We start from the raw sequence: 144,179 nt of genomic DNA on the forward strand, positions 1-144,179 counted from the left end.
CCCAGGAATCAGGAATCTAGCTGCAGAGCCCAAGAGCAGAACGCACCTGGATGCCGGGCTGCCACGGGTCTCCCAGGTTCTTCCTGGTCACTGCCAGATTTAGTTAACGGGTTCCTGGATCCTGCCTGGAAAAGCCTGCCAGCCCAGTCTGGACCCAAGTTCTGCTGCTCCCTTGGAAGCACCCCGAGGAGTCAGGCTTCAAGAAAAGAAAAACGAAAGTGATCTCAGCACACAGAGCAGGAAGCTGGGCGAAGCTGGGCGGGCGCGGTGGCCAATCCCTCCCTCCGCCCCTTTACCCCTCCACTCTTCCACCCCTACCCTCTGCCTTGTGAAGCTCCCCAGCATGATTAGCATTATGGGTTTCAGTGGCACTACTGGGAATCCAGATCTGTCTGGAGTGACAGGCAGGAAGGCTAAGGACCAGCACTAGAGAATGTGGGAAGGGGGTGCCCACTGTCCCCTTCCCAACCTGGGGCTCTATTCCCTTAGTGGCTTCATTGTAACCTTTTTGAAGGAATAAAATGTTTTCAAACTGGACTGGGGTGAAGGTTACCCTGAATAAATTTGCTAGAAATCATTAAATTAACAACAACAACAACAATCAGAGCTGGCATCTTTGAAATGTCTAGAGTTTGTCAGGATCACTACGTGAGAAAACTGAAATAAAACAAAAGGCAGCCAAGTGACTCTCTAATGAGCCTGGGCGAGGGTATCTGAGAAGTCTTCAATTGAGAAGAGTTCTGTGGAACCGTGTCTAATATTTCCCAAAGTGTATTTGACCCATGAGATACCCCACCCCCATCCCAGGACACGCATGAGGTCTCTGGGGCTTTAGATTTGAACCAAGGCTAGCCCGCAGAGGACAGAGCTTCTCTGTATTTCCTATGGAGACAATGGTAGAGTTTGCAGCCAAGTACAGTTAGAGCAGCAGACTGGGCTGGGAGCGTCCCAGAGATGGGGACTGAGGGAGGAAGGAAACAAGGCAAGTCTAGTTAATACAGTGTGTGCTTGTATGTGTGTGTGTGCATACCTGCACAAGAATCACAAGCATGCTTATGTGCCAGAAAATTACCCTACCCTTGAGAAACCTTTAAAGCATGTAAAAAAAAATTATTACATTAGGCAGGTATGAATAAGGGCAAAGATTTTTTTTTGGGGGGGGGAAATACACATACTAAGAATATGGTAATGATTGTAAAACTTCACCTGGTAATTCAGGCCAAGTGACAGCCTATAGAATTATACATTGTAGCTCAGTTTTATACATATGTAAGATGCATTCATTTAAAGTGGTGACTTTGGTGAACTTTACCAAATATAATTATGCCACAGTGGTCACACAGGCCTAGTCCTCTGTCCCCCTAAAGTCCCCTTGTTCTTGGCAGAAAACCCCCTCCCAGACTACAGCCCCAGGGAACCACAGACTTTGTGGTTACACAGCTAAGTTTGGCCGTTGTGGAAATGTCTGTCTATAAATGAAGACATAAAATGTACTTTTTATGGTGTATGGTTTCGTTTGCATCCCTGCACTCTTGGGACATGTCGTGGCAGGGCAGTAATGTGTTCCTCTTTAGTGGAGGTCGGAGCCTGGAGTCCTGCACAGACCCTGATCCCTAGCCACCTTGTTTCCGACTGGGTTTTGCCTGTATTTCCAGTCTTCGGGTTGTTGTTTTCGTTTGTTTGATTGTTATCTTTACTCCTGTTTCTTTCCCTTTCCACTTCAAGCTAGTTTCTACCTTACAGAATGAGAGTGAGGGACAGGGGTGAGTGCAAAATTTGTGCAGAATAAATGTAAGGCACCCAGTCTTCAAAACAGTACTGTTCCTGACTGGCTTTAGCCTCGGCTGTGACCCACTTCCGAATTCCACGAGGTTCCTCTGGTTCTCAAGACCATGGTGAAATTGCTGAAGCCCCCCTGTGTAGCTTTGATGTCACAGTCACACCTGTGTAGCTCTGCCTGGATTCTCTGCCCCTGCCTTCCGTTGGTGGAGGTGTGTGGGCGGGGTTGGGGGAGGTCTCTTTAGCTACCTTCAGAAGTTTCAAACAGGTAAGAAGCCACACCTTCTGACTTTTCCTACTCAGCAGCTCAAATATCAGGTCCCCTGCTCCTCTGGTTCTGTCTCACTAGGGTGCCAGGACAGGCCAGACACCTAATTCTTCCTCATCCTTCTAGTCACCGCCCCCACTTAGGGCAAAAGAGTCACTTCCTTTAATAACCAACCAGCTGGCCTTAGGCAGCTCTGAGCCCTTAGCTGAAACGGAGCCACCTTCTTTCCTCGGAGGACAGCAGGAATCCCAGATTTCTGGGAACTTGGGTTGTCTTTGCTCCTCCCCTATGGGGCAGAGACTGGGGGGGGGCAGTGCGTTAATACAGTGACGTCATAGCTGAGCAATTTTACTTTCCTTTTTCTCCTCTTTGGAGGGCTCCGAAGGAGTTCTCTCTGGGCTTCCCAGAGACTCAGAAGGGGGTTTAGTCTGCCCTGAGCCAAGTTCAGGGTCCCTTAGGTCTGTGTAGGGGATGGCAGGAAGAGACAATGGATTCAGTAGCAGGTAAGTCCAATTCTCTCTCTTGTCTCTGCTAAGATCGGCTGTTTAAATGTGTTACTAGGGCCGCCCAGGCTGGGCCCAAGGCCCACTGATATTTGAAACTGAGCTCATAAGGAAATGGAGAACTGGCAAAAACAACCTTCACTGCGGTAGAATAGCTGTCAAGAGAGTCCTATGGTTACCCCCAACTCACCCCACTTTATTTCCTTGCTCCTGTCCCATAGCTGGTCTGGTGCTGTCTGGACTTCCTGGGAGCTCCTGTGGGAGTGGCTGATTCATTGTGACTTCTGACCTCTCTTCTCTTTCTAACCGGCACTCTAAAGGACAGCTCTGCCCAAGAAAGATCATGTAGAATAAGTTCAAACCTGATCCTGTCTGCCGCCAGTCTTCCTAGTCTTGTGGTTGAGGACATCTCTGACCAGAGCCCACATGTCCTACTTAGGTCAGGTCGAGAGTTTCATCTCTCAGATGGAGGAAGTGAAAGCTGAGCAGGTGGGGGAGTGGGTGTTGCTCTTAACTCTTTCTATTCTAGCTGTTTACATAGCTGGTCAGAAAAAGATGCAAATTCTGTCTCCCTGTCTCTGTCTTTCTGTTTCTCTGTCTCTGTTTTACTGTCTCTCTGTCTCTGCTTCTCTATCTTTCTGTCTCTGTCTCTGTCCCTGTTTTTCTGTCTCTCTGTCTCTGTTTCTCTGTCTCTCTGTCTCTGTTTGACTGTCTCTCTGTCTCTGTTTCTCTGTCTTTCTGTCTCTATCTTTCTCACATATATGCACACATATGAGTGCATACACACACACACAAATACACACATGCACACACACATACGATAGGAGAGATGGCCCATGTTTAAGCACACACACCACTTTAGTAGTGGGCATGGGTTGGGTTCCCAACACCTATCCTAGGGCTTCTAACTGCCTCTAATGCCAACTCCAGATCAGACACCCTCTTCTGCCTTTCATGGACACAGCACTTACATGTACTGAGATAGACACTTAAATACATGATTCAAAATAAAAATAGAAAAGATGAGACAAAGGTGTGGGAAGCTAATTGTCCTCCAACAGGGACTCAGCCAGGGCTACTTCTGGTCCTGCAGACGTCCCAAGGAAGCATCATGTCTCCCATGACATTTGGTCAAGTCCACTAGTGATGCCAACAGCATGCTGTGTCTCTTGGGAGTGAGTGGGGACGTTAATCACTGGCCAAAGTCTTTCACGTAAGCCGGCTGAGGTGATCTGTCTCGGTGAGTTTTTACAGTTTCTGTCTTTGAAGACACTTTTGTTATGGTTATCCACCTGGCAGGTATGAAGAAGGCTGCACTAGTCTGCAGTTTGTAGAAACTATCCTCACTGTTTGTGGAATTCTTAGCGCGTGTCTGTCTTTCCTTCGTCACCCTGACTAGATATTTAATAACATGCTGATCTTTCCATAGGAGTAGTTTATGATGTGAGCATAACGCTCACTTCTTTTAGGTGTATGGATTTCTACTTTAATTTCATTGAGTCTTTGTTTTCACTGGGATCAAATTGCTCCTCATAAGACTATGCACTGACGCCTCTCTTACCTTCTGACATTTACAAAGCTAGATGTTTTCCCCTGGCCACTATCTTCACTGTGTCTCAGATTTAACTTTTTTTTTTTTTTTTTTTTTTTTTTAAGACGTCAGTGCTTTTTTAGTGTAGGTAAAAGGGTCACACTGTTGCCTGTCTTCCCCCATAGGTTTAAAAAAATTACATTCATTTATTATGTGTGTGTGTATGTATGTGTGCACATGTGTGTGTACAATGACACAGTGTGTCTGTTGAGGTCAGGGAACAACTTTTGGGAGTTGGTTCTCTCCTTCTACCGCTTAGTTCTTAGGGAGCAAACTCGTGTCCGCAGAGTTGGTGGCAGGGCCTGCATCAACTTTGAAGTTGAGCCCCCCATCCCTACTTACTTACATTAGTTGCAGTTTTCAAACGCGCTCTGTTTTATTATTTTGCTATTATTAAGTTATTCACATTTTGACTGATTAAGGACACAGAAACACCTACCATGTTTGTAAATATTTTCATTTTACTCTTTCTTTTGGCTTTTCTTTGTTCTTATGCCCTTTTGGTTTTAGTAAAGCATTTTATGATTCTTTTTTCTTGAATTCCCTTATTAATTATTATTATTACTATTATTGTATCATTTTGTTTTATTTTTTGCAGTACTGGGGTTGATTCTGGGGATCCTCTTGAGAATGATTTTTAGAGAAACTTTTATATCTTATGTCTCTGTTTTTTCTAAACAGTTTGCGTGTGTGTGTCTGTGTGTGAGTGTATGTGTGTGAGTATGTGTGTGTCTGTGTGTGTGTGAGTCTGTGTGTATGAGTTTGTGTGTGTGAGCATGTATGTGTCTCTCTCTGTGTGTGAGTGTGTGTGTGTGAGTGTGTGTGTGTGTGTGTGTGTGTGTGAGTGTGTGTGTATGCATGTGCACTTGCCCATGTGCATGTGAGCACATTCACTGCACATTATTTTGTGCATTTGTAGTTACGTTTTGACACCCTGGAACTTTTGTATTTCTGATTAGTTTGCTGCATGTTTCTAGTTGAGTCAGAGCATCAAATGTAAAACTGCAGTATTTGAATTTACAGTCTGTGAAATAATTTAGTTCCAGGTTTTACAGGGAGCTCTGTTCAGATCCCTAGAAGCCATATAAAGCCTGGATGTTGTGGTGTGTGTTTTTAACTTCAGAATTAGGGGAATGGAGACGCGTGGATCCCTGGAGATGGCTGGTTAGCTAATCTGGCTGAATTAGTGATATCTGGGTTCAATGAGAGACCCCGTCTCAAAAAATAAGGTGAAGGGCAACTGGACTCCTTGCCCAGACATATTCCAGGCACATAGACATGCGCACATTCGTATACATACACACCTCCTTAAGTTTAAGGTAAAATTATTGTATAGTTTTGTTATATTATTACATGTAAATTGTAGGTTATTTTAAGAAGAGCCTCTCCAGTTTTTTGCTGTCTGATAACTTTGATACTCTTTGTGCTTGTTTGTTGTGTAGTCCTGACATGGAACTCACTATATAGACCAGGTTGGCCTAGAACTCATGGAGATCCTCCTGCCTCTGCCTCTGCCTCCGAAGTGCTGTGATTAGAGATGTGCATAACCACCCCATTTTTCTTAAAAAATTATGGATGAAGCCCCAAGATATCTTTCAGTGTTAAATTTACCATTAAGTATAAATTAAAGCTTCAGACATTTAGAATATTTATCCATTAAAAGTAGTAGCAATGAATTCATTACTATCACAAGGGATACATCCTTCTGGAAATAACAATATTTTCTAAAATAAAACTAAAGGGGAAGATATCATCTTGCTCTACCTTCTCACAAATATCCTTACTCTCCTGCTTGGTCAAAGTCACAGACTGCCTGTTTATGTTCAGTCAGCCTCGATGTTACAGCCTACGGGTGCCTGCGAATCCCACTGGGCACTTTTCGGAGGAGGAAAGAGAGAAATGTCAAATGGAATTTCAGGATAGTTCTGGGAATAGTTTGTCCTCATTGGCATCTGAAATAGTCTTGAGAAGCATCAGGGTTCCTCAGACTATACCTCCAGAGTCATTTCCAGTTATTTAGCATGTAGGTATCGGCATTTTAAGTGCTTAAAAGAAGATGCAACTTCAGTGGAAGCACCAGGTGATATGCTGATGTGGATGGGAGAACTCTATCAAGGCTCTGGCCCTAGATGAAGAGCTATAGGCAATTAATGGCTGTTAAGAAAGAGAAAACCAACCAGTATTCTCCAGGAATGAATCCTCTGTTAGGTTATCCAGTGTCTAGTGGTCAGCCCTAAGCACATATGCATGGGAGCACAGGTCTTGTGTGTATGTGTGTATGTGTGTGTGTGTGTGTGTGTGTGTGTAAATCTATCTATCAGTCATCTATCTATCTATCTATCTATCAATCATCTATCATGTATCTAGCTATCTATCATCTATGTATGTATGTATCATCTATCTATCTATCTATCATCTATCTATCTATCATCTATGTATTTGTCTATCATCTATCTATCATCTATCTATCTATCATCTATCTATCAATCTATCTATCTATCTATCTATCTATCTATTTATCTATCTATCTATCTATTTATCTATCTACCTACAGTTAAAAATGGTCTTGAGATAAAGTGGGAAAGCATGAGCAGATTGGTAAGAAAAGGGAGCAGGAGAAATGATGCAAATGCACTTTTTGTGTATGAAAATTTAAAGACAATATAAAATTTAAAATAAATGAAAGGCAAACATGTGCCTTAATTTATTTAATTTAGTTTTTTTGTTAACTACTTAGGTTAGCATACAAAATGATGGGTCTCAACATGGTATCTTCATACTTACATACTGCATTTTTGCTCTTCCCCTTCCCCCTTTTGGGAGTTGGTTCTCTCCTGCACCATGGGTCCCAGGATTGAACTCAGACCATTAACCTATAGGGAAGGACATTTGTCCACTGAACCTTCTCACCAGCCCTCCTTCCCCACTTCCTTTGTATTAGAAGTTAATTTCTTTCTTCATTGTATGAGACAAGGTTTTGCTGTATAGCCCAGGCAAGTCTTGAAGTCACTAGGTAAGGGCCAACAAAGATGCCTCACGGGATATAGGTCATGATCTATATTAGGACCTGAGTTTGATGACCATTACCCATATAAGAATGAAGTGAGAAAACCAACTCCACAAAGTTGTCCTCAGACCTCTACATGTGCAGATACTATAACAGTACTAATACTAGGGAAAATTAAAAAGAGGAAATTGCTATGTTGGCCATGAGGGTAGGATGCTATGACTACAGGCGTTGGACCACGCCAAGATGCTTTCTCACTTCTGTCATTGAACTATGCATCATAATTTGCTTTTGTTTGCCACCCAGAATGAAGTGACTTACCTGAACAAACACTCCCATGTCTCACTGGGCTTCTGGGCCTTTCTTTCCCAGAAGATCCTCTCCCTAAACACTGTATCTGGGCAGAGAACTGGCCACCTGAGATGTCAGGCACAGTAGCAGAGAGCAGTGTGGTTAATAAGTGCTGGTTCTAAGCTGCTAGAATGATCTTGTCACTGCAAGCGATGGGGAACCAGGAGGACAGGAGAAAGCATGTGGAACCATGAATGAGCATACATGTCTTAGTCCTGGGTCAACTGCGTTCCTTTTACAAATGAACTGGAAGAAGAGGGTTTTTTTTTTTTTTTTTTTTTTTTTTTTTTTGGTTATTTCCATTCCAGAGGTCTATAGATTGTGTTCCAGTTTCATTCTGTTGCTGTGATAACATATCCTGACACAAAGCAACTTAGGGGAGAAAAAACTTATTAGCCCACAGGTCCAGGTCACAGGCCATCACTTCAGGAAAGTCTAGGCAGGAACTTGAAGCAGTTGGTCATGTCCACAGTCAAGAGCAGAGAGCCATGAATGCAAGTGTGACTGTCAGTTCTCAGCTGTCTCCCTGCACTTAATGCTGCCCATGATGCCCTTACCTAGGGATTGATGCTGCCCACAGTGGACTAGATCTTTCCATTCAACTAGTATAATGAGGACAACATTGGATAGACATACCCATAGACCACACTAATCTAGACCATCCTATGTTTTTTAGTTTTTTAGACAATCCTTTATTAAGACTGACACAACCCAAGATGATTATAGACTGTTTTATGTTGACAATTAAAACTAATCGTGTTGGACATGATGTAGCACAATTTGAATCTGAGCACTCAGGAGACAGAAGCAGGTGAAATCTCCGTGTGAGGATAGCCTTGTCTACATAGTAACTTCCAGGCAAGCTCCAATAACCAAACCCAAAGTGTCACAATCTGTATCATTATATTAGATGTTTAAAATTTTAATTTTATGTTATCGGACCATTCATCACATCATACATTATCCAGCCATTGGTGGCATCTTGTAAACCAGTATCTACTTCTGCACGAAATATATCCCTTAGGACGATCCCAGAGGACCAGAATGAAGAGGAGTCAGTTGACTATCAGCTCATGTTCAAGCACTTCAAAGAAAATAAGGTGGAGATTGCAAGCGCCATCACCAAGCCATTTCCTTTCCTTATGAGCCTTCGAGACAGAGACTTCATCTCAGAGCAGAAGTATCAGGTGAGTGTGGAGAATGAACTCAGTCCTGACAGCAAGCCTGCCCTGTGTTGTATTATGTTGAACCTGGGTTGGTTGTATCTAGGTGCAGCCAAGAGGCTGAAGTGCCTCTAGGGAGGGGGGGGCTTCACTTCTTGTAAGTCAGAAGATAACCAGAGAGGTGGACATCACAGGAACCATTTTACAGCCTCTGTAGTAACTGAGGCTGAGGCAAATGGTGACAGTGATGGATAGCAAGCAGGAATGCTCCAAAGGGCATCCCAGGGTCACTTGTGCAATATAATTACAGAAACTAGGATGCAAGTGCACACATTTAAGCAGTGCTGCCTTACAAAATGTCTTAGTGTTTTACTGCTGTAAACAGATACCATGACCAAGACAAGTCTTATAAGGACATTTAATTGGTTCAGAGGTTCAGTCTATTATCATCAAGGTGGGAACATGCCATCCAGGCAGGCATGGTACAAGAGAAGCTGAGAATTCTACATCTGCATCCGAAGGCTGCTAGCAGAATACTGCTAGGATAAGGGTCTTAAAGCCCATACCCATAGTGACACACCTACTCCAACAGGACTACCCTGGGCTGAGTCTATACAAACCATCACACAAAACCTACTTATTCCAAATTCTGGAGGTTTTGAAAGTTGGATCATGTGAGGACAGAACTTGGGGAGTCCTGTTTGCTACACTCTCTTCAAGTTGTCCCTGGTTCTCAGGTACCTCTGAAGCCCTAGAATGTAGTGAAGGTCAGTGATGAGATTCCCTGGTGATAACAAAAGTCTTCTCTTCTTTATGTGTTCTTTTTGCCCTATGGCTAGGATGCTTACTTGGTTGCCTCCAGTCCTTCAGAGCAGCTCAGTTTTCAGGGAGTTAATTGTCTGGTCCCCAAGACTGCCACTTAGGGTTGGTTAGGGCCTGGCTCTTACAGACATATCATTTGATTTTTCTTCAAACCTTCTCTTCCCTGTCTACTGTTTGTCAACATCAGAAAGCAGGGGTCCCTTAGTACAGAGGACATGTAAGATGTCATCTTGGTATTTGCAAACCTCAGACATTTTACAAGAAAAATAAATGGTGCTTGAATCAATCTAAGCCTGTAAATCCATCATGACATAATTCTGCATTCAATATTTTAAGGAATGTCAAAAAACATGTGAGAACCTGGTCCCGGTGGATAGAGTGGTGTATGACATCCTCAGTGACGTACAGAAGAAGTTTAGCCGGGATCTTCTGAAAGTGATATTCAGCAAAACACATCTGAAGGCCTACCCAGAGTTAAAGGATATTCTAAAAAACTTCTTCCTAAATGGTAACTATTGCTCTCGTCTGCTTCAGGGAATGAAAGATAATTTCACTCATTTATTCATTTATCCATTCATTCATTCATTTTTCATTGATAATTGATATATAATTAAATAAGAGACTATGTCATGCCAAGCACAGAGGGCATGTAGGAAATACATATGGCCCATGTAATCAGGAGCTTACACATAGGCCAAGTAACACAGAGATAACTGCTCAGCCAGGACCTGATTTTCATGGTATAAAAGACAGTATAAAAGATGAGTTTCCTTAGACAGGAGCCAGCGCTCTCTGATGCCTGCAGACATTTGCAATTGTAAAAATGCAAAATTTGTCATTCAGCAGAGCAGAGTCTTACCTCAGTTTCCTTCATTGAAGAGTAGAGAAATCACAAGGAGAGCCTAGGCTGGGCCCAGACACTCAGGAGGGTGGCATGTGTCTGCCCAGAGTGTGAGAACAGGGTGGGCTTTTAGAACCAAGGTGCTGGCACTTTGCATGAAAGTGAAGTCAGCAAGTCCTGGGTAGAGAACAGCCTTTGTTGTTCCCACTGGTTCCCTGTAGCTTCACTTTCCAGCTTCCCTTCCTCTAGAGGACGCTCCCCTGCAGAAGTTACAGCTTACCAGTTCTTGTCAAAACCCTTTCTTCAGGACTTGGGGGTGGTTCTGTTCCTATTGCTTGGTCATCTGGAAATACAGCTCTGAGGGCCTAGAGCTGGTGTTTCTCCTTACTTGCCACCTGAGGGCCACTGACAGCCAAGCCACTTCCTGTGTTGCTTGCAGAAAGCAGTTTTTCAGTTTCTTCTCACTCACCCTGCCTGGGGAAGCACTGCTTCCTCTTTAAGGCTGTGCTTCTTTGTAATCAGAATGACTTTCCTGACTCAGTTCCAGCAGAATCTCTCTATTTCTTTCTCTCTATCCCCTTATAACTTCTTTCTTGCATCCTTGAAAGACAACAGCTTTCCTCCTTCCCTTTCTCTCCCCTCCCTTCCCCCCTTCCCTTTCCTTCCCTTCCTCACCTTTCCTTGCCTTTCTCCCTCCCCTCACTTCCCTTCTCCTCTCTTCCCTCTTCCTCCCTCCTCTCCCCTCTCCCTCTCTCTCTCCCTCCCTCCCCTCCTCTCCTCCTTCTTCCTTTTTTTCTTCCTCCCTCTCCTCCCCTCTCCCTCTCCTTCCCTCTCCCTCTTCTCTCCCTTCCTCCCTTCTCTCTTCCTCCCCTCCCCTCCCCCTCCCTCCCTTCCCCTTTTCTCCCTTCCCCTCCCTCCCCTCTCCCTTCCTCTCTTCTCCCTCCCTCCCCTCCTCTCTCCCTCTCTCTTCTTCCTTCCTCCCCCTTCCTCTCCCTACCCTCTCCCTCCCCTTCCCTCTCCCTCTTCTCTCCCTTCCTCCCTTCTCTCTTTCTCCCCTCCCCTCCCCCTCCCTCCCTTCCACTTTTCTCCCTTCTCCTCCTTCCCCCTCTCCCTCCCTCTCTCCTATCTCCCTGCCCTCCCCTCTCCCTCCCTCTCTTCTCTCTCCCTCCCTCCCCTCTTCTTCCCTCTCTTTTTACTCCCTCCCCTCCGCTCTCTCTCTCCTCTCCCTCCCCTCCCCTCTCCCTCCCCTCCTCTCTCCTTTCTCTCTCCTCTCCCTCCCCTCTTCCTCTCCCTCTCCTCTCATTCCCCTCCCCTCTCCCTTCCTCCTCTCTCCTCTAACTCTCCTCTCCCTTCCCTCTCCTCTCCCTCCTTCCCTTTCCCCTTTCCTCCCTTCCCCCTCCCTCCCTTGTTCACTGCTATCTCTCTAAGCCTGCCTCTCCCCTGCAGGAGCCCCCTGCCTTTCTTGTCATAGCCGTGCCACTTGTCTTCTGTCTTTACTTTAAGTTGAATGTGGCCTTCACTGTCCTCTGACCATTTTGAAGAGATATAAACCATGACATAAGTGATCCTGTCTGTCTTTAACCTTCCCAGGTAGCAGAAGGGCTAGAAGGCTGCACAGAAACACCCAAGTCCAGTGTGCACCTGGATGTGTAACTTGAGATCAGCTCAGCTCACAGTTGAAATCCCTAATAACTTTCGTTCCCTTGTCTCTGTTCGTGTTTACTTCTGTTACCTGCTCCCTAGAGAAGCAGCAGACAATAGCAGGCCAGTGATACCAACACAAAATCTTGTTTTGCATCAAACGGTTAGTTTCTGCAAACCATGCCATTTGATCCCAAATTCTTGCACGTTTAGAAGGACAAACTCTGTGTCCTTCTAAAGCACAGTGCTTTATGCCACAAAAGAAGAGCATGGAGAAGAAAAGATGAGAAGAAAGTAGCAGGGGTGAGCAGAAAGAAAACAGCCAGGCTCTGGGTGGGTGGGGTGAACATCTCAGATAAGGTAAAGTAACTCAACTGTTTGATGAGTGCCAGAACCTAGAGAAAGTGCTTGGAGGTCTCTGCTCTGTCACTGTCTGATTTGTCATTTTCATGTCTTTCCTCAGTTTCTGACAATTCCAGGACTGTTCAGAGGATGAGTGGAAGAGATGTTGAAGAGAGTTCCAGAGTGCCAGCTATAGTTGGGGAAGGTGATTATGTTTTTAGAACACTAGTTAGCTCAGGGATATTATTTTCCTGTCTTAATCCTTCTCTAATGACCATTCCTAACACACACACACACACACACACACACACACACAGAGAGAGAGAGAGAGAGAGAGAGAGAGAGATAGAGAGAGAGAGAGAAGCATGAAGCTGTCCATATGTCTACCAATATATCCAACTATACACCCAGCCATTTACTCACCCACATACCAATACAAGAACTTAGCTATCCATAGACTTGCTAGTCTATGATATCTATCTATCTATCATCTATCCATCCATCCAACCAACCATTTATCCATCCATCCAACCAACCATTTATCCATCCATCCAACCAACCATATATCCATCCATTCATCCATCCATCCATCCATCTACCCACCCACCCATCCATCCATCCATCCATCCATCCATCTATCATCCATCCATCCATCCATCCATCCATCCATCCATCATCCATCCATCCATCCATTCATTCACCCATCCATCCATCCATACAACCACCTATTTATTTGACTCCTCCCGATCCTCCCCGTAGATGGCTAGATTCTGTCCAAATTAGAAAATTTTCAGGAGACACAAGCATCATAGAAGCTTCATGTCAAGCTGTTTTCAAACTGTCTTGAGTATAGACCATACACTAAGCGAGGGAAGTTGAGAACCGTAGATACAGTCAAGGATCTTGAGTAACGAGTGACTGTTTCACCTAATCCATTAGGACATGGACTCCTAATGTCACCATTTGGGGTACACTACTGAGGAGCACTGGTCTCCTTCTACTACCTTTTCCATGGTTGGTCCAGGAGGGTAGATACAAAGAAAATGGAAACTGAGAAAACTCCTGGGTAAGACTTTTCAGGAGGACTTGGGAAAGAACTGTCTTCTTTGTCCACAGTGAACAGGGACTTTTATGCTATGAAAGGACATGAGCAGAACATACAGAAAGGGAGGAGAGGACACACTTAGGTTCGTGGGAAAAACCAGAAACAGCAAGCTAACTAAAGAGAATATACTTACCTGGGGAAATGAAAAAAAAGGGGGAAAGGGCTAGACTCACTTATAAAATGAGGTGCAGAGTTTAATATGTGAAGAAAATTAATATAAATTAATATGATATTAATAAAAGAAATTAATACAAAGCAGAGATGCAAATAGATAGTATAGAGGAATTATCATCACTATACGAGAAAAAAAATAAAGAAGAATGAATTTAAAACCAGTAGGAAGCTCCATTAAATGACACTTGCTGCCAAGACTGATGCCCTGAGTTTGCTCTCTGGGACTCACACCTATGCAGGAGAGGGCTGATTACTATACGTTTTTTTTTTTTTTTTTTTTTTTTTTTTTTTTTTCTGAGCCCTACATATGTGTCATGAATGTGAGAGACCTTCCCACCCCAAAGTGAATGTAACAACAGCAACAGCCACAACAACAGTAAAATAACAATCAGTTGAGAACAAAACACATCTCCTGAGAAGGGAGGAAACAGTTTGAGACATTGGAGGGACTGAGTTAGGAGCTGAAACCAACTTCTGGCATAAGGTGAATCCATCAGCTGTGAGTTCTCAGATTGTAGTGTCCTCAACTCTCAAAGTGCCAGTCTCCCAGTCATTCTTTCCTGCTCCCATCTGTAAGTGAATGATCCCCAAATATGAGCCTTCACATGTGCCTGTCAGCTTCCTCATCTGCAGGCCTAACTGTCTTCATGCAGCTCTTCTACAGACATCTCCATCTGGATTCTCCAAGAACTTCAGTCTGAGGCACTTGCACAGATGCACATGACATTTGTATTGACAGAGGACCTGCCTCCTGTACTGGTGTCTCTGTTTGAAGATGGGACACAATTTCTCCATTCTGTAGCAGGGTTGTTACAGACTGCCCCTCTCTAATGTAGAACAGTCTTCCACTTACTAGGTTTGTTCATTTTTTTTCAACAGAAAAGGCAAATCAGATCTAATTATATATATAGTGATTTTTCTTGCATGTATAAATATACACTATATACTTGCCTGGCATCCAAAGAAGTTGCAATAGGGTGTCAAATTTTCAGGAAATGGAACTGCAGAGTGTTATGAGCTGCCATGTGGTGCTGGTAGTTGACTCTGTATCCCCTAGAAGAGCAACAGATGCTCTTCACCATTGAAACCTCTTTCCAGCCCCACAAATAAGATCTTTTATTTCATCTTAAGATTAAAAAACAGTCCTTGGTCTCAAATGCCTTTTCTCATTTCAAACTTATTGCCTTGAACTCAACCAGACACTCAGAGAAATGCAGTTGGCAAACCTTACTCTTTCCATGAGTTCAACAGCTTCCTGGTGTCAGCAGGATTGAGTTCTTTCCTCCCTGAAGATTACTACTTCCTGTCTGACTCTCTTGTTGTTCTAGAGAACCATGTGTGACACTCTCTTACATACTTTGATTTCCTTATTCTTCTTTGATCATTTACCTGTTTTGGGAAACAGGGAGAAATACCTGTGACTGCTGTTTAGAACAAACTAATGCTTATGGGTAGACTATGTGGGTCCTTTATTCATGGTGAGGTATTAGCTATTGAGGAAGGATCATGTCTTGGTCTTCTGTCTATTTGTGATACACAGTCAATGTCAGTTTGATTCTTTGTACTCCTGGTTTTCTTACATCCCTTGAACTTCCTGGTTCCACTTGAGCACTCTTAGGTATATTAGCAGGTCCTTCTGCATGATTTATTGAATTCTTGTTTCTCTTCAGCATCCCATAGTTCTGGAAACCCCCAAATGAATGCTAATCAAGCAGAGGAGGGGTCCAACCTTCCACAATGCAAGGGAGGAGGTGAGTGAACCTTCACTTGCTAGTCAGCTAGTGAGTCTGCCAGAGAGAAAGGCCACCCCCTCCACCTTCCCATCTGACCCTGTTCTTTACAGGTGCACAATAGAGGTAGCACCAAGGGTCAAAATAATGGGCAATTTGATGTGTAAGGAGGAAACAGATGGGTGGCCAATCCTTTGTCTGTGGTGACAGACAAGGAACCGTGTTAGTCTCCACTTCATAGTCTCAAAATATGACCATTCACTGCAGGAGACACTAAGCCCTCTTATATAACTTTCTGCTTCTCATAGGCAGCTCTCCTGTGGCCATTTTCCTTGGTCATTCTGAGTCATTGTTTTCTACAGAGAGAAGTAGTTCCTTTGAACAAATGTTTGATGGACAAGAGCCCCAGGATGTTCTGTTCTCATTACTAAGACGTGAAGCAGGTGAGTGTGGGGTACACTGTATGACCTGCAGGGTTGTGGAGGCTGAATTCTGAGCTGGGGTTTTCTGTTCTGTTTGTTCTGTTCACACATTGTAAAGGTGAATATTAAAAATTTTAAAAGAGACACCATTCCATGATATCGCCTGCTACTCTCTGGTCCCAGTGGTAATCTTGCTGCCATGCCAGCCCCATACAATGACTGCCCAGCTTGTGGTTAGCTATCACAAATCTTTGTAATCTGACAAAATAAAAACTCTAGAGGCTTGTAATTTATCAATCAGATTTATATCAGTAAATTCTCACCCCACAAAATGTCTACACAATAAACTCAGAGCCAGTTGATTTTGATATAAACTGTCCAACTAGATAAGACAAATTATCCTGTAATAATTCAGCCCTTATAAGATATTCATAGTTACATGTGGCTATTTAAAGTCGTATGGGTCTTGGTCATCCTTCTCTTCCTCCATCTTGGTTTCTTCTCCTTCTTCCTCCTATCTCTCCACCTCTCAAAAACACCGTGTCCACCCTCCTTTTCTATTGTCTAATCACAGGCATTGCCTTATCCTGTGCCTGTCCTCACCTACATCAATTTACAGCATATCACAAGAACAGATGCTCATGGCATTCTGGAAAAAAAACCCTAGCCTCAGATTCATTTTCTCATTCAGTTTTGCTTCATCAAAGTCATTCTCTCCAACTCAAAGAGACACTCAGTAAAATGTGCTTGGAAAACTTTACTGTCTCCTGGACTTCAACAACTTCTGTTGTCATAATGAGTGAATACTTTCCTCCTGGAAGTTTCCAAATTCCTGTCTGTCTCTCTTGTCCATCAGGAGAAGTATGTGTGAACTTTCTCAATTACTTTGCTTCCCTGGTATGTCTTTGGTCCTTTGCCTGTTGTGGGAAACAGGGAGCAATATTTGTGGCTGCTTCTGTTTGGAACAACCTTACTCTTATGGGTAGACTATGTGGGTTCTTTATTCATGCTGAAGTAGTAGTTACTGGGGAAAGACAATTCCTTGCTCTCTGGCTATTTGCAATACACAGCCAATGTTGTCATTATGATTCCTGTACCCCTGGTTTTCTTATATTCCTTTAACTTCTTGGTTCCACTTGAGCACACTGAGGTATTTCCTGGTCCCTCTGCAGGATTTATTGAATCTTGTTTCCCTTCAGCATCCAGTAGTCCTGGAGATACACAAAGGAATGATGAACAAGCAGAGGAGACACCCAGCCTTCCACAATGCAATGGAGGTGAGCAAGCCTTCAACCTGTCAGTCAGCTAGTGGATCTGCTAGAGAGTAAAACCCCCCCCTTTCCCCCTGTGTTTACATATTCAGAGCAAAGAAACCTTAGAGGAAGCACCCAGGGTCCAAATAATGGGGAATGAGATGTGTAGGGAGGAAGCCGAATACATCTCTGGTGACAGAGAAGAAGCCAATGTTAACCCCCAATTTAGAGTCCCAAAACATGGCCATTCCCTGAAGGAGACACTACGCCCTGTACTTTGCTGCTTTTCTCAGGCAGTTCTGCTCTGGTCTTCCTTGGTCATTCTGAGTTACTGTTTTTTACAGAGGGAAGTAGTTCTTGTGAGCAAATGTGTGATGGACAAGATCCCCAGGATGAACTGTCTTCATCACTGCTACGTGAAGCAGGTGAGGGAGGGGAGCACTGTGTGGTCTGACGGGTTGTGGAGACTGAATTTTGAGCTGGGGTTTTTTGTTGTGTTTGCTCTGTGTGTATATCACAATGAAGCAGAGGGTCATGAACTGGTTGCTCTTCCTTTATTTGCCTATGGCAGTAAATTCAGGGTGGTAAAATGTTTTGAGAAACATCATAAAGAATATCATTTATTATGTGCTCATGGGTCACTTTTGCAGGAATATGGTGGGTGGGACAACACTCTTTGCCTTTGTCTTTTCAGACACTAAGGCCTTAATATATTAAAACTACAGGACACCTTCTTGTTCTAATTTCTTGATCTCCATGGAAACCAAGTACCATAGCATTCCTATGCTGACTAATAATTTTTCTTATTTTTTCACAAACTTGTCAAAAATGCTTAAAGAGGAACTATTGTATCATTTGTCTGATACAATTCAATAAAACCCAAAACTATTTGACTCATATACTTTTTATACACTCTTTGATACACATGTCATTCCTTCATTCCTAAAACTCTAAGACTTTGTCAGAAGAAATTGTTACAAATTTAAGGCTCCAGATAAATAGAAATGAATAAGATTCTGTCATGTTTCAGAACTTGAAAAGGACAAGGAAACCAGAGGTCAAGTTTCCAGATGGTTAGACATGGGGTCTAGGATCTCTGAGGCTGGTGGTTAGAATCCTGAGGTCTGAACCCAATATGGAAATCCAAGGATCTTTTGATACTCAAGGGAGTCTATAAGGGCCCAGTGGAAAAAGGTTTTACTTACCAAATAGGAATGCTTAGGGAGAGAAGAAGAAAATTAGAAAGCATGTGAATGTAGTATAACGTGAGATAGGAGAGCTCCAGAAGAATAGAGCTAGAAAATATTAACACAGAGGCAATATAAAATGTAGTGTGTACTGCAGAGGTAAAGACAGATAATGAAGAAGACAGCAAATGCTGGGGAGAGAAAAATCTAATGTTAGCGAGAGACACAAAGGCCTTCCCAAGTACCATTTTCAGCTGCTATGAACCAAGTTGTTTTAAATTCAGGAAGAGCTATGTTTGTGAGTCCCATTCGCTTAGAAGGGACACTTGAACTATAGAGTATATATGCAAGCATCAAACTGAACTAGTCGGTGAAGCATCATAAATGGCAGTGGAGGGGCTGGTTTATTTCTAGTGAGCAAGTAGAGTGTGGCTATTTCTGATTGGTGGCAGTCCAGCAGCATGACTGTATGAATTATTGGTTGGCTTGTACAAGTCCATCTACTGGACTTTAAGCTCAATGATTAATTAGGATTATTCTAGTTGCTGCTTCTTTATATAATCAAAGAATAATGCATTTCCCTAGGAGTATAGAAACTTTTAAAGTCATCGTCTTTCTTCTCTTCGTCTTCTTCTTCTCCTTCTCCTTCTCCTTCTCATTCTCCTCCTTCTCCTTTTCGTCCTCCTCTTCCTCCTCCTCTTCCTCCTCCTCCTCCTCCTCCTCCTTCTTCTTCTTAAGTCCATGTATGCATGTGTGTCTAAGTGTGGTTTGTGCATGTGCATTTGAGGAACCCTTAGAGGCCAGAAGAGGCGATGGTAATCAGAGTAGAGTCACATGTGGTTGTGATCCACCTGATTCTGGTGCTGGGAACCTAACTAAGGTTCTCTGGAAGATCAGTACTAGCTCTAATCACTGCTGAGCCATCGCTCAGTACAGAAACTTTCCATTCTTGGTTTCTCCCATGTGAAGCCCATCCTTTGAAGCTTACAGGAGAGACAATTAAAGGCTGTCTATATTGAAAATATCCTTTCTGTAACAGGACACTGAATCCAAACTCCTAAGCCTACTTCATTAATTAAGGGTTACGCATCAATGGTTTGAGAGAATTGTGTCTGTGGATAGGGAGAGGAAAGGGGAGTTACAGTATTTAAAAAAATATTAGCTTAATATCATGCTATACAATGGCTTTTGATAGTATTCTTTCCCACTCATCCCAGATCCTCTCAGAATTCTCTCTCTCTCTCTCTCTCTCTCTCTCTCTCTCTCTCTCTCTCTCCTCCCTGTATTTGTGTGTCTCTTGCTTTCTCTTAAATAAATCAAAACAAACAAACCAAAAGGACAACCCCCCCCTCAAAAAAAACCCAAAACAAAACAAGAGACGATCCCACTCCCCCCAAACCCCACAAAGATTGTGTGGTCAACTTCTTCTGAGTGTGGGGCCCTGCCCTGGATGGGGTTGATATACCAAGTGGCACTTTAGATCGAAACACCCCATGAAAATAAATGCCTGATCTTCTTAAGCAAGTAACATTACATGGGTCATCAGGCAAAAGAAGAACATGAATTTACTATGACGATAATGAGTTTAGGAGACACAGAGAAGTTCTGGTGATTAGGCAAGGTACTTCAGGGAAGGAATAAGGGCTTGCATTACACTTAGTCAGGTCTTGATGACTGAGACTGATTGATTATAGAGACAAGCACAGGTGAACCTCTCATGACTCCTGAAACAATCCGAGTTCACATCATCTGGCAGTTCTGTTTGCAGAAATATCTCAACTTCTAGGTCAAGGGGCTTTGTCAAAGAAAGCAATTCTCCCCAGAGAATAGTTTAGAGTGACAAATACTGTGGAAACCCCGGAGAACCTCCTCTTTTGTTTTATAGAGCTACTTGACAAACATGTAAAGCTCCCCACCCCATTCCAATAATGAATCAGAATCTTTAGTTAAATCCTGCTGATGATTAGGTGCAAGACTCGGATTGATTGTGAGAACACAAGTGGGAACTGCAGGTTCTGTCATGGGAGACTGGCTTTGAGGAGGCAACCCCATGACAAATGGAGAAGAGGGATTATGTGAACAGTGGTTATGTGAACAGTGTGTTGCCGTGGGTGGACTACTAGGCTTTCAAGAGAAGCAGAGGCTAAAAGGGAGACATGTAGTCAATGACCTGACAGTAGTTGACTCAAGATTACACCCACAGTGAGAAAAATGACTTACTCTCACAGGCTGGCAAGCCACCACGTGCCTTTGTGAACAGTCTGTGAAAGAGTAGGTCCAAGTGTCTTTGCAGTTCAGCTCCCGACTAGTGGGTCCACATTCATTAGACTATGAGGCGGGCTTGGCTTGGGAACTTGTCAGACCTTCATGTCCATCTGCTTGTTTTGTGTCGTTACCTTCTAATATTCAGAAAGATGGGAGAATTGGGGCAGACACAAGCAAAAACACTTTAAAAAGTTCCTGAGACTAGATGTAGCAAGAATGAACGCAGAGACAGAATACTCGCCACACACTGTACCTATAAATTAAGATAGAAATTTCTTTATGTTGATTCCTACATGCTTCTTTAACTAACCTAACTCAGAAATAAAAGCACAGTGAAACAAGTTCCAGTTGAGACTGAGTCACTTGTCGTGGTTCAGGATCACTAACTGAATTGTACACAAGACGTCTAGATTTTACATCCGCAGGACACACTCCCAGCAAGTCTATTGATGATCTTGTTGAGAACAGCATACATAGAAGCTGGAGACCATCCTTCCCATATCTGGAGCTGTGAGCTTGCTAAGTGAAGTCCCTGGTGGGGAAGGGAGGAGACACTGTGCTCGAAGCCACAGTTTTTCTACAGAAAAAGCCGCAGTTGGGCCTGGAGCTTTGAGAAGCGGGTAGTTCAGGGTTTGTAGCTTTGCAAAGCAGAAGTGGTTGTGCACGGGCCACTCTGAAACAAACATCCAAGCATTTGGAGGGTGACTGCTGCTGTTTGGCAGTTTTTCTTCTTCCTCGAGGAAGATGAGAACGTTAAATCTTTCTTTACAGTAAATTAAGGGTGGGAATGGGAAATAATGTAGATGTGGAGAGAGAATAGCCCCAGTTGATCTCGGGTGTGAGTGCTGGGGCAGGCGTTCTGCTTGTTTCTTAGTTTTCCTTGTTGTTGGTTTTATTTTTCCAGAAAGCATCTTCTCTTTAGTTCAGACTATCCGCGCAGTCAGACAGCAGTGGGGGCTTTTCTCTGTCTCTGTCTTAGGATCCATGTATAGCAAGTTTCTTAGTTATGATCAGTATCCAGGGTACTAGATCACAGCGGAACAAAGAAAGGGGCTGAAAGAGCTTGCTTCTGACCTGTTGTTCTGTGAGTGACTGTGCCCTAGAATGATCAAACAAATACAGTTCTGACAAAGCGGGCAAGACAGAAGAGGAAAACATTTAAAAAAAAAAAAAAAAAAACAGGAACTGAAAGACATTGGGAGAATATAAATTTTGGAGGAACAAGAGAAGGGGTGGGATCAATAAACTTACAAAAAGGTCATGTGTCACCCTTGGAGGGAGGAGCAATAGAAAATAAATATTCAAGGCTAGCTTGGCTAGAGTAACTTCTAGGCCAACCAGGAAAATTAGGTGATACCCTGTCTAAAAATGAAACATAAAAAACAAACAAACAAACCTGAGGGTGTAGCTCAGATTGCTTGCCCTACACAAATGAGGCCCTGAGCTTGGTCCCCAGTATTACAAAATTAGATAACAAACCTACATACACCCACAATTTTGGCCCAGGAGCACAGCAACCCGCAAGTGAAAAGAAGTGTCCCTGTGTCATGTGTTCCCCAACATTTGTGCCAGAAGACCTGGAAGCAAGAATGGGAAGCAGCCAAGGAGGTAAGGAATAGATATGTCTGCCCAGGGATCATGGGTTAGAGATGGCTTGGTGAGTACCCAGCTTCAGAAAGAGTAGTAGCTTCTGGTTCAGTCCACCCAAGAATCCAGTCCTCCTCATCTGTCTGTTGGGAGCTGGAGAGAAGCAGGAAAACTTTACAGAGCCACACGGAGGAGATGGAGTCAGTTGGTCACATGTAGATGATGAAGAAATGCAGTTTTTAATTAATTAATTAATACCTCAAATGCTGGACCCCCTGTCCCAGTCACTCCTTCTGAATCTTTTCTTTCATTTCCTCTGAGAGAGTAGAGCCCCTTCCCAGTTTTTCTCCACTGTAGTGTATCAAGTCTTTGCAGGATTAGGCACATCTTCTCCTCCATGAGGCCAGACAAGGTGGCCCTCTGCAGCATATGTCCCAGGAGCCTTGGTCCAGCCCCTATATGCTCTTTGATTGGTGTCCCAGTCTCTGAAAGCTCCCAGAGCTCTGGGTTAGTTCATACTGTTAGTCTTCCTGTGGAGTTTCTATCTCCTCCAGAGCCTTCAATCCTTCCCCAAATGCTTCCATAAGGGTCCCTAACCTCCGTCCAATGTTTGGCTGTGGGTATCTGCATCTGTCTCAGTCAGCTGCTGGGTACAGACTCTCAGAGAACAATTATTCTAGGGTCTTCAAGCTTAACAGAGTATCATTAAAAGTATCAGGGAGTAGTTCTTACTCATGGGATGGGTCTCAAGTTGGGGCAGTTATTGCTTGGCCATTCCTGCAATCTCTGTCCCATCTTTATCCCTACATTTCCTTTAGGCAGAACAAATTTTGTGTAGAAAGGTTTGTGGGTGGGTTGGGGTACCTGCCTGGCTACAGGAGATGTCATCTTCTGGTTATATATCCCCAGTGTTAGGCATCGAAGGATAAGGTCACCTGAAAAGTTAAACTCTTTTTTATTTAAAAAAAATCTTTTTATTAGATACTCTCTGTATTTACATTTGAAATGTTATCCCCTTTCCCCACCCCATTCCCATCCCTCCTCCCCCTCCACTTGTACACTCGCTCCTGATCACCCTCTCCACCTCAGTGCCCTGGCATCTCCCTACATTGGGAAAACATGCCCTCTCTGGACCAAAGGCCTCTTCTCTCATTGATGCCAAACACTGTTATTCTCTGCTCCATATGCACTTGGAGCCATAGGTCTCTTCATGAGTGCTCAGTGGTTGGTGTTTTAGTCCATGGGAGTTGTGCTAAAGAAAGGACTAAAGGAGCTGAAAGGAGTTGCACCCTCATAGGAAGAAAAGTTAAACTCTTAAAGCTACCACTTATCTTGTCTGCTGCTGTGTTGTACTGAGTCACACCCATTCTTCCCTGCCACCCACAGTGGCTGAGTAAACTTTTGCAGCTAGATAATAAAGTTGCTGTGTCATGGTAAGACCATGACAAAGGTCCCTACTGAGTATGAGCCACTGCTTCTGAGGAGGAAAGTTCATTCAGGTCAGCTATTCCCAATCCAGTGTACATTCCCAACCAACGTTCTTGATTGTGTCAAAGAACCGATTAGGGTTTGCCTAGAACACTTCCTACCACATTCTCGTTTTATTTGTTCAAAAGTGTGTTAACATCTAAAATGTCACATAGGGAGGTCAGAGGCCAAAAATGGCCAAGGCTCTCCCTGGATTCTCAATTGTCAGTTCACTGGGCTTAGATTCTACTAGAAGGAAGGAAGAAACAGTAATTCAAGCAATGCTGTACGCTAGGCCTCTCAGTGTGAATGGTCCTAAGGGTTCTAACCTCTGTTCATCATTTCTTCCCTCATTGCTGTTTACTGTCTTCTAGAAGCTGTGCACACTAGGAGGAACATTCCTGCAGGAAAATCCAAGAAGAGGAGAAGTAAGGGAACAATGACTGTTTACATGCTTTTGATGTTTCTGAGAAGTTATTTATCCCAGAATTACTATTGTTATTGTTTATGATAATGGGGTAGACTTCGGTGACTTCCCCTGAGGTCCTCTACGACTTTGAACCTGTTATCTTAAAGACAAGGCCACTCTGCACATGTGATTAAACTAGAAACCTTGGTGGGTTGGGAGGATGTTTTTGACCGTTGGTGTAGGGGTGACTAATCTGATTTTATGGGCCTTAAGAAATAGAGAACCTTTGTTAGATGCAGGAAGAGAAATGGCTATGGAGAAATGGTCAGAAGGATGCAGGCCTGGTGAATCTAAAGGTACAGGAAGGGACCAAGGACCATGGTGACCTTGAGAACCTGGGGCAGGCAAGGAAATAGGTTGCCCCCCAAAGCCTCCAGGAACAGAAGGGCTTTGGACAGTTGCACACAGTTAGAGAGATCTCTCTGTGGCTCTGTGCTTTCAAATTCTTGCAGAAACATCTAAGGGTCACATGCTGGAATAGAGGACACATTTTTTTTTTCTTTTTCCTCTGCCAGGATCTACAAAGACTGTGATTTGGAACAAGTCAGGGAAATGTTGCATACATAGAACAATGTGAGGACTAAAGAGGAATGCACAGGAATGTCCTTGTCTTATAAGGCCATGCTGGCAAATGGACATTTCCCTGGGCCATTTAACCAAATTTATAAAGTACAATTCTTGACTGTCTCTGATGGCCCTCCCTAAAATGCAGCTCAGTGGTTTTGCATGAGGGAGATATGTAAACATCTGTTTTCACACGGGTCCTAAGAAAACACATCTCTAGAAAAGAAGTGTGGATAATAGTTGAGCTCACCTGGATGGATCATCATCTGATGGTAGACAGTGTCCCATGGCCTGCATATGCCGTGAATCTGAGTTCCAGCTCCATGGATCATGCATAGTTTGTGGTTGAGGAAGGGTTATTAACTGGGGGTCCTATCCATTCTCTGACCATGTCCTTAACGGAGTGGCATCGCCTCAGTGTTCTCTTGTCCATCAAAGCTCCTCTTGTCCCCAGCCCTCCTAAATGTGAGATATCCCCTCAGGTGCTTGGGGTTCTGCTCTTATATCCTGCCATGTCATTCCAGAGGCTGCACCCTCACCGGTAGGCTTATATTTTTCATAAGGGTTCTTAAATGCTCCAACCTCCCTTACAGCCCACTGATCAAAGGCAGGGAAGGAAAGAAAGGTTAATAGGATGAGGGGGACATGGACCTGTTTATAAGTAGTTTGGGGAGACTCCAGCCTTCGCTGTCATCAGTCCAATCCACTAGCAAAACAACAAACATGAATCAGCAGCAGAGGATGGATCCAGAACAAACCATGAGTCTCTGATGATCAATCTGCATGAGACCACAGAAGGGGCCAGAAGCCACCAGAATATCACCAGAAGTTCTTTGGTGCATTTCTCTCTATAAAGCCACTTCACAACAGGCAAAGATGAACAAAGAAAGCAAGGCGAACCAATGCAAGAGTGTAGCCACTTTCTGTAGGACACACTATCACATGTCCTCTCAAGCACCTGCTCCAGCAAAACATCACATGTTGTTTCACAGGACAGCTTCCAGAAAAACACCATGTGTCTATTTTTAGGAAAGCATCCTCTCGTATATCTGCTTCAGCAAAACACCCTCTCATAAGAGAGCTTCCAGAAAAACATTACATGACACAACTGAGTCTCCAAAGAAACCAAAAATTTCTGCTTCACTGTCTTTCATTCAGACCTTCTCCTTTGCTCATCTGGACCCAGGCCACCAAGGGCCTGAAAGTAAGGCAAAGAATTTCCATAGAAGGAGCTAGAATTAGAACAGAAGCCTGGGTTTCAGAGTGGGTCCATGCGTCACTTGTAGCTTCCTCCCTCCTTCAGTCATGACCATTATCCAAGAAGGTGAGAGTTCCTGTCTAGGAATTGTTCTCAGTGAGCAAACTGCACCCCTAGGTGTGTGTGCGGGGCATGAAGGTCAAAGAATTAGCACGTGTTTATGTTTCCCATTAAAAAAATAGGGGTGTTCTTATCATACTACAAATGGTTCCAACAGCCGAGTGTGACAGTGATGTTCCTAGGGTCACAATGGTGCTGCCAGTCCCAGCTGGTCCAAATGTGGCTCAGCAGACTTAAGGGACCACCTATACCCTGAAGATGGTTTCAAAGTTCTGCTCAGTGTGTCAGGGAAAACTGTTCTGTGGTAGGTCTTGGACCCTGAGAGAAGGTGGGTCATGGCCCAGCAGGAGGTTATCAGTAGTGCCTGCAGAGAAATCCAGTGCCACTGTAAATTACCAGGGACCAGGGCTACTCAGTTGTAGCATATTTTCACAGCCCCTGGGAAGAATAGCATAATCTGCCAGCCTTGGCTTCTCACAGGACTGAGGAAATATCCAACCCAGTTGGTTGAGTTCCACCAGCTTGAGCAATGGCCAAATCTGCTTTCAGTTCGTTGTAACTGGCTTGAACAGAACACATTTGGCATCAGTCAACATGGGTATCAGCAAGTCTTGATGGAATTTTTCAGAAACTGGTTTCTAGCTTGAAGTAGCGTGGACCTCACAAGTCCCATAGGGTGGGATGTCCTCTTTGGAAGACCACAACTGTTTTGGTGCCTCCTCCACTGTCAGTTTTGGGGTCCATTGTTGTCTCCTCCCAAGATGAATGTCTCAGGTGGGAAAATCACAAAGCCTCCCTCTGTGGGTCAGGCCTTCATTTCCACCAGTAAAGTGACAGTCACTGGTTGTTCCCAGCCAGTAACAATCAGAGTGACCCTGTCCCAAACAAAGTACTAGGCAAGGATAGACATGTGGCACTGTCTTCTGACCTTGGTATATGTGCCTGGAATGGTCATGCCTGCACTTATACACACTCATGAACATGTACATACATACATCCTATATTTCAGCACATACAGATTAACAAATAATAACAATCCATAACTGCACCACCAGACAGACTATCCATACTTCTCCAGAGCTCTGGTCCCAGGAGTTTGGATAATTCAAGAGAAAACCCAACAAAAGCTCTTACTAGGCTTCCTTAAAGTTCCCCCCATTCCCACTCTGGCCCTTCCAGTGATAGATGAAACATGTGAGGAGGTTCATGTTACAACTGTAAGAGAATAGAGACTACTTAAGAAAAGGTCTCCACATGGAAGTTGAGAGCATTCCTCCACTTCTAGTGTAACATGGTCTCTGGGTTGAAGTTGCACCGTAGATACATGCCCCAACATTTATCACTCCATCAATCTAAGACATGGCCAGGAATCAGCCATCACAGGTCTTCAAAGGGAGGTAGATACTCGCCTATAGCCTCCCAAGCCTACAGCCCAAGACACAGGAAGAAATAAATTTAACTCTGCTGTCAAACTGCACATGACTAAACAGTTAAGAATTTTGTCTCATTTCTGGGATCTGAAGTTCGAAAACGGTATCTGAATGCTGCTTTCCTATCAGGTCCAAAGAATTACATTACATCTCTGAGTGATTGGTTCTGTTCTTTTTGTTTTGTTTTGCTTTGAAGGAAAAAAGAATGGTCACAACTGGTCAAAACAGAAACGGAGAAAGCCAGTGAGTGTACAGAGAAAACGTAAGCAAACAGAGGGACCATTATAGCTGTTGAGTTTATTAAGGTGTTTCCTATTGTACACTTGGAGGGGGATCTGTGAGTCTTTGAGTCATAATTGTGTGTGTGTGTGTGTGTGTGTGTGTGTGTGTGTTGTATTCACACAGGTGTGTATGGGTGCACATACTTGCTCCAACATGTGTATGCCATGATAGGAGGATGTAGAATATCCTGCTCCCTCACTCTTTACCATCTTCCCTTGCCAGTCAGCCCCCATGAGCTTCTTGTCTCCAGTCCCTTAACACTTGCCCTATAGTTATATAACTATGCACTTTTTATGTGGATGCTGGTATCTGAACTCATACCCTCATGCTTACACATTTATGGCTCTTAAGCACTGTGCAATCTCTATCTTCCCACAAACATTTTATAGATACATGAAGATAAGGGTTAAGATGCTGTAACCAAGTGTTCCAGTACTACAATGTACTTCTTACAAATGGTTTATTTCTGGTACCTGGGATGGTCCAGATTTGAAAGGGAGGTGCTGTCATCCTCAGGATAAATTTTTTTTATTTAGAAAAATGTGTATGAGAAGGATGAATAAAGCAACCAGGCTGCATGTGCATATGTACAAATGTATGTGTATGATAAGAAAATTTATATTTGTGTATCTATGAAAGCATTCATATTTGCCTATAAATTCAGGCCTCTTAATGTAAGTATCTGTCTAGAGAGAGAAAGATGTACTTAGACACAAACCTAGAACTGACAGTACATGTTAATAAATGTGTTCACTGAAGGGCTGATGGGATGGTTCAGTGGGTACAAGCATGAGGACTGATTTTGGATCCCTGGCGCACACATTAAAAAGTTGGGCATGATGTACACATCTGTAATCCCTCACTGGGGAGGCATATACAGGTGGACCCCCAACTCCAGTGGGTGACCAATAAGCCCAGTCAGATCAGTGAGACCCGTGTCAAAAGCTAAGGTGGAGAACTATTGAGGGAGACGCCACACATTGATTTCTGGCCTCCATACACATCATACACATTCAGGAACACCCATATATACATACATAGGAATGCATACATGTACACACATACAATACATGCAAAAATGCATATATTGGTTATATTTGGTTATAGGAATAGATGTGATATCTATATTTTTATTTGTTTTTTTGATATTGAATATGATCAGCCTTTGTCATAAAAGGTATTCTTTAGGGATACACATACACACAGATAGATAGATAAATAGATAGATAGATAGATAGATAGATAGATAGATAGATAGATAGATATACCAATTAATTCTAGAATGTTTTTGAGCAATTTTATCACAAATATACATGGCGGTGTTTCCTATATTGTATATATATTTACAAACAGCCCCACCATCTGATTTTAGTAATTATCCAAGGCTTTGCTTCTTCCTAAACAAAAGCTAAATGCTGTTTTCCAAGTGATTACCAGTTTTGCATCAGGTCCATGAAGTAGGCATTGGAATCCAACTTGATATTAATTCCACCAGCTAAGAGACTTATTATGCTCTTGATAATGACCTGTTGACTGATGGGTATATCTGTGTTTGGAAAGGAGAAAAAAAAATAGTTGCATCTGTCTTTTGAATGCATGTTATGAAAACCACATTGTTTTTGGCTGAGTTTTTTTTTTAAACACTTCACCAATTATCTTCATGTGTAGACAAATAGGTTTCTTTCCAACATTTTAATACAACTGAATCATTCACATGCTTTAACCCCGACTTCTGCCCGGAAGAACACAGCTCCTCCTTGTGAGCCCTTGTGTGTGGGGAAAGCACCCTGATGTGGTGGATGCCTCCCTTGCTCCTCCCACTTTCCACTGTAGTTTGGCTTAACTCTGCATTTGCCTGTGTCCCTTCTAGGTGGCAGAACAGCTGTTGGTCAGGCAGTTTTCAGGAGAAGGAAAATGAAAAGGAACCCAGGATTCTCTGCTAAGATCAGGGGTAAGACAGCTTCTGTGGATCTTTCCCTTCACCCTCTGTCTGGTAAGGTTTGGGGGAATCTGAAGGTCACAAACCCAAGAAAGCAAAACACAAAAGCTACTTGAGCTTTACTTGTCAGTCAGTTTCAGAAGGAAGCTGTTGGGAACAAGAGCATAAATTGTATTTATATCACCAACTTATCTGTCCTAATTTCCTCCTTTCCAGTTGAAGTGGATTTTTATAGAAATGCTTTTCTCTTACATATCAGTTATTAAAATCTGGGGACTTGGAAGCAGAAAGCAGATCTACTCTCAGTCCTTTCCTTCCCCCTTTCAGTGAGTTCTTTCTCGTCTTGGACAAACCCTGTAGCTTTCCAGATCCTTTTCTGCAGTGGCTGTATTCCACAGGAGAAGCTGAGGGCCCTTTCTGACCTTATATTAATTTTTTTTGACAGTCAGACCATGCTTGAGAGAACAAACAGCAAAAGAACGAACCTTCATGCTTTCTCAGTTTAAAGCCCCAGACTAGGACATGCAAGCAGGGCTTTGACAGAGAGGAGGGATAGTTGCTGGAATGAATCAGGTGGAAATCTTCCCAGTGGGCTATGAGCATGGGACCTCAGAGGAAACAGGAGGAATGGGTTATTCCCAAGCATGAGTTAGCTTTTAGAGTCTCAGTGGTATATTGAACCAGAAGGAAGAGAGTCCCTTGGAAAGCCACTTTGAGGGGAAGACCTTATGTTGCCTGGTGTCCCCACCATCCACAGAAAGGAAAGCAAGAGCATTAGTTTCTATAACAGCTTATGTAGCTGAATTAACAAGGGAGACACTTCCTGATAACTCACTGTGTCTGAGACAGTAGCAAGACTTTTCATGATGCAGCTGAAACAAGGTCCAGAGCCCTAGGCCACTACAGTGCTGCCTGCATCGATCTGCAGACCCTCAAGAGTGGATACAATCTCTGCCACACACAGGGTGCCAACCAGCAGTCATTGTGTATGAAGGTGGCACAGAGTGTTGGGCTCAAGTTTTCTCTTCCTTTCCCTGCACTGGACTCGGACAAGTCCCTTGTCTCTCACCTCAGATTCTTTATCTCTAATGTAAGAGGGTCGTCTTTGTCAACTAAAGTTCATTGCAGTCTTGATCACAAACTTAGTCTCAGCACCACGGATAGTCCATTGCAACCCTTCCTACACACACACACACACACACACACACACACACACACACACACACACACCATCAGATTCTCTGCACAGATGAGAGGAAGAACAAACTTATCTTCTCAACTTTTAGAAATTTCCTTGAGAAATTTCCATCTCTACTTCTGTGGAGTTACATCTTCTCTCCACCTCCTGTATTGCTTTCAGATTGTTCTAGAATTCTCAGAGTTTCTCTATTGGCTATAAACACAAAACACTGTTGTGAGGGAGAAATGAAGCAATGCAGACATAAAGACAAATTTGAAATGATCCCATCCAGCTCTGCTATGTTGCCCACTGTCTCCTCAACCTGCTCCAAGTCAGTGCTGAAATGGGGAGATGGGCTCATCTCTGGTTACCATCTTTAGTAAATAGCACATCTGGATAGCTCCTGCCGTAACCCGACAGCAGCTGTGTGTTTCATGTAGCAATCAGTGGTGCTAACCAGAGTGGGAGTCAGGACAGTTTTACTGAATCCAAATTTCTCTGCTAAAGCGTTCTGTTTTTTGTAAGTTAGGGGTAAAGTTTTTTGTCACTATATATCCAATATGCCACTTGCAAGAAAGATGTAGAAGCTAGAGCTGTGAGGATCAAACATGTTCCAAGTGTTAAAAGAATGGCCCCATGAGAGAGAAGGAGGAATTGAACAACTGCAAAGTGAGACTGAAAAAAAAAATTCTTCTTTTCAGGTCTAAGAAGGCGCATAAAGGAAAATGCCAAATTCAGCGCTAAGTTGCTTCCTGTGACGTGTGTTAACTTGAAGGGAGTGTTACACAAAGATAAATTCAAACAAGGTGGGCTTCATGGTTTTAAACTTGCAACTGCTAAATTTAAAAACCACATGCAATAATGCAAATACTTAAGGAACTGTGAGATAAGCATGGGTGACATCTTCAAGTGTGCCATTTTCACACTTGAAGAAACCATATGGGATAGATGCTCACGATGTGGCCATGAGATGCCCAGAGAACCAAAAAAAAAAAAAAAAAAAAAAAATGCCATGAACTTCCATCCATAGATGGAAACTATTGTGTAGTTTTATTCTGGTCAGATACAAATGGGAAGAGGCTATGAGCCCAATCTTCACATCCCTGGGCCATTAGCACCAGGGCATGACATTTGTCATGGTGAGACCATCACAGGACTGAGGAATCAGAGAACCCAAGTTCCAGCCTCAGATTTGCCAAACAAGGCGTTCTTATTCTATAGAGGGAGGGGGCTTCCTGAGCCTGAAATTTCTCATTTTGAAATAGAGGACAGCAATTTAAAGCCTGACCCATGAGGATTAATGTATATTGTTGGTATAACATATTCTTCAATAATATGCTGTAAAGGTTTGCAAGAAACAAAACTTCAGTAAGATGAGCTTCATCTCAGATCTCTCTTAATAGGAGGCTGTGGATGAACGTTAACAGAAAGGATTACATTGTCTCTATTTTTAATGGTTTTAGTGAGTTGTAATTCATACACTATATAATTCAGCAATTAGAGTCCACAAATAAAGGGATTTTCTAATTTCTGTTCTATAAATCTGCCCACTGTACACATTTCATACAAACAACATCCTATAATATAGGCCACTTGTGACTGCCTGCTTTCACTTACCATGATGATTTCAAACCACACCTGTGTAGTTTATGCAAGATATAGCTTTAATTGCTGAATAACATGATACTCTGTCATATGTCCATAGTACATTTTCACCATCCATTCATCAGTTTGAATTATTTCTACTTTGGGATGTAATAAATAATGTTGTTTCAAGAATTCAAGGACAATGTGTGTAGGAATATACATACTCAGTTTGAGGTTCACAGAAGCAGAGCTACTGGGTCATATGGTGATTATATGTTGAATTCAGTAAGGACTCACCAAAATGTTTTTGGTGGTGGCCACACTCTTCTGTATTTCCACCAGCAATGCAGGGCTCTCCAACTTCCCTACATCAAAAGCTGCTGTTTCTTTTTGTTGTCTGTTATGGTTATCCTAGTGGGTGTGAAATGGTGTGGTAGTAATTTTGATTTCATCTTCATAATAATGAAGATGCCAAACATATAATTAGCTTTTAAAAAATCATAATCTCTATTTCCACTGGATGAGATTTATGTTTGATGGTATCTACCTATGACTGTAGGAATGGACAAACTTCTGTTCAATAATCCCTTTAAATTGGATAGAAAGCAATGCCACCTAATCCTGAGTTGCAGAAATTAGTGGCAGTCATAGTCGTAGCGGAGAATTCCACCTCTAGCTAGCCTAGGACACCTGAGACTGGTTGTTCTCCAGCCTGAGAGAGAGAGCCAAGCATCAGGTTGGATCCAGTCACACTGTGGAATTGGTTACTTATTTGTTTCTTGGTGACTGAAGTAGTTTTAGAAGGTGGTGATTATCATCTTTTTCATGCATGAAACGAAAGAAATATGCAAGGTTTCATGAAAGCTCTTGAGGGAACCCCAGGACTCCTGAAGTCAGGCAGGAGGCCCAACTCTTCTGCTATTGACTTTCAACACAGATCTGGTGGCTCCAGATCTAGTGTGGTGAGAGATCATGTCTCTGAGCCCTAGGGAAAAAGCAGACTCAGAACTAACCTACTATGATCTTACAGGGGTATCTGTGGCGTCCATACAGTGTCAGGATGGAAGCTGGTTCACGCCCTCTGAATTTGAGAAGATGGCTGGCCGTGAAAAATCAAAGAACTGGAAATTGAGTCTGCGGTGCTATAGTTGTCCCCTGAAATTCCTGATCCAGGTATTGCAGTTGAGGGGAGGGAGGCCAGTGCTTCTTCCTGCATTGTTTACAGATCAAATAGGGATTTAGTTATGGGAAAGCCCTGATACCAAGGAAAGACGCATCCCTCATTCATAGCTGTGTGGAAGGTACACCCTTGGTGGTATTGACAAATGAGAGAGAGATACAGAACCTCTGAGGGGCCATTCCGAATAGGGCTTTTGCTGGGAAATTTCTGCCTGAAGCTAAAGAAAGAGTTGACTCTCAAACAAGTGGAAGACAGCCTAGAGCAAGAAGGGCATGTGAACAAAGGTTTCATTCAACAAGGCACCTGTGTGGGTATAGGGGGTGCACTGTGTGTTTGGCATAACCTATCCTTTGAGGTTTGCAAATTAGCTTTTATTCACTTTAAGTCATTGTAATTTCTGAGGTTTACTGCCTCTGATGCTAACCTAGGCCTAGGCCTAGAAACTTCCAACCACTCTATAATCCTATCTAGGCCCAGAGCGTTTACAGCCCCTGAGACTTACTGCTGAGTAAGCTCACCCTTTCTAGTGCTTTGTGAACTCTGGCTGGCTGGTTCAACTCAGCTACTCTGGCTCAAACTCCTTTCCAAGCTGACTGATTCAATCTGATTTCTCTCAGTTTCTTCTGAATTGCTCTGCTTGGCCTCATACTAACTTTGGCAATCTGTTCTGATCTTCGGGCTCCTTCTCATTATCTGGCTCATTCTGTACACCTGCATCTATCTTGTTCTCTGTTCAACTGGTAAAACTCTCTGGGTAAAAACTGCTTCCTTCTCTTTGTTCTCTTCCTGCACTGCCCCTTAAGTAGCTTACCTTTCCTCTCTCTTCTCCTGAGAGTTGGGCATATTCTATTCTGTCAAATCTTTTTCTAATTTGTCACTTTGTCACTCAATTAGACATCAGTTTCAAACTCAGGAGCTTCCTTCTACAAACAAACTTCACCTTCATTGTTTGGGATTAAAGGTGTGTACTAAGGGCCTGTCTATATTCCAGCCAGAGAGATTAAAGGTGTGTACTAAAATCTGAGCCACACTATAGTTAGAAACAGTTTTTTTTTTTTATTCAGTAAAACACACAACCTCAGGGTTTATAGTGTTATCAAATATCCTGCAACCCTAATTACCCCAAATCCAAAATTTAGACAAGAAATCAGTGGTGGCTTTGAAGTTAGAAATGGCGGTTGAAGACAAGACATGTGTCAGAGATAGAAAGATTTCTGTGTTTTCAAGGCTAGACTAGGTTAAATAACAAGTTCCAAAACAACAAGGGCTATGCAGAGAGATTCTGTTTTGACTTACAGTGTATAGTCCATTATGGTGGGAAGCCAAGGTAGAAACTCAAAGCAGAAATATGGAGAACTGAAGCAGAAATCACTGCTTAAGGCTTGATCTTGGCTCATGTTCAACTGCCTTTTAAAAAATATTATTTATTTAATGTGTATGAGTACACTGCAGGCGTCTTCAGACACACCAGAAGAGGGCATCAGATCCCAATACAGACGGTTGTGAGCCATCATGTGGTTGCTGAAAATTGAATCAGGACCTTTGGAAGGGCAGTCAGTGCTCTTAGCCGCTGAGCCATCTCTCCAGCCCTCAACTGCTTTTCTTATTCAACTGTGGTGCACCTTTCTAGGGATGTTACCACCCACAGTGGCCTTAGACTTCCTATATGAATCCTCAGTAAAGAAACGCCCCCATAGACTTGCCTATAGTTTATCTGAGACAGAAAATTCTTCAATGGATATTTGTTCTTCTTGGGCATGTCAGATGAACAACCAAACTAGCCAGGATACACATACAATGCTACTAGAAACAGGTGGTCTCAGACATGATTTCATCATCTCTCTATCCAGCAAGTCTGTGTATTTATCCTAGAATTTGTAGCTCGAAATATCTCTCCCTGCCCTGACTGTCCTAGCCCCTCAGCTCCCAGAGACCCGTCTTAAACTGTGTAAGATTAGTTGTCTATCCTGACAGTTCTAGCACGTTCCTTTAATCCAAACACTCCTGTGGCAGGGACAGGTGAATCTCTGAGTCTGAGGCCTCTACAGTGCAAGTAAGATGGCCAAGACATAGAAAATCCCTGTCTCAAGAAGAAGGAGGAGGGGGGAACAGAAAAATGAGAAAAAGGAGAAGGAGAAGATGAAGGAGGAAGAAGAGGAGGAGGAAGAGTCTGTCACACCCTATATGCAAGTGACAACTGGGTGTTGACTGGCTAGTCCTGGACTAGAAAGTCAAGTTGAAGTGGGTCAGGTGGGAACAGAAGATTTAAAGTTTGAATCAGTGATTGTGGGGGCGGGGGAAAGTTCTCAGGATTTAAAGAAGATGTACCAGAGAAAGATGGATGTAAGATGGGTCTTTCTAGCTGTCACAGGTTAGAGTGTAGGTAACAAGAGGGAAATGAAGTCAGACAATCTGGATCTGAACTGGGCAGAACTTTTGGAAAGAGGTTGGAAATGCAAGACTCATGCCATCAAAACGTGATACCTACATATTCAGGTCCTTTTGTCTTGCAGAGGAATTTTCTACCTAATCCTCCACGGATATATCGCAAGAGGAAAAAGGTGGGTGCTCACCATGTGACTTTACACACAGCATCTCACTGATGGCGCCTCAGTTGGGCTGTTATACTTAAAGTCACCTCTCATTTCCTCCTCTACTGCTTTCTTTTCTGGTTTTCAGTCTGTGCCTTCCCCCATGTTTCTGTATTGTGTGTACAGCTAGATCTTCCTTGAATGTTGACTTCTTTAAGATGGAGATGTTAGAGAGTCATGAGCATAGACTTCAACAGGCTACATATCACTGGACACTGTCATAGCTCACTAAGACTCTGAACTCCAGGGTAGCGTATAATTTGTCATTGGCATTATTTTCTAGTTTGCTTAAACTCTGAATCCCCAGGATGTTTCATCCACTCCATTTTCTAGAAGGAATCTATGATTTAACCTACTCAACAAATGGCTTTAAAGGCCAGTGCCTCTACTCTTCTTATGCTAAGAGTGTCTCAGTCTGGATCACTCAGTCTAGAAATGTCCAGCCCATGAAACTATCCTTGGGTGCAGTATTTCATAGCAAAAAGGGGCAGTTGCCTTTTTGTGCCTCTGTTTGTAAGAACAGAATTCCCAGTGAAACAGAATCCAAGCTCCATTTCCATTTTCATAAGTCTCCCAGGGGCTCTTCATCTGCTCAGAGGTGTGGACTCTAGGAAATTTTCATGTCACAGTCATCATCACACGTCAGCTTCTCAGTTCATGGAAGGACTGTTTAAACATGCTGGCGATGACTGGTTCGTGTCAGGAAGTCTTGGATTTCCATCATAACCATCATTTCTGTATGATGACATCTGCACTGATACCCAGAGTCTCTTCCCAAGCAATGCCTTATTTACTTGTCTGTGTGATGCTTAGTTACAAAACACACACAGAACGCTCAAGAACTGAAAGAGAAGATTGTAACAAGAGCCCTGACTGATCCCAGTATTTGTCAAAGTCACCTGTCTACATTAAACAAAGACAAATAGGGTGAAGGATAGGATTCTAGAACAGTGGGTAGTGATGGGACCACTTCTCCGGTGAGTATATCCTAGACCATGCTTGTCTTTAGCTCTCAGCCCAGGACTGGAACCAAGAGCTGTGACTCCCTGTGTTACAGAAGGGAAGGATAAAAAGTCATCGCAGCTGATGCGCCAAAGCAATGTGAATTCTACTGTTGCTTCTCAACATTGAGACCAGCATGGCATCCCTTTAAATTTTGAATAGAGAGGAGGGAGGCCAGCAAGGGGAAGAGCTGTGGCCCTGGGAGCCTTGGTTCCATTTGATTTTCAGGGGGAGCTAGAGAAGGTGATGGATTTTCTGTCTGGGGTCACTTGGATTCTAGAACTCTGAGTCTTATGGGTTCTTGAATATGATTAGTACATCGTTAGCCTCATTTCCATGGCAGCTGAAGTGCTGGTGGTCATGGCTGACACATTCTGGTTGGCAAATTGAAAGAAAATAGCTCTGAGCCTTAAATATTCAAGAATAAGAAGAATTATTCATTTAGAAACCATACCCTGCCTCCTTGCGTGACTTCACAAAGGTTCCTTGGGAAGAGGAGCCAGCAAGGGAACTTGCTTTGAGCCAAACAATAGTTCAATGATCCTCTTTTTCTCCCATGAGATGCACAGGTATAGGGGGGGAAAGTAGATATTTTAAGAGAAACACATTAGACGGAATGAATTAAACCAGATTTTCAACCAAAGAATTTAAAAGCAAATACACCCTGTCAACGGTTTCTGGGAACCCCCTGCAGGTTCATGAGGCCATGACTTCTACAGGCTTAGGTCAAAGTAAGATTGAGAAACACATGTGACTGGTCAGGATGTTAAGTCTTTAGTGAGAGGTAGGGGAAGACTTTATATGACTACAGTGTTTCCTTTGATCTTGCTGTTTGCTTTATTTTCTAATTTGTTCAGGTGGAAATTAAACAAATTCAACACTTGAGATATTCCTACCTATAAGCCTCTAAATAATTAAACAAATTTTCTAGGCAAGATGGCACATGGCTGGACTCCCAGCACATAGAATGCAGAAGCAGAAGGATCAGGAATTCAAGTCCAGCCTTAGTTATAGTGAATCTAAGGCCAGCCTGGGCTAAAGTGAAACATGTCTCAGAAGTGAGATTAATGCTGGTGATGATAAGACAAATTTAAGCAACTATCATTTGACTACTTGCGTGGATAATCAGATCTAATACTTAACATTATCACTCAAATTTTCTCTTTCGGCAGAGAACACAGAACTCATATTGTTCCCTAGATGACCCTAGTGTAAGTACTGACTCCTAGCTACAATCCCTGAAAATCCCCAACCTTCTCCTTGGTGCATTGCCTGTGACTTGGTTGCCATCATTACCAAACCTATCCCACAACCAAGGTAGGAGGAGCCACTGTGGGTGTTTGGGTCAGAAGCATCCTGCTACGTGGCCCACTATGGGTTCTCATATCCTTATTTACCCTCAAGGTGGAAGACAGAGTTCTAGATCTCTGGGGTCCCTGGTGCAGAACCTGGCACAGCAGTAGGCCTGGCTGGATTTTGATGAAGGGTGAAGAGCAGATACAGGAGGAACCACCATTTGCAAAGGACAGTGTATAGAAAGAAAACATCCCAGCATGTATCCTGTGTGCAGGTAGAACCCAGGAGGCCAGGCCTCCTGTGTAAGTTCTAGGTCTAGACCTCTCCTTTTCCCACAGAAAGTTGCCTACAAAGTGAGTGGGCTTTCATAAAAACCCAGAGGCCAGTGTGAAGAGAGCAATGGGGGTTCAGGGGGGACAGCTGGTTGGAAGCAAAACCATCACACTGAGCAAATTACTGTTTTTAAGGCTTGTACATTCATTCTCTACTCTCCTGTATCCTTGTACCTTGTGGATCTTTCTAGACCAAAGAAACATTTTAAATAAGCTTAAAAGTTAATGTTCAGAAGACAGAGTTGGGTAAATTTGGGGAATGAGAGGATGGAAGCAGGATAGGTTTATGGCATATGGAGCATGCTATATAAAATGGCAGAGACAAAGACAAGACCAGGGTACAGTAGGAACATGGCCCAGAGTTTAACAGAATGAGTTTGAGCCACACTTAGAGGGGACATGGCTGAGCATTAGAACAGGAGGAGCTGAGGAGAGATGAGACACCACGAAGCTGAGGACACAGGTGGAGAATGGACCTGCAGCTGGGGAATGACGCTGATCATCTGGACAGACCATAGCCATGGATGGAAACCAGAGGGATTCCATCCTTTGCCTCTGGAGGAGGAGAAGAGCCTGGGAAGGAAAGTGGTCCAGCAGTTAGGTGATAGAGCAAACCACAGAGAATGATGCAATGCAGAAGGACAGGCTTCTTGCTCCTGGAGGCAGAGACGGCCCCGGCACAGAATGATTGGCCCTATCACCCTGACTACTTTCCTTTTCCCACCCACTCACCCAGTGGTGGCCCAGTCCTCAAGCCACACTCACATCTGTCCCTCAGATGGTCACAACAAATTAGAAAATTTCCCAACAGTCTATGAACTACATAAAAGGGGTTTCTTTCCCCCTCTTTTACACCATTTCTTCTTTCTCTTCCTCTCTTTCTTCTTTGAGATTTTTGAGTTAGGGTCTCATGTGAGCCAAAATAAGCTTAAATGCACTATGTATCCAAGGATGGACTTGAAGCCCTGACCCCCTGTCTTGACTTTCCAGTGCTGAGATTCCTAGTATGTGCCACTACACCTAAATTGAAATACCCCCCCATGTTCCCATAGAACCATCTCTCATTTCTCAAATTGTCACTGTTCTCCTTGATGTTGGGACCAGGAATGCATGTGTTCTTGTACACATATCATTCTGATACTTCCTGGGTCCCTGTGTTAGCAGTGATCATAGGAAAACCCCAGCAACATACCAAGGAAAGTTGTGAGGAACTTATTTGAATAACTTTCTACATGACAAAAAAATAGAAAACCACCAATCAAAGAGCATAGGTATCATTAGTTAGGGGCTTTCCATGGAGACAGAGCGGGGCAGGGAACTAATAGACCATGCTGGGCCCTCTCAGCTATTTACAGGTTTTGTGTATGTGTGTTGTTGTTGTTGTTACAAGGCTTCAAGCTGTCTTAAAACCCATGATTCTACTGCCTTAATCTCCTTAGTGGGTTACCTTAATTTATGTAACCACCACTTCTAGGCCTTCTGACTTTTCCAGCTATTTAGGCAGCACATAACATTGAGCTTTAATTTTGGTGTTATGCCAGGCTTCCCACACACAGCAGCGGTTCGGTCACAGTCCACGTCTGCCCCTTGAACATACATGTATTTTCATACCATATGTATTGGTCTCTTTATAATTTTTCTACAAAGTCTATTGGTTTTAACAAATAGATCATACCCTATAGTAACAAAGAACAAATGATGTCAAAGTTTAGCTTTTCTAGATGAGAACTAACTTTGACTCTAGGCAGTCTGTACTAGTCTTGGCAAGAAGTTGGACCTCTGTTGACTTGGGGGATTTTTCCCTTTTGCAGAACATAGTTCTCTTTTATGCATGTAGTAAGCAATGGCAGTGCTCTGGTTTTTGTCTTAGTGGCCTTTCCTGTTGCTATCTTGGAAATCTTGGAAAAGGCACCTTGAAAGAGAAAGAGCTTGACTCACAATTCTAGGTTACAATCCATCAGGGAAGGGAAGTTTGGGGGGTAGAAACCTAAAACTGGTCATATTACTGCCATCATCCAGAGCAGAGAACAAATTAATGAGTGCATGTTCACGCTCACCTCACTCTCTCTGCTCACCAACTCCAGGGAGCCACAGTGGGCAGATAATTAACATAATCGAGAACACACCCCTGAAGGGGTTCTTTTCTCATCGGGTTCTTGTCTTAGTGTTTTATTGCTGTGAAGAGAAACCATGACTAAAGCCTCTCTTAGAAAGGGAAATATTTAATTGTGGTTGACTACACTTCTGAAGTTTAGACTATTTTCATCACAGAAGGCAGGCACGGTGCTGGAGAAGAAGCTGAGAGTTCTATATCTTGATGTGCAGCAGCAGAAGCTTTTGTGCCATTCTGGGTGTAGCCTGAACATATATAACCTCAAAACCCACTTCCATAGTAAAACACTGTGTCCAACAAAGCTACACCCACTCCAACAAGGTCACACCTCCTAATAGTGGCACCCCCTATAGGCCAAGTATTCAAACACATTATTAGTCTATGGGGGGCATATCTATTCAAACCATCACAATTCTAGATTGTAATGTAAGACCCAAATTAAGTCTTATCTATTTGAGGCTCTCATGAATGAGATGAGAGATCGGGGATCAATGTAAAAGCAAGAGGTTTATTAGTCCAGAACACTGGGTGGCCTACATCCAAAGGAGAGGCAACCCCAAACTTCCCTTTAGTGCAGTTTTTATACATTTTGTAAATGGCAGGCTATAGAAATGTTGATTAGGCATGCAAATATTGGTGGGGTCATTTGACTTTTAAGGTGATTGGCTGCTTTGTTGGGGTTCTCAGCCCACACTCCAAGAACTAAGCTGTGTTGGGATTTCCTGACCCTCATTCCAGGGGCTAAGCTGTGCCAAAACTGGGGCTGATAGTGTCTAGGTAAGGTTGGGACATTTCTTCCTGGGAAATGTCTTAGGGGGCCCTCAAAGTCTGCCCCCAAGTGCTGGACTCAACAAGGCCATACCTCCTAATAGTGTCACTCCCTATAGTCCTATGGGGGCCATTTTTATTCAAACCACCACACTAGTATTCTCTGTCAGGATTTTTGGTTTTACAGGGAAGATGGCTTGGGGTCTGATTCATGCCTCCCTTCTCCCAGACTTCACTGAAGACCAGGAAGTCTTGTTTTGCAAATTGTGTTTCCACATTTTCTCTAAATATCCCAGGTAGAAGCATCAATGTCCTTGTAGATTCATGCAAAGGACACCTGTGGAAGATTGCCACGGTGGTGGCTTTGTGAATCTCACCATCCTCCAGTGATGTAGATGTTCTGTTTTCTATATCCAGAACTCAGATGAATGTGAGGTATGCCGGGATGGAGGAACGCTCTTCTGCTGTGATACATGTTCCAGAGCCTTCCATGAAGAGTGTCATATCCCAACAGTGGAAGCTGAAATGTGAGTGGGATATGATCCTTTCTCTCTCTCCTAGATAGCCTTACCTTGTTATATACACCATCCTTGTGGAGTGGTAGCCTGGGTCTTGAGGTTGGAAACACAAGGGCTCTTAACAGATACCAAAGAAGAAGCCCCAGAGAACTGTTTCAAGATGCTCCCAGCAAAAGGTTAATGTTCTCTGTGTTAGGGAGCCATCTCTCCTAATATAAAGGCTGAGCCCTTTGCTTACACATCACTACAGCCTTTTCTCAAAGCTGTGCACCAGAGTCTCTTGTCCAAAAAAATTGGGGGTAGAATACACTAGTTACTTTTGTTTTTTATGTACTTGTGAAAGAAAAAAAGCATGACTGACTACTTCCCACATTTCACCAGGTTGTAATGTAATGGACTCTTGGAAGTTCAAGGTTCCCAGAATTCTCTCTTTTTTTTTTAAAGATCATTTTATGTGGATTCGATGAACTAGTGCCTGTGATTTTAACTTATATTTGATATAGAGTAGTAGGGTTATAAATGTTGATTATTTTGTGCCAACAGCCCAGAATTGTCACTTGTATGTCAGCAGAAACTATGACCTCTGCTTCCAAAGTTATTTAATTTTCTTAGTGTTTGGATGTTATTTTTTGTAAGTGTGTTAATAAAAGTGTAAAGAATTGGAAATATATAGATATTCTTAACTTAAGCATTTGCTGAATCATTTTTCTACAAAACTTATTTGTACAAAACTCTCTGAAGAGTTGACTTTTCTCAGTTTTCATACCCTGGAAATCACATTTTGTAAAACTGGGGACCATTCATAATTATCAGATACTTTAAAAAATTATCTCAGAACATCACTTTTATATATAGATATAAAATTTTTTTGAAAGCAAAGAAAATTGCATATGTGGCCCTAGATGTTTGTATAACTCTAGGATGATCTAGAGTATGTATGTTCAAATTGACATAATTCACTGTACAGGTGTCCAGTTTTGACAATATGATGCATGGTCCTTTTAGATCACATGAAGTTTGATTTGCAAACATTTCTATAGCTGAACTTGTAATATGTGGTTGCCTCCTTAATAAACAGCCTGACCATAAAAAAAAAAGACCATTTTACTGTGCTCAGACTTGATAGCCTAGTCTTCTTTTACTCCCAGAAACCTCCGTCAGGAAACGGAGACCCAACATTTATCACAAAGCCCACTTTCTATGGACCGGCTTTTGCCATAACACTGAAAGGAGGCTGGCAACTTAAGATCTTCAGTGGATCCTTCAGAGTCTGGGAACCCTTGCCCAGATGAGACTGGCAGCCATTCCCGAAAGCATAACGGTGGGCATAGGAACAGTGGTTGTTTCCAACGGTCTTGTCCTCTGCTCACTTCATGTCCAACCTTTCAGAATACCATGGAGTTGCATCTTCTGTAGGATGCAGTCCTTAGGAAGTCAACAGAGTCTTCCAGAATCTGAGATACTGCAGAGGGAAATGGGGCCCCAGGAAAAGCTGGTGAGTCACTGTGAACCCCATATTTCCTCCTTTCCCCTGGATGAAGACAAGCAGGCTTGGAACCAGAAGAATAGCATCCAAAGAGAGCCTGCCCTTCCAAGCCTCACTCCATCAAGGCGCTGTTGCAGCATAGCCTCTTGGTATAAAAACGCAGTCATACAAGTTTATAACCAAGAGACTCTCACGTTGGGCAAATTTGCAGATAAGTTTAAGTGGTGCCTTCCCCCTGGGTATATGTTTAGACTCTGCCTTTCTAAGTCACTTTGACTGAGTCCCCTTTTCTTGCAGAAGTGTGAGTATGTTCTCTTGAGAGTCTATTGCTGTTCTGAGAGCTCCTTTTTCTCCAAGATGCCATATTATTATTATGTAAGTAACAGTGGTGAACCCCTGGTCACTGGCTTCCATGATGTCTCATGACTGAGAAGGCCATTTGTGGATTGTGATCTTAATCTCCAAAGAGCTCAGGCTGTGTTGTTTCTGTGGGGTTTCTGGGACCCCGGGAGGGTAAGTGCTGAGCCATGGCATTAACTCTCCATGGTATTTTCTTCACCAGTTTAGAGAGATGACTGTGGGTGTGCAGGAACCCATGTGGTTGGACATAATCAAGAAAAAGCTGAGTGATCAGGCTTACTCCCAAGTAGAAGACTTTGTGCAAGACATGAGGCTCATCTTCCAGAATCACAGAATCACGTTCAAGGTCAGCATCCCTCTCTGCCTGCATCTTATCTTCAGGGTTACTCTGCATCCATTTTCTGCTTACTGGGAAGTTTAGTTTCATACACCTTCCTGTAATAAGGATCAATAAACAAGAGATCTGAGAGTGCCAGACACCATAATACAAGCCTGTGATGGCAGCATTCAAAAGGCAGATGGAGGAGTGTCTGATGTTCAAAGCCTGCGAGGTATAAGACCTTACCCCCTGCCCAACAAAGAAAAGAAAAGAAAAAGAAAGAAACCAACAACAACAACAAAAAACAAAAACAAACAAACAAAAACACCTGTGAATGAATTTTCTTTTTGGTTTAAGGTCTAGAATATGTCTCACTATAGAGGAATACCTCATATTAAGAGGAAGATTTCCAGCACAAGAGAACTAATTCTTTCCTGGTCTATAAAGCTAATGGGCCACACAGAGAAAACTTAAGCCAATCCCCTCAACACACACACACACACACACACACACACACACACACACACACAGAGAGAGAGAGAGAGAGAGAGAGAGAGAGAGAGAGAGAGAGAGAATAATTTTTAAAAATATGTAAGTTAAATGTGAGTATGGTGGCACAGGATTTTAATCCCAGGATGAGAGAGGCAGATATAGGCAGATCTCTGAGTCAGAGGCTAGTCTGGTCTACTGAGTAAATTCAAGGACAGCCAGGGCCACACAGAGAAATCCTGTCTGGAAACCTCCCCCCCCCTCCCTCCCTCTCTCTCTCCCTCCCTTCCTCCCTCCTTCTGTGTGTGAGTGTAGATACCTGTGGCATCCAGAGACATCAGTACAGTGAATTGAATCGGGTCTTTTGCTCATAACCACCGCTCCATCTCTCTAGATCCTAGCTTAAAACTTTGTGTGCATGTGTATGGATATGCGTGATGTGTACGTACTCATGAGTGTATGCATGTTTATGTGTGAGTTCAGATGTGTGTGCATATCATAATATTCACAAGGATCAAGGCAGAGGGGCAACGTTGTGTGTCGTTTTATTACATTTTAGCTTTTTTGAGACAAAGCAACTGTCAACCACAGTGGCAAGCTGGGATTACAGATGCATGCTACCACATGCACCTTTCTGCAAGTTTTGGGGATCTGGTCCCCTCACTTGTGTGGCAAACACTGACCAACCGACTCATCTCCTCAGCCTGATAATTTTCTGCTTCTAAGTCGCCCTAGCCAGGATTATCAGAAATACCAAGCTGTAAGGTTCTCCACTTGTGAATGAACCATGCAGCTAACAGGGTCCCTCAGAGAATAGAAGTACCAAGAAGAAGGAAGAGGCGTTTCTGCCCCTGATAATGAGCACCAACATCCTTGTCTGCATATTTTTTTTCTAGGACCCTAAGTTTGGCCAAATGGGACTTAGACTGGAGTCCAAGTTTGAGAAGAATTTCAAGGAAGTGTTTGCAGTTCAGGAAACCAGTGAAAGGAGTGGACTGACATCAGAGATCCCGCCGATGTCCTGACACCATCTTCTCATTCAGCCACGTCTGGCCACCTGCAGCAGCAATGAGTGTTTTTTACAGACTCTCTCATTCCCAAACAACTTCTCTGGGTCATTTGGAGACAGGTGTACCAGGCAGTTACACTCCCAGGCCCAGTTCATCCCCCTGTTTCCCCATGAACTCAGGATATGATACATTGATGCTCTAAGGGTCTAAGCTGGAGCATGTCTCCAGTTGGCTTTGCTCTCCCCAACCATACATACATATGTTGCTTTCTTTGTGTCCTACTATCCTGCGAATAACCCACAATAAACCACCAGCTTCCAAGATTTTAAACCACGTGGTGGCTCATTCCTGGACCTCAGTCCTTGAGAGCCTGAGGCAGAAGGATAGTTGCAAGTGTGATGGCAGCCTGGGCTACGTAGTGACTTTCAGCTAACAAAACAACAACAACAACAACAAAAAAAAAAAAAAAAAAAAAACAAAAAAACACTCACCAAGTAAGATAAAAAAGGTTTCAACTCAGTAACTTTCTCTAGAAGACTCATGGTAACATAATGTCCCAGAGATAAAGCCTCAGGGTAGGGTTCTAGAGTTGGATCACTGTCCACCCAAAGGTGATTGATGGGGTATCCATAGGTCCGCAGGTGTTAAGCACTGGGACCAAATTTTAAACTGTAGAAAGTCATTACACACCATGTGAGCTATACACAAAGTGGCATCTTTAATAGTGGATGGAGAAAAGGTCACCGCAAGCATGATGGGGTCTTGTGACACTTGCTACATTGCAGTAATAAATGGATACAAGTTCCTTAGATCTAGTGATCCAAAGCAATCACGAGGAAAGGGTCACTCACACCTGTAGCCATAGGCCAGACAGCAGCAAAGGCATGTGTCTGACTCTTGTGTTCAGAAAGACAACTCCAGTGAAGTCTGTGCTCTAGGTTCAGGAAGTGTCTTTTACCAATGTCAGGGTCTGAGACTCAGAGTTGGGCCATGAAACAGACATGTGTGAGGACTGTGAACCTATTTCTCGGAACCTATTTGTCGTTGAGAGAATCCCTTTACTGCTTCTTGGAAGAAAGAGCCATCTGTGTCCCCTATCTTGCTTGAATGGAACCTCCCAGTTTGGCTCAGTAGACAAACCAAGTTTGGGGCTAGAAGGCTCGTGGGTGGGGCCACACAATAAAGGAGTGAGGAGACCAGCAGACGGGAGAGGAGAGGAAGGTGTGTTTGGGTTTAGATGCAAGATAAGCTGAAAATTAAATTGTCTGGCAAAGTTATCAGGAGTTAAGTTTTTTACTGATTCTTGGTGAATTTCACATCATGCACTACAATCCCCGCCTTCTTCCAGTCCCTGCCTATCCTCCTCTACCCTTGTAACCCTCCTCCCCAAGGAAAACAAAACAATGAAAAGAAGACCAACAAAAACCATCTTTCCAGGAAACCTGTGGGGTATCACAGTGTGTCACTAAGGATGCCCAGTATCCAAACAGGAAAGAGAAAGCCTTGGGCCTGTCTGATGTTTAGGTGAACACATTTCTTTCTGAACTGAGAACTGAGCCTTATCCCTTTTTTACACACAGATTGCTTACAACCTGAGGCATTATCATCATGAGCACCCTCTGCTGAACAAACATTTAAGTTCTGGCTTAAGCAGGAGTTGGTAGGCAGCTGCCAACCCAATCAGTCCTGACCGAGAATGGGTCCTCAGAACCCGAAGACGTGTTGTTCCCACCTGGTGCCTGTCAGACCATCTGTACCAAGCTTCTGTTCATGTCTTCTGGGATCGCTTTAGAATTGGGGTTTCCCCTCCTAAAACCTGCGTTCCACCCTCTCTCAAGCCCTGCTGAGTGTTCGACCCAAGAAGTATTTGCTGGTTTTCCTAAGCGTGACAGCCAAAGTTATGTTTTCAGTTTTAATTACTATGTCAAAGAGATCTCAGAAACAAGAGTGCCTCCAACCTTTGCCCAAGGACAAATACTTTCTGAAATGCAGGAGGAAACAAGACACAGGTTTCCACTCCCACAGCTTTGATTGACCCAACCGCACAAGACATGCTTAATCACGTGTAGGTGGGAGGGTATGTATATGTCAAGATGTATATTTGCCCCCAATTGAATCCAGGAAGGAAGTATATCAGGATGTATACTTGCTCCTGATTGGACTTGATGAGAAATACGGTAGCCTTATGGGGGGCCTTTTAAACCTATGTGAAATGTGATTCTCTGCCACTCACTTTCCATGAACCGAGAAATAGGCCCGGCCCGAGTTCGTTATTTTGGAGAGCATCAAAGGTTGCTTCCAATTTGGTTCAAAATTATGGTCGTCATTTTATTCTCACCCAGGCAGATTAATAGGCCAGAATGTTCTAGATTTCTGTATCAGTAATTCTGCCAATATTGTAGATGGAAGCTAGGGTGTGGGGTGATCAGGGAAGGTGGAGACCCTTTAATAGCATTCTGCTGGAGCTGCCTTTGGAGTCAGTAGGTTGGACCACATTTTGTTCCCTGTGCACCTCCACCTCCGAAGAGTTACACTTGACTGAGGTGCTTGTCCTCAACATCTCAGGAGTTACAGGCAATCACAGGGTAGTATCTTGAGAATTCTGGCTCTCCCTGGAGCTACTCCTCTAGGTCTCCAAGAAGAGGCTGAACCAGCAACATATAGCCATTGGATTCCCATTGACACAATAGCTTGGAGATGCTTTTGCAAAGTCTTGTTGCTTAGAGTCCTGTAAAAACCCTCCGAAAATATCTGACTCCTGATCAAGGTAGAATGGAGCCATGGCTATATGTGGGGCACTAAAGGAACCTCAGGCATGGCCTCAGGCTGCTCTTATCAGTGGCATTCACTCCTGCCCCATACCAGCCTATCCCTGTGCCTGTGGGCTAAGGGATGAGGAAGAGCCGATGTCTGTGTTGGCAAGAAGGCTACTGGGAGACCTGTCAGGGTAGACGCTCACCTCAGGTCACTAAGTCCCTCAGAGAAAGTCCTCCCCAGAGGAGGAACAGAGAGAGACTTGATATATTCTGATGATCCACAAGTAGCCTTCTAGAAAGGCTCACTGTTTAGCACATCTGCACCTCAGAAGGGTGGATCAGGTCTTTGTCCTCTTGTCCTGGTGGCCACTTTTGTAGCTTCCTCCTGCCCTTGGCCTTTTGGCTGGGATAATGACTCCTCAAAGACAGACAGTACTCTGACCCAATGTGTCTATAAAGTTGGGGGATCTCCCTTGCCCCAGGTCTGAGAGAAATCTTGTCCTGGTCAGGATTCAGCTCCTGGGACTCGTGCTGGTCTGAGAGATACCTTGCAAAGCCAGGGGCATGAGAAGAGAGATCACAACCCACCTTGGGAAATCCATGCTCCCCCCATAGACACAGGAGCAACAGAGAAGTTTCCGTTTCTGTGGAGTTGGTTTGTCTTGTTTGTTTCTTTTCCCATTTTTGCATAAATAAGGCACTCTGAGAAACCGACTCAGCTCGCCCCTGGTGTGCTCCTTTGCAATCCTCAAGGTCCCCCCTTCTCCTCCTCTGTGTCACCACATTCCAAAAAGTGGGAAAGTATCCTACAGCAGCACCCTTGAGATTTGAGAAACACTTTCGTTTCTCTTTTCCTCATCAGGGCGGAGCCCTCTCTGGTTTGTTAATACTCAGGGTCACTTCCTGCTCTGAGCTGTGGGCCACAGCAAACAGTCGGGAAGTCTGTGCAGACAAGGGATCAGAGATCACTGTCCCAGGCCCCAGGCAGGTGGTGGAAGGTGGAAGGGAACAGCCTCAGCCCCAGGTGGGTCTTCCTTCCTCTGTAACCTTCCCCTCTGACAGCGTGGTGGTTGATTTTATGTCTTGAGTTAGCGGCCAAAGCTTCAGTCAGTCCAAATCACCGGATATGAAGTAGCTTTGGCCTTAGTGTGAGGGAACAGATTTGGGGGGAGGGGGCAAAGAGACACAGAGAGGGAAACACAGAGAGAGAGCGGGGAGGGAGGGGGGAGAGAAGGGGGAGAGGATGGGAGAGAGTAAGAGGGAGGGAGTGAGGGAGAGGGAAGGGGTGGGGGAGGGGGAGAGGGAGGGAGGGAAGGAGAGAGAGAGACAGAGACAGAGACAGAGACACTTTGGCCACAGCTGACAGAGACTTCTGTAGTATGGTTCTGTTATTGTCTTGTGACCCGAGTACTCTCAATCCCTCTGCCTTTCTCTGCATTAGAGCAGGTCTGCTGCAGGAAGGTCACCTCAGGGAAGACGTCCAAATAGTAGAGGATGCTGGGTACATAGTTGGCACTTGGTTCTGGTCTCCTACCTGTCTGGCAGGACTTGTCACCAAGAAAGCTGTCCCAAGCTCACTCCTGGTCTATGCTCTCATTGTCAGGCCTCGATCCAAGGAAGACAAAAGACAAGAAAGGGCTCTGATCGAAAAGGTCAGGGCAAGCCGCATGTCTGTTCCAGCAACGGGAACTCAGATGCGCTAATGCTCATCAATAATATTAGATGTGTTTTTGTTAGTACAAAGGAAATAATACATTCTTTTCAGTACTGCAGCTGAACCTCAGGTCTTGAATATGCCTGATTTGTGTGTGTGTGTGTGTGTGTGTGTATGTATGTATGTATATGTATATATATATTTTTTTAATTTTAAGTCAAGTTTTGTTAAGTTGCTCACACCAGTGTGCAACTCATTCTATAGTTTACGTTGGCCTTGAACTTATGAGCCTCATACTTCTCTGACTAAGGTTACCAGCCTAGACCACCAGAATCATTTCATAATAAAATTTGGTTTATAAGCTTTCAAATTTGTGGAATTATAGAAAGGATAAGACCCTCAACTCTCCCCCATATACTTACCCTTATAGTCCTTGGGCCAAATCTTCCTGACATTCTTTATTCTTAATTTTAAGACATAGTCTCTTGGTCTATTTATTATGTGGTCCAGCCTGACCTGAAACTTGCTACGTGGACCAGCCTGATCTTGAACTCACAACAGAGATCCACCTGCCTCTGCCTCCCAAGTACAGGGATTAAAGGTGTATAAGACTATGCCTGGGTCCTTATTTTCTACAAAGTATTTATTGGGAGTGTGTGTGTGTGTGTGTGTGTGTGTGTGTGTGTGTGCGCGCGTGCGCGCATTTGGAGGCCAGAAGAGGGTTTCAGATCCCCTGTAGCTGGAGTTATAGATGATTATGAGCTGCCAGACATGGGTGCTGGGAACTGAACTCCAGTCCTTTTGAAGACCAGCTCTTAACTGCTGACCTAGCTCTCCACCCCTTTCATCTTTCCCAATGTATTTCCATGTATACTTTGTTTTCATTAGTGTGTGTTTTCATTTTGTGATAGTATCCTGTGTTTTCCGCCTTAGCTTATTTAAAGAGTAGGAACCTTAGCGAAGTCCTCAGTGTAACAAGAGTACATTTACTTTATTTTTTTCACAGCGCCCTGCTATTCAGAGCACTTGTATATGAACCAAGGTTTTTTTTTTTAATTCTATTTCTGTTTAATTTTTTTTTACAGTAAAAAGAATTCTTTTCATTAAAATGCTCTATACAATGTAATTAATGGAATCATTTCAATTTAATTTACATGCACAAGCTTTACATATCTAATTTAATACTGTTGTTTTTATCCATAGCTGTAGCCTCTGAAATCTTAGATGAATAATCATAATAGTTCTGGAGAATCATTTAGACCTCTAAAGCAATTGTTAGAGAGTAGTTTAAAGGAGAAGCAGCACAGATCATTTGGTATCAACCTGTTTCTGTATACACACATTTCTTTTTTCTTTCTTTCTTTCTTTCTTTCTTTATTTTTTAAACTTTATTTTAAAAAACAAAGATAAAAGAAAAAATTTTTAAACATTTTTGCATAAATGTATACAAATACATTTTTGTCAGTGCTTAGCTTTTTTTTTTTTTTTTTTTTGCTTTTTTTTTAAGGTTTGATACTCTGCATTAAGGTCTTACTAGTTACAATGAGCAAAAAGTACATGTAAAACAGGATGCAACCCGGAATTAGTCAACGTTTTCTTGGTGTGTAAGGATTGAGCATAATGGTTTTTTTTTTTGTTTTCTTTTTTTTTCTTGAACTTCACACAGTCTGTGAGTCGTTTCTGGGGCAGAACCAAGGTTTTTATGATTCAATGTTATGTTTATTTATGTGTGTACAAGGGTAGCAGCTTTGAGTGTGTGTGTCGTGGAGTCAGTGGGGGAGTTGGTTCTTTCCTCCCTCCGTGTGGTTTCTGAGGTCTGACCCACACCATCAGACTTGGTTGCTGGTTCCTTTACCACTGAGCTATCTTGCCAGTCCTTTCCATGAGTTTTAAACCAGTGTCCTTTTGATGAACTTTTCGCTCAGTACCATTGTTGACTGTCACCCACAGCGGTAGGAACGGTGGCCATCTAATGCATTATGCTTATAGATAGTATTTTGTCTTGTATCAAAGATATAAACAGGACTGCTGAGACAAAGGGCGTTAACGACCACTTACTTTCTTATAGATGCTGCCAAATGGCTTCTGAGGAGGGAGTCAATGCACTTCCCTGCCCATAGCTACCAAAACAAGGATTCTTCCCTCTCTCAGCCAAAGTATGCAAAGGCAATAGAGTTGTGTGCAGTTCACATTCTCCCTGTTAAGCAGGAAATGGGTTGTTTTTCTTGTGCTCTGGCCCATCTTTAGTCAGATGTTACACTTTCTATGCATTCGCTAAATGCCCTGAGAAATGGTGGATATATTCTCCCGTGTCTTTTGACACTGCGTATGGTGAGTTTCCTCTTACACAAAGTTAAAATTTAAACTTTAGTACTGATCCGTGTAAGAAAGAAGCCTCCATAAATAAAGTGATAACAAGCTACTGAGAAAATCGAGCACCCTTTGGGGTTTTGCGGTTTGACATTGCTGCTTGTAGTACCTGCCTCTGAACCTAGAGCTTTGTGCTTGCAAAGCGAGTCTCTAACTATACCCCGAGCCCTCCCTTCTCTTTCGGTTTGAGACACAGTCTCACTCAGTTACCCAGGCTAACCTTGAAACTGTAATTCTTCTGTCTCAGCTTCCTGAATCCCTGGACTTACAGGCCTGCCCTGAGGTTTTTTTGTTTTGTTTGGATCACAGTTCTGTGTTCTTCAGGTAACATGTGGGAGTCTATCTTTATTCAGGAAAAGTTTGTTTCTTTTCGTCCGTCTCTTCTTTTAGGCAAAAGAATTCTACCCTGGAGCCACATTAGCCTCCCTGGTTCTCACTGCCCCCCCCCCCCCCCCCCCCCCCGTGCAAGCCTCTTTATGGTTTTTATCTTTGCATTCATAAAGACTGTCTCCAGGTCTTCACCCATGACAATGACTTAATGTTTAGTAGCTTTGTCTCTTTCCTTTCTAACTTTAAAAATGTTTGTCTGTATTTGTGAATGCAGTCTGTCCATGTGTGAGGGTGTGTGAATGTAGTATGTGTATATGTGTATGAATGCTATGCTTATGTGAGCATGTATGTATGAATGCAGTGTGTGAGCATGTGTGTGTATGTGAATCCAGTGTGTGTGTGTGTGAATATTTATGTGTGTGTGTATGAATACAGTCTGTGTATATGTGTATGAGAACTGGGTATATGTGAGCACATGTGTGTGAATGCAGTGTGTGTGTGTGTTAATGCAGTGTGTGTGTTTATGTGTGAATGCATTGCCTGTATTTGAATATGTGTGTGTAAATGCAGTGTGTGAGTATGTGTGTGAATGCTCTGTGTGTGTGTGTGTGTGTGTGTGTGTTGGCACATGTGTGGTGACAGAGGGCAATGTTGGGGATTAGTGCTCACCTTGAACCTCGTTGGAGTTTGAGGCAGGGTCTCTTGTTTGCCTTTGTGTCCACTAGGATAGTTGGAAGGTGAGGCTTCCAGGGAGTCTCTCCCCTCCATCACCTATGGAGCTGCAGTGCTGGAATTGCAGACACGTTCTATAGCATCCAGCTTTTATGTGAGTTCTAGAGATCTGAGCTCAAGTCTTTACATTTATGGATCAAACCACTGAGCCACCTAGCTAGTCCTGATTTCTAATTGAATCTTAAATAATAATTTATGATTTTATGTGTATGAGAGTTTTGCATGCATGCATATCTGTACAACATATCATGCCTGGTGCCCCAGGAAGTCAGAAGAATGTGTTCTATTCCCAGGGGTTCCAGATACTTGTGACCTATCATGTGGGTGCTGGGAACTAAAATGGAGTCTTCTGGAAAAGCAGCCAGTATTTTTAACCACTGAGCCATCTCTTCATCTCCTAATTTCTAATTTTTAAGAAATACATTGTGATGAAGGATAAAATACATTTTCTAAGGGGTCCTAGTTTATCTGCATGGTTTTGCAAGCTCCTCTGTAACCTACATCTTGTTAACTCCCTGCCTGTCTTCACCCCCTGTTTATCCGTTCTCCTGCTCTGTTGATAGCTTTGAGAAGAGTTTCCTTATGGCTTTTGGGCCATTCTTCCAGATGGGGACTTCCATTCTACTGTTTTTTGTTTATTATCTGGTTGCCATGGTTTCACCCCATCTCTTATGGTTGGACATCCGGAAGCTCATACCACACCTAGCTTACTACAAGGTGTAACCTGGGTGGGTGTTTTGTTTTTTATCTGAGGTTATATTTGATTCCTGCCAGTTTCTAAGGACATCACTGATTAATCACAACGGAGTTCTATAATTTTTTTTGTGTGTTTCTGGGCTCTCTCTTCTCTGCCATTGGCTATGGTGGCCCCTCTGCCATAAAGCATGAGGGGCCTTCACAGTGGGTCCTGAACAGTGAATGCACCGTGTGAATAGGTTTGAATGAAAATGGCTTCCATAGGCACATAGGTTTGAATACTTAGTCAACAAGGAGTGGCCCTATTTAAAAGGGTTAGGAGGTAAGGCCATGTTAGAGAAAGTATGTCACTACTGGTGGGCTTTGAAGTTTCAAAAAACCCATTCCAAGCCTAGAGTCTCTTGCTTCCTGCTGCCTGCTTATCCAGATCTAGAACTCTCGGCTACTTCTTCAGCACCACATCTGTCTACATCTGGACATGCTCTCTGTCCTGATGACATTAGATTAAACCTCTGAAACTGTAAGCCAGCTGATTTCCTTTTTAAGACTGGCTGTTGTCATGGTGTCTCTTCAAATTTGCCAAAGAGAGGTCGGTCATAGTATAGTCTCCGAACCAGTTGGGATTGCTTACTGTTATGCCCTTTTGTTGGGTGGAGCTAAAACTACAATCTGCTATGAGGTAGAGACAACATACTGTCCTGGGGAGTAGACAGACAGGCTTGTGGCCAGATTGGTTGCTGGGAAGAGAGGACCAATAAGTGTGTTCTTTGGTCAGATGGAGATACAAGAGCAGAACAGCTGACTGGGCTCTCCCACTGATGGTGCCACTGAGAGTGGAGACGGGGGGCTGCACCATCCTCCCTGTTTGCTGTTTTTCAGTGGTCTCCTAAGTCATTCAATGTTCCTTATTGATCAAGGCAGATGGAGACCTCCCCCAGGGCACCTCAGAGTTCTGGGGGAGTTCTATGTTTGGTTCTGGTTCCCCAGTATAGACAGACCTTAGGTTCAGGGTCACCATCTTGGTAAGGCTAATCCTATACTGAGGAGGGACAATGCAGTCAGAGGAAATTGCTTCTCTTGCGCTTCACACGTGGCATTGGTGGCCCATGTGTAAGGTTAGTCTCATTCTCCAGTTGGTAGGTTTGAGTCGGGGGAGGTAGTGCCTGGTTGGTCATTCTGTGTTAGGGACTAAGTCATAAGACACCCTGACATCAACAAGATGCCTTTAACATAATACTGTCTGTCACATCCTGGCATTCCTATTCAAACTCTGAAAACATACATTTAGGTAGTCTCTTAGCTTGGTTCTATGTCAGTGATTAAACACCATGACCAAAAACAACTTGGGAAGAAAAGATTTTTTTTTTTTTTTTTTTTTTTTTTTTGGCTGACAGTTCCACATCACTGAAGTCAGGGCAGGAACTCAAGCAGAAACCTGGAAGCAGGAATTGAAGCCGAGATTGTGGCATAGCTTATTGGCTTGGTCAGTTTGTTTTCTTACATATCCCAGAACAACATGTCCTGAGGTAGTCTTGGCCACAACTAGCTGGGCCCTCACACATCAACCATCACTCAAGAAAATGCCACACAGACATGCCTAACAGGCAGTAGTTATAGAGGGGGGTATTTTTTTCTAATACAAGATCCTCTTTTTGAACTTTTGCTTGTGTTGAGGTGACAAAAACCAAACCAAACACATTTTAAAAACCCAAAATAATCAAGACACAGTATGTGTTCATTATTCAATTTTCTCCTTCTCTTGTACTCTAGAGAAAAAAGGGCACCCTGTCAACTTTCTCACTCTGTGCAGATTTTTAGGTGCCCACTATCTGTTTTGACACCTTTTGGAGTAAAATTTAATTGCAATAAAATTTATGCATTTAAATATAAATCCAGTGACTTTTTACAGATCTGTGCACCCAGGACCACAGTATGAGTTTAGGATGTAGTCATCCCTGAGCCCTAAAAGAATCCCTTGTAGCTATGTGGAGTTCGTTCTTGTCCCCCTTAGTTCATGCAAACACTAATATGTCTGTCTGCATAGATTTCACTTCTGGGCATTTTTAGAAATGGAATTATAGATTATGCAGCCTTCTCTATTTGGATTCTTTCATTAACAATTTTTGAGATTCATCTATGTTGTAGAATGTATTAGCATTTTGTCCCCTTTTAGTGCATAATAGCATTTCATTTCATAGATTGTCCAGTGTTATTTCTCTACTCACCAAGCAAAGGCCATTTTAATGGCTTCTATCTTTTGGCTATTAATAATGCCACCAGAAATATTCCCAAAAAAGTTGAAGAGAATATTCCTTTTCCTCAATCCTATATGAGGACAACTGTTATAGTGGAATTTTAAAATCATAATGATCATTATGTTTAACTTTATTTTTTTATATGTCTGTGGTCTGCAGTATATATGCATGTATGTATTCACATGTATGAGAGCTTATGTGTGTGCAGATGCACATGTATGTGTGTGCACATGTGTGTGGAAGTCAGAGGTCAATGCTGAGGTTCCTTTTTCATCGGTCTCCATCTTGTTTGTTGAGGCAGGGTCTCTCTCGTTTGAACCCAGAGCTTCCAGTTCAGCTGTGGATGTGTTGGTGTTAACTCAAGACCTTCTGTCTTATGTTCTTCAAAGTCTTTCTTTCATATATAAAACCTTATCATTTCCAACTATTGTACTGATAAACATTTTCCCATGGTATTTTCCCCTTTAGGATGTCCAGCATACATGAGAACACAGAGGCAGTTTCCTTGGCACCTATAACCCAGTACTTTAGGAGACAGAAAGTGGCGATTTCCCATGCGATAAAAAGTACATTTCCTTTTCTTGAGAGCCTCCGAGACCATGATCTCATCTCTGACCAAATGTTTCGTGTAAGTAAAATTTACATTATAACCTGGTAAACAAGCTCCAAATTAAGTTACATTTTGATATCCTGGATCCAAACTTCAAATTCGGTGAATGACAGGTTTTTAAGGTTGGACTTAATACTTTTTGGAAAGAATTCATTTCTTACATTTCTTACACGTAATGTGTATGTTTATGTGTTCCTGTGTGTGTGTGTGTGTGTGTGTGTGTGTGTGTGTGTGTGCGCGCGCGCGCGCGCGCGCGTGCGTGCATGTGTATGTTCACATAGATGCTGATGGTCATGAAGTCCAGAAAAGGGCTCCAGATTCCCTGGACCTGGAGTTACAGGCAGTTGTGAGGCACCTGATGTGGGTGCTGGGAATAGAACCCAGGTCCTTTGCAAGAGATGCTCTGAACCACTGAGACATTTCTCCAGTCCCAGGACAAAATTTTAACAAGGAAAGCTCATGGAGTTTCACAGCACAGCAGAGGTCTCAGAGGAGATGGGCCTGCCTCTATCTGAGGGAATGGTGTTCCATGTCACCTTTTGGTAGCAGTGGGTATTGATAAAGACAAGTGGATCAGAATGGGGGTTCTCCATGGATGAGCAATGTCTTGTGCATTTTATATCATGTAATATGTGTGATGTAAACGAAACCAAACAAAAGAAATAAACTAAAAATCAAAGGTGATTTTAACTAACTGCTCAATTATTTTATCAAATGGGTTTTATAAAATACCAGTTAGTACATTTTAGTATAATAAATATTTATTTTAAAACCCTAGATTTGAAAACATTCAAACCTACAGATTTTAGGACTAAAAAATTTAAAACTTTATTTTTATTTTACATGGATGAGTGTTTTGTCTGCCTGTATGTATATCTGTGCACCACCAGTACCCCTGGTGTCTTTGGTAGTCAAAAGAAAGTGCAGAAGACCCCCTGGATCTGTGGAGTTAAACAAGTGGTTATGCACCATCATGTGGGTACCTGGAATCGAACTCAGAACTTCTGAAAGAACAGCCACTGCTCTTAATCACTAAGCCATCTCTCCAGCCCCTCTAGTGTTTCTTTTGCCTTGTAAATATTTGCAATCAGAGGGAATAGACAACTTATTTTCTTCATGCTAAATCAGTGTTAAACAGGAGGCCAGGACTTCTCCTGTTAACAGAATATCATTGGCCACCTGCTAAATCTATTCCAAAGTTGCCTGGCTATGAGATATACATCATTTAGTTTCTTTAATAAAATAAAGTATGTATTTTTATTTTTTCATGTACAAGTATTTTGCCGACATCTATGTGTGTGTAGCACTTGTGTGCCTAGTGCGCATAGAGACCAGAACAATACACTGAATCTTTTGGAACTGAAGTTATACATGTTTGTGAGCTCTTGTGTTGGTGCTGGGAGCTGAACGTGGGTCCTCTGCCAGAGCAGCAAGCACACTCAACCACTGAGCCATCTCTTCAGTTCCTGTACACATTAAAAGAACTATCAAATTTATTGTTTATTTATTTATTTATTCATTTATTTATTTATTTGTGTGTGTGTGTGTGTGTGTGTATTGTATGGGCATATATGTACGAGTCAGCTGCTGTGCACATGGGGAAGGAAGAGATCAAGTGTGGTAAGTTGGTTTCTTCTTCCACCATGTGAATTCCAGGGATTGAACTCGGACTATCAGGATTGGTGGCAAGTGCCTCTACCCACTGAGTGACCTCACCAGCCCAATAGTTGACCTTTAACCCATGTTTCCCCTTCAAATATGGCCCTTCTTACATGCTATATAAATGAGGATGGCAGCCCAGAGTCACCAGTGATTACTTTCAAAGAGATAATATTGACTTGTTTCATAAAGTAGTTGTGCAAAAAAAAGCTTTCCCTTAGAAGATATGCTTGTAGGAGATTAAAGTGTACTAACTACAATCATTTTTCTAGGGCTCTTCTGTGACTTAGAAGCCTGCACTGAAATTTTCTGTTTGATATTTTTATTTAAGGATCTTAAGGATTCTTGTAACGCGCTGGTCCCTGTAGATAAAGTGATCTACAAAGCCCTGGATGAACTGGAGAACCGATTCAATATGGAAGTCCTTCTGCAAGTGTTCAGTAAAGTCAACATGGAGAAATACCCTGGTTTGGGACTCATTTATAAAAGCTTTGAAACTGGTAATTGGGTTTGACATCACTCTATGAGATCACAGTCCTTTTTCTTTTCAACAAACACATATTAAACTTTTACCATGGGCCACATAGTGAACAAAGTAATTGAGAACCTTAAAGTTACAAAACTCATCATTACTGTGTAATGGGTCATCTGCTCTGCTGACAATGAGAAGCATACCATCATCAAGCTGTGTAGACAAGGATAGGATTAGAAGTACTAGTTGTCAGTAGGGTAGCTCTGTTGTATCTCTTCAGTGGGAATCCTTAGAATGATATACCTGACAGTCCATCAAATTGGTCCCGCCCACTTTGAGTGACAGCTCAGTGGTAAGTACAGGATTTATCTTAGTATAGCACCTCATGCTCATAGAAACCGACAATGTGTGAGCCAGCTTTTCAACCCCAACTTCAAAGCTGCCTGGGACTTCTCTGTGGTCTGTGTCAGATCCTAGACCTTTGATCCATGAAAGCCTCCGTTTCTTCTTACCATTGTGGTATCCTGGAAGCCATGTTTTCGTTAATCCTGTTCTGAGGGATACCTTTACTGCCCTCTGAACACTGGAAGAGGAACACAGCTCACAGAGTTTCTTTTCCTTTTTTGTTCTTGACCTTGACTGTCCTATTTCCGTATGGGTAGCATAAAGTCGATTGTGGAAGGCTTCTAGCTCCCAGGGCATGATGGGTAAAGTTTGTCATAGACAACCCATTGAACTTGAAATGACTGCAAGGCTAGAAATTCCTAAAAGTGTAATTTTGAAATGCAGCCCGTAGTCCATGCTAGAAATCTCTAATAGCTTTCTCCTCTTCTTCCCTCTCCCTCTCCTCCCACTTCAGAGTTCCCAAACGAATTGTCTTTTCGTAGACGTGATGGAGGGGACCTGAACTCCCAGCTAAGTCTTGAACCAGGTAATTACAGCTGCAGAAAGTTTCTTATCTCCTCTGAGAAGAGGAAATAAAGGTGACCATTAGAAGTGTGTGAGTCAGAAGAAATAGAGGCAGCAAGGCAGGCAGTGGGTATGAGCCTGGTGCTAGCTTTCCTGTACTAGGACAAATTATCCAGGAGGAACTGGACATTCACAACCCTGAGGCAGGAGGATTGCCAGTTTGAGGCCAGCCAATTTACACAGTAAAACTCCCTCATAAACAAAACATAACCTGGGCAGTCAATTTCTTTGGGTTCATGGATTTAGAGACTTCAGTCTAGATGGTTTGGCCTCACTATTTAAGGCCTATGGTTGAACAGAACATCAAAGCGAGGTATTAGGTGAAGCAAAGCTATTCACTTCATGGGTCCTGGAAGCAAGGAAAGAGAGGAGGTGCCTGTGGCCCTTCAAAGGTACACCCCTGGTGATCCAACTTCCTTCCAGGCTCTGTTGATTAATGGTATCACCAGAATCCATTAGTGCCATTCTAAAGGCAGACATCTAATATATGAGCCTTACAGGGAGGGTACCCTTTAGATCCAAACTGTGACCAGCCTCTAATGGCAGTAGGATCCTGGCAGAGAAACCATGACAACATCAGATGGTCATCCTGATACCCACAGTGAAGGATTTTGAGCTCAGTGTCAGGAATACAGATTGAAAAAGACACTCAGAAGTCACTGCAATGTAGAAAAGCTCCTGAAGGAAATGATCCATTTTAAACTGTGAAGAATGAAGCATTATGGTCCATGGTAGCCTCTAAGAAGGAACACTTTGTAATGAGATGCTACTTTTGGGGTGTACCCCTCTATCTCTGACACCAGATGTGTGATGGGTGGGATTTACCCTCAGCAACCAAGCTTTTAGACACAAGCAGGGTGTCTTATGGTTTAATTAAATTCAGATAAGGGGTCAGAGTAGTAATAAACAGAAAGAATAAAAGACAATGACAGAAAGATCCATTTAGTTTCTTGTTTAGCATCTACTCTGGGTTCCTGTCTAACCCAGCTGCCATTAAGGATTGGTATCATTCAGCTGCCCAGTTTACAGATTAGGAAGGTACAATTGGGAGAGACCATGGGTACAGTATTCACGGGTCAAAGTAGCAGCAAGAATCCAGGCATTCTGGAGGCAAACTCTGTTTTTTGAGCATGCAATGCTGATCATGAACACATAAAACAGAAGTGGGGGGATACTGAGAGAAAGTACAAGAAGAAATAGCAAGAATGGGAGGAAAGGTAGGCAAGCCATCACTGAATCCTCAGGAGAAGCCCAGCAGGGATGAGCCATCTGATATATACTTGGAGGCTATTGTGTAAAGAGATATGGTCCACGGACTCCTAGGAGCTCACGTAAGGCCACAGGGCAGGGAAGCTCTTGAGACCAATGTGGACATCCTTTATTCAGGGATATGAAGACAAGTCACCACGATGTGCTAGAGTAGGCCAGGCAGGACTCTAGCCAGTCAGGGGTGACCCTTTTATTCTACTCCATGACCTGAGTCTGACCTCAAGAATCAGGGAGAACTTAATCAGCTTCAGATGAACTCTGAACCAGTACCTTGTTGGGATATTTAGCCTTTACATCAAGATAAAAGAACTCTCTTGTTTTAACTTCTGCAATAAACATCTCGGTTTTTGTTTTGTTTTGTTTGTTTTTCTTCTTAGGACCTAGTGGCAGCTGTTCTCAAGGAAGCCTGACCTGGTCACAGCTTGATCCCTCTTCATCTGAGGGTCTGTTCTTTCTGACTTTTTAAACATTTCTGTCTCCTCCCATGTGCCCCAATTTGTCTTTGTTTCTGTGATAAAGCACCATGATGAAAAGAAACTGCAGAAAGGGTTTGGTTCTTCTTATAGAGTGCTACTTACTGGCTTGCTCCCCTTGGCTTGCTCAGCCTGCTTTTTTTTCATATCTAAGGACCACCTATTCAGGGTGACACCACCCACAGTGGGCTAGGTCCTTCCATGTCAGTCATTAATCAAGAGGCCTCCAGGGACTTGCCTACAGGCAATTCAGAGAGCAGAATTTTCCTCAGTTGGGAGTCCCTCTTCCCAGATAATCATGTCTTGTTTTGTTAACCTTCAAAATAGAGACAAACAAACAGACAAACAAAGAAACAAATCTCACCCACACACTGTGAGCATGCGCATGCTATTTCCTTGTATTTCTGATGTCTGCAACAACATCTACATCCATAGTTTCTGCAAGTTTTAGGTTTAAATATTGGTGCCTCGGTCCTATTGGTTGTGTAGAAAGGTTCCATTTTCTATATTTGTTGCCTGTATATGTGGATTCACAGTGGTTTTCCTGTTTTTTGCTTGACTTTGACTAGGTACTGTCTACCTGCAGTGGTGGTTAGAAGGATGTGATGAGAATGCTCCTTCTGTGAGGCAACAAGTTTCCCCCTTGAGTTTAACTCATCAGATCATGACACAACTGGACCCCCTATATAACAACAACAACAACAATAATAACAATAATAACAACAACAACAACAATAATAATAATGTCTTTACTTGCTCTCACTGGGGGGAACAGATTGAGATTTCTTCTCTAGACAAGTGAATCACTAAAAAAACAAACAAAAAAAAAAAACAAAAACAAAAACAAAAAACCTTTCTTTTTTTATTGTTTTTTTTGTTGTTGTTGTTTGTATGTTTATTGAAACAGGGTTTCCCTGTGTAACCTTGGCTGTCCTGGACTTGTACAACAGGCTGGCCTTGAATTCACATAGATTGGCCAGCCTCTGCATCCAGAATGCTGGGACTAAAGGCATGCACCACTACTGCATGGGTCAGGTCCCTTTGATGTTCTAATTAAACTCTCTACTTCCTTAATTGAATAGTTATTTAAGCTATTACTAATTTGGAATATTCTAAATTTGAGGCATCAATTATAATGGTTTTCTTTTCTGATATATCAAATATTGATACAGGTATTACATTTATCTTCTCAATAGCTTAAAGATGATGATCTCTCACCCCATTTTTTCAGAGAATTAGTTCATTTCAGGGAATTTAACCTTTCACCCCAGTAAGCATTGGGATTCAGTTATGCCTTAAGATCCTTGCCGAGTAGAAATGTCTGAGTTGAAATTCTGCCTTTGTGAGCCTATACAGGTTACCTGACCTGTCTGGGCCCTGGTGTCATCTATGAAAGGGATATGACAATGGTACATGCTCTAGACAGATGCCAAGTGACACCATGAAGAACATTTTAGGTCATGTTTGTTACTGCATTGTTGTTGCAGGCATTTCTTCTTGTTATAGTTACTGTTGTTGTTGTTGTTGTTGCTGCTGCTGTTGTTTTAGTTGCTGCTGTTGTTGCTGCTGTTGTTTTAGTTGCTATTGTTGTTGTTGCTGCTGTTGTTGTTGCTGATTCTCAGTTGGTGTCATTTGTACTTGCTTCCAGAATCCAAGCTTCTCATTGTTGCATTAAGTGGGTATTTTCTTCTGTGTGTAGCTAACATGGATACTCACTATGAAATCTATCCCTCAGGCTGGGGAAGTTACAGTGGAAGAAATTCCAGCCTTATTCAGGAAAACCAAACTGAGAATCATCAACTCCCCCAATCACCGAATCACCTTGGTATGTATGCTTTAGTATTTATCTCTTTATTCCAGGACTGGTCTTTGGAAACACATATCTACCACTTTGAAAGATTTACTGTGAAGGTTCCAGGTGGGATATGTCATTTAAAAAGAAATTTCCTAAGATTGTCACTTCAAATTTTAAAATGTTTTAGAAGATTGGTTTATTTTTGTTTTCTTTGTGTGTGTGGTGTTGTCTGCATTTATGTATTTATGCCATGTGTGTTCCTGGTCCCCCAAGTTTACAGAAGCCAGTGTCAGATACCCTGTAACTGGGGTTGTGGTCAGGTGTGAGGCACCAAGTGGATGATAGAAACCACTCCCAGGGCTTCTCTGCATGAAAACAAGTGTTGTTAACCACTGCACCATCTCTCTATCCACCACAAACCACAAACCAAAACAAACAAACAATAGCTTTCCAGTGTGACTTTTGAAATAATTGTTACACATTTCAGAATCTTCCGCTTGATGTTTTTAGCATTTGAAGATATAGACATATTCAAGAGCCTGAATTCTTAACTGTTCTTCTGCAGATGCAGAGTGTGGGAATAAGAAGTAACGAGTGGGTAGGATTGTGTCCGTGATGAACAGAGGGAAGGGATGCAGTGGTGAGAAATGGTATAGTGGGGAGGATGCAGTAGGGAGGAGGGGTGCAGTGGGGAGGAAGGGTGCAGTGAGGAGGAGGGATGCAGTGGGGAGGAGGGGTACAGTGGGGAGGAAGGGTGCAGTGAGGAGGAGGGATGCAGTGGGGAGAAGGGGTACAGTGGAGAAGAGGGGTGCAGTGGGGAGGAGGGGTGCAGTGGGGAAGAGAAGTGTAATGGGAGGAGAGGTGCATTGGGAAGGAGGGGTGCAGTGAGGAGGAGGGGTTCAGTGGAGAAGAGGGGTGCAGTGGGGAGGAGGGATGCAGTGGGGAGGAGGGGTACAGTGGAGAAGAGGGGTGCAGTGGGGAGGAGGGATGCAGTGGGGAGGAGGGGTACAGTGGAGAAGAGGGGTGCAGTGGGGAGGAGGGGTGCAGTGAGGAGGAGGGGTGCAGTGGAGAAGAGGGGTGCAGTGGGAGGAGGGGTGCAGTGGAGACAAGGAATACAGAAAAAGCAGGTCAATTCTTCCTGAGTGTGTGGTCTGGAGCAACTCTATCTGGAAATGGCATTCTAATGATGCCAATATGAGGGTTCGATGGGTATGCATAAATAACAACCCATCCAGATGGGCTGAAGAGTGAACAAATTAGCCACTGATCTGTATGTCTGATAGTCTGATTCAGCAAAAACCAAAACCAAAACCAAAAACTAAAACAAAACCAAAACAAAACAAAACAAAAAAAAAACAAAAAAAAAAAAAAAAAAAAAAAAAACCTCAGGCTTTGATGTACATGCATGGGTACGGACTGTAATCACACCCATGTCCCTGAAAGGCAGCTCTAACTACTGTAGATTGTGACATAAAACACAGTCAGGACTACATTCCATGTTAAGGTTTCTATTACTAACTTTTTATTATTTTTCTCTGTAAATTAACTTTTGTTTTAGAAAATAGGAAATAGAAAATAAAACACATGAAACTGTACTGCATAATATATAATTCATTCACCTACTATTGAAGTTGAGGGACCAGCATGGGCTGGGTAGACAGAATTCACTAAGGAGGTTTCCTGTGGGGTAAAAGAGGGTATCAGTCCTGAATTTGTTTGCTCTGGGACCCATTCCCCACCCAGCCCATGCTTGGCTCAGGCCCTTACCTCTGGCCTCAGGCCACTGCTTCCTTCTTTGACAAGTTCCCTTTCCAACCAGTGTCCTACAGTATTCCTAACAAGGGTGATATTTGCAAATGCTTATAGAGACTAGAGAAAGCAGACCCCAGGATTCCTCCATCCCTATTTTGGGGCTCAGTTTAGCAGTAGCTGCATCTCCCTCTCCCCAAAATTTCCCCCTGCAAGTTCTTCCTGCGGGCCGACCCTGCTCCAGATTCGGACTACCTTAATCACCCTGTCATTACCTGCTAGGCTCCTTTAACCCCTCCCCCAGAGTTTTCAACCCCCAGTCTTCAGAGTGGTCTCTCATTTCTTATTGGATCCTGATGCAATGGGGAAATAACTGTTTAAAAAAGAAAATCCTTTCTAGTTCTGAGCTTCCCTTCCCACTCGGAAGACCTCTGTGAAGGTGTACAGCTTAGCAGAAGAGATGCCGCCATCAACATCACCAGCAATACTGATGAACCAGTAATGAAACACAAAGTCATGACTAGAGACCCAGGTTCCGTGACAGAGGGTAAGATGGACCGAAGGTGAAGGGCTCAGAAGCTCTGAGAGGGAGAAGAGGAGCAGCTGGTGTCTGATGCAGAAAGAAAATATTTAGGCATGAAGAGACAAGGGTGGAATTTAATTTACCATTGAGACCTGGAGCAGGTAGTTGAAAAAGAAACTCAAAAGATAGGAAAGAGTTGGAAAAGCCTTGCTGGGGAAAAGAGGCTAAAAAGCAAGAGTCAGAGAGGTTGGCCATGAAGCCACAAAGCACAGGTGCCTTCCAGGGTTAGGATAGCCACGTGTGCAGCTGAGGCTAGAAGTAGAATCAAGAGATGAAAAGCAGGGTGAGGGATAAGGATGGAGGCTGGGAAAGAGCGCAGCTCTGAGGGATCTCACCGGTGGCCTTTCTATCTTCAGGTTCCTGTGCCCTCCAAGTCCCTCTGAATGACAGCGACGCTAGCCCAGAGTCTCAAAGCCTATTGCCCAGGGATGAAAAAGGTAATTATTGCTTACCTTCCTGACTTTGTTTTCTCAGATGTTTTGTATATGTTTGGCAGAGTTTCATTTTGTTCATTTGTTTGTTTAAAAAAATATTAACCTGTTTTCAAAATTGACTATTGAAAAAGTATTTTGTATATTTTGGGGTTGGCAGTGTAGCTCGGCGGTGGAATGTTTGTGTAGCATGTGTGAGGTCCAGCATCAAACACACACACACAATCTCAGAGGCAGTATGGTGTTTTAAATAATCACTGTGGAATGACTACATCGAAGTATACGTATTATATCTTTTTTGGGGGGGGGGTTAGTAAGAACAGTTAAAATGCATTACCTCAGAAGTTTCTTGAGAGCACAGTATATTTTTATCATGTTGTACAACGGACCACTTCAAACTTGTTCTTCCTGACTAAAGTCTTACGTTCATTATGGCCTCAGTCCCTCTCGTCACCCCCACTCTACCTTCTCAGAGTCGGACCCTTTCACACGCCGCCTAAAGTAAAACCACACAGCTTTTGCTTTTCTGTGCCTGGCTTGCTCCGTGTACCGTTCTTGTTCGTCCATGTTGTCTCAGTTGGCAGGGTCTCCTTCATTTTAAGGCTGCCTGGAAGTCGATCCTGAGTGGATGCTGTGTTCCCTCCAGCTGCTGGCAGCTGTTGAGGCTGATTCCAGATGTGGAGATGGTCAAGGTGTACCAAGTACTGGGACCTCTGTAGCAGACTGATTTTAATTCTCCGGGTTATGTTCACAGTACAGAGAATTGTCAAATCACTTTTGCAGGATTTTGGAGAGAATTCCACACTGGTTTTCTCTTAATTTCTATAAGGAGTCATCACCCATAGCATGGTCCCCTTTCTCCATGCCAACACTTACACTTGTCCTCATATGTCCTTCTGGTGATAATCATTCTAACCAGTATGAGACAGCATCTCATTTGAGTTTCTTGGTGCCTTAGTTACGGTCTCTACTATTGCAATGAAACACCGTGACCTGAGAGCAAGTTGAAGGTGAAAGGGTTTATTTGGCCTGTACTTCCATTGTTCATCACCAAAGGTAGTCAGGGCAAGAACTCTTGCAGGGCAGGAACCTTACAGGCAGGAGCTGATACAGTGGCCACAGAGAAGTTCTGCTTACTGGTTTGCTTCCCCTGGCTTGCTCAGCCTGCTTTCTTATAGAACCCCTGACCTCCAGTTCAGGAATGAGACCACCTACCATGAGCTGTGCCCTCAGCCTTGATCACTAGTTTTTTGTTTTTTGTTTTGTTTTGTTTTTTAATGCCTTACAGTGGGATCTCATGGAGTCATCATTTCCTCGACCGAGGCTCCTTTCTCTCTAATAACTCTAGCTGTGTCAAGTTGACATAAAACTAGCCAGTGCACTTGTGTTTCCATGACTGTGGTGCTGGATACCTTTTTCTGTTCCTGCTGCTCATTCATAGTTCTATGGAACAGAAGCATTGAGGATAGGTGTCCTTTTGTGAAGGAAACGGTTTTTAACATTGAGTACTGATATTCGCAATGAGTTTCTATCTGTGGCTTTGAGTTGAAACTGCACTATAGTTTCTGACTTTCGGATTAGGAAGACACCTGATTCTAGCCTATTTTTTTAATGGGTGACTTTTGATTCTGAATTTAGGCTCACTTGTTGTTATATCTTAAATCAGACTGGAGACTTTTATTCTTCTACCCGGACATTTGTAGCGTTCCATTAATTTGGAAATTTTTGTGTTATATCATGATATTTCTTTTTTCTTTCTCTGTTCCTTTACAAAGGAACTAGGCCTAGATTTTGAGGTGAGCTGTTGGCCAAGAGCCTAAGACTGTGGGATGTAGCAGGTTGGGAGGCTCAATTCACAAGAACTAGCTTGGACCTCACAGGGGTTTAGTTTTGGGTTCACTGGGGCAGTGTTGAGGTCCAAGGCAAAGTTTGGTTCTTACTTCTGTTTCGCCCTTGGCTGGAATATATCCATTCCATGCCATGCTGCTTGGGATTAGGGACACTTTAAAGTTGTTCCCTCTGCCCTCCTCATATCCTTTCTTGCCTCAGCTACGTGCTGTGGTTGTTCACTTGATTCCGCTGGGTGTCAGGAAGGTATTTTCCTGCAGACACTTGTTCAGTTTGATGTCATGAGGGCTGGGGAATGATTATTAGATTGTTAGCTTTCTACATCCCTCCTCATTTTAAAAATTATTCTCTGCTTTTGAAGACCAGCAGACATTTTCTCTCTTGTTTTCCTCCACGCTGTCTACCCTCACCCAGACTCACGGGCTTTATGCCGGAGTCTCTGGGTGATTTTTAACACGTGTGAGAGGGAAAGGAAAAGAAGTATTGCTCTCTTTAAAAGAGGGTCAACTCCTGTAGAGAAATCAAGGTACCAGCTAGAGAAAATAAATAGCATTGGTGGGAAGGCAGGTAGATTTTAAACAAGTGTGGAGTCCAAACATTTCTGTATTGGCTGAGGGATCAAATGACATGTGACTTTCTTCTTAGAAGTTCAATAAACAGGAAAATCCTGCAGAATATTTCCTATCAGTTTTTCAAGGAAAAAAGTCCAGGAAAGACCTTCTGATAGGAGACTGGGTGGAGCTATGGGAGACCTTTCCTGATGACTGAGAAGCTAGTGAGGAACATAATCGAGAAGGGTGACCTGAGACATGCAGAAGGGGACACGGGGCAGACAATAGGTGCAGGAAGGAGACTTCCCTGGGACACAAGGTATGGAAAGTGTGGAAAGAAGGATCTCTCCCTCTCTTCCTCTCCTCCACCCCTCCTCCCCCACCCTATCTCCCCCTTCCTTCCCTCTTCCCCTCTCCCTCCCCTCTCCCCCTCTCTTTTCCTGTCCCCCTCCCCCCTCCCAGTCCCTCTCTATACACAGACTCTTAACTTCCTTAGTCTTATGCTCAAAGTACCACTGCTGTCTTGTCCTGGTCCTGGCCCAGAAATAAACTGGCTTTTTAAAAGAGAGGGGGTCATCAAAGCAGCTCTCAACTCTGATGAGTTCAAGTTCCAAAGTTCTTCCACAGTCCTCCCCAAAACATGGTCAAGTTGTCACAGTAATACCCCACTATGCTGGTACCAATTTGTCTTAGGGTTTCTATTTCTGCACAAACATTATGACCAAGAAGCAAGTTGGGGAGAAAAGGGTTTATTCAGCTTACACTTCCACATTGCTGTTTATCACCAAAGGAAGTCAGGACTGGAATTCAAGCAGGTCAGGAAGCAGGAGCTGATGCAGAGGCCATGGAGGGATGTTGCTTACTGGCTTGCTCAGCTACCAGCCCAAGGACGGTGCCACTCACAGTGGGTCTTCCCCTCTTGATCACTAGTTAAGAAAATGCCTTACAGTTGGATCTCATAGAGGCATTTCCTCAACTGAGGCTCCTTTCTCTGTGATAATTCCAGCTTGTGTCAAGTTGACACAAAACCAGCCAGTACATCCTATCACCACATCCCGTTATCTTCAAATTCCTGGGTTTGCTATGTTCCTGTCTCTTCAGTTTCTACTGGTTATGGGAACCATGTGGTTCTGGGAGACAGATGAATGTAATCTCTTAAGTTTGAAAGCATACATGTCTCAGAGCTCAATGATTACATTTCCCAGCAGAGAGGAGGAGAAACACATGCTAATCAGAAGCCATTGGAAAGGCTGAAAATAAAACACACACCTCAGCCCCAGAACTAAGGAGAAAGAAAGATAGAAGAAGAGGGATCAGGAGTTCTAGGTTATCCTCAGATATATAGATTGGGGCAAACCTGTGCTACATGAATCCCTGTATCAAAACAAATGATTCAACACCACACACACACACACACACACACACACACACACTCACACATACACTCACACACACACACACACACCACACACACACAAACCACACAAACACAAAGAATGTTCCTAGTAGTATTATTCTTAAAAACTAATTTAAATAGAGCAAGTCACCATATTTCTATAACATTAAAAATAGTAATACAGAAGACTCTCACAAACATATTAATATACGTGTATTACTTATATATACATATATGTACATGTGTAGATCTGAGAATGTTTGGCTTCTTTGAGAAAAAAGGTTATGATTTCATTTATATTGCTTGCATAAGTAGCAAAATTAATTTAGGTCTTAACACTGGAGATAGTCATTGGCTTTGAGAAAGACCATGGGGACAGTGAAATGTCATCCAGAGATGACCACCCAACTGGTCATCTGCTTTTCAATCCAAGTGGTAGTTTTGTTTTATAATCATTTAACTCCCACTTTTATATATAAAGATTATAATGAAGTTAGAATTTTTAATTTTATCTTTATTTATTTATTTTTTTGAAACAGGATCTTGCTTTGTAGCCCAGGCTATTTATTAACTTTTGTCCCTCCCATCTTAGCCCTCCAAGTGCTGGGATTGCATGTGTGTCTTGCCATGCCTGACTCATTTTTATCTTTAAAATATTAAAATCAATTCTCTATCCAAGGATTCTAGGATAGGAAGATAAGAATAGAGTGGACAGGAAATTTCAGAAAGAGGAATCAGTCATGGTTTTCAAAATGCTCTTCTAGAGCATCAAGTGAAAATGTTTTGTGTGTATCTGTATGTGTTTGTGTGCAGACACACATATGTGTACTTGTCTACATATATATGTGTGCATGTGTGCGCAGAGGCCAGAGATCAACCTCTGGTTGTATTTCGATTTGTAGTTATTGTCAACCTTTTTTTTCTTTGAACCAGCATCTTTCATTGGCCTGGAGCTTACTGACTGGCCAGTGACGCTCTGACATCCACCCGTCTCTATCTGCTAAGTGCTGGGATGCAAATGGCTGCCACTTATGTTTGTTTTTACGTGGATCCTGGGTCTCAAACTCAGGTCCTCGCACTTACACACTGAGCCTTTACTGACTGGGCTGTCTCTTCAGTCCCTGAAAATAATTAATTCATTGTAATTTGGCCCAGAAGCTGTGCAACTCGACTGTGAACTCAAAATTAATCCCTGTTATGTGCATCTAGTAAATATAAAGAAGGAAATTTCATCATCATCCTTGGGTGGTAATGAACAGACCCGAGCAAGGACCAACCAAAATGAAGACTCTGGGATAATAGGTAAGGATAACGAAAAGAGTTGTAACAGATTCCCAAGCAAGAGGGTTACATATGTCATCAGGGACCTTTGGGGCAGCCCAGGTAGTCAGGTGGAGGCAGGAAGAGAAAGAGGACCACCAAAGCCAACCTTCAGCTTAGCAGAAGAAAGCGGGGAGGATTAAAGGCAGAAATTAGAAATGATATTAATAAATGTTGAGGCCAGAGGGCTTTTTTTTTCTGGAGAAGAAGAGAAGGAGGGAAAAAAGGAGGAAGAGGGAGGCAAATGGGGGTAGGTGGGTTGGTGTGGAGAGATAGGAGTTAAGGAAAAGAAAGGAAAAAATATCAGGGAACCAAAATATATATGAGAAGAAATAGGCAGGGAAACATACCCAAGACAGACATGAAGATGTCCCTCACCAGATCCAGGTGAAGATCAAGAGTGATGGACAGAACCATAAAGCAAGCTAAGGAGTAGAATGGAATGAAAGAAAGAGGATGGGTGGGGAAGTGAGAACCAGAATGAAGGTGCAGATGAGATGTGTGTTAGTGGCTGGGGGTTGGGGAGCACCTCTGTGCCAATTTGGTCATTTGTGGGCTCACAGACTTGAGTTAACTGTTTGGACCTTCCTAGTTCTCACACTCAGGTACCCCTCCCTGGCTGTCACCCATAAGATGCTTAAGGGACTTTCCTTTATGCAGATCTCAGCAAAGATGATTCTGATGATGGAAGCAATCTCTCAGAAGCCTCCACTGTAATCCTCTCCCAGCCAGGTAAGGAAACCCAGGTAGCAAGGCAGGCTGTGGGCATCTGAGTCTCAAGCTACTGTGCTATGATTGGCTTTATTCCAGGTATTTTCTGTATGCTGGATCCCTGGGACCTGTTCTGCACATTGATTTTTATTTGATTCTTTTGGGAAATGCAGGGAAATCATTACATACTACTTGGGCATTAGGCTTTTCAATCAATGGATCCTCTTAGTAGATATAGTCATCCATTGATAACATGATAGAAACATGTGTGTGTGTGTGTGTGTGTGTGTGTGTGTGTGTGTACCCATGCATGTGTTCACAGAGGTCAAGAGACAATCCCAGGTATTTTTCCTTACCATCCACATCTAACCTCTTGTTCATTGCTGTATATGCCAAGCTAGCTGGACCATAAGCTTCCAGGGATTCTGTCTCTGCCTCCTGTCCTGCTGTGTAAACCCTAAGATTATAGACCTATGCTACAGACTTTACAACATAGATTCTGGGAATCTAAAATCAGGTCTTCATGCTTGTGAAACAAGCATTCTGCCTACTGAGACATTTCTCCAGCCTCATGAGTTTGTTTGTTAAAATTGTTATTGAGTTTATTAAATGTTAGACTCACCCAGGGATCTCCATAGATGGCTGAAAGCTTACCAGTCCTTTACCAGAAGGTCATAATGTCATCCATTCAGAAACTTAGCCTAGAATCCAAGGACAACTCATTGAGCTCTCTTGTTCAGGCAGAAATAGAGACTCGAGATAAAACATTCTGAGACACAAAGAATTATCTGACAGAATTCAGTCATGGCTTACAGAAGGATTTCTCCAAAGACCTTACAATTAACTCTTTACAACAGCCTTAAAGAACAAATAGCACAGACATCAACATCCTTTTTCCTAGCTGGGAAAAAAAAAAATCACAGATGACATGTGCCTGCGGCTTCTCCAAAGTTGAACAGAGAACTAGACTGCCATCCTAAATTCTAAGTTATTTCTTTTATAAACTTCGAGAGAGGAAGATTTTCCAAGTGTGATTTCATGAGCTGTAATCCCAGCACTTGGGGTGGAGACAAGAGGATCAGGAGCTCAAGGTCATTCTTACTCTCTCTCAAAACAAGCAGAAACATACAAGTGTGTGCACACATGTGCACACACACACACTCAGAGAGACAGAATCAAAAGGTTGAATTATCTCAGCCCTATTTGCTTTGTTGGAATATTTAAGATTCTATAGCATGCCCTTAGTGATTCATTTTTCCCTTCTGCTTTCTAGATCCAGAAGGATTTAGAAATGTGCTTCCTCAGAGAAAAACACTAGAGAAAGACCTGAGAGCAAATGAAAACGCTTCTTGGTTTTAACAGTGACAAGAGAGCAAACTCTGAGGCAGTGCCATTATTCCAGCTGCTCACGTAGCTTCTAAAAGAAGCAGAAATGTGTTTCAAGTTTTAGACCACTCACATACTTAGTGTGAGTAAACCATCCCACCCACTAGGTTCTCAATGTGTCTATGGTACCAATGCAAAGATTATCTTTTCATAGACATGTGGGAGGTATCAGATCAATGGGGGATGTTAAACATAAGATATTTAAGGTCTTTCTGTGTGTGCATATATGTGTGCACATATGTGTGTATGTATGTGCACATTCATGTGTATGTGTGCATGTGTCTGTGCATGTGTATGCACATTCATGTTCATATGTACATATAGAAAAGCCAGAGGTCAGCATCGGGTATTGCTCCTAAATAGACAGCCATTCTTTTTGAGAGAGAGACTCTTACTGGGGAATAGAACTTACCTATTAGGCTATTCTGACTGACCACTGAGCCTCAGAGATCTGCACCACCCTCCTCCCTACCCCTGACACATCTCTCCAGCTCTGGCGTGACAATTGTAAACCACCGTGCTCAGCTCCTTACTTGAGTTCTAGAGATCCAATCCAGGTCCTCACAATAATTGAACTATTTACTCAGGCTCTGCCACGTAAAACTTTCAAGATTTCCCTATAAGAAACACAGAGGCAGGGATGGTAGGAATTCAGAAAGATGAGCAGGAGAGGTAAAAAGTCAACGTTGATGGCCCCTTGCTAGCAAATTGTATCTTCCTTGGGCATCAAAATGGAGTCTCACTAACCTACTAGGCTGGTGATTTAGAAAGGTAGACCCATTTGATCTGGATGGAGGTTAGGCTTTCGAAGGGGTGTCAGGGTGTTTCCAGGTTTTTTTTATTAGTGAATTTTCTGCTGAACCAAATTTTGCTCACAAACAGGGAACCCCAAAGAATTCTTTTTGTACACTGATCAATATCTATGACATATTAGATTGATTGAAGGAATGGGGCCTGAGAAACTGGCACCGGATCGTACCAGTTAAGATGACCAGAATGCAACTTCTGGACTATGAGATGTCCAAACTGAATTGAATATCTTGAATTATAATCCAAGCACACTCTACAAGCCTTGATTTAGCAACCTCCGGGTGCCACCTTCTACATTTTTCTTCTCTGGTCTGACTGGGAAATCAAAAGTCACCACAGAATGGTTTATTATCTGGAAAAGCCCAACTGACTGAGGGAAAATAGCAAAGCTATGCTAGTAAAAGGATTCTCTCTTTACTCCACTAGATCATGTTTATTAGTACTGACAAGGTGAAATAGTGCATTTAGTTCTGCTGCGGTATAGTAAGCATAGAATTCCTACGTTCACTACTTATTAGCCACTAGCTTAGAAAGTCTATAAAAATAAGCTATGCTATTTCTATAGTACACAGATAAAAATCAACCTAAGGGCTGGAGAGATGGCTCAGTAATTAAAAGGTCTTGCTGCTCTTGCAGAGAACCCAGGTTTGGTTACCAGCACCCACATCTCGTGACTCACAACTGTAACATCTCTCCAGGGCAGATACCTCCTTTACCTCCTTTTGATCTCCAAGGGCTTGGAGCTTGCATGCAAGGCACATGCATACTGACACTCATACCTATAAATTTTTTAAATTTAAATAATTTAAAAAAGTAACTCCAGGTATAGGGTATACCTGTCTAAATTATAATTACATTTTTTTAATTGGGCGTTAATGAACAAAGCAGTATCTGGTCATCACAGAATTGTCACATGGAGGAAAGGTAACTAGATTATTGCTCATTTATAGATGAGAAAACTAGAACTACTAGTGCTCAAGCATCATGTATAGATGCTCACAAAGCCATAAAGAGCAGATGGATCATGGTGGCCCATGTCTTTAATCCCTGGTAGGAACTTGGGAGACAGTGGCAGGTGGAACTCTTGAGTTCGAAGCCAGCCTGGTCTACAGAGCAAGTTCCAGGACATCCAGAGCTGAGAGAAACCCTGTCTCAAAACAACAGCAATGACAACAACAGAAAGAACCACACAGCAATCTAGTGTGTGTCGAAGCTTTATGGAGAAGGCCTTCTAGAACCAGATTCAGTGGAAAGGAACATTCTTTCAGATTTCCTAGGACTGCAGGTTCCTCTGATCTAAAGCCACAGAGCTTGATTCCGAGAACAAATACGGTTTTTCTCCCTTTTATCTTACAGCGCCTGCAAATTTCAGAAAACCTTCCACACCGAGAACATTCAGAAGAGGAGGTAAGAGTAAATAAGGTGCTTCAGAAGAACTAATGAGCTGTGTATTCAGCAAGAGACTTGCTCTAGTTTTAGGGTCTCTTTCTTCAAAGTACAACACAAACTTACTTTGAATTTTAGGTAATTCCTACTTTAACTTTTATATCAATCAGACAGGCTAACTGCTTAAGCAGATGAGTCAAAAAAAAGTTAATGATTTCACATAGTAAAAGCCTTTTAACGTTTAATAGAAGTTCCATTTTTCCCCTTAATGAACATCCTATAGATTTTTAGATGAAGGATGCCTGACCCCTATTCCCAGTGGTCCTCAGGGAAATAGCCAAGCAGAAGATTCACCATCTTCAGTTCACACTCCCATACTAAACCCTGAGAAAAAAAACACTGCCATCAAAACATATTGATCAGGATTTAAAAGCCACAGCAGACCCCAGAATGAACAAGTTAAAAAGAAAAAGTGTGGCGTGAGAAGACAGAGGGACTGTACCGGTAGAGATGACCCTGGGCTGAAAGTTTCTCAACTTCAGGTTTAGGTGGTGAGGATGAAATATTAATCTAGTAGTCACACAGATTTGAAAGGACGATCATGGTTCCTACGGTAGGGACCTTCCTACCCTGGCATCTTAGAACTTTGTGATTTTTTCCCCCTAGTTTCCTCCTTCTAGAGTTTTCCTTTTCCTTGGTTCCCCATCTTACACTGAGACCCCCCAGTGGCATTTCTGCAGTGAGAGAGTATTAACATCGAATACTCTGTGTGTGTGTATGTGTGTGTGTGCTTGTATGCACACATGTTTATAGATAAGAGGATGCCATTCCTTAATGGTTATTTATGAAACAAAGACCTTCAGTGGCCTGGAGCCCACCATGTATGCTGGTCTGGTTGGCCAGCGATCCCCAAGGATTTGTATGTCTCCATGTCTTAAAGCACTGAGGTTATGAGTGCATGCCACCATACCTGGCTTTGTTGTTATTGTTGTTATTTTAATTAAACAAGCAAACAACAACAACAAAACCCCCATGGGTTCTGAATCAAACTCAGGTCCCCATCTTTGCCAAGCACTGTATTGGGCGAGTTGGCTCAGCGTTGAGAACACAATCCTCCCTAACAATGCTTTCAGAAAGCCTGGAGCTCAGTAGTGAACCAGAGCAAAAAGCAATGGCCGGCTTGTCTCCACTCCAGTTCAGTGCCTGAACTCAGAATTTCTGCTTCCTGCTGTGCTTTACTGTGACCTCACGGCACAGCATAGCATACTCCACCCGGGAGACAGATCATCTGGAGTTTTTGAAAAATAGAAAGAAATCTATCAGGTCTTGAAGAAACCTGGAACAAGCCTCACTCTGTACCTGTGGCTCCTCCCAGCACTTTTCACCCCGCCCTCTCCCCCAAGCCCCTCCCCCTTTCCTGGCTTCTGATTCTATTTAACCTCAGCCATTTTGAACACAAGGTCTCTTGCACTCTTAGCCTCGAGGCTCCTGGCAGCTCTGCTCTGGCATCTTTCCTGGGCCACTTACCCCACTTCTCTCCTCTCTGACTCCTGCTCTTTCTCCCACCTCCTCTCATAGCCCCGCTCAGCCTGCTAACTATTTTCAGTCTAGTTTTTTCCAAATAAAATACCTCTGACTGTACTCTCCCTCGTGTCTGCAGTGATCCCTCTTGACCATACCGAGAAGCAGCCATGGCCTATTTATGTATGTATGTATGTATGTATGTGTGTGTATGTATGTGTGTATGTATGTGTGTGTATGTATGTGTGTATGTATGTATGTGTGTATGTATGTGTGTGTGTGTGTGTATTATTCATTTATTATTTATTTATTTATGTTCATTCAAGATTTTACATTATTATGTCTATGCCAGGCCCATCAGTCCCTACATATTGAATTTGTGGGAGGATTTGCATCAAGGACTAAATGACTCTGGATCTCTATCCTGACAGAAAAGACCATGAAAGCATCTTTGTAATCCAAATACTCTACTATTCTGTTAGCCAGAAAATTCCTATGGCTGTTTCAGTTCTAGATAAATGGTTTTATTTTCCCTTTTCTTTCCAGATACTTCCGATACCAGCAGCTCAAGCATCACTAAAAGACAGAAAAGGACAGAACGTAAGAACAATTTAAAATTATAGACGCTGTCTTACTAAGCTCTAAACCTGTCTTCTCTGTCTTCCTAAAGCTCTAAATAACTCCAATTTTTAGACATCCTTTAAAGTAAAAAAAAAAAAAAAAAAAAAAAAAGCCCGGGATTTTAGATCATTCAGAAGGTGTTTTTTGGCTCAAATGAATTTGAGATATTTGCCATGACGGGTCTCAAAATATCCAACAGCACAAGCACACTGTACATGCTCGTTTTTTAACCAAAGTGAAGAGGATGAAGTTGGTCCTGAGTAGGAAAGTTCACTTTGTTCTACACAGTGGTCTCGGGCCCTGAGATGATGGTGTGGAACAAAGATTTATTCTGTCCCTCACTATGCCCGCAACTCCATATTAAACAGAAGTGGAAGCAGATGGTGCACAGATAGATCTCAGGAAGGGCACGGGGAGTGGACACAGAAGAGAATGACCACATAGCAAAGTTGTCTCCAGCCCCAGGGTTGGGGACAATTTCTGGAGCAAGCTTGGCCAGCAGCTCAGATGGAAGCAAGGTTGGCCTGCTGACAGGATTGTCTCTGTGCCTTCCAAATAGACTGCAGGTCTGCCGTGCCCTTCTCACATAGGCACAGTTGCCCATCCTCTCCCTCCCACACAAGCTGGCAAGATTGTGCCTTCCTACACACTAATTCAAGTTGCTCTGTGGTGTGTGGTGTCTACGTGTGTGTGTGTGTGTGTGTATGTGTGTGTGTGCTTCTGCACATATGAGTAGAGGCCAGAGTTTGATGTTACCATCTTTAATCTTTCTAATTTTTTGAGACAAGGGTAATCTCATTGAACCTGAAACTCACTCATTGATTCAGCGGAAGTGACTGGTGAGCAGGCTTCAGGGACCTTCCTGTCTCTGTCTCCTCAGCTCTAAAATTATATTTGCTCACTGCCGCACCCAGGGTTTTGCATGAGTATTGGGGGTCCGAACTCAGGTCCTCAGGCTCAGGGCAAACACTTTACAGATAGAGCCGTTTCCCCAGCCCTCTTTCTAGGTTTTTTTTTTTCTCATAGAGAATCTCTTCCTGGGTTGGTTCCTAAGACACAGACTAGACCTGTTGTGGATTTTTGCTTTTTTCCTGCAGGAGTATTGCATAGCTCCTCTTCTGAACTGAGTTTTGGAGAGGAATCTCAGTAATTCCTCAGAAGTGGATCAGGAAGATTAGGAGGCCCAGCCTTGGCCCACGGGATGTCAGGAATTTGATGACCAAAAGCCGCCGAGACTAGATGATTATGTTCTAAGCGTGATGACCACTGTGCACCCAGTTATCCAGGGAGCTCTTTTTCAATTTTAGAAAGTGTAGGAGGCAGGAAATGGCTATGAACTCATGCTTAGCAGGTTGAATCCTACCAGTTAAATGTATGTGCTTATATATTGCTGATATAGAAGAAATAAGTAGCAGAATAGAGGTTTTTAACACTCACTGCCATGCCTACTGTGGTGGTTTGCCTAGGGATGGCTTCCATAAGGCTCCTATATTTGAAGGGTTGGTCATTGGCTACTTGAGAAGAATTAGGAGGTGTGGCATTGTTGGAGTGGGTGTGGTTGGAGGAAGTATGTCACTAGGGATGGGCTTTGGGATTTCAAATGTTCAAGCTAGGCCCAGTCTCTCTCCCTGTTGCTTGATGATCCAGATATAGAATTGTCACATACCTCTCCAGCGCCATATCGGCTTGCGTGCTGCCATGTTTTCTGCCATGATGGTAATAGACTAAACCTCTGGAACTGTGAGCCAGCCCCAATTAAATGTTTTTCACAATAAATGTTTCTGTGGTCATGGTGTCTCTTCACAACAATAAAACACTGGCTAAGATACCGACGAGCACAAAGATCCTGTATTCATTTGGGTCTTTTGTAATTGTAAAAGACTCAAAATAAAACTAGCCAAGTGTTGAGGTTTGGTCTTTTGCTGGCTATTATAATGCCAAGAGTGGGTCCCCAAGACCTGGAATCTGCACACAGCCCTTGTGACCCTGCCCCTGAGTTATTTCTGATTGGTGAATAAAGATGCCAACAGCCAATAGCTGGGCAGAAGAGACATGGGTGGAGTTTAGTTTTCCTGGGCTTGGGGTCAGAGAGGAACCACAAGGGGAGAAGAAGAAAGTACTAGAGGAAGAAGCTGCTGTGGGTTAGGAGTAAAGAAAAGGTGGCCCTGTGGGTTGGCCTAGTGGAGTTAAGAGCAACCCAGATGAAACATAGTAAGTAATAACTTGGGGTTATCAATAGGAAAGTAGATTCTAACAACACAGAAAGTAGTTTCTGCCCTGCTCTTGTGTTTTTTAAGTCTTATTGTAAATATAAAGGTTGTGTCTTTCATCCGGGAACTTAAATAGCCAAGGTGGGGTAGAAACTTAGGGCTGAGATGGAAATAAATTTTACAACATCCAGGTGCTGTAATTATAGACACAAAAGTTTCAGATGGACCATTGTCAAATTTAGCATAGTTTTTGATAGATGCCCTTTACCACAGTTAGCTTATTTTATGTTGTCTCAACATACTTTTGGCAAGATCACAACAACCTTGAGGTTTAGGCAGCTAACTCTTGCTATTCGCATTCTGAGTAGAGGAAAGTAGTGTACAAAAAATGTGTAAGAGTTTAAAACAAGTAAGGAAGACTGAGAAATCTATCAATCCGTGTGTCTCACACTTCGTGGTTACTGTGTGTAATGACAGAAAGAAAGCTGTTTCCATGGTCAAAATCCAAAAAGGTGGTTGGGATCCCAGAATATTCAGTTAAATGTATCCCAAACCCTATATAATCAAGAAAGTGTATTTAGTAACAAATTAAAAAGCATGTAAGGGGGTAGTGAGATGGCTCAGTGGATTAAAGTGCTTGCTCCTCAAGTGTGAGCACTAGTGTTTAATATAAAAGCCTGGAAGGCATGGCAGCCTACTTTCTACTGTACAGGAGGCAGAGCTGGGGTCCCTCAGACAACATGCAAATTCATGGGTTCATTGAGAGTCCCTGCCTTAATAAATAGAGGGGAGAATGGTGGAAGATGCCAATATCAATCTCTGGCCTCCTGGTGCGTGTACACATACATGTACACCACACTCATGAGCACACACACACATATACACACAGGGCTTAGGAACAAAGCTCAGTTAACAAAGTATCTGCAAGGACCTGCATTTGAGCCCCCAAATCTTGTTTGTTTGTTTGTTTGTTTTTTAATGTGCTATATATGTGTGACCTCAGCGGAAGTGGAGACAGGAGGATCCTGGGCCTCACCAACCAGCCAGGTTTGCATAGCTGGTAAGTCCAAGACAAGGGAAAGATCCTGTTTCAAAAAGTATTGTGGGGTGTGACTTCAGAATGACACCTAAGGCTGTCCTCAACATAAATTACTTACATATCCACCTGCACATATGAACAAGCATGTAGACAGATCCTAAGATATATTTATAGTATATGTAATGTAAAATACATTAAGAAAATTATATGTACCTACATGTGATATATATATCATATATATGATCATCATAGTGACCATCACAGTAACCACTACTACTGACCACACAATGAATACTGATGACTTTAACACTGTAGTCATCTGAGACTGGTAACCAGCTCAATGAACACAGCAGCTGACTACCTCAATAGCCATGGTAGTCACTATGGACGTCATTAGGGTGGTGAGTTATAGTGGTCACTATGGTGGTCATTGAGGTGGTCAGTTGTAGTGTTCACTGTGCCAGTCGGTAGTAGTCATCCCTGGTGTAGCCATTGAGGCAGTTGGTTGTAGCAATTACAGTGATGGCCAGCCTTGGTGGTCACGATGGCAGTCATTGACGTGGTCAGCTGTAATGTTCACTGTGAAGCTCAGACACAATGGTCATTCTTTGAATGAGTGAATGGATGGGTGGGTGGATAGATAGGTGGATGGATGGATGGATGGATAGATAGATGAAGACAGGAAAAGGATGACCATAAAAAGAAGGAACAAAGGCAGCAATTTTGTATACTAAGTGTCCAGAACTGATTAACAGAGAAATGGAGGGGAAGAGCAAATCGGAGCACCACGGGCAGAAAGCACAGGAATCCGGAGACAGGAGAGTGTTGGGCTGTTGCATGTGGTCTGCTGGATGAGGTGTGGTCTGAAGGAAAGACTGGACCTCTGTTGGATGGGGGTATAATTATCGGGAAACTGTATCTTTTTCTCAGATCATTTAAGTGCCAAACTTTCTGCAGGATCATGCTCAGGGTGTTCCTTGGTCACACCTCCAATTCTCAGTCTATCATTTTTATCACATCCCTCGAGGGAACCAAAAAGGACTTACCTGGGTTCCGGGATGGAGGCAGGGACTACTTGGTAGGTGACGTAAGCAGAGAGACTAGGAAACGTGCACCTCTCGGTTGTACCAGAAATTCTGTATCAGTATGCAGATAAAGTCTGAGACTGACAGGTATCTGGCACAGAATTATCACAGGAAAAAAAAAACGCAAAAATGGCAGAGATGATAGTGTGTTCCCTGTGAGAGGAGATGACCTTCGGTTGCCATGACAGCAGTGACCTGTGAGGTGGAACAACATATATTGTGGAGACGGGGACAAAGACAAAGATTAACGTAAAAACAGCCCCCGAATCAAGATAAGAAAGAAAGTAATCAACTGGAATAAAATGGAAAAGAGAAATGGTAGTTTTCTCTCAGCTTTACACAAGCTGAGGTCATCTGAGTAGAAGGAGCCATAACTGAGAAAATGCCTCCATAAAATGGGGCTGTTGACAAGCCTGTGGGGCATTGTCTTATTAGTGATTAATGGGAGAGGGTCAAGTCCTTGGTGGGTGGTGCCATCCCTGGGCTGGTGGTCCTAAGTTCTATAAGAAAGCAGGCTGAGCAAGCTGTGGGAAGCAAGCAAGCAGCACCTTCCAGGGCCTCTGCATAAGCTCCTGCCTCTAGATTCCTGCCCTGTTGAAGTTCCTGTCCCACCTTCCTCCATGATGAACAGTGATGTGGAAATGTAAGATGAATAGACCCTTTTCTTCCTAAGTTGCTTTTGGCCATTCAGAGATGGAAGTCAAAACAAGGACACCTCATCAAGAAAAGATCCAGAGACATAAGCATAGAGAAGTAGGCAGAATAAAATGTACACCGATGATAAAGGAGTGGACTAAGAAGTGCGAGCCATACAAACCAGAAGTGAGAAAGATGTATTGGGGAGATGGTATAAACAGGAAAGAGGAGAGAAAAGAAGAAGCAACAGGGGAGGCAAGATGAAAGGACCACAAAGGCATCTGGGTACAAAGGTGTGGCAGGCAGCTGCCCTGGGGATTCACTGTGCAGTTCTGAGACACCAGAGTAGCCCTGGGGCTCTCCCTGATTACAGTAAGCTTCATCTGGGTATTCCATCCATCCCTGGGCCTCAGTCTCCACCCATCCCTAGCTGTCCTTAAACACAAGTCTGTTTTCTGAACTCAGTACCTGGGGCCTCTGTCCAAGGTTCTGATGTTTTTTAGCCTTCTCCACTGGGATGTCTCTCACAAACTTCCAACTACAGCTTCAGTGTTTCCGAAACCGAGTCTGTCATCTGGTCCACCATTGCTTCTAGATCTAAGTAACTACATCTGTCAATTGGAGATGATCACAATCATTTAGGAGCAGCAGATATGCAGAGAGGAACCACAAGAGGGAAATGTATCTCAGAGGTAGAGCCATCCTTTGACATAGACATGTGGAATGTCACTAATGTTTGGGTATCTTTGGAGGGGGGCAAAATAAAAATTCCTTGCAAATTGCAATTAGAAGCAGAACTAGAAATGGCATGTGTTTGTGTCCCATGTGATTCCCAAAACGAATGCTGAAAGGCTATAGATGGAAACTGACAAGCATCTAACAGGATGGATGAGTCAGCCCCAGGGTCTAGAATAAAGGTGACTTACAAATAACAGGCACTGTGGCATGTGACCATGGTTCAAAAAGAAAATCAGACTGGCTCGGGGACAGCTTCCCAGCTACAGCATGCTAGAAACCCAAAACCAGTCCCCACTCCCTGCTGCACTTGGTTGTGAGCACTTTGTGTCAAGGACCAGATCCAGAGAGTTCAGATCCCGAGACTGATGTAAAAAGCTAAAAACCATGGTACACACTTGCAATCCTAGGGATGGAGAAGCAGAAACAGAACGTTCCTGTGGGCACTCTCGCCAGCCAGTCGATGCAATTGCAAGCTCCGGGCTCACTTTAGAGACCTTATGGCATGAAATAATGTGAAGAGCAAGGGAGAACGATACCAGATACCAATACACACATGTTCATGCACTCACACATGTTTATGCACACACATACATGTGCCCCCAGGCTTTGATGGAATACTTGTGACTTTGATTTATACTTTACAGTTAACTGATCATTGTCTTTGCTTTGTAGATACCACAGATGCTGGAAACCATCCTATTCTGAGGAAAGACATTGGAAAAATAAGTAAGGACAAATGAAATGTACTTATCTTCGTGTGACAAATGAGTTTGTTTTTTATATTAAAAGTTATTGTTATTATTTGTCATACGTTAAATATGGAAAATGAATGTGTTTTTAAAATGATAATTTAAGTTTTTCAAAATATTATATTTTCATTCTTTTTTAAAAAATTCTTCTTTTAAGTGTTTTTTTACAGACTGGTACATGCCTTTCAAGAATATATCGATGTATATATTAACATATCATGGAATGACATTATTTGCATAAGTTAGATAATTCTATATATTGTCTTTCTTTACAAAGCAAGAAAAAGATCATGACTGGTCAGTGGACACATTCTATGTCTTTACACGCTATTTGTTTTAACATAATAATGCTGATTTTTATACTTTTAAAAATGCATTAGTTTGCCATGAATAACAAACTACTTTATGATCTTTTCATTCACGTATTAAAGTGCTTTGATAGTATTTACCCCTAGCTGAACTGCCTTAAGCACTGATTGAGGACCCTATCAGCATCTGTTTCTTTGCTTTTAGACTAGCAGTAATTTCTCACTCACTGCCTGCTGTGTGTTCCTCTCTCCCTGAACTCTCTCTCTCTCTTGCTATCCCTTGGGAAACAAACAAAGCTGCCTGGAGTTATTTTCTCTATTAATTCTAGAATAATTGAATCAATGTCCGGGCAAAGAAAATGGCATCTGGGTAAACTCAGGCCTTCTAATTTGGGTTGCTATTGCTGTGACAGAGCACTACCACCAAAAGGAACCTTGGGGGGAAAGGTTTTATTTCACTCACAGTTACATGTAACAGTTTGCGTTCAAAAGCTGTGAGGACAGAAATTCAAGCAGGATAGGAACCTAGAGGCAGGAGCTGATGCAGAGGCCATGAGGGTGCTGCTTACTGACTTGTTCCCCACATATTGCTCAGTCTTCTTTCTTACAGAATCTAGGACCACCAGCCCAGGGATGACGTCATCCACAATAGGTTGAGGCCTCCCCCATCAATCACTATTTAAGAAACTGCCCTATTGCCAAGTGGTGGTGGTGGTGGAACCTTTTAGTGGCAGAGGCAGGAGAATCTCTGTGAGTTCAAGACCACTCTGGTCTACAGAGAGTGTTCCAGGACAATCAAGGCTACACAGAGAAACCCTATCTCAAAAAAACAAAGACAGACAGACAGACAGATAGTAGATAGATAGGTGGTAGATAGATAGATAGATGACAGATAGATAAATGATATATAATAGATAGATAGATGACAGACAGACAGACAGACAGACAGACAGACAGACAGAAAAATAAAATGCCCTACATGCTTGTCTATAGGCTGATCTTCTGGGGACATTTTCTCAGCTGAAGCTTCCTCCCTTCTGATGACTCAATCTTGTGTCAAGTTGATGTGATGCCAGGTTATATATCAAAGACTTGGCAGTTTCAAAGCTATGAGCTATACATTTTTACTATGTATTAGGCTTTTTACAAGTACCAGTAACACGGGGAAATCTGAAATGCACTATGATATACATTGTGATCTTTTAGAAGCATCGGGTTTTGGTTTTGTTTTCTATTTCCTTAGGGAAAAAGAAAGAGAGACATGGAAACTACTTAATACGGAACATCAAAATCCCAATGAAAGGAAGCCGGAAAACAGGTTAAAGACAAAACATAATACATGTTCAATACGAAATTTTCATTCTTCACATTACATATTTCTAATAGCATACTCATTACTCTAACTGATTAATGAAGCCATGGTAACCACTGAGAAACAATCACTATTTAGTTGGTTTCCAAAGTGTGTCTGGGAAAAGGACCAAAGATAACAGCTCCACAAACAATTGACGTATTGATGTCTCTATGACCAGACCAGGTCTCTACAGCCTCTGCTGAACTTCCAAAGGCAGAAATAGCTGTAAAGAAAAGCAGAAGAATCACTGCTGAGTGACAGGTCATACAGTTTAGCCTCCTCTGGACCAAACCCCTGTGGTCACTGTGCAGACATGAGCCTGTTAGCTCTTCCCTTATGCCTCAGTTGGACTCATGTGTAAAGTGAAGTAACGTGATAGATTGACTGTCATCAAGGTCACCCCAGCTCTTTGTGTGACTTCATAGTCTAAGACTCCCCCTGCAACTTGGCAAGCATCGTGGATATCCCCCTTTCCTGCTTGTGGAGTGTCTTCCATGGCTCCTGTGTATAAGCAACTGGAAGGAGAGGGGAACAGCTTGTCCTGTCATGGTCCCTTTTAAACCTGAAGAGCTCTCTGAGTCAGTCCCTCCACCCTCACTTCTGCCCCACTGCCCAAGTGATTCTACAGCTTGGCCAAGCGTCCCTTCCAGCCAGAGCACACTTCTGTGAAGAAGAGAGTTGAGCATAGACGAGGAAAGAATGACCCACTGAGACCACAGTCTCCCCTCAGCCAGTCTTTGGCCCAGATCTGACAAATTACTGAATCTCATTAGTCTAAAATAAAATAATGTGCTCTCTCTCTCTCTCTCTCTCTCTCTCTCTTTCTCTCTCTCTCTCTCTCTCCCTCCCTCCCTCCCTCCCTCCCTCCCTCCCTCCCTCTCTCTCTCTCTCTCTCTCTCCTCTCTCTCCCCCTACCCCGTTTCTCTTCCTCTCCCTTACTTCCGCCATCCCCCTCTTCCTTCATGTGGCTTTCTATATCATTATATGTATGTATATTGCACATATATGGTTGTGTATGGCCATAAACTTCTCACTTAGTATATTAGAAGCATTTCTCATGGTTAATAATGACTAACTTGCTTTGAAGTTAAGACATCAAACAAACGCCCTAGAAGATCAACAGTCCATCGCTGTCACCTTGGGTAGGGTATCTCCCAAGTACTCCCATCAAGTCCCAATCTCCAGAGTGACTTCCAGCTCTGAGACTTATGTTTCCCTTGCTGACTCTCAGCCCAGCCATCAGCCACCACCGACCCTTCTAGGCATAACCTTCACCTTTATAGTACTCCTGAGTGAGTCTGATAGTCTCTCCTTTCCCAACTTATCCAGGGCTAGAGGCCTCTCTCCTGCCTCGGTCATGTCAAACATTTGGTTTGGCTTGAAGGCAATGTCTGACAACTATGTCTAGAGAAATGTAACCTGTCTCCTGGGCTACATATTGAGCCCAGGCCAGCAGAGACTCTATCTTCACAAATAAATAAACAGCAACAACCAAAAGAGGAAAGAAAAAAGATGCAGCCTCTCTCAGGAGACCTGGAGTAGGGAGGGCTAATGCTGGCAGAAGCACATTCCCTGTCTCCTACTATGCTCTGTGTAGCCTTGTAGACACGAGCCCTGATCCAAGATCTGTGGCCCTACTACACTGTTCATAGACATCCAGACACCTGCCGATTCTCTGAGAAAGTCCAAGACTCACACCCTGACAATGTCTCTCAGAATGTTTATTATTAACTATTAAGAAAATTATTTTTAAAATTGCATGTAGTAGTTTTAACTTTTTTGGGGGGGGGGTTGGTTTTTTTTTTCTTTTAGTTTTCAGAGACAGGGTTTCTCCGCGTAGCCTTGGCTGTCCTGGAACTTGTTATGTAGACCAGGCTGCCCTCAAATTCAGAGACCATTACTGTCCTAATCATGATTATGTGAAGTGACTTGCTGTGCGTGTTTGTGCATGTGTGTGTGTGTGTGTGTGTGTGTGATTTACTCAACACATAAACCCTGCTAATTATCACCTTTACATCTAGACTGGAAGTCAGCAATCTATAGCCCAGAAGGAAAACTTAGCTTGCCAGTTATTTATAAATAAAGTTTTATCTGAACACACCCTTTTATTTACACATAATCTGTTGATGTTTTCTAATATGACTGAAAAGCTGAGAAATTATGAACCAAGCAACACTGCATATTTACTGTCTAGGCCTTTATAAGAAATGTTCCCCACTTTTGACCTGAATTTTGATATGTTTCACAAAGTACTAAGCAGACTTATGGAAAGTTAGTTTTAAATGGTGTTTTTGTAAAATGCTGCTTTCCACGTGATGTTATAAATAACAGAAATGAATGTTGTTTTTTTTTTTCAGCTTTCCCAGCAAGATATGGCAAGTCTTCTTCACGACAAGGCATAAAAAGAGGTAAAAATGTGATTAATCAGATTTTAATGAATGAGGATATTTTTAAATGTTTTGAGACAGGGTCTTACTATGTGACCTTGACTGGCCTGGAATTCACTGTCTTCTAAAGAAGTCTTCTCTTGAACTCAAGATCCCCCACCTCTGCTTTCTGAGTTCTTAATTTAAAGGCATATGGAACCTTGCCTGGTTCTAATTAGGTTTTGATTTTTAACGTATTATACTGGCTAACATAGGCCATTTCTATGCAAGTGAGTAAACGTACTTTAAGCAGGACCCGTGACCCTCCACTTTCTACTCCTGTTAGTCTCTTTTGTCTCCTAGACAATTTTGGTCCTACCTTCATGTCCTTGGTACATACAATTTTATGGGGGAGGCGTGGTAGTACATGCCTTTAATCCTAGCACTCGGAAGACAAAGGCAGAGGAACATTTGAGTTCAGCCTGGTCTACAGAGAACAGCCAAGGCTACAGAGATAAACTGTCTCAAAAAAAGTAATAATAATAATAATAATAATAATAACTTTGTGTCTCTGTATGAATTTTTAAGATCCACAAATGAGAGCAAAACATACCTTTGTCTTTCTGAGACTGACTCAGTTTCCTTAACAAGATGATTTCCCAGCTGTATTCAGTTTTCTCTAAATGGCATAATTTTGATTTTCTTTTTTGTGGCTGAAAGAACTTCCCCTGTGTGTATAAGTCAGTCTCTTCACCTGCTCCTCTGCTGGTGCCCGGGGTGGGTCCACAGCTTGTCACAACTGCCACAGAAAACGTTGATGAGCTTGCTCTTCTACACTCTGTGTGTTGAGTCACAAGTCAGATTTCTTAACTGGCCGATGAAACCAGTTCCAAGCCTTAAGATCATCACAAGCACTGGTCAGTTTCAAGTGCACAATGGGTTGTTGACAACTCCCATCATCCCATTGATTAGTTAGTTGATTTGGCAGGGACCCAGAACTGCGTAGGCCTTCATGTGCCATTCTTAAAGAAGAAAATACAGTGTGTGACCCACATGACATTTAGCATATTTATTCATACCCACATAGAAAGCCACAGAACCCTACAGACCTCGATGGTGACACAAGACCTGTATTCTAATTCCCAAAGTCCTGTGTGTCTTAAACCTGTCATGTGTCCTTTTCCAACTCAGCTTACTTATCTGTAAAGATGTGACGTAGTCTTTCAGGCGAATTGAGCTGAGTGCCCACCTGGCCCACTGTTGTTCTGAAAGACTGGACTCTAAAGTGACTGTGGGATGCTCACCCCCCTCATCCCACCCCCACTGTGTCTTTGATGGATTCCTTTAAGTGCCTGGAAAGGTAGAAGACACTAGTGTGGAAACTCGCTGTAAGGCCTTCGTTGTCTGGTTCAATGGAGTTAGATTCCGTACACTCTGTACTCTGGTGTCAGGAAACAAGGATGATCTTCGAAGGCTGGGAGGTTGAAGAGATTTTGAGAAACTACAGGAAAACAAGACATACTTTATTCCCCAGCATACAGGCTTCTAGGCAGGCTGGCATCAGCAGGTGCCACCATATGCTGGCATGTGTGCAGGCAGGCTGAGTAAAGGTAGGCACTCACATCTGCACATAAACACACAGGTAGACCAGCAACAGTGATGAGTCCAGCCCCTGACCTCATGGCCATATTTATACAGAACTGTACAAAAGTGGCACCCTGCCAGAAATGACTATCTGATGCATGACATCACTGTTTACTTGGTGGTCTCCAGACATCTTGTGTCAGCCACCCCCTTCTACTATGTCCAGTGTCAGCCATGTTTTAGCTGGCTTATATCAGATTTACATATCAACACCATGTTGTCTAAATATAAACGCTCTTGTGGCTTCCTCTTTCTAATACATACACCCCTTGAAGGATATACAGGGTTCCTTTAGCGTCTACAAAATCTTCTACAGCTGTGGTTCTCAACCGATGCCTTACAACTCCTCTTGGGGGTTCAACAACTCTTTTACATGTGTCGCCTAAGGCCACCATTGTTGGAAAACACAGGTATTTAGGTTACCAACCGTAACAATAGCAAACTTACAGTTATGAGGTAGTGACAAAACTAATTTTATGGTTGTGGGTCATCACAACACGGGGCGTTGTATTAAAGGGTCGCAGCATTAGGAAAGGTAAGAGCCACTGCTCTAGAGCTACCCGAGCCCCCAGGCAAGCACAGAAAAGGACAGCAAATCAGATCAAAGGACAAAGACGATACCCCCCTTATTGGGTGCCTTCTCCCATGCTACTCTCTTACCGTAAATACATCCAACAAGATAGTAGAACAAAGTCTGAGAGTTGTGCTTCCCATCTACAAAACTCCAAAGACTAATATAGTAAGAATTAACTCTCTGAAGTATTTGGAAGAAACTCATCACACAATGGCTTCTGTAGCCAACAAGTCTGAGAGCTAGAATTCTTTCCCGAAAGGTTCTGGCTGCTGCGTAGGAGTCCAGAGGTTGGAAGAAGAGCATGTTGTTATCTATATTAGCATCTAATCTTTCCTGAAAGAAATAATACATGCTATATTATAAAATCTAACTAATTCATGTGAAGACCTAGTGCATTTTTAGTTGCACAAGCAAGACACCAAAATTGGTAGAGGGAAGGCGCTGCACAGTTCGAGAATAAAGTGAAATGTGTCCCTGTAGGTCCGAGAATTCCCAGAGAAGAAAATCCGAATTTTAGCAATACTAAGCTTCCGGTGACATGCGGCAATGTTGAGGGGGTTCTGCATACTGAGAAATTTATACAAGGTGAGTTTCAAATCTTCAGTGCCCTTCAAAGGCACAGTGTAGGGGACAGTGTTGAGGGGGTCATATTCCTGGTCTAGTTTGTAGAACTCGAGATATAGGCAATGCCACACCTGTTAATGAGGTGAGAAGTTGTGAGACCCAGAGAAGAGATCATGAGCCAGCATGGTCCAGGCTGTGGTGGTATACTCCTTCAATCCCAGCACTTGACAGGCAGAGACAGGTAGATCGCTGAGTTAGTCTGGTCTACAGCTCAAGTTCTAGAACAGCCAGAAGTTTGAAGGAAAGGGGGAGGGGGAAGGGGAGGGGAGAAGGAGAGGGAGGGGGAAGGAGGAGAGGGAGAGGGAGGGGAAGGGGGGGGAGGAAAGGGAGGGGGAGGAGGAGACGGAGGGGGAGGAGGAGAGGGAGAGGGAGGGGAAGGACGAGAGGGAGGGAGACGAAGAGGAAGAGAAAGAAGAGGAGAAGAAGGAGGAGGAAGAGGAGGAGGAGAGGGGAGGGGACGGGAGGGGAGGGGAGAGGAGAGATGTGGGCATGAGAGACCAAGTCTAGAAGCACCTGGTGGAGACTGCCTGAGCCCAGTACCAGGGCTATTAACAGCCATGACTTATGAAGGCACCGCTCCCTGTGGATACCCACGAGGGAATGGGCACTCCTGTAACAGTTTCAGCACAGTGAGATGACACTTGCAGATGGTGGTTTTCCAGGGGAGTCTGTGTTCTCAGGGTTGCTGTGTCTATCCTTTTCTGCATCACACCTCAGAGAGGCAGCAGGAATGAGGGCATTTTCCATACGTTTTTTCTTTTTGTCTTCCTTGAGGTACTGGGATTAGACCCAGGACTTTGTGCATATTAGGCAAATATTCTGTCATGAGCTCTACCCCAAGTTTCAGGTTTGCATAATTAAATATAAACCCATAGCCTATCAGGTTACCTCTCCCTTCGCTTTGTGAAAAAGACCCAGAAGAGGCCCATCTAGTACCTCACAGCAGAGGGAAAGCTTCCGCAGCTGGACGGGAAATGTACGTGCCCGAGAGATTCGTCATCAACCTTTGTGGGTCTGTTACCTGTATATCTGTCAAACTTTAATCTAAGTAAAAAAAAGGGGGGGGGTTGAATTGGAAAAAAGATACAGTAAAACTTCAGGTTTACCAGTGAATTAGCCCAGTATTCTTGGCTCTATTGAAATATTCAAGTCAGGCTACTCTATAGACTTACAGATTTAGGGGCTAACAGGCCAAGGTCATGCAGCCTATTGTGTGGCTTTTGGTTAAGAGACTGCTGGTAGGTGGCTTCATAACAGGAACACATCATAAGACAGGAAGCCAGTGATTGGGGGTCCTATGAGAGTTATTGTAATCCCTCCTGAGGACAGCACCCTCTATGACTGAGTGGCACCTCATATGTCACCAAGTCAAGGAGCAGGTTTTCATTCATAGCTAAGTAGGAGGAGGCACTCATAGCTAAACCCCAGGCCAGTTGCTCTGTCAGCTGCATCAGGCTCTCTAAGCCTGAACTTCCTCTTTTACAAAATGAGAATAAAATTTCTCTCATTTCTCTCACCATACTGCTATGAGAAAAAAGAAAGAAAAGAAAATAGACCAAAAAAAAAAAAAAAAAAAAAATACCATGAAAATCATCATTGTTAAGGCACAGAACTATTGGTCTAGCTTCCGTCGTGACTGAGCTTTTTCCCACAGCACAGTTTTTTATTTAAGACTTATTTTTATTTTATGAGCATGAGTGTTGGATGCCTGTGTGTCTGTGCACTGTGCATGTGTGTCTGTGTGTCTGTGCACTCCATGGAGCCCATGGAGACCAAAAGAGACATCGGAACTGGTGCTTCTAAGACACATTGTAGGCTCTGAGACACGAACCTGGGTCTCCTGCAATAGCAGCAGGCAATTTAAACCACTGGACCATGTCCCTAGCCGCAATACGGTTCTTTCGTTATCAACAAATAGATCCTTTCCCGACAGTTCTGCTGCCTATGTGTGATCTAGCTTTCCCCTCTAGACAACATTTCCCAAATCACTTTTAACATCAAGTAGCCGTGTGTCAAAAATATGAGAATATTTTATAGCCTACTGTCATGGGCTGGAAGAGTGATGCTGATGAAGACAGGCTAGCTGGAGTGACAACTTCCTCATGGGTGGGTTCCAGGAGCCCAGCGGGAAACTCTGTGTCTGCACTCAGCTTTCTGAAATGCAAGTTGGCTCTTGTCTTTTACTGGAGCACAGTAAAAGGGAGAGAAAGAATTCTGCTCACATCTCAAGGACCTTCCTTTACTAGGTTTCTTTCCTTTTAATATTACAGTAGAGTACTTTTAAAGGTGATGTTGAAAGCTGGGGAGACAACATGATTAAGAGCACTGGCAGCTCTTCCAGAGGACCCAGGTTCGATTCTCAGCAACCCCAGGGTGGCTCACAACCATCCATAACTCCGGTCCCAGGAGAGACAATGCCCTTTTCTGGTTTCTGTCGGCAGAAAACATGCATGTTGGGCACAGGCACAAAGCGCCGGTACTCATGAAATAAGTAAATGAGTTCTTATTAGAAAAAGTTCAAAGGCCAATGTCAACTCTTCTTCGTCCTTGCCTATCAGGTTGACGAGGGGCCCCTGATGACCAAGCCTGAGCCCCAGATCTAGCATGATGGTAGGGTGACCAAGAGCAGGTGTTTTGATAGCTGGCTGCTCAGTGTCTTGCTCTCACAGGCATCTATGAGAGAAGCATCCAGAGTACGGGAGGACGGTGGTTCACTCCCATGGACTTTGAAATTGAAGGAAACCATGAAAGATCCAAGAACTGGAGGCAAAGCATCCGATGTAATGGATGGACCCTGAAAGAACTGATAAAGGTATCCTGCTGGCAGATAACACTCGTGGTTCCTAGAACCATGGTAGATTACAGGTCTCTTCTACGTGACAGGCAGTTTCCGATATTCTGGGAGAAAGGCAACAGATTCGAGGCTCTCTCGGTGTGACTGGTAGCTTCAGCAAAAGGTCTCACTGGTATCAGACGTTAGCAGAATTTCTGTCTATTATGACTCTTCTTTAGTCAGGTTCCATGGCATGGGTGGCTGCCAGCAGGGCATTCAGGTGTTACCTTGGCTGGCTTCAATTACAGCTTAATCCTCTTAAATGAATTAATTCACATCCTTTGGATGGTAGAAAAGATCCTGCATGACTTTTACCCTTAACTGGTTGTATAAGATTTGGTGGCTTCGAGTTACTTTAAATCGGGGGGGGGGGGTCTTTTAAATTTGGAATGTCAGTGAAGAAGGGAGATATAATAACATATCTGAAAATAATTCACCCATGTGGATGTCTGAGTTACAGAATGACCGAGCAGGACTTCTTCCAGGAGGTCAGCTAGCACTTCTTTTTGAAAAGGAATAGTTGTGTGTGGTGGTTCACACCTGTAATCCCAGCACTTAGGACAGCGAGGCAAAGGTTGCCCAGACTCTGTAGTGAGTTTCAGGACGGCCTAGGTCACAGAGTGAGACCTTCAGTCCCCTCTGCACCAAAAGAAAAGTAAATTTTAAAAAAGTTATTTAAAGATTGCATTAAAAAAAAAAGCCCTTCTTTCATACCAATGCTCTGGTAGGGGGTGAGGGGAGATCAGGAGGTTCCATTGGCAGTTGAACCTATTATGTTCGACTCGAGTACATTGCTCTCTCTGTCACATATCTCAGGTGGCCTTTCCCTGTGTCACACACTCACAATAAAGGAAAAGGGATTGCTCATTGAGTACTGACCTCATTGCATCTAAAGCCATGCGATCGCAGGTGTGAGCCCCTGGGCAGAGCAAGGCTGCACCCTCACACCCTATCTGCAGTTACTGCTGTGAGGAGAGGCGGCCGGCGGCAGGAAGTGACACCTGCAGCTAAGGGGCGGGACGGTGATTTCCGGGCTTGAGGTTAAAAACCATGTCATGGAGGAGTCTTCTTCACTAAGTTTGGTCATAAAGGAAAATAGTTCAGACAGTGTAGAATGGGGCTTTCTGCATGGGGGAAGAAGAACGTGAAAATGAGCCTCCGTGTGTCAGGAAGCCGTGAGTGATCACGTGGCATCTTTGTCTGAGCTCACTGTGAAGAAAGTTCTAAGGTTTCCCTGACTCACTGTGGGGCAGCATGGGAAATAAATAATTTCCAGGGAGACACCACAAGATATCCAGATAACAATGTCTAGAAGGCACTGAGAAATACCTAGCTCAAGAATTAAAGACAAGGGCCCACCCCATCATCAATCTCTCTGTCTTTCAGAAAGGAGTACTACAAGACCCACCAAGGAAAAAGAAAAAGGTAGTTATGTCCCGCAGTCTCCTGCTGTGATGTCTGAGGCTATTGTCTACAAATTGCTTGTTTTCCATCTCCACGTGACCATATAAGTTTTAAAACTGACCTATTTGGATCTGACCAAATTTGCATTTATCCTATGGTGCTTATCTAGTTGTTTTCCAATGATTTGCTTCTTTGAGCATGAAAACATTTGAGGCAGAGACGGGAGCCGAGCTTGGGAGCTATCCCACAAGGGATCTCTTGTGTCTTTCAGAAGGAAACCCCACCAAACCCACAGCAAACACAAAGAAAGGTAAATGCCCTGTGACCCTCCATCATGATGTCTGAGGCCAACATCTACAAACTGTTAGCTGTCCATCTCTGTCACATTATAGTTGTTAAATTCACTGATTGTGATAAAAACGGATTTTATAATCTGGTATCATTGTGGTTGATATTTTAATATAGTAAATATATATATATATATATATATATATATATATATATATATATATAATATTTTAGATATAGATATATAGTAAAATTCCAGGACTCTGTTTAACATCAAAACATTTAAAAATAAGGTAGGAACAACCCTTAAAATTGTAAAAGAATAGATTGGTAATATGGCTCAAAAAATAAAGGTGCTTGCTGCCAAACCTGACAACCTGAGTTCAACCCCCAGGAACCATATGACAGAAAGAGAAAGCCACTTCCCAAAATGTGTTCTTTGCTCTCCACCTGAGAGTCACAGGAGAAACCACACACATGCAATGGATGTGATTTTTAAAAACCTGAGGCCTAGAAAGATGGCTCAGTGGTTAAGAGCACTAGCTGCTCTGTCAGAAGACACAGTGTGTTCTCAGCTTCTACAAGGTAGCTTACAACCATCTGTAACTCCAGTCCCAGCCCCCTCCCTCTTCTGATCTCTTACTTAGATACAGCCGCTTTTCTTGTTTCTCTCTGGTCTCTGGGTGGCTAAAACAGATGCCACGTCTGCTGGTTCATGGGCCACAGCTTCGGACGCAGAGATCTCACCTGATGACTATGCATTAGAACCCTTCGGACTATTCGAGCATTCAGTTCAATGAAATGGCTCGTGATTGGATCCAAGATACGTGTTTTTCTCCCAACGTGTTAAGGATCAAACATAGGGCCTCGTTTGTGTCAGGCTATACATTCTACTTAGGAACTATACTCTCAAGCCTCGAGTTTATTTCTCATTACGCGAGTGATTTTAGTCTATAACATGTTGAAAACTACCACTAAATAAGAGAACAAATTTTTTTATTTATAAAGGGGGAGTGGGGGTGTAAAATAGCTCAGTGGTTAAGAACACTTACTGCCTTTCCAAAGACCTGGGTTCAAAACCTGGCACCCACAAATCCAACTTCTTCTATCTTCTGAGGGCCCCAGGCTTGCAGGTGGCATACAGACATGTGCAAGCAACGCATCTGTACACATAGAGTTAAAATAAAAAATAAAACTAAAGTCGTAAAGTGTTTGCCTACTGGTAGACACTTGTCTAGCACACAACAGGTGCCCTGGGTTCAAACCCCAGTACCATGGACAAATGGCCGCTAAAAGGGGGCTAGAAGTGCATGGAAATATGCCTCAATGGTTCAGTGATCGCCTAGGTCTGGATTCCTTGCCCACATTAAAAAGGCAAACCTCAGGCTTCCAAAGGACTCCAGACAATAGAACCCCATGTAGATCTGTCTGTGCACTGCGATTTCGTGGGACTCGCTTGCAGTGTTTTTAATAGGATGATGAATCAGAAACCTTGACCAAACAACCTGAAAATAGTGTTCAGCAAACAGTCACAGCACATGCCATTATAAAAAACAAGGACTGTTCCAGGGTAGGTGGAGATAAGTGTCACCAAAGTGTCCCTCATGAGCCATTCAAGGTTCCTATTGAAAGACCAGATTGGGTTTCGAAGCCTAGAATTTGCACTTTGTGTGCAGTTCTTGTGACATGGTGAATCTCAGGATGAAGAAAACACAGATTGTGATTTTATTCACTTCATCTCTGAACTGTTAGATGTTTTCCTTTGACCTCACCTGGGGTTTGTTTTCTCACCAAGATAATAATTCCTCTCTCTCTCTCTCTTTCTCTCTCTCTCTCTGTGTCTGTGTATGTGTATGTGTGTGTGTGACATATATATATATATATATATATATATATATATATATATATATATATATATATATATATATGCCAGATCACACTACATTAAAAGCAGATAAATGCAGGTTTACTCAATACCGTTCCCAGGCAGGCTCATTAGTCCCAATGAACAGGCTGAGGGAGTCACGTGCCCAGGGTAAGGCAAGAGGGACGTATATAGATCTTTAGGCAAAAGGTGATGATGTGTCAGCTATAAGCTGGGTTTGTGCCCAAGTATGGTCAAGAGATGAGCACTTAGGCAGGAATTGGGGTGGCTGGCAGCATCAGGGGAGGAGGTTGCGACAGCTGACGAGAATACAGAACTAGACTCTGTGCCTTTCCGTTGTTCGGAGGCTTCCTAGTGCGGGTAGAGTTTAGGGAAAGGATTTTTTTTTTTTTTTTTTTTTGCAGGTGTGAGCAGGGATTCCAGCCAAGCATAAGGGATTCTGCCCCTCGATAGCTGCAGGCCCCACACAAGTACAAGAATGAGATGAGACTTAGAAATTGATAGGCTTGTGTGGTGGAGGGCTGGGTGTCTGAGACACTGGGTGGGTTTAGCTGGGGCTCACATCCAGGCTTTGCATGATGAGTGGTTAGAGGCTAGATGACCTTTGTAAAAGAGGAACAGATTCAGAGTCACAGAACAATACAGATTCCCTAGAGAGGCAGGGTGTGAATGTCACAGGCCCAAACCAAGGTTAGAATATAGATCTGAAAGTCTAGAAAGGGGTGGTCATGGGAGGAGCTATGAACATTGAGGCATACAAAATGAGTCAAGGGTGCAGGACAGAATCCAAGGAATCTTCAGGTTCTAATAACAGAGGCAGATCTTCAAGCCTGGGTGGTTCCCCTGGCCAAATGCCTCGAACATTAGAAATGTGACCTTGGAAACTGAGCCAGGGTAATCAGAACCCAAGCTAATCCTGGACACGAGCCCCCTCTCAAAAAAAGACGATAATGATTAAATTAATTAGCTAACAAATTAAGCCAGATACAACTTTTCACTTCCTGAATAATAAATGTATCAGGCTATCTTTAATTCAACTTTCTTGCTACCCTTGTTATTACAACAGTATTTCTGTTATGTTACTGTCAGAATTTGCTTTCTTCAGAATAATAATTTTTCTAACCTGACACCGACCAACAATTCCATGAACTTTATTTCATACCAGAATGTCTTCTTCTAAAATCTCTGCTCAGTAATACTTCACAGTGTTTTGAGGAGATGGGCTGGAAAGATAGAGCAGTAGTTAGAGCACTGGCTGCTCTTCCAGAGGACCCAGGTTTGATTCTCAGCACTGATATGGCAGCTCACAATATCCTGCAAATCCAAGTCCAGGCTCTAATTCTCCCGCTGGCCTTTTCAGGTACCTGTACATGTGTAATATACATAATGTGTTTGCAAATGTGTATGTGTGTGTGTGCCTGTGTGTGTTAATATATATTACATATATACATAATATATATATTATATGTATATTAACACACAGGCACAAATACAAATAAGTATTTGAAACATACTTTGGAATGGAGAAATTTCTAAACTACCTTGGTATAGGGAAAGGGCGTTTCTTCTAGAATTCTGGAGTCACACTGATCTTGAAGTTGTCTACAACATTTCTTCTTGTAGCCGGAAAATCCAAAAGTTTGTAAAGTATGCCGCCAACCACGGAAATTGTACCGTTGTGCTACTTGTAGAAAATTCTATCATAAGAATTGCCACATTCCACCTGTGGAAGATAAGAGGTTAGTAAGACAGCCCTGTCTCCAGTCCTTCCTCCTCAGAGCACAGTTTGCCCCTACATACACACACATACAAACACACACACACACACACACACATATACAAGCACACACACACACAAACATATACACACACACAAACACATACACACAAACAAACAAACAAACACACACACACACACACACACACACACACACACACACATACACAGAGAGAGAGAGAGAGATTCTGATACAGTGGGAACAAGATCCTTAGTCTCGAGTTCCAGAAGTGGCCAGTGCTGTTTCTCAGCACTCATAGTAGAAGACTGATAGAAATAAAGGCCCTGGAAGTGGTTACCTGTAAAAAGCATTGCTCCATCTTTCTGATGTACTCCACTGGGGTGATGACACCATAGAGCAGTTGTTGGTCTGAACCATGTAGTCTCCTTTCTCACTATGGAATTCCAAAGTTGACAAAGTTAGGCTGTATCAAGCCTTCAGAAATCCACCCTAGCATTCTGTCAAACTAGTTAATGCTGGGTTCCAGATCACATCATAAGAACTGTGAATTCTGAGTGTTAGCACCCTACCCCAACCAAAGCACTTCTTTGCTATAGATGTGTCTTTGGACAGAGATGGTGTATGAGATTCCAAGAGGAAGACAAGGGACTGACTGGATGGGTTCTGTGGATAGTGTGGACAGAACTACTGTGACCCAGAAACTAGTCTCTACTGGAAATCCTCTAATAGAGCATTGCCCTCTGGAACCATAAGACTACCCACCAGCTCCCAGAGTACCATCTCACAGAATTATTGAAGACATCTTTTTCTAACTAGTTAGACAAGCTACCTAGGCACAGAATGAATCACCTCCTTACTCTGACCAATGCAGCTCCCAACACCCCACCAGGGGCATTTTGTAATGGGTACCTTGAAAAAGATACTGAATGGACAAAGAGAGGTCAGTCTTGTTAAGATGGATCATTGAAATGAGTGAAACTTGGGGTTTCTTAGTCAAGGTTTTTATCACTGTGATAAAACACCACAACCAAAACTAACTTGGGAAGGAAATACTATTTCTTCTAACAGTTTGTAACCCACCATCCAGTGAAGTCAGGGTGGGAACCTGGAGGTAGGAGCTGATTCAGAGGCCATGGAAGGGTGCTGCTTAATGGCTTGCTCCTCATGACTTGTTCAGCAGTTATTTTTCTTATATTACCCTGGACCAGAGGTGTCACAGACAAGAAAATGTACCATAGACTCTCTTACAGGCTAATCTGGTTAAGGAATTTTTCTCACATGAGGTTTCCTCTTCCAAAATGACTCAAATTGACATAAAGTTAGTGGGCATGTGAGGTAAAGCGGAACACAGTTGACACCATAAGCAAATCTACTTTCCACGGTTCCATAAGTTTCTAGCCACAGAACTTACAATGCTATAGGTGAAAAGCTATAGGTAAGAAGATAGCTATATCTTGTGCTCTGCTCACTCAGCAAGGCTGAGAAGCAAAAACTGCTTTCTGGTTGCCTGATTGTAAATCTATAGTCTGATTGGCCCATCAAGGTTCAAGACTCCTTGTTCAAGGCACCAAACTCTCTGTGAGGACCAAACATGGCCTGTTGTCAAACTCCCAATGCTCTTGGATGGCAAAGCCAATTTTTGAGGTCAGTAGGAGTCCATTGCTTCCATGGGTAACCACCTCATTCAACATAGTGACTTTTAATGGAAGGGGTTATCCTTGCACATTGAACCTACATGGAGCTCCAGTATAAGGGTCCTGCAAGAGCAAAGTTGAACACAAGGTAGAAACCATTTGTCATTGTTGACCAGAGGGCATTATCAGCCACAGGAGGTGGGGGTTGCTGGTTCACAAGCCTCTCTCTGCTCTTGCTCACTTTATACCTGACCTCTCAGTGGCCCATGGCATTGTGCCTTCTGCAAGACAAAGAATCAATTAAGGTGCCAAACAAACCAAGCATATTATAAAGAAGCTGAGGTCTTGAAGAGGAAGATGTCACCCGACGAGCAGCTGGTGAGTCAATGGGAAGTTGAACATCCCCTTTTTGGTTGGCAGAGGAACACAGTCAGTGAGGAACAGAACCCCAAGGTAAATGGTAATGTGCTTTGATGGTGTGACCCAACACTAGACTGTGGACTTCAGGGAGTAGCTGTGCTTCTTACTTGTCTCAAAGAAGTCAAAGGTCTGGGAGTCGTTCTTGCACCTTGGAATTTAAACATGCCTTTTCTCTCTAAGTTACCTTCCACTTAGAATCACCTTTCATCTTCTGCAGAAATGTGAGATGCTTCTCTTGACTATCTATTGCAGTCCAAAAAGTGGCTTTTTTATCCCAAAACCAAAGAAAGTGAGTAAAACAACAGACCTGCAATCTTGTGATCTTATCCCCGTGCAAGTGGACTTTCTCTTCGCCTGGTGGGTGGGTCTCTTTGGGTAGGTTGCCATACATAGTAAGTTACCAAAATCTGGGGACAGCATATACAGAGCTATTGGTATATAGAATACATTTTGTTTCTTATGGTTCTAGAGACTGGATGTCTGAGGCTGAGGTGCCAATATGACTGGGTTCTGGTTAGGGTCTTCTACTTCTGGGTTTTTTTTTTTTTTTTTTTTTTTTTTTTTTTTGGCTGTTGTTTTGTTTTGGGTTGTGTTGTTTTGTTTTTGAGACAGTCTCACTGTGTAGCTCTGGCTGACCTGGAGCTATGTAACCAGGCTGGCTTCAGAGTCACAGAGATTCACCTGCCTGCTTCCCAAGTGCTGGAATTATAGGTGTGCATCATGACTGGTAAAAGTCTTTCTTCTGGAATGCAGATGGTACACTTCTGACTGTTCTCTCATATGGTGAAAAAGAGGGGGAAGGGTCTCTGGAGTCTCAATGGGGGCACTAATCCCACCCATAGGGGGCTGCACCTCCATAACCTAATGACTCAAAGAGGCTTTACTTCTTAGTTAGTGCACCAGGATTGGAGGGGCAATGCAAACATTCAGAGCTATAACCTGGAAGTATGTGCAGGACTATGACTCAGGACTATGCTGACAGCTCTGCCTTCTCTGCTTTCCTCAACAGAGGAAAGAAAACTTCCCAGACATCAAGGAGCTCATGTGGTTAAACAAAATCAAGAATAGGCTGAATAAGAAGACATACCATTCGGTACAGCACTTTGTGGGGGACATGCGCCTCATCTTTCAGAACCACAGCATATTTTATAAAGTAAGCCCTTCTGCTTTGCTTCCCTTTGGCTTTGAGCTGAGTCTCTTTCTCTAATCAGGTAGATGCTATAATTGCCCTCACCAAGGAGCAAGCCTGTACAAGTCAGGCTTGAGGGAAGATTCTAGAAACCCCATGATGCAGGTGGGGAAAGTCACAGTGGCACAAAGAACCTCTGAAGGCTCCACTTTCAGACTGGTGATTTTTCACTTGTGGAGGGCAGCAGGCTACAGAGCTTCTCATCATTGCAAGGAATAGCAGTGTATTTTAAAGACAGCCAGCATTCCCTATCTATAGAGGGAGAAAATCAGATCTCTCAAATTGCAAAACCTCTTATTTCTGAATCGCCAGTGCTGTAGCAAACGCTTCTGGCCACAGGGCTAGAGAGATAGCTCAGCAGTTAGGGCGCTTTCTGTTCTTGGAAAGCAGGGAGGTTCCCAGTACCCGCATCATGTGGCTCACCTGTCACTCCAACTCCAGGGAATCCACACCCTATCTTAACCCCTCAAGCTCCTGCACTCCCACATTCATACCCAGTCATTACTACACGTACTTAAATATAATTAAAATGCCAAAGGCAGAGGCAGGTAGACCTTGGTGAATTCAAGGCCAACCTTCTCTACAAAGCAAATTCTACACCAGTCAGGGCTATACAAGGAAACCCTGTCTCAAACAAACAAACATTAACAATAACAACAATAACAAAAAAATACATTCTATCTAATTAACTTTTTGTTTGAAAATTTTGTCTTTCATACAATGTTTTCATCATATTCTTTCCCCTTCCTCTAACTTCTCAGATCCTCCACCACCTCCCTACACACTCAAAAAACAACAATAAAATGAAAATCAAAACAAGTTTTAAAAAAAGCCAAACCAACAGGACAAAATATAGCAAAACAACACAAAAAATGCACACACACTATGGAGTCTGTTTTATGTTGGCCAACTGCCAACTACTCCCGGGCGTGGAACCTGTCCTGGGGTGTGGTTAATATGCTCAGTGACACTCCATTGGACAAACGGATTGTCCCTCTCGAATAGGTCCCAGTTAGAAACAGCTTCTTGGTTAGGGGCAGCACCTTGGGTCCACTTCTGCTTCTTAGTGCTGGGGTTTTGTCTGGTTTGAATCTCTGCAGGTCTTAAACATGCTGTCACAGTCTCTGTGAGTTCATATGAGTAAAAGCTCTCTTGTGTCCAAAAGGTGCTGTCCTCAGCATCATCCCCCACCTCTGGCTCTTACAGTCTTTCTGACTCCTCTTCCACTTAGATCCCTGAGCCTTATGGGGAGGAGTTTGATGAAGACATCCCATTTAGAGCTGAGTGCTCCAAAGTCTCACCCTCTGGACATTTTCCACTTGTGGCTCTCTGTGTTACTTCCCACATACTGCAAAAAAATTCTCTGGTGAAAGTTATGTGATGTTCAGCTCCTCTGATGTGTAATAAGAATACTACTGATGATAATGATTATAATAGTAACACTCTTTTTAAATTGCCATAGAATTAGAAAATTTACCCAGTTGTTGGCTGAGGTGACTTAATGTTAGGTACATGCCCTTAAAACATCTTCTCAAAGCTCTAAGGGGAGACCAAAAGGAAGTCTAAGCAAGGTTTGGTGGAATGAAAGTACATCTGGAGGCTAGAACACCAGACAGAGGTCAAGCTAGGCAACTGAGAGGTGAGGTAGGTGGCCCAGAAAAATTGTCACATCAAATCTTTGTTCACTGAGGTCATGAAAGCTTTGCTTTGTCTGCAACATGAGTCTTGATTGTAGAAAGTCTACCCCATCATCTCTGATCAACATAGAAAGAACCATTCATTTCACCCCATTACTTTTCATTTTAATTTTGTAGCTACTTAAAGGCTGTTCTTTGTGCTCCAAATTCAGGATGGGTGTGTGAGATAAGGCACAGCTTAACTAAATTCATTGCTGTTGAGTTTACCTCCTAACCTTTGTTACTGTTGGGCCTAAAATGAGTAAGTAACATACTCTATCAATTTACCTCATGGTTTTATGGCTAGTTTAAGAACCTAATGTAGTTTTAGTTTATTTTAACTAATCAGTGACGAGTCACTTGCTGAAAAGATACATTTGGAAGGGTCTTTGCTATGTAGACCAGGACAGTCTTAAACTCACAGAGATCCACCTGCCTCTGCTTTTCCAGGGTATGGCACCACTACCCTGCTAGCAGAGTTTAAGTTGCAGATTTGTCTCTTCTCCAAATTCCATAACTCTTTATCTATACTAAAAATTCCCAAAAGATTGTAAGTGTAGGGCAGAGAAGAGCCCATTATTTTTCCTAAGCATTCGCATGCTGCCAAATCTCCAACACGGTAGAAGTGGACAGCTTCTTGCCACAAAAACTTCATTTTGTGCAAAACATATTAAATATATTGTATAGAATTGCATCCGGGTCATCCATGAAATATATTTATATATCAAATTCTGGATTTCAACTTGGGTCTTGTTCCTGTGGTATCTCATTGTGCAAATATTCCAAAATCTGAAGCTCAGACCTGCCTATTTAGATTTAGCTACATATTAGTTTTATGTCCATCTTCACAAGAAAGAGACATTATCAAATCATCAGGGAATATAACTTCTTTCTTAAAAATAAATAGTTACACTTATATTTGCTTTGAAGGGAGAGGGTACATGGCACAAGGCAGGTGCCTGCATGGGGTCAGGGGACAACTCATTGGAATCTTTCCACCATGTGGGGGTCCCAGGGATTGAACTAAGGCAGGTCTGGTTGGAGGCAGGTGCCTTTACCCACCGAGCCATCTTGAAGGCGTCACTACCTCCTCTTAACTGATTTAACCTTACCATTGGAAATAGTCTAAGTGTGGTTCTGGGTTATCCAGAGGGCTGGCCGGCTAAGAGCATGAAGTGATGGCTATCACCGATTTCCTACTTCTTTTTCAGAGAAAGTTCAAAAACCTTGGAATCAGAGTAGGAAACACATTTGAGAAGACTTTCAAAAGAATTTTTTCAGTCGAGGACACAAGCAAAGAACTTCAACCATCTAAGCCACCGTTTTGTTAACCTAGTCCTTTCTGCTCCCTCCACTTCTGGGCCCTCCGGCAGCACAATGCTCGGAGAGCCTTTCTGTGTAGACAGCCTGCCACGACTCCATCTCTAACTTTCCATGTCGTCCTTCCTGTCTGCTCATCCTTCTAAAGAAAACTTCCAATACAATGTATGTCACACATGAGCCCACTGAGAAGATGGCTCCGGAAGCAAGAATGGTGCCTTCCCCATTCTAAACCCAAATCTCATAAAATGCCCTCCAAGGTGTCTTGTCTAGGGGTGGCTTTGCCCTTCTAACTCTGTGACAGGGAGGAGGAACCAGCAAAGGCAGTCCAAGAGTGAAGATACTGAGTGCTTGAAAACAGCTAGAAGGTGTTACAGATACTACAGAAATTACAATTCTTTATCCTAAACTGTAAGATGTGAAAGATAAGCCAGAAATTCAGCCATGGGAGCTCAGTCATGGAGAGAAAGCTCAACTGAAAACTGTGGCTGACTGTTGAGTTTTCACAAACAGTTTCTGTTGTGAGCATACAGTTGGATGGTGCTCTCTCTCCCTCCCTCCCTCCCTCCCTCCCCCTCTCTCTCTCTCTCTCCCTCTCTCTCTCTCTCTGGCCATGTATTCTTTTATCTGGAAACCCCACCAGAGGTTAACTCTTCTCTGACCTGAACTCAATTGGAAACTCCAGCTGACTGCCTCTGCAGGACTCCCCTGGATCCCTGCCCATTCCCCCTGGATATCTGAAGCACATGATTAAAATGATGTTTTGCTGTTCTTTCTACTTACTTTATTTTTAGCTTGTTCTATACTTAATAAAGTCACTCATTCTAAGCTGAAAGTAAACCTATCGCTGTCTGTGCTCAGGACGGTGCAGAACACAGTAGGTTGGGTCAACAAGCATCACAAGATGCTATTGCTAACTGAAGGCCCATGACTCCTATAAACACTGAACTACAGCATAGGGCCAGACAGCGGATGCTACCATGGTTCACTCCTCAGACTCCTGGCCTCTGCTCAGACTGCTGGAATACACGAATAATGCCTTCTATGTCTAAAGCTGCCATTTACAGGATGAACATGTAAAGATTTTCACTCTCTATATCTTTTTCTTCTGCATTTTAGTCAGACAAATTCATGCTGAATGTAAAACTCCAACTCTCAAACTCTGTGAGACCTCAGGGAAAAAAAAACACCCCAAGCTATAAAGAGGCTTCCCTGAGACTTGTGACAATAACCAAAGGCTTGGCAGTCGAACATCATGGACAGACAGTAAATCCCAGTCGGCTACATTGTGCCATGCATGTAATGTGGGTTTTAAAAGTTATTAAAATTCCTAAAGATATTGGTCTACTTATAGTAACATTTGTAAAAAAACTGTCTTTAAAATGAAAATTCATGTTTAATCAAGATGATTACTTGTACTTTTGCAACTTAGGCCTTAATCTCTTTGGAAAGTGAGTCTTAACAAAATTAGGATTTAGTTAAAAACTGCTTTGAAGTGGCTAGATTTATGCCAATGTGGCACAAGCTAGAGTTATTTGAACAGAGAAAACTTCCAATGAGAAAATGCTAGCACCAGATTAGCCTGTGGGGCATTTTTTTAAATTGATGATCAATGTGGGAGACCCTAGTTTATTATGGGCAGTACTACCCCTAGGCTGGTAGCAGGAAAGCAGGCCAAGCAAGCCATGAGAGTAAGCAAGTAAGCAGCACTCCTTCGTGGACCTCTATCAGTTTCAGACCCCAGATTCCTGTCCTGAGTTCCTTCCCTGAAGGATGAAATGTAAGCTATAAACTTAAATGAACCCTTTCCTTCCTAAGGGATTTTGCTCGAGGTATTTATCACAGCAATAGAAACCCTAACCAAGTCATGAGGGCTTTTTTTGATAGGTTTTTGTTTGTTTGTCTAAACTTTCTTTAAATGTTATACAGGATTTAGAATTGTGAAACTGGTAAAACTGTGCTTCTGGCCCACAGTGAAAAAGCTTAGAAAGAACAACCAGTATTTAACCCTCACAGGCCAAGGTCAGCCAGCACCTCATGGATAGGAAACCCTAAGTCACCTGCCCTCTTGATCAAACAGGCTGTGGAGTCTCTGGCAATTGGATACTAACCCATGCACATCCCACAGAGAAGAGAGTCAGTGGAGAGAGACATGTTCCCTGTGTGTGGTGGTTTGAATAGGAGTGGTCCTCATAGACTCATGTATTTAAATGCTTGGCTCATAGAGAGTGGCACTCTTAGGAGATGTGGCCTTGTTGGAGTAAGTGTGGCCTTTTTGGGGGTAGTGTGTCACTGTGGAGGCAGACTGTGAGGTCTTTTATATGCTCAAGCGACTCCCAGTGACTCAGTCCCCTATTGCCTGCAGCTGAAGATAAAGAACTCTCAGCTCCTCCGGCACCATGTCTTCCTGCACGCTGCCCTGCTTCTCACCATGATGATAGTGAACTAAACACCTGAAATTGTAAGGCAGACCCAAAGTAAATGTTTTCCCTTATAAGAGTTACTGTGGTCATGATGTCTCTTCACAGCAATAAAACCCAAACTAAGATACTATGCTTTCAAAGGAAGGGACATGGTCAACAGGACCCTGCAGATGACAAGGATGATAGAGGAAAGTTAAGGGAGTCAGGGGGTCATTCCTAAATCCCCAAGAGGAACACACACAGAGTCTCAACAGATTTTACAAACAAACATTTAATTTTGGCCACTTACATGGTTTTAAGCACCCAAAAGCAAAGTATAATCATCATCATCATCATAATCATCATAATAATAAAGCTATCATTCATAAAGCCAACATTAGTCAGTTTTTAAAAGGCCAGTCTATAAAGTTACCAACTGGGTTAGCTTGTTCAAGATTTCAAGATTAAGTCCTAGTTTTCAGAAAGCACTTAAAACAGAAACAGGGAGACTGGAACAATAAACCAACTGGGAACATAATTTTTCTCTTCAAAATGGACCCCAGAGGTCAACTCCAGGTAAGAGCTGGATAGGGTACTTGCATACCTTCTTTAATCCCAGCACTTGGGAGGCAGAGGCAGGCAGATCTCTGTGAGTTCAAGGCCAGTCTGGTCTACATAGTGAGTTCCTTATCAAGCAGGGCTATTATTTATTTAGAGAAACTTTAATTCAAAAAACAAAACAAAGCTTGGACCTACCAGGCAAAAAAAAATTTGAACATTCCCTGACCCTATTGATGGCTAAACAGGTTTGTTTCTTCCTTAATTCATTAAGTTATCCCAGAGATATTATAATCCTATCACTGTTGCTTGTTATCTATTCTTTTCCCTGGAAGCCTGCCCTGGAGGAATCCTGCCCTCCCCTGGATTCTGTGTGGACCGTCCATGACTGTCTCAAGGGGGGCTTCTGCAGTTTATTTCCAATGGCTCTTTGAGCATTAGGTGATGTTTCTTTTACTTATCTATCTGTCAGTCTAGTCAATCAACAGAGTCTCGAGGGAGGGAGTGAGGATTGAATAGGAAGAAAAACAATCAGATGAAATTATAACACGACTCTAGCCTGTGCTGAGGCTGAAGCAGTTTTATTCTTTCCCAGCCTGCTTTTATATCATTCTAGGTACATCCAAAACACATGGTCAGTTCTTAGATCAAAGACAAAGGAATCAAGTGAAGTGGTGAACAAGGAGATCATACAACATAGTAATCAAGCAGAGTAGTGAGCAAAAAAGATCACACAAGGTAATAGTTAAGTAAGCAAAGAGATCACATATGGTAGTAATTCAGCAAAGCAGTAAATAAAGCACCATAGACACTATTTCTAATATTCTTATCTAAGCCTACTTCCTTAGCCCAGTGACAAATGCCAAATTCCTAGAAGCGGCACCAAAAGCTCTCAACATCTGTCTGTCTGTCTGTCTGTCTGTCTGTCTAGTACTTGCTATTTTTTTTTTAATTTGGTTTATTAACTTAATAAACTCACTCATTCAAACCCAGGGAAAACAAAACTATCTTATTAATTTCTCTCATTTAGTGTATTAGTCAAGGTTCTCTAGAGGAATATAGCTTAATATGTGTAATTATATTAGTTAGTAAATAATATATAATTAATAGAAGTATAGTACATAATTAAATTTAATATAATTAATATATAACTTAATATGTAGTTGTATTAATTAATTAATAATATATAATTAATATAATACATATTAAGTTATGTTCCTCTAGAGAACCTTGACTAATACACACACACACACACACACACACACGTACTCACACACATATCAGTGGTTTACAGGCTATGGTCCAGTTAGACCAGCAATGGCTCCCACAAACAGAAGGGCCAAAACTCCAGTAGTTGTTCAGTCCACTAGGCTGGGTGTCTCAGCTGGTCTTCAGTGTGCACTAGAATCCTGAAGAAGTAGGTGAAGAAATGGGCTATCCTCAACAGTGTAAGGAAGCAGGAGAAGAAAGCAGCAAGTCCTTCTTCCATGGCCTTTCTCTAGGCTGCCAGAAGAAGGTGTGGCCCAAATCAAAGGTGGATCTTCTCACCTCAAAAGATCTAGATTAAAGCTCTCTCTTCCCACCACAAAGATCTGAATTAGAAGTGGGTGTTCCCAGGGCTGGAGAGATGGCCAAACAGATAAGAGCACTGACTGCTCTTCCGGAAGATATGGGGTTCAATTCCTAGCACCCACATGGCAGCTCATAACTGTGTGTAACTCTAAGATCTGACACCCTCACATAGACATTCATGAAGGCAAAACACAATGCACACAAAATGAAAGAATGAATGAATTCTTCCACTCAGAGCTCTATGCAAAGAAATGTGATAAAGGCCAAATATAATATATATATATTATTATGCTTCAGATAGGCATGGTTATGTGAAAGGGAAAAATAAAGCAAAACTTGTAAAAACAACATTTTCTTTTTTTCTCTACCATCAACAAAGTTGGAGAATATTCCCTAACCTATCTGTTGTGGGTCAGAGAAACTACCTACCTGAGAAGGCTGCTGGGACATGAATTTAAGCTGACAGAAAGTCTTTCTTAGCCAGCCAGGGACTACACTGGGCATTCAGGATCTCAGGGTAGCACCACGCCTTTCTCAGGACACACACACATCTTTTTTTAAGATTTTATTTTATTTATATGAGTTCACTGTAGCAGTCAGACGCACCGGAAGAGGACATCAGATCTCATTACAGATGGTTGTGAGCCACAGTGTGGCTGGGAATTGAACTCAGGACCTTTGGAAGAGCAGTCAGTGATTTTAACCGCTGAACCATCTCTCCAGCTCCTCAGGATGAGAGCTTTTTAGCACAAAAACAATGTTCTGGGTTGACACACTTCAGTGAACAAGAGCAGTTATCCAGAATCAGAACCACAGAAGCCAAAAAGCAAACTTGTTTATTTAGAGACCTTCCCAGAGCTGTGGTGCTGCCCACCTGCTGAGTTTTAGGACCTGTTTGGCTCTTCTACCCTGGAGTCAGTAGTGTTAAGGTCTGGGCCTTTGTTACACTCTTCACATCTTCACAACTGTCAGAAGTGTAAGGCACAGAGACTGAGCACCTGTACTCCTCGAAGTCCTTCAAGAGTGATTACACTGGACACGCGAGGTGTGAGGTCCTGAGAGAGGCTCTGCGTTCTGGAGTGCAGGGAACAGAGTCCTCACCCACCTTATCCATCTGCCTCCCGAGTCTCCCAGTGCCTGGGGCTTGGTCCTACTTGTCATCATCGCTGCAGTCTGAGCTCTCGCTGCTGATCACTGCACAGCAATATAAAACTCTTTAGGGCTCTCACTGAATGACTAGAAAGTTCGTTCAACTGCAACTCCAGGATGCAGACACCAGGAAAGATCCAGAAACTTGGGTGTTGTTTAGGTAGCAATTCTCCAGCTACAGCTGGTCCCTCTCGAGTGTTCTACTTTGAGAGACACCACCCTGGCTTTGATTGCCTCAAAACTTTGCCTGTGGTTTCTCCGTCTTTTTAAACTCTTCTTCCCCGTTTCTGCTGCCTCTGCTTATATCTCTGTCTCTGCGGGCTCCTAACTTTTCCTTCTCTCTCACTCTGTGGATATCCAGTGGTTTCTGTTTCTGCTTATTCTATCTCCTCCCCCATCCCTCACTACTCACGCCCACGCCCACGAACATACATGCACACCATTGGCTTCCTTGTCTACTATATCTCCTGGCGACTATTCCTGCCCACATGTCTTAAAGCTTTCCCATTGGCTACCTGCTTTCCCAGTCCAAGCAGTGCCAGGGCCCAGGGTTCCCTGCATCTATCTGAGGCTCCCAGAGCTACAGAGCTGGACCCGGATGCTCAGCCAGTCACCTCCACTCTAACTTACAAGGCTGACCTATCACCCTGAGTATCATAAGTCATCCTTACCAATGATTTCATCCACTTGGCTCTGTAGTGTCTCTGGCTCCTGTAGGTTCTCCCGTTTCACAAAACAGGGCTGTGCCCAGTTTTCACGTGTACATAGGTTTGTCCCTGAAAGAGAAGAGAATGCTACTTAAAGAGTCCCCATCCGCTCCCTTGGCAAAAGACTGACACTTGACCACAGAGGACCAGCATAGTGATAAACTCTTACCACCTTAGTCAGGTGTGAATGCTCACACCTGTTACCCCAGCACTTGGAAGGTTGAGGCAGGAGGGGTCAATCATGAGTTCAAGGCCAACATGTCTACATAGAATAAGACTTTACCTCAGAGAAGGAAAGTAAAAAAAAGAGTGGGAAAAGAAGGAGGAGGGACGGAAGGAACGAACAAATGGAAGGACGATCTTTTCCCACTTAGCTTTCTAGTTTGCTCTACAATACAGCTTTCTGTTTTCAGCCCTCAAGTTCTTTCACTCCCTTGACTCAGTCTTTTCTGGTTTCTCTTTTCTCCCTCCCCCCTTTACTATCATTTACCAGCTGATAATTACCTTAGCTTGAGTTAACATTATAAACTTAAAGTTTTTAACTTAATTAATTTTTACCTCTATTAAGACCTGAAGTTATCCGGCCAGGCAACAGTGGCACACACCTTTAGTCCCAGCACTGGGGAGGCAGAGGCAGGCAGGTCTCTGATTTCAAGGTCAATCTGGTGTACAGGGTAAGTCCCAGGACAGCCAGGGCTACACAGAGAAACCCTGTCTTGAAAAAACTAGCAAAAAAGACCTGAAGTTCTCAATGTAATGCTGAGGACTGTTCTATCCTTGGGATCTTTATCCAAAGATTCAATCAGCCATAGATCAAAAACACTTGGAAAAAACATATTACATCTGCACTGAGCAAGAACACCATTTTTTTCTTGTCATTATCTCCTAAACAATATGTAATTGCTTACATATTGTGAGCAAGCTAGAAAGGACTGAAGTAAACAAGAGGATTGTGCAGGTTACGTTAAAGATTTGCACATCTGCAGGTCTGGGTACCCATGAAGAGGATTTAGTTCCCCGTGGATACTGAGAGTCAGACTGTCTGCATAAATGGAATTCCTACGATTGCTTTTACTTTCAACTGTTGTTCATTTTGTACTGTGTGTATTGTATTGCACACGTGCACGTGTGCACTGGAGAGACAGAGAAAGCATGCCCTGGCACCCTTGTGAAGGTCGGAGGACAACTTTCAGGAGTCAGTTCTCAATTTTCAGCGTGTGGGTTCCAGGAAATGAACTTAGGCCATCGGGCTTGATGGCTAGTCCTTCTTTTTGATGCACCATCTTGCTGGCCTTGAAGTTTTCCACATAAACAACAGTGACACCAAGAGTATCACTGTACCAAGATGTGTGTCCAATGCTCAGGGTAAAGGATTAGTGCTATAGTGTGACAGGTCTTATGCTATATTCCAGCCAGGTAATTTTCCCAGAGCGAGCCAGGGCCCCCGAAGGGTGAGAAAGAAAAGACTTAAGGAGACTCCTGGGCTTACTGCTTGAAGACCTGGACGTGCACCCACATCAGCAAAGAAGGAGAAACAGAGGTTGAAGTGGGGAAGGTTTGTGATGAAAAATCTGGGCATAGTTTGGTGCACTACACTTGAGACTCTTAAGCTAAGAAGGAAGTCTGTGCTCACCACCCCAGGAGGCTACAGGAAAATCTACCTCAGGTCAGCAGGGAGGCTGGCCACTGGGGCTCCTGCCCCTGAAGCATCCCACCAGCTGTTTGCAGAGGTTGCCTTGGCAACTTGGTAAATTGCCAAGCTGGGAGGTTACATGGCAGCTGCTCAGCTGGCCATTCAAGATGGGCTGAAGCAGGGCATCCAGAGTAACAGCTGAAGTGGCACTCTTGAATGAAGGAGATCTTATGGTTGTTATGGCAACAAGGGTTGCCGCAGCAGCCACAGAGGCTGCCAGGGTAACAGCCCTGCCAGATGCAGGGGCCAGCAATGATGCCTGAATCCTGCCTGCCGACTAGTGTAATGTGCTAGTTTTAGGCTCACTGCAGGGTGGAGCTGTCAGTCAAAGGCCTGAGTGTTAGGGACCCTGCTTCCCCACCCAGGTGATTTCAGCACCATACATAAAAACATCATATATTCAAGAAACAGAGGTAATCAGGAAACACACGCACATACACACTTTAGGGCAAGGTGGGGTTCTTCCTGTTCTATCTCACTCACTGAGCCTCCTCCCTCCCTAAGTTTCGTTAGAGATCTTTCACCATGACCTTCCTTACATGCATGTCTGAGGAACACACACATTCCCAGGCCTCAGTGGTGACTTTGACCACCCAGTGTAATGATAATCTCCATGCCGATGTCTGCTGAGCTGGGAAAGGTAAGGTAAGGCTGCTCTCACCTCTGTCGCTCACTATGGGATGTCTCTGTGCTCTATCCTCACCCTTCTATGTGGTCTCACCCAAGGAACTCTTAGGTCCCCTTTATCCCTTACCTACGGACAGCAAGCAGGCAACAGAGCAAGTAAGGCGCTAAAGGGTCACATTTATGGTGACAGTCTGTTCTAAAGCCATGAAAACGAGAAGCTCCTTAATGTTGGTTAGTGGGCCCGCTGGCGTCTCCCAGGTCCTGATTGACCTGCCTCCCTCACATCTTCGAGGCTGGCTCGGGTGTGTGAAAGGGGGAGCGCTAGAGAGGAAGACAGATAGCTCCTCCCTCCACACAATGATCTAAAACACAAGTCATTTATGATGAGACTTGGGCTAGTATTGAAAGGGCAACATAAACCCCATTTGCCTCCATTTGAGGACTTTTATTTTTTTAATTATTTCAGAAAAAGAAAAGGCCATAAGGCACCAGCTCCAGGAACAGACCATAAAACCCAGAACAACCCAGAACAGGATCATAAACCCCCTCCCAAAGTACAGCCTGGGGATGACCACAAAATGGGGAAATATCCTGTCTCAGAATGGGCCGTCCGTGCTGAGCAGCCCTATCTCACCCTACGGTTAAACGTTCACGGCGTAGGAATGCAGACCACTGACCACCTGTGAGCCCCCAACACCCACCAATAAAACTTTAGATTATTTAATCTTTCTAGAGAGTTCTTCTGGTTCCCTATAAGAAGACCCGCATGCCGTTGTCTGGGGTCACCATTTTGGAGAATGGTTGACCTCCACATGCTGGTTGTTTCTGCAGAATAAACACTCTTTGTCTTTACATACATATGAGTCTGGGGTCTCCCTTCAGCGATTTTCAGACTCTTCCAGTATGATGGCCCAGGGGGTAAAGAACTTGCTTCACGCTACGCCACACACACATCATTCACACACACACAATAATAATAATACTAACAACGTCATTTTTAAAGGTTGAGAGTCAACCTGATCCTTTGCCTTGTCCCACACACAGCTATAGGGAAGGGTTCTGGTCTAACCTTCCCTCCTTTTAGAGATGTAAGGGATTAGATTCACTGGATATTTAAAAGACAGAAAAAGAGAAGGAAGAGATTTAAAAGAGAAGAAGAGATTCACCATCTCTGTTTCTCCTTGACTGCTGTGCCCCAGCCTCTATTTCCACTCTTGAACAACAGCCCCCAGATCCAGATTTACCAGTCACCTCTGCCACCACCAATTGTCTCATCTCTGGTGCTGTTCACTGTTGACCCACAGTTCCAAGCCCTTCGTCACAAAGAAAGCTGTCCTGCAGCTGGAGCGATGGCTCAGTGGTTAAAAGCACTTGATGATTCTGCACAGGGCCCAGGTTCAGTTCCTATGATAGCTCTCAACTGTTCATAACTCCAGCTGCAGGAGCCCTGACCCCTTCTTCTGACCTCTGTGGGTAGGAGGACGGCAGACATGCAAGTAAAAACACTCATACACAGGAAATAAGATAGATTTTTTTAAAAAAAGAAGCACCCATCTACCTCTCCTACCCCTTCAGAGTTCTTGGCACAGCACTGCCCATCCCCCACTCTCACTCCCCATTCCCCACCCCCCACCTCAGGAGCTCTGGTGTCCAAGTTTCCTTTCCCTCTTTGTTATCGAAAAATTTCGCCCAGTTCTAAGTACCTTGCTCAGAACTTCGCTGCATGGTGGCAAGTTTCTCTTCTTCCTGTTTGCTTTTCTGAGGAAAGAATCCATTCCGTAGCTCTGGGCAGAGAGAGAAGCATCAGGCCCTGCAGGTTAGTGTCGAGAGCATCACTTCAAACACTGGGCAGTGGGGTTGGGGTCCAGTGGAGACAATCGCACAGATGAAGTGAGTTTTTGTAGTGTAGTGGGAAGTTCAGGCCCGTGGGTCACTCGATATCAGTAGTTTTGATGGCTAGATGTAGTTTGTCCCTTCCTACAGGGCAACCAAGAGGAGAAAGCAAACCAAAGCCCCTGGAGGGGGTGTCCCATAAACTGATGGTCATGACCCCTTTGGAGCTGAATGACCCTTTCATTGGAAAATATGGATTTTACATTGCTGATGGACTTATTAATAACAGTAGCAAAATTACAGTCATAAAGTAGCAACAAAATAGTTTTATGGTTGGGGGCGTCACCACAACATGAAAAACTGTATTAAAAGGTTGTAGCATTAGGAAGGTTGAAAACCAATGCTATGGACAGTCAACTTGAGATTGGGGGGGGGGTTGTCTTGTTTTTATTAAAGTCTATGTAAGAGCATGCTCTGTATGCTCATGAGTGTAGATGTCTGTGGAGGCCAGAAGAGGGTATTGACCCTGAAGCTGAAATTAGAGGTGTTTGTGAACAACCTCGTGTAGGTGCTGGGAATCAAACTCAGGTGCTCTGCAAGAACAGCAGATGGTCTTTGCTGCTGAGTCACCTCTCCAGCTCCTCTCTTGGGTTCTAAGAATGATGACAGAGTGCAGACGTCATGAAACATAATTTATTGGGTGTTGTGGACTTAGCTCAGTGGTAGAGTTTGCCTAGTAAGTGTAAGGTCCTGGGTTCAATCTTCAGATCCAAGAAAAAAAAGGAATTAGTTGCTCTATTAAGAGTAATGAAATCTTATTTCATTCAGTTCAAGGGAAGCAGTGTCCCATGGGCTGGACAGACCTCAGGGAAGAAACAGGGGTTCCCTCTGGAAAAGGGTGAATAAGTCATAGACCCGTACAGTGTTGTGTGTGTGTGTGTGTGTGTGTGTATGTGTGTGTTTTGTTGTTGTTGTTGTTGTGGGTCAAGAGCATCAAAGATGGGTTCAGCAAAGAGGAGAACCTGAGCTTTCTTGGGAGAAGGATGAGCAGAGAGCACAGGAAAGAGCCAGACACAGACATCCCCAGGGAAGTCCAGGCCCAAGCAAGAAAAAGGGGGCTTCGAGAGCTAAATCGGGGGTGAAGGCAAACTAGCCTGACCCAAGATGTCATGAGAAGAACCCGAGAGGTCACTCACAAGGTGAGACAGAGCATTAGGTCCACAATGCCTGGTTTAGGCTATGGCACGCAGTGAGCAGTTTAGCGCTACAGATTAAATGAATGAAAATAGAGTTGTATTTCAGTAGGACATTTATTTCAATCCCTCACCCTAAGTCTCGGGGAACACTAAAGAGGGGGCAGAAAGAATTCAAGAGCTGGAGGATGGGCGTGGCAGCTATGAAACGCTGTCATGTTATATGACTGAGTTCACGAACACAGAGTAGCTGCGATTGCCTTACAAGATCTGTGTAAGAGCGAGCCAATCAACTTGTTGGCACTGGTGGAGAGGGACTCACTAGGCTCCACCCTTAGCTGAGTTACTATTGGCAGTGAACCGTTGCCGGGTGAGAGTTGGGTTGGGTTCCAGTGCTCGGGGCGGGCATGGCTGCTGGTAGGTTGTTTACACTTCAGTGGCTGCTCCACACCTACGCACATATGGGCAGCCCTAAATGTTCAGTAGAAGGAGAGGGGGGAAGAAGATGGATGGTGAAGAACATGGAAGTGTATGGGGACATGTTGGGAACATTGGAGATTTGATGGAGTCAAGGTCGGTTTAGAACTAGATACATTGTATACATGTATGAGATTGTCAAAGAATAAACAAAAAAAAATTACATAAAATCCCACTGCAAGAGGAAGGTAGAGAAGGAATTACCAGTTTTCAAGCTTTTATGAATCTCTCTTAAGGCAGGATACTCCTTCAGGTTCACTCTGTTAAACAGAGTCCGTAGAAATGATGGGTCAGATAACTTCTCCAGGTGACTGAGAACATTGTACACCACTTTCTCTACAGGAACCGAGTTCCTACAGGCTTCATAAGAATCCTTTTAAAAAGTTCAACAGAAAGAAGGTCAAAGCATAGTTTCATCAGACACGGGTAGGCGTGGTAATGAAATACTGTCCTGGGACCTGGGGCTTCTAGTTTCTCTGGGAAATCCCACGCTGGTAGCCTCACAGCAGGAGCAGAGATGGTCCAGGAGAAAGACTTATTTCTCTGTTCACATAACTTGAGCTCCCAGCTAAACATATATGAGTATTCCCTGGCCTGCATTTCATCTTTTTAATAAACAGATTGTAACTTGGCTATTGGCAGAATGAGGAAGGATTGAAGATTCCTTCTCAGAAAGCTGAGGGGTTCCGTCCAGAATTATAAATCAATCTACTTTTCCCTACCAATTCCTGTCTCTGTTTTTCTGTAAAAATCATTAATTAACAAATCTTAGACCCCAGTCATGGTATCATTCTTGCTCATTCATTATTTTATCTTTGCTGTATTGTAAGTCAGTAATCAGTATCCATCAGTGGGACTGAACAATTTCTTCTTTCTTTCATTTTTTTTCTTTTGTTTGTACATCGGGCATGTGAGGGTTGGGGGCGTTGATATGGAGGGCATTAGGACACAGCAGATGCTACTCAGTCACTTTTCATCCCAGCCTTGTTGCAATTCAGCCACATGCCTCAGTTAAGAGCAGAAGTGGCTTGTTACCTTTTGCATGATAGTACAGTTAACATGGTAACAGGGTGTTCCCTTAAAGGTATACCAGGCGTTTTAGCCAACTAGAGAACCCTAGCATCCAGGATGGCAAAGACCAGTTAACAGGCTCGGTTGTGATGGGGTGATGAACTTACAGCATAGACTTTGTCTGTGATGAAGGAGCGGTCCCTTAGGCTTTCTAGGAAAGGAAACAGCTCGGTGACTGCATGGGCTATTTCTACTTTATTTTCCTTGAAGTAATTTAAAATTACCTCATTAACACATTCTTTCTGGATCACTCCAAACATGCTAAGGTGGAGAGGAGAGAACATGGGGAGAAAATAAACATGAGGATTTTGTGGCACATTTCCCAGCCTCTCCCACAAAAGAAATCCAGGCCCGAATGATTTCACACATGTGGCTTTAAAAAATAAACTACTAACCTCAAATAAACTCTGCCAGTGAACAAAAAAGAAGGAGGAGGAAGAGGGAGGGAAGGAAGGAAGGAAAGAAGGAAGGAAGGAAGGAAGGAAGGAAGGAAGGAAGGAAGGAAGACAGACTTCCCAACTTGCTATAGAAGGACAGAAAAATCTTGACAGTCAGACTAAGAAGATGTAAAACAAATGGAGTAGGTGTCAGTGTCTTTTGCAGTTGCAGACCACAACACAGAACAAAACAGTGAATCCAACTCAGAAGCACTCACGAGGCATAACACATGACTAAGGAGGACCTTTTCCAGAAATGCTAGACATATTTAACATTCAAGGACTAGGGGGCCGGAGACGGCTCCGTGGTTATGAGCACCATATGCTCTTCCAGAGGAGCCAGGTTCAATTCCCAGCACCCACATGGCAGCTCACAACTGTCTCCAACCCCAGCTTCAGAGGATTTGACATACAAACAGGCCAAACACCAATGGATATAAAATAAAAATTAAAAAAAGCATTTAAAAAGAAAGTTGAGCACTATATTATCACACTGACAGAAATAATGGTATTAAAAACAAACAAAAACATTAACTTCAGAAGGTCCAGAAAAGATGGTTGATGAAATTAGTTGTTCATTCCTTAACTCTCAGAAAACTAAAAAAAAAAAAAAAAAAAAAAAAAAAAAATAGAAATTAAATGGATTGATTTAATCAAATATGTAGGCATACCTACAAACAAAATCTCGTGACAAGCATTAAACTTGGAAGCAAACAATTAAATAGTTTCCCAGTCAAGCTGAGTACCAGATACAGGTACCAACACTATCACCAACCAATTCCATTCTATGTGGATAGGAAAGCTTAGCCAATACCATAGGTAAGAAAAGAAAACTTTAAATAAACCTCAAAAGAAATAACAACTGTGGTGTGCATGCCTTTAATCCCAGCACTTGTGAGGTAGACAGATCTCTGAGTCCAAGGCCAGGCTGGTCTATGGGTCAAGTTCCAGGACTGTCAGGGCTACATGGAGAAATCCTGTCTCAAAAGAAGACAAAGAAGATATAAAGGAGGAGACAGAGGATAAAAGAAAAATAAATAATTATAGCTACCATTGTTTTTAGACTTAATTAGTGATATCAGCAAAGTATCTCAATTCAATGCCAATATGCTAAAATCCATTGTATATTTAAATACAAGCAACCCACAAGCTGAAATAAAAATAGGAAAGCCATTTCCAGAGGTATCAAAAGCCATCACCTATAAAGACAAATCTATCAAAAAGTGTGTGAAAATGCTAAATGAGAAGTCACAAGCCAGACTTGGTGGTACACACACTTGGTGGTACACACACTTGGTTCTTGCACCTCGAGGCTGAGAAACCATGCGTTCAAAGCTAGCGTGAACAACGAAGACAGTTTTGTTTTGTTTTGTTTTTTTTAAGACTTTTAACATTTTTAAATGGAGTGTGAAATATAGTAAATGCATACAGTGGTATTTTGCTCAGCCGTAAAACTGGAACTGTGAGATTTGAAGGGAGGTGGGCAAGATAAAAAATATTATATTTCCAAGTGTGGTAACTTGGGCTTGGAAAGACAAACCCTGCATCTTCTCACCTAGATGTTGTGGTGGTTTGAATAGAAATGGTCTTCATAGACTCATGTGTTTGAATGCCATAGGGAGTGGCGCCATTAGGAGGTGTGGCCTAGTTGGAGTGGGTGTGGTCTTGTTGGAGGAAGTGTATCACTGTGGAGGCGGGCTTTGAGGTCTCCTATGCTCAAGGCATCACCAGTGTGAGACACATTCTGCAACCTGCAGACCAAGACGCAGAACTCTCAACTCCCTCTCCCGTATCGTGCCTGCATGCTGCCATACTTCCTGCCATGATGTTAACTGAAACTCTAAGCTAGCCCCAATTAAATGGCTTTTTTGTTTGTCTTTTTTTATAACAGCTGCCATGATCATAGTGTCTCTTCACAGAAACAAACAAACAAAAAACCCTAAATAAGAGGAAGTAGATCTTAGTTTCTTTTTTTTTTTTAATTTTTTAAAGATTTATTTATTATATATAAGTATACTGTAGCTGTCTTCAGACATACCACAAGAGGGCATCAGATCTCATTACAGATGGTTGTGAGCCACTATGTGGTTGCTGGGATTTGAACTCAGGACCTCCTGAAGAGCAGTCAGTGCCCTTAACCACTGAGCCATCTCTCCAGCCCTAGATCTTGGTTTCTAACGTTTATATGGATGCATTTATGAGGGAGCAATTGTCTGTTGAGGAAAGAGAGGAGGGGCCTCTCTGATCTATAAGGTACTAATACTGAGATTTTTACTTACTAACCTATAGCTTCCAGGAATGCCTTTATCCACATACACAGGACACTCTGTTCAAATAATTTAGTGTTTCATTAGGTTAACAAGCATTGGTTGGACACAATAAATTGCTGTGTGTCCACACCACCACAGTGTCTTTTCCTGATAGAAGTTACCAGGAGTTCAGAAGGCTATAGCTGGGGCCTATGGCAAAAGCAAACTGGTTTCAATAGCGTTTGGTCTCAGTTGTGAAAAGAGCAGAAGTCATTTACACGGCAGTGGAACAGCAACTGTGAGAGCTCTATTAAATATTATAACTGGAGGAATCTGAAGGGTAAAAAGTCCAAGCTCAACTCTAGGTGAAAAACTTAGCAAATCCCACCAATCGCTGGGCTGAACTTGAACCCTCACTCTCCACCCTGGAAGGTTCTACCCTGGAAAACACGTCTTCCAAGAAACCCTATGTAAGCCTGTCTCTGGCTAGTTCTCTGGCTGTTTCTCACTTGAGCAGAGGCAGCTGAGCTGGCAGAGGTTTAAACCAACCGAGGTACCAGGAAAGGACATCGCCCAACCTGTTTGAGCTGCCTGCAGGCTGTACGGTGTGTCCCAGATTCCTAGCTTTGTGAGCTGCTGGCTCTGTTGGGGTGGTATTTGGTGATGCATCTTTGAGTCATTTATGTCCACACTGGTGATAGCCATACTTTGGTCTGTCATGGTTTCTGTGATGTTGAACATTGTAACTTTGCTGTGCAAGGCTTATAAAAACAAAATTGTTTTGAGCTTGTATAAGCCATGAGGAAGTTGCTCCTATCTTGAATATACCCTGTCAGCTAGCTCAAGATAGACCATTTCCTGATGCAGTTGAGCTATTCTTTTTTTTTTTTTTTTTTCAGTTGAGCTAGTCTTAAAACCTGCTGATGGTCATAAAAATATTTCACCTCCTCAGCTATTCCTACAAGGCAGTGGGTCGCAAGATCAAACAGGCTAACTATTAATCCCACTTTTGTATAAAACCCTTGCTTGGATGACTGAAATACTTGTTGGACATTAAGCCTTCCTGCTCCCCCCAAATTACAACTTGATGGTTTTCACCTTTATAATCCTGAACTAACAATAGCCAGGGCCTGACTGGGGAATTCTTTCTGGTTTGGATCTTTCTGGTCAGGTGTTTATTTGCTGTAATAAAAAAAAACCTCTACTTTGCTTAAACCAAACCTAGAGACTGGTAAATCTCTGAGCAGCCCCAGACCCCTCCAGTGGTGCCCTGTCAGGAGTGAGTGGATGTGCAATTGCTCTTCCTCATCCCTGCATCAAGAATAGCAATTAGAAGAGGTTGCATTTGAGGGATAAGTCCCCTAGAGAGCCTCTGATCCCAAGTGGTCACTGATGTACACATAGACAAAGGTGCAACACTAAAGGAAGTCAGCAGGCTGTGCACATATACATACATACATGCATACATACATACATACTATATACATGCATACATACATACATACATACATACATACATACATTGTATAAGTAAAATAATAGCAAGGGAGTGAAGGGGACCAGGGAAGAGGGGAACAGGAATGATGGAAATACAGTACCTATGTATGAAATTCAAAAGCATTAAACATTTCAATTTAGTCTCAGCATCCCTGCTGACACCCTCTATTATGTCTGCTTACGTATCTCTGGGCTATCTCCCTTTGTCCATTTGTTAGTCCCATGCCAGAGCACCCCATTGCCTTGATAACCGTAGGTCTGAGGAATGTTTTAGAGATAGAAAGTATGATTCATCCATCTATCTTTATTCTTCTGAGACTGTTCTGGCTCTTCGGGGATTCCCACAGTACCATATGACTCTGAGGTTCAGCCTCTCCATTTTGGTGGTGGTGGAAATCCAAACTATTTGGTAGGAAGGGCTGTTGAAAATTCTATAGGAGTTGTGTTGACTCTGTAATCCTTTAAGATAATTGGCAGAGAGCACAGAGCTGGACAAAGGCAAAACGGGACCCAGTCAGAGCAAAGTCTTAGCAGATCGCCCCAGCTATGTTCTGCCGGATTATAGCTTCTACAAAGAAGCAGTGCCCCCAACATAATACTGAGTATGGCAAAGAAAGATGCCCAGGGTCCCTGCCCTCTTCCCTGGATTTGGCCACAAAGGCTTGGAAGTCAGGGTCTGAGTACACTATTGAAACTTAACAGTTTAACGGAAAACAAAACCAGGAATTAAACTTGGGTAAGGAGGAAGTGCTAAGCCTTCACCCTAGCCCTCAGCTCTTCCACTATTAGGAAGAATTTGCTAGTGGGTCCACCCAAACTACACCCCTGGTAAAGTAAAAAAAAAAATAAACAAATATATATAGACAGCTTCGGGGACTACCAAACGGCACTTCCACTGCCCCCACACACACCTCCCAAGCCTCTGACCCCAGCCCATCCCAGGAGGTGCAGGGCAGGAGGGGAAATCAGCAGAGGCCTTCTAGGGGCAGACCCCACCCCACCCTCCCTGGAGGAAATGACCTCCTGCAGGGTGCTCCCGGGAGGCTGGTCAGTAAATGGTTCCTGTCCTGACCCTCTTACTGGAAGGAGTACAGGACATAAACGACCCAAGTGTACCCTTTGAGACGAGCTATTAGAAACAGCGCATGCTGAGGGAGGCCTTCTCTGAAAGCCCCCCGTCTGCTTAAAGGAAGATCTTTCGAGAGAATCCCTTCACATGACTGCTCCCCTGCGAGTTTCATCAGAGAAAAATGGTTGTCTCATATCAGGAGAGGAAACTAGAAGCCAACTCAACTCTCAGAGAAACTTTGTCTCTTCGCACTTCACAGACTGCCTTTGGCCCCTTCCCTGTTCTTTAAAAGGATGCTTAAGCGCCTCTCCTGTTCATTAGTAAGTTTGCTTTCTGTGATACCTTAACCTGTCTGGTGGCTATTTCATAGACTCACTTAAGAAGTCCTCTGGGAGTCAAGGCCTCTCTCCATCCCCTCCCTCATCCCATCCCAAGCACCCTCCCAGCTCCTCCCCAGTTAGCCACCTTTGGTCCCGGAGACACCGCAGGGCACACTTCAGCCTTCCTCCCGGCGGGCGTCAGTTCAGGTCAAAAGCAAGTACAAAGAACAGAAAGCCGAGCAAAAGCTAGTGTCTCGAGCTGGGGTGGGTTTTAGTGGGCGACGGAGAAATAATTTTAGCGAAATTTGCATTTACTCCCCCTCCGGCACCCCCTCTGCGTCTTTCCTTGCAGCATTGAGTACCCCTTGCCCTCTCTCGGCTCTCTGCAAAGACTATCCTGCCATCTGGTGGTAGTGCTTTGTTACTGCACGTCACCTTTAGAAATACAGATTGAGTGACTTTCAGCCTGAAACGTTTGAACCATAATCATTTTTAGCTTTCCAACTTTTGGAGATTTGGTGATATTTGCTGTACACATAGTGGAATAGTTTGAAGACGGTACCTGCAGCAGTAACGTTTCTGCTGCTGTCATAAAATACCACGAGCAAGGCATCTTAAAGGAGTTTATTTGGGCGTTTACAGTTCCAGAGGGTAAGAGTGCGTCATGTCAGGGAAACATAGCAAGGAAGGAGAGTCATGGTCCAGGAACAGCGGGGCTCGAATCTCTAACTGCAGGGATCGAGAGAGGGGACTGGACATGGTGTGTGGCTTCGAAACCTCAAAACTTACCCTCTGAGATGTGCTTCCTCCAGATACTGCCATGTCTAATATTCCCCCAAACAGCACCTTAGACTTAGACCTCACAATCAGCCACCTACGCTCACGGGAGAGGGTCATTTTCATTCAAATCACAACACTTAGAAATGGCAGACTTCGTAGAGATATCATCAAAATATCCCCCTAGTAAATGATCATGGGCCACAATGGGCAATGATCCCCCACAACGGGCCACCTGCCCATTTAGAGAGAACTAAAACAAGGTGACAAGGAAGTAAGTTGTTGAGGGTCCAAGAGTTTGTGGGGGGGGGTCCCCACAAACCACAGGACCACCTATCTCAGTTAAACAGGGATGGTTTATTGAGCACACACCCCAAGACTGATAGACCACGGTGACAGCTCAAATATATGCGCTGGACATTTCTCAGGACAAGCTTTTAAAGACTGAAGCTGCAAAAACTACAATGAGCTCATAGGCAGGAGCTAAGTGCTGTCCAGTAGTCAGCCCTGACTCAAACCTTTTTAGACATAATGGTTCATATTGACCTTTAATTTGATGGGTCCTACCTGAAGCTTACAGGTGTGGAATTTCTTAAGATTAACAAACCTTGGGCTGGAGAGATGGCTCAGTGGTTAAGAGCACTGACTGCTGAGTTCAAATTCCAGCAACCACATGGAGTCTCACAACCATCTGTAATGGGATCTGATGCCTTCTTCTGGTGGGTCTGAAGATAGCTACAGTGTACTTACAAATAATAAATAATCTTTTTTTTAAATTAACAAATCTCATAATGTATGGAACATAACAGGGTATGTGGTCAGCATGACCCTGCTCTGGGTCAAGTTATTTTTCTGCATCAATGACAGTAGGCACATTACAACGAGGACATGAAATAGCTGGTGGGCATGGAGCAAATTGGCTACAACTGAGGGTAGGGGGAAGCAAGCCTTTCCTAAGCCCACCCTTTCCTCTCTCAACCCCCTTCAGTCTTGCAGAGACCAAAAAGAAACAATAATACAAAAGAGAAGACACTGAGCAAGAAAGATGAGCACTTAGTCAATTCCTCTGTGGCCTGGGTGATTACTACACCAAGTCCTTCCTTATCACTAAATAAAAACTCTGGTGTTGTCGGGAACTTTAACCAGCTCTAGCAGATGTGATAGTGTTCAAGCTACAGTGTCTGATTCTGTGGGTGGCAACCCTGCACAGAGGTGCTGTGTGTGGCTAATACCCACAACTCTGCCTGTGGAGTTTTATCCGGACAAACTGAATACTGAAATCCTGAAGCAATCCAAACTGAAAGTGCTGGAGTTTTCAAGTAGCCAGAAGTAGGCCTCAACCACTGAGGAGCAGGAAGTTCTTGGGTGAGCATCATAGTTCCTGGGCTCCTCTGTAGAAAAACTCTGGTCTCTTTCCTCTATTGCTACTTCCTTACTTTAAAACAACTTACTTCCAGGACTGGTGGAATTGCTCAGTGGTTAAGAGCACTTGTTGCTTGTGTGGAAGACTCGGGTTTGGTTTCCAGCACCCACATGATTCCAGCCCCACACAAGCATTCAGATCTCCAGTTCTAGGAGAATCTGGTGCCCTCTTCTGGCTTCTGTGGATACTGCACACACATCGTACATATACGTTCCGGCGAAACACTCATACACATGAAACAAATTTTTTGTTAATCTTATTAAAGTTATTTTGCGGTATGTGTTATGTAGGTGTCTGTGAGACCTGACACCCTGGTGTGTGGACATTAAAAATCAGCTATCACCTTCCTCTTTACTGAAGCAGCCTCTCTTGTTTCTGTTTCTACTGATTCTCCTCTCTCTCTCTCTCTCTCTCTCTCTCTCTCTCTCTCTCTCTCTCTCTCTCTCTCCCTCCCTCTCTTCCTGTAGGAATGTCAGGATTACAGATTTAGGCCACTGCATCTGCTTCCTATGTGGGTTCTGGGAGCCAAACTTAGGTCATGAGGCAAGTGCTTCTATCCACTGAGCCACCTTCCTGGCTGCTTCCCCACAGTTTACAAACTCATATCTCTGTTTCTTTAGGTGATCAAAACTAATACTCCAGAGAATGGAGAGGTGGCTTAACAGGAAAGAGCACCTGTGGCTCTTGCCAAAGATCTGGGTTTAGTTCCTGTCACCCACATAGCAGCTCAGTAACTTGAGGGGCCACAACCCCCCTTCAGCCTCTGAGTCACACATGAATGAATATAAGGGTTTGAGACACATACATATAGACAAATACTCATGCATTTAAGAGAAAAATATACCTTTTAAAAATCAAAAAACTCTAAGACACCAGAAAAACACAGGATGACTTTACAGGCTTGAGTCTGTGTTGGACTAAGTCTGAGAGTTCTGTCTTGGTCTGTGTCCAGTCAATAAACCAATCACACTGAGGTTCTGATTTGACTCATAAGTGAGTTTCCTACCTAACACCTGGTGATGGGAGCCAGTGGGGGTTTCACCACATCTTGAAACAGAAGATAGGTTTTCATCACATAACTGTTTTGACTTCCTGACTCTGAAATGCTCCATTTCCTCCCATGATGCCCTAGGAACAGGCAAGGTGAGTCATATATGAGGTCAGAGCTCATTCAATGCAATGGTCATAAAGTTGGGGTTGGTGTCAGACTTAATTCTCAACAGGCCAGTTACTTTATTTGTTTTAATTAAAGTGTGGTTCACTTGGCTGGTCAGATGGCTCATCAGGCAAAGGAGCTTGCTACACAAACATGGAGGACAAGTTCAACTCCAAGAACACAAATAAAGATGGGAGGAGAGAACCATTTCCACGGAGTTATCCTCTGGCTGCCCCACAGATGTTCCCACACCATACACACACACACACACACATAATAATACTTTTATGTATTTTAAGACAGGGTTTCTCTATGGATCCCTAGATATCCTGGAACTCAGTCTATAGATAAGGCTGGCCTTGAACTTAGAGACCTGCCTGCCTCTGTCTCCTAAGTGCTGGAATCAAAGGTGTGTACCGCCACCATCACCTGGCTAAATATTTTTAAAATGAATTGTAGCCTGAGATTAAAATTTGGTCACTTATCTTTCTAGGTCTGATACTATTTTTTAATAACATAGAAGTGGGATTAAAGACTTTGCAATATGGCCTTAAGCAGAAAAAAATAGTGCTCAGGAGAAAGAAACATAGACCCAAGAACATGGATGTGGGCTTCTTAAAGACAAGTCACCTTTGGGGAGGTTTTTATCTTTTTTATTATGTAGCAAAATTGATTGATTTTTAATTTTTTAATTAATTAATTTGTTTAATGTACATGAATACACTGTCACTGTTTTCAGACACACCAGAAGAGGGCATCAGATCCTATCACAGATGGTTGTGAGCCACCATGTGGTTGCCAGGAATTTAACTCAGGACCTCTGGAAGAGCAGTCAGTGCTCTTAACCACTGAGCCAACTCTCCAGCCCTAATTTTTAATTTTTTAAAAATTATAAAGCTTTAAAAGTTGTAAACATACGGTTATACAACTGCCACTACACTCAAGATAGTGTTTTTTTTTTTAATTTTTTGTTTGTTTTATTGGTTTGTAAGATGGGGTTTCTCTGTGTAGCCCTGGCTATCCTGGAACTCCATCTGTAGACCAGGCCTGGAACTCAGAGACCCACCTGCCTCTCTCTCCCCGAGTGCTAGGATTAAAGGTGTGCAGCCCCAGGACCTGGCAGATCTAATTCTTATTAAGTTAGGTGAAGCCACTCAAAGCCTGATCCCTTGGCACGCTGAGAACATTCGGCTGGAGGAAGTGTGACAGGTGTCCTCTGTGGTACCTGGAAGCAGAAAGGAATGTGAACAAACAGACCTTGCTAAACCCACCCAGCCCCAGCACATTTGTCGTGTAACCTTCCTCTCTGCTCAGCCACCCCACGCAGCTGTCCACCCATTGTGTCTTAGCAGAAAGATTCAGTTCTCCCCGTGTCTGAAGGCTTCCATTTCACATACAATTTCAGTCAATAAATGGCGAATCCTTTTCTTTCAGCAAACTGCCCTTTGTTATACAAGTATCAGTTGTAGACCGTGCCATAGGTGAGGAAAAGAAGTCGTTTGGGGAAGGGTGAGATGGTCCAGTGGGGAAAGCACTTGCCACACAAGCCTGACCTGGGTTAGACCCTCTGACCATGAGGGAAAGGTGGAGGAGTCCTCTGATTGTCACATGGGAGTCATGGCATGGGTGTTAACCCTCACACAGTATACAAAAACATCACCATCATCACCACCACCACCACCACAATAATTTTAAATAAATTTTTTTCTTCCTACGACTCCATTGTTTTGACTTTAGCATTTAAAGCTAGTGCCTATGGGCTTCCTAACAGCCTCTAGAAACACCTCCAGTATCTATAGAACACAAGAGTAAACAAATGTATGTACAACTATAGCCACTGTATAATGGAAACACTGGGAAGAGTGAGGTTGGATTCCAAATACCACCAGGGAGCTCGTTAAATCCGTGATTATTCATAGACAAGATAGAACGTCTTCAACTAAGAAAACCATGAGGTTCTGATATTAAAAGTTTAATAAGTGTCTAAAGGCGATTGCCAAACAGAATCCATAGAAACACGTTACCAAACTTAAGGCCACAAGCCTGTATCCCAAGAAATCAAATCCAGCCTCCCATCCTTGAGGACCCAATTAAAGACAACCAAATTAGTAATAAAGCTGAAAAGGGAGATGTATTTCATATGGTCACACTGTGGAGAGGGACAAAAAGATCCAGTGGCATTCCTTCAAGCCCGTTCTTAGGGTTCCGAAAGTCAGGCTAGAGTTTAAATGGAGTAGGGATGTTCAGAGCTAAGCAGTCCCCAGCAAGGTGGGTCCTGTCCACACTGGCCCATCCACCACTGACCTGTCCTTGTCTAGACTTCACGCTTATCCTCTAAGGTGTCTGACAAGCTGTAAGTCTGTTTCTGGGAAACAAGCCCCCACACCCCTCCCCACTTTGCCTTCACGCAGCATGAGATTCATGGGGGAAATCCCCACTTCTTGAGCTCATGTTTTTTTCAATAATATGATAGACTGAGAAACACTAGGCTGTCTCTAAAATATCTTCATTTCTGCAAGGTCTGTTGCAATAGTGGATAATAGTAATGTCTGTGTTCCGGGGGCAAAAATCTGAGCTTTCAAGGAGACATATGCATCAAACTATTATTAATAGTTAATTGCTCCATGGGGCAGTGGTTTGGGGAGGTGGGTCTGGTGGACTTCCATCTCCCAAGAACATATCTCTATATTATTAAATAGATCATTTTCAAATTATACTTTTTAGCATCTGAAATGTAGAACAATGGTTTTTTTAAGGGAGGGTCTTGAGAGCTGGGGACAGTGTAACAGATGTGTGTGTCTGCCTTGCAGACAGATGTCTTCCATTTATAAGGTTGTTTAAAAATTCAGACTCATCTCCTTGTTCGCTGACCCAGAGCACAGCAGACTAAATGTTTGACATGGGAAAATTCTTGAGGACAAAGGAGTTTATTCAAGCAGAACTGACAGCCATGAGCCGTCTTATAATCAACAGAGGCTGCCTTCCTGCCTGTGCTGGGAGGAGGGAAGTCAAGGAGAGCCAATAAGAGAGCAGGAAAAGACCCTCTTTCTTTCTGGGTTATGCCTGTGCCTATGGCCTTGGCCTTGTCCGGTCATTGCTGTGGTGGCTGAGATGGAGGGCAACTGGGAAGAAGTTGCTAGAAGGACACTTGGGTGAGTCAGAAGACCTCAAACCCAGGACATAGTTAACAGAGGAATGGGAGAGGAGGGAAAGTGTTGCAAAGAGTGAACAGAAACTCTGCCTTGGAGATTAGCAGAGAATCCCTGCTTCCAGACAGGTGTGGTAGTATATGCCAGGTGTCCCAGTACACAGGGAGTAGAGGAAACAATTTGAGGCTAGCCTGGTCTACATAGCCAAGATTCTGCCTCAAAAATAGAAGGAAGATAAAGAAGTCCCTTTGTAAGAACAGTATGTTCTCTTAAGTGTTCAGGATGATTATTAATGCTGGAAATCAAACTCAGGTCTTTTGTAAGACCAGTATGTACTTTTTCCTAATCTCTCTGTCTCTGCCTCTCTCTCCTCTCTCTTCTCTCTGTCTGTCTGTCTCTCCTCTCTGTCTCTCTTTTCTTGAAACAAAGTTCACCAAGTAGCTCTGGCTATCCAGAAAGTCACTATGTAGATGAGGCTGCCTTCAACCCACAGAGATTCACCTGCCTCTGCCTCTGGGCACTGAGATTAAAGGTGTGCACCATCACACTCCACTGTGTGCCTTTAACTTCTGAGACCTCACTCCAGCCCTGTGATAGTTTTAAACATCTACTCAAAACCTAGAGTTGTGAAGAGAGCCTATTGGCCTGTGGGTGTGTCTACTGGGGATTGTTTTGACTATTAGTTAATAGATATAAAAAGCCCAAGCTCATTGTGGGCAGTACTATTCCCTAAGCAGGGGGTCCTACAGATGACAGTTAGATAAACAGCAAGCAGGCAAGCATTCTTTCCCCTCTACTCTTGACTGTAAATGTTTTAAGTTCCTGCCTCGAAGTCTCCACAATAATGGAGAGTAACCTAGAACTGTAAGTCAAACACACCCTTTCTTCCTTAAATTGCTTTTATTTGTTCTTTGGCTTGTTTATTTGAGACGCAGTCTCACTATGTAGTTCAAGCTAGCCTAGAACTCTCTATGTAAGCTAGGCTGGCCTTGAACTCACAGAGATCCTCCTGCCTTTGCCTCCTGAGTGCTGGAACTAAAGCCTTTTGGCAACCTGCCCAGGGTAGTTTTCTGACTTTGTGTTGTTGCTGTTGCTTTGTTTTAAAGTTGTTTTTTAGTTGAACTATTTTGTCAGAGCAACAGAAGTGAAACTATGCCAGGTTACATCCTGTAGGTGGGACTCATAGGGCTTTTTTAGGATGTATATCCTTTTGCAGATGGTTCATCATAAAAGGCTCATCTGGTGAGTACCTCTAGATGTGGCTCTCTGGTGCTCAGATTATGTTAAATGAAAGGTATGTATGATCTTACCTTACCTGCCTGCAGTGTAACTCTCTTCCTCAGCTCATTGGTTGGAAGAATGTGACTCAGAAAAAGAGAGCGAAGGTCAATGTATCACCTGGACAGACTTTGGCACATCCTGTCACCTATGCTTCCGGGCCACTACCTGTAACTTTATCTGCTTAACAAGACAACCTTTGTGTACCAATGCAGTTCCTCCCCAGATCCTCCCATTGCCTACCACCACCTTCCCCAAAGCCTTAAATCCCTAGTTCTTTCTGGAAAGCAGAACTTCAATCTTCTGACCCTTTGGTTTCCCGCCTTACATGACTTCTGCATAAAACTGCACATGCATAAAACTGGAATCTTGTCTCTCTTGTTCAGTTTGCCTACTATTAACTTATTCCAGAGACCTAAACTATTAGATATGCAGAGTAGAAAGAAGGCTTAAGTTCCCCTATACGTGGTAGAATCCCCTTCCTTTCCGTGACTAATAATCCAATGTTATACTGCATTTTACTTACCCATTCGCTCGCTAATGGACACAAATTGCTAAGTCTAAGTTTTACCTCCTATTGTGCAGAATGTGGCTGGGAGCAAAGAATATAAGCATCTCTTGGTGCCTCTGCTGGCAATCTTGAGAGCATGTGTTCTGAGCTTTCTTGGAATAGGCCAGATCACCTCTGAAATATGTGATATGTTACAGTTATCCCAGGTTAGCAAGCTGCTGTCTACTCGTCCAAGTGTGTCTCCTTCTTATCTTTACTCATTTGATTCACAGCCTGCAGGGCAGCAGGGCGGTTGCCACACACATGGACAGGAAACCCAGGACAGCTCTCCTCGTGCCTAGCTCTTCTACCCCTTGAGACATTGTTACTCCTACTGGGTGAGAGAGAATAAGAACACAGTTTTTGAGCTAAATATGAAGCATGCCTTAATTAAATGCTGGCCAAGATGATGGAGTGTGGACAGCATCATTCCAGGGTCCCCTGAAAATGACAGTCATTTTTTTCCAGAGGCTTATGAAAGCAAACCCATAAGGCTACATATTTCCCACCAGGTTCAATCAGGAACGAGAACGTATCCTGATGTACTTCCTGCCTGTGTACCTCCCGCCTACATCCAGTCAGGGCAAGCGTCCACCCTGATGTTTCTTGTCACATACCTCCTGCCTACATGTGATCAAGCACATCTGGTGCAGTTGGGTCAAACAAACTTGTTCAGGGTAGCCAAAACATGTGTCTTGTTTTCACAATAGCCTCCAGTATTTCTGGAAGTATCTATTCTTGGCCAAGGGGCTTAGAGGTTAGAGGCATTGATTTATGGATCTCTTAGGCACAGTCATTAAAACTTAAAACATAACTTTGACTCTCACAATCTCTCTCTGTGTCTGTCTGTCTCTGTTTCTCTGCTGTCTCTCTGTCTCTCGAGAGTGCATGCATGAACACACACACACACACACACACACCCCTACTTGCTGGAGTGTATGAGTATCCACATCCATTTCTTAGTTGTAGTCTTGGGTTGACCTTCTACTTGATACTATGCTATTTCAGGACTTTTGTGTGGGAGCCAATCTTTGTGGAAGCAGATGAGATGTTTTTCTGTCCCTGTATCTCTAACACAAACTTGCTCACTGAATTCCTTCTACCAGCCAGCTGGGTGGGCCAAGCACTGATTTCTAAGAATAACCTTTCATTTCATTAAATGTCATCAGAAAATTTCTTATACATTTTGCCAGGACTATTGACCCTCATCACAAGCCTTGGAGGAGGTCAATAGTTGTATTACACACAAAACATTTTGTCTCAGACCAGTTTGGGCATGATTTTTCTTTTAGAGATTATTGACATATGTATCAGAATTACCCACTGTATTGACTAAAAGAAACCAGTGTGTCACAGGGGCAGAGGGTTGGTCTGTCCACTCTCTACCTTTGCCCAAATGACCCCACAGATTGCTTTGTTAGTGTCAACCAAGATCAAAAATCTCCTGGGAAAGTGGGGCTCCCCCCTGGGGTCCCTAAGGACAAGGAACTTTGGAGAAGTATAAATGAAGAAAGAGGGAACCTTGGCCTCCACTTCATATGCAGCTGACCTTTAGTGGTTATTTCCAAAGAGCAAGAGTTCTGAATGTTCTCAACACAAACACAGAAGGCTGAGGTCATGGGTGTTCTGATTATTCACATGTGAAAGAGCTCATTGGGTATTAGTGTTGAAATATATCAACAGTTTCTACACTGTTTTCATTAATAACAATAATTTGCAAAGGGTAGAAGGGGTTTGCCAAGGCAGCCCTCTTTCCACCACAATGACAAGTGTGAACATCCCCAGCCAGCCTCCCACACTGAAGCTGTGTCTTCTACTCATTCCTAGACTGACTCTGAAGCCCCTGCCTCAGAAGAACCATTCCTGCCCCCATTTAATAGCAGAGGATCCATGAACCTTACACCCTACTTCGTTTGCATACTAAAAGACTTTCCAGGGACTGACCAGGCTCATCCCACCCTGAGGAAGGACATGGGGTTTAGTGGCCTTGTTGTCTATCACCTCATTCCTCTCTGGCTGTCTTCTCAAAGTCCAACCTAGGGGTTTGGAATGATAAGGACTCTTGGATAGGAATGAAGCCACTAGGCCTAGAAATTGTCATCTACCATCTAGATGAAAATACATCTTCAGCAAAGACTGGAGGGACAAATGTCAACTATGGATAAAGTGGGAGCTGATGGCAGCCACTGTTAAGAGCCCGCCCTTCTGTGGTTGATATATGAAGGTGAGGGCAGGCACAAGAAGGCAAGGTCTGTGACTGGACAGTGAAAAAGAAAGGTGGGCAAAGAGGGTTTTTTGTTGTTGTTGTTGTTTTTTTTTTTTTTTTTTTTTTTTTTTTTTTTTTGAGAGGCAGGGGAGATAGGAGAAGATGGAGGAGGAGAAGGATGACCCACCACCATGTAGCTTTAAATAGCCACAGGTAGCTATGAATATCATATAAGGGATGGATTATTACAGGACAATTTATCTTATCTAGGTGGACAGCTTGCATCAATATCAATTGGCTCAGAGTTTATAGTGTAGACGTTCTGTGGAGTGAGAATTTACTGATACAAATCTGATTCATAAATCACAAGCCTTAAGAGTTTTGAATTTGTCGGGTTACTGGGAACTGTGATCATAAGTTCATAACTGCACAGGAGGCAGATGCTGGAAATGTGAGCAGAGTTCGCAGCAGAAAGCCTCAAGAGGGCAGCTGCTACATGAGGCTAACCACGGGGGCAAGAGACCGCAGGGGACAGAGAGTAGCAGGTATGATGCCTGGAGTCATGCACCATTGTTTAATATTTACTGCTACACCCTCCTAATGACCTACCTCTTCCCCACGGTGCTGCCTGACTCAGAGGGGTATACTGGCTTGGCTTCTGCTGCAGACAGGAGGGAGAAAATGGAATAAACCGCATACAAGTGGACTGTTGGGAAGGAGCATAGAATTTCCCAGAAAGGCAAAGTATGCTGCCAACACAGTGGAAAGGGTTCTGAGACACAGAACAGATTATAGATTAATACTTTTCTTGATAAAGGTGTGGCACACGCCTTTAGTCCCAGCCCTAGGGAGGCAGAGGCAGGAAGATTTCTTGTAGCTTTTTAGTTGAATTTGCTGCTATCCCTGTGCTAAGCACCTAATAAGATTTAGGAACTGTTCTGGCCTCTGCGTGTTGGGTATACTGGAAACCACTGAAAGTCCTTTGCCCTTTAGGACCAGGTTCCTCCCTGCCTTTAATGGCTCAGAACCAATGCCCTATCATCACTAACAGACAATGGAATCAATGCATTTCCCTGTTGCCAGCATGCTGTATTTTCTCTGTACCCATGCTCCGTAGCCCCTATAAACTCAGCCTTCAAGATACGGTCCACCACTGCCTCCTCGGAGGCAGCCATTTTGCATCTCTTCCCACCCAATCAATCTTGCCTGAATTCTGGTGTGTGGTATGGTTTTTGTGGCATTCCTTAGCCAAGATACTCTTTCAACACAAAACCCTTTCAACGAGGGCTAGCAGTTGGAAAGAAGACCCTCCAGGAGCACAGGGTTGCAGGTAGGAAACAGGCAGAAACAGATGGTCCTACCCATTCCACTGTGCACACCTCTGATGTCCAGAAGACCTGGAAAGGGGGCTGAAGAAGAAATCCAGAAGCCATGTCCCCTGAGCTGATGAATCAAATTCTCCCTAGTAAGCTGCTAAATGCAATGGAGCCCAGGACTGTGGTGCACACTTTTAATCCCAGCCCTTGGGAGACAGAGCAGGAAAATCGCTTGTGAGTTCAAGGTCAATCTATCTACATATCTACTGTTTCAGAACAGTCAGGACTGCACGCAGAGACCCTTCCTCAAATAAATAAATAAAATAGATTTAAAAAAAATAATCACTATGAAGTGCTAGAAGGCCTCAAACTCGGAGGTCGCCTGCTGTAGTCTCCCAAGTGCTTAGACTAAAGGCATGCTCTACCACCTCTGGCTACAATGGATACAGTCGTTTGAAAACCTAGAAGGAAGATAGTGATGTAAGCACTGAAAATAAAATTCAGGAGCTGGGAATGTGGTTCCAGTGTTAGAATGCTTGCCCAGAGTGCATGAAGGCCCTGGGTTTGATCCCCAGTACTCCCTAAAATGGGCATGGCAACACGCCCATGTAATCCTGGCACTTGAGAAACAGAGACAGGAAGATCAGGAATTCAGACTCACCCTTGGCTATAGAGTGAGTCTGGGGCCAGCTAGGCTACACAAAGAGGTCCGAGAATTCAGGGAGACTTCCATAGGCCTGACGTCGAGTTTTTGAGAGAAAGACGACTAGGAATGTAGCAGACAACTTGTCCTCTGGGCGGGGAGCCTGTTTGCCTAGTTGAAGAGCTAGACTTACCTGAAAGGTAATTGAAAGCCATTGTGGAAGCTGCGTTTCTAGGACCCTGGTGTTGCTATAAGAAATGGGTCAGAGGAGTGCCAGCTGTGGAGTAGACAAGGCAGTAATCAGTGGGCCAAAGGGGCCAGCAGTCCCATGGATGTTGTGCAGACAGGAAAGCACAAAGGGGTGGGTAGATGAAGATTAGAAGCTGAACAGGTGATCGGATCGTAGCATCTGCCAATGGGCAGCGGGTTCTGACTTGCAGATGGCCATTTGAATACCACCCCTGCCTTGCCTGGGCTTTTGCTGGGATGGAGTTTCCTTGTTTGCATTTGGAACGCTCGCTAGTGTCCCCAGGGCTGTCCAAAAGTAGCTGAACCTACATCCAGGACAACGATATCATTTCTTCAGGGACCTCAGAGGGGTCCCTCCTGTGTCCCAGAAGCCTGTCATCCCTAGCCTTCTACTAGGTCTTCCAGTTGGCACTGGAGTGTATATAGCTCTCCCTTTACAAATGGCCAGCTGAAAGAGCAGGCACCTAACTCAGTCCTCTAGAGACGGGAAGGTACTAAAGACAGGAACACATAGAATAGAGCTTCCACAAGGTCGGGGAAGGGGTCTCAGAGCTGGAGATGGGCAAAGAAGATGAAGCTCACCAGAGTCCAGCCCTGTAAATAGTCAAGGCAGGGCAGAAAGGGCACCTAGTGTGGCTCCAGACGAAGCTGGCTTCTTCAGTAATAACACAGCTGCTGTTGTCTGTGGCTTGCCCTGGCTTGGCCTGCTGCCAGCATTTCTGAGCATCTCATTTTATGCTCACAAAAGAGACCAAGCGCTTCTCCCTAATTACTATCAGTTGCTGCCTTTTTGTACTATGGCCCTGCCAATTGCTTCACGCCCGCCTCTGACCTCTCTAGCCTCAAGCTTTGGTCTACTGAGTCCTCACCGCCTAGTTTCAGACCAAATCCATGGACCCCTCGCACGGACATTCCTATTCTGAACTCAGAGTGCATGGACCTTTCTGCCCTGTCCCACATTAGGATCCTACAGCGGAGCCCTGAGGTTATCAGGTGGTTGGTTACTCGATCCACAAAAGCTCCTTCCCTGGATCACCTCTCTCTAGCCACTATCTTCCTTCTGCGTATCCCGTGCCCATAACAGCCTTTGAACTCCTACATCACCTGCATCAGAATTCTTCCTCAGGCTCTTCCAACAGGAAGTTCTACGTCCTCCTAGTCCTAGCCCTACCTATTTACCCCATGTCTTTCCATCTCATCCACTGCCCCACGTTCCGGTCAGAACACAGGGCTCCTGTCCCAGACCCAGATGTCCCACCCCCAACATTTCCTCCTGTTCTCTTTCCCACAGTGCTCTCTCTTGTTCTAGTCCTGGGAAGGTCAGGTCAGACCCCCAGCATCCCTCCACTCCAGCTCTGAGCACTCTGAGGTGCTCCCTGAGTCTCACACATTGCCTCCTTCCCAAGGAGGAGAGTCTCAGAACATAGCAGCTTCCACTTTCTGAAACTACAGAATTCCCCGATGATAAGCAGGACACTGACTGGTCTGCTAAGTGAAACCAGGTACCCAGAAAGGATGGAGGCTATGGGAGGTTAAAAGAAATAGGAGATCGAGGAGTGAAGACAGTTCTACTAATGTTTCTTTTTTAAAAAAAGAAAGACAAAAAGAAAGAAAGAAATGAATCCAAGAAACTAGTCCCAAAGTAGAACTTGTGACCATGAGGTAAGACCACACAGCAGGTCACAGAAAGACAGTCACTACCCTGTGGCCATCCTCTTTCAGAAGGTGCCAGTCCCACCCCTGTGGTCACAGCTTGAGAGGCTCTGAACAATGTGGTCAGCAGCTTCTGCTGGGCTGTTTATGGGTACCTAGATCTGGGGCCCTATAGCCTTTTCCATCCTGAGCAAGCATGCCTGGTCAATTATAGTCCCACTATATCTCCAACAAAGTTGGGTCCCAGGATAACTTCCCTCAGGTCAGTCTTACCCTCTGACAGAGGCAGAAGGCAGTCCCCTAAAAGACACAGGGTATGCTTCTGAGCCCCTTCGCCATCCCTATTTCATTCTAGCCTGAACTCAGTCCAGCATGTTCAGCTCTAGACACACAGTGCCCCTCAGGCCTGGGAAGGAAAAAAAAGGCCAGGCCTCTACAGGTGTGACTTCAATGAAGAAGGAAGAGGCCTCTGGGTAGATTCCAGAAACACAGATTGTGTGGCTCAGGGACAGAGCCGTAGAGAGACAGCAGTTGCTTCAAGGTTACTGTAGCCTCTGCTTTTCCAGCCCCAAAGATATTCCTTTTTTTTTTTTTTTTTTTTTTTTTTTTTTTGTTCTAGTGTACCCTAGGCTAGCCAGGGTATTTCCCAATCAACTGTTGTCAGAGGCAGAGGGCTGGAGCCCCCGGCCAGCTCCTGTCTGCAGCCCTGTGAAAATGGCTGAGCGTCACAGACCTTGAGGAGCACAAATCCAAGCTGCGGTTCTCAGGCTGAGGATCTCAGGCTGAGGTCATGGGTGGGGGAGGCGGAGCAGGCAGAGGATTACAGACCACGTGGGTGGTTTAGATCTTTGTCACACTAGTTGGCAGTTTCCGTCCTCTTACGCCCAAGCTTCCTTCTTGGTTCTCTGCCCAGCACAGGGGTGTGGGGAGTGTGCAGCCAACTGCAGACCGGGTATGCGAGGAGCTGGTTCTTGGTTAGGACAACTGTTACAGACAGAGCCACCATCCTCGGCTTCTCAGGCGTGCTCTCTAGCCCACGACTCTCCTGGCTGCTGAAAGACCACACAAAGAATTATAGAGCATGGATCCGAGCCTCAGTAAGAACTCGAGTCATGACTAGACTGAGCAAGGTAGCTGAGGAGTACAAGAATCCTCGAATATTCTTGCTACCCTGCCTCCCCAGCAGGTCTGCAAGTCCGCGCCTGAGAACGGGCAGCTTTGAGACACTCGCATACCCTTCCCACCCGAAGCCGCCTTTCTCCTCCCCACCCCCACTGACCTCAGCGTCCGAAATTAGAGTTTGGGTTAACACAGGGTCCAACATAAGACCGCAGGCCCTACACAGACACAGGCACACTGTGGTCCATGAGAGTGCAGAGGGATCCCACCTTGGCTTTGTGAGGGGCAGGGTAGGAAGAGACAGAGATGAGACAGGTCTGACCTTCCACAGGCTACAGATAAAGAGAGGACCAGAAGTCAGCCTGGCAGCACCCTTCCCATAAGGCCTTGCTCCTGAAGTGCTCACCTTCTCCCGGGCCTTCCTTCGTCACCACTTTTCAGAGCTCCACTTCTGCATCTGAGAGAGGGTTGTGGTTAGGGTCAATGCGACTAGCTAGGCGAAGGCCTTTCAAAGGAGCTAGACACAGACATAGACCCAGCGAGCCGAGCGGCAGTAACCTAGGGCTGGCTGGCTTATCTACAAAAATACCTTGTTCCTTGGTGGTGAAGCCTGCAAGGCTGAGCACAAGTAATCACAAGTAGCAGGCTGTTTCCCCGGGCCTCTGGTTACTTTGCAGAGGGCTGCCTTCTCCACGAGTGTTCGCGTGCTCTTCCCTCCGTGTGCGTCTGCACCCTAAGCGCCTCTTCTTATCCAAGTGCAGGCTCACAGATTAAGTCCACCTGTGTGAGCTCACTGAACCTCTTTCAAGATAGGCCACACAGCACCATACTCTAAACATTGGGAACAGGGGATTCAATACATGAGGGCTTTTTGGTTTCCTTCTGATGATGATGATGATGATGATGGTGGTGGTGATAATGATGATGATGATGATGATTAGTGGGGGGGCACAATCAGATCCCCTACAACCAGAGTTACAGTTGTTTGATGTGGGTGTTGAGAACAGAACCCGAGTGCTCTGCAGGATTAGTACGTGTTCTTAACTGCTACTTTATCTCTCCCGTTCTTGACTGAGACTTGTTTCATTTTTCAAGACAAGGTCTCACTATGTAAAGGTGTGAGCCACTGCCACCACCACCGCCACCCAGCCGTTTTGTATTGTTTTGTTAATTTTTTTGACAATTTCATATAAGTATAGATTGTATTTTGATCACTCTCCCCCTCCCTTCACTCTTTTATCAACTCCTACCCCCTCTGAGCCACTCCTTCACAAGAAGGCCTCTTCCTACTTTCAGGTTTGCTTATCCGGCCTCTCCAGCCTCCACAACCACACACAGGTCTAGGCGTGTGTAACCATCTATCTACCTGAGTCATCTGCTAAAGCCCCCTACGTGGTCTCCCTCCTGGGTACTCAGCCCTGTTGCCTCAGAACAGCAACATTTCCCTAACATGATGGCATCGTGAGTCACACGTTGTAAGTCACACATTGTGAGCATCCAACCATGGGGCAGCTCTAGCCATTTAGGAATGTGGTGAATATTTTCCTGCTGCAGGACCTTTGCATTGACCCCATCTTCTGCCCAAGAGCTCTGGGCTGACTCTCACATTTCACACCTTGCCTGGAGTTGACCAGAGGCTTTCTTAGCCTCCCGGTGCTCATAAAAATGGTTTCCAGTCCTGCCTTTCCCCTGCCTGCTTTTCTTTCTCTATAACTACACGTGTCACTATCATGCTCTAGAGGTGTACATGATGCATGAGAAGGGTGTGTTTTATCCTGTGCTATTTGCACACGAGCAATTGAATGAAGGGACAGAGGAGCCAGGCTGATGAGATGGGCAGTGGCCCTAACCAACTTATTGACCCCTCCGCAGGAGGCGACATGGCTTGTCCCTCAGACTTACCTTTTCAAAGCACCCCGAGGAGGAGGGAGATAAGCTAAGCAGAAACTCCCAACTGGAGCAGAGGCTAAGAAAGAGATCAGTGGTGCTGAGAGACGGCATGCACTGAAAAGCTTCACTAGTGGAGAAGTTGGTGAGAGTGGCTATTGGCGGGACAGAGGAGGTAGTTCCACTGGTAATGTGTTACCATATCATGAACATGTTCTTGGGCTCAGTCCCCAACACCATAACCACACTTAAAGCAGGTTTGTGATACACACCTGTGATTCCAGCACCTGGGAGAAGGTAGCAGAAAGATTAGAAGTACAAGGTCAGCCAGGCAATGGTGGTACACGCTTTTCGTCCCAACACTCTGGGAGCAGATGCATGGGGATCTCTGTGAGTCCGAGGTCAGCTTGATCTACAGCATGAGTTCTGAAGCAAGACAGGGCTACACAGAGAAACCTTGTCTCAAAAATAAAAATTAAAATGAGAGAGAGAGAGAGTCCAAGGTGGTCCTTGGATGGGAGGCCATGTGTGTTGTTACTGTTGATGTTAGAAAGTTACTCCTGTGCCCCAGTCTGCTTCCTTAGCCTCTTCATGGTAGAGAATACTTGTCATTTATGTGCCCCTGTCATTCTTAAGCCCTTGCATCCTGAAGCTGGCCTCAGTTGCCTTTCTTCCCACAACCCCCTCGTCCTTTCAACAGAGTCCAGGATCTCTTCCTAGAACTCCTGGGAAGGCCTCAATGATGCAGTCAGAGTTTCCTTCACTTCCCTAGCATCTGAGATACTGTATGTGGTCCCCCGTGTCCTTCTCAGTTTAGGAGTTGCTGACAAATCTGAGCCACATTTCACTCAGTCCTCTGTTGAGCACTCTGGTTACCTGCTTAGTGCTATGGGAAAATGAGCTCTTGCAGCTTGGGGACATTACCTCCTCTAGGTAGGGTCCATACTCTTCAGGTCACCTCCCAAGACTACAGAAGTGAGGACATCATTCCCTGACCAAAAGGAATTGACTCATACATTGTGTGACCAAAGAAATTATCATGCCATTCAAATCTGTGTTGGTGAACTGATGAAATTATAGGGTTATTTATAGGAACTGAGGTTACTTGGGAAGATGCAGAAACAAAAAGCCCCAAGATAACTCATTCAACAACTCATGAAAGCTGCGCCATGGGCGTTCCTCACTCCAGTTGGCCTTCTGCTGCTATACCCTCTAGCGTGATGACCTTCCTAATGCTGCAGCCCCTTAATAAAGTTCCTCACATTGTAATGTCTACCATGAAGTCATTTCTATTGCTATTTCAAAACTATAATGTTGCCACTGCTATGAGTTATAATGTAAATATCTGATTTGCAGATGGTCTTAGTTACAGACCTCTGTGAAAGAAATGTTGGCTTCCAGAGAGATCACAACTCACAGGTTGAAAACCATTGCAAACCTAGCAACTCCTGGAGGTCACGTGCACTGAAGTAGGATTACATGTAACTAGGAGGTAGGCTGGGAGAGTAAATAGAATCCATGTGAAGGTCTGAACACACACACACACACACACACACACACACACACACACACAAAGAGAGAGAGAGAGAGAGAGAACTTCCTTAAGGGAATGCTGATACACCTGGTCTTGTGAATGCTCCCTTCCATGAATCATCAAACCCATAGCACATCTACTGTAAAGATGACAGTTCTATAAACAAATATATCTGGGTCTGGGCAGGACAGGTAACCATATAGCTACCAAATACTAGGGAGTGGTGAGGACTGGTCTAGTTTCCTAGGGCTGTTGTACCAGTACCATGTGCTAGGTAACTCAAGACTAACAGGAACCCACTGTGACTCTGCAGAAAAATCTGAGAAGCTGTGTGTTGGGCCACAGTTCTTCTGAGAGTGCTGGGAAGGACTCATCACAGGATACTCTCAGCTTCCAGGATTTTTTTTCAACCTATGGTACTCCTTGGCCTGTGGACATATTGTTCTGGTCTCTGCCTTTACCCTCATATAGCTTTCTCCCTTTTGCGTGTCTATGTTCTCTACAATGGGCCGCACTATTCCAGGCTGACCTCATCTTAATAACCCTATTCCCATGGATCAAATGCCTAGAAATGAGGCATTTAACA

General features: G+C 43.5%; 3 protein-coding genes and 1 pseudogene across 15 annotated transcripts in view; 2 read left to right on the forward strand and 2 right to left on the reverse strand.

Moving 5' to 3' along the window:
* Nucleotides 1-183, reverse strand: part of LOC308432853 (sp110 nuclear body protein-like) — a gene marked incomplete at its 3' end in the record, with an annotated part of 6,093 nt that extends 5,910 nt beyond the window's left edge. The window contains exon 1 of the mRNA XM_080932691.1: nucleotides 47-183. The remainder of the gene's footprint in view (nucleotides 1-46) is intronic.
* A 2,231-nt stretch (nucleotides 184-2,414) lies between these two features.
* On the forward strand, nucleotides 2,415-46,048 carry LOC308433315 (nuclear body protein SP140-like). Of its 6 annotated transcripts, none has more exons than XM_080933326.1 (20): nucleotides 2,415-2,550; nucleotides 8,524-8,686; nucleotides 9,821-9,992; nucleotides 12,430-12,513; nucleotides 15,258-15,338; nucleotides 15,626-15,760; nucleotides 16,939-17,016; nucleotides 17,337-17,417; nucleotides 21,951-22,052; nucleotides 23,873-23,926; nucleotides 27,476-27,541; nucleotides 29,432-29,512; nucleotides 31,382-31,486; nucleotides 33,298-33,440; nucleotides 35,961-36,008; nucleotides 41,967-42,076; nucleotides 43,457-43,562; nucleotides 43,851-43,928; nucleotides 44,116-44,259; nucleotides 45,618-46,048. In XM_080933326.1, the coding sequence occupies exons 1-20, from the start codon at nucleotides 2,519-2,521 to the stop codon at nucleotides 45,744-45,746; spliced, it is 1,992 nt and encodes a 663-aa protein (XP_080789452.1). In that variant the 5' UTR covers nucleotides 2,415-2,518; the 3' UTR covers nucleotides 45,747-46,048. The 6 variants fall into 6 exon arrangements, with proteins under 6 accessions (XP_080789452.1, XP_080789453.1, XP_080789454.1 ...); XM_080933327.1 differs by having other exon boundaries at nucleotides 15,680-15,760; XM_080933328.1 differs by lacking the exon at nucleotides 21,951-22,052.
* Nucleotides 46,049-49,394: 3,346 nt separating this feature from the next.
* On the forward strand, nucleotides 49,395-106,565 carry LOC308433077 (nuclear autoantigen Sp-100-like). 7 transcript variants are annotated; one of them, XM_080932942.1, is made up of 25 exons: nucleotides 49,395-49,511; nucleotides 56,993-57,152; nucleotides 59,125-59,293; nucleotides 60,125-60,196; nucleotides 61,881-61,946; nucleotides 63,712-63,801; nucleotides 65,921-66,067; nucleotides 66,460-66,540; nucleotides 71,485-71,631; nucleotides 72,310-72,381; nucleotides 75,913-75,963; nucleotides 78,010-78,063; nucleotides 81,298-81,354; nucleotides 84,465-84,518; nucleotides 86,093-86,167; nucleotides 88,561-88,611; nucleotides 91,268-91,372; nucleotides 94,081-94,223; nucleotides 95,631-95,669; nucleotides 95,920-95,958; nucleotides 99,445-99,560; nucleotides 101,455-101,572; nucleotides 101,832-101,903; nucleotides 102,624-102,767; nucleotides 105,691-106,565. In XM_080932942.1, exons 2-25 carry the CDS (start codon nucleotides 56,994-56,996, stop codon nucleotides 105,808-105,810), a joined length of 2,241 nt encoding a protein of 746 aa, XP_080789068.1. In that variant the 5' UTR covers nucleotides 49,395-49,511; nucleotide 56,993; the 3' UTR covers nucleotides 105,811-106,565. The 7 variants fall into 7 exon arrangements, with proteins under 7 accessions (XP_080789068.1, XP_080789069.1, XP_080789071.1 ...); XM_080932943.1 differs by having other exon boundaries at nucleotides 71,488-71,631; XM_080932945.1 differs by having other exon boundaries at nucleotides 71,539-71,631.
* A 4,793-nt stretch (nucleotides 106,566-111,358) lies between these two features.
* LOC308433242 (nuclear body protein SP140-like protein) lies at nucleotides 111,359-119,341 on the reverse strand (annotated as a pseudogene). Its single transcript has 5 exons — nucleotides 119,189-119,341; nucleotides 118,215-118,383; nucleotides 116,211-116,291; nucleotides 112,152-112,256; nucleotides 111,359-111,525 (listed from the first exon to the last, which is right to left on the reverse strand). The product of its transcript is annotated as a nuclear body protein SP140-like protein (transcript).
* Nucleotides 119,342-144,179: the final 24,838 nt, after the last annotated feature.

Source organism: Micromys minutus (genome assembly GCF_963924665.1).
Source record: "Micromys minutus genome assembly, chromosome: 19".
Taxonomy (NCBI): Eukaryota; Metazoa; Chordata; class Mammalia; order Rodentia; family Muridae; genus Micromys; species Micromys minutus.

What these genes read in the sequence shown, in the direction of transcription:
- LOC308433315 (XM_080933326.1), top strand. Translation starts at nt 2,519, where the DNA reads ATGGCAGGAAGAGACAATGGATTCAGTAGCAG. An exon ending in GACAATGGATTCAGTAGCAG is followed by an intron (nt 2,551 to 8,523) that starts GTAAGTCCAATT and finishes TATATCCCTTAG; the next exon opens with GACGATCCCAGAGGACCAGA. An exon ending in CCCTGAAATTCCTGATCCAG is followed by an intron (nt 33,441 to 35,960) that starts GTATTGCAGTTG and finishes TTTGTCTTGCAG; the next exon opens with AGGAATTTTCTACCTAATCC.
- LOC308433077 (XM_080932942.1), top strand. Translation starts at nt 56,994, where the DNA reads ATGTCCAGCATACATGAGAACACAGAGGCAGTTTCCTTGGCACCTATA. An exon ending in TGAAGACTCTGGGATAATAG is followed by an intron (nt 71,632 to 72,309) that starts GTAAGGATAACG and finishes TCCTTTATGCAG; the next exon opens with ATCTCAGCAAAGATGATTCT. An exon ending in CACCAAGGAAAAAGAAAAAG is followed by an intron (nt 95,670 to 95,919) that starts GTAGTTATGTCC and finishes TGTGTCTTTCAG; the next exon opens with AAGGAAACCCCACCAAACCC.